At 49.4% G+C, this 144,179-nt stretch overlaps 2 protein-coding genes across 2 annotated transcripts; one reads left to right on the top strand and one right to left on the bottom strand.

The window, feature by feature from the left end:
* The first annotated feature begins 41,858 nt into the window (after window positions 1-41,858).
* On the top strand, window positions 41,859-45,018 carry PHLDA2 (pleckstrin homology like domain family A member 2). The gene is made up of 2 exons (XM_063946317.1): window positions 41,859-42,683; window positions 44,617-45,018. The coding sequence occupies exon 1, from the start codon at window positions 42,280-42,282 to the stop codon at window positions 42,658-42,660; it is 381 nt and encodes a 126-aa protein (XP_063802387.1). The 5' UTR covers window positions 41,859-42,279; the 3' UTR covers window positions 42,661-42,683; window positions 44,617-45,018.
* An 11,454-nt stretch (window positions 45,019-56,472) lies between these two features.
* SLC22A18 (solute carrier family 22 member 18) lies at window positions 56,473-138,705 on the bottom strand. Its single transcript, XM_063944155.1, has 8 exons — window positions 138,438-138,705; window positions 111,021-111,153; window positions 78,480-78,595; window positions 78,250-78,360; window positions 76,851-76,951; window positions 67,977-68,078; window positions 62,031-62,151; window positions 56,473-61,323 (listed from the first exon to the last, which is right to left on the bottom strand). Exons 1-8 carry the CDS (start codon window positions 138,703-138,705, stop codon window positions 61,136-61,138), a joined length of 1,140 nt encoding a protein of 379 aa, XP_063800225.1. The 3' UTR covers window positions 56,473-61,135.
* Between the last annotated feature and the right edge of the window lie 5,474 nt (window positions 138,706-144,179).

The raw sequence follows: 144,179 nt of genomic DNA, 5'->3' as shown, positions 1-144,179 counted from the left end.
ACAGTAGTAGTGCCCCTTATGCAATGCCCCCAACAGTAGTGCCCCTTATGAAGTGCCCCCTTTACAATGCCCTCATTAGCTGTGCACCCCATCAGTAATGCCCTTAATGGTAATGCCCCTGTGTAGTATTGCCCCTAGTCGTTTAGCCCCAGTAGTCATGCCCATACTGGTAATGCCCCTGCAGTTATGACCCCAGCAATTTACTCCCCCCCCCCCTTTAGTTTAGCCTCTGAGTGGTAATGCCCCCAGTAGTTTTGCCCTCATGTAGTTTGCCCCATGTAGTTTATCCCCCAGTGGTAATGCCCCCTGCAGTTGTGCCCCCAGTTGTTTAGCCCCTGTATTTTAGCCCCCATGTAGTTTGCCAAAGTTAGTAATGTCCCCAGTAGTTTGCCCCCTTGCAGTTATACCCCCAGTAGTTTAGCTCCTATAATTAGGCCCCCTTGTAGTTTAGCCCCCAGTAGTTATGCTGCCAGTAGTTTGCCCCTTGTAGCAATGCCCCCAGTAGTTTGCCCCTTGTAGTTTGCCCCAGCAGTAAAGCCCCCCAGTAGTTTGCCCCCAGTACTAAAGCCCCCCAGTAGTTTGCCCCTCTGTAGTTTGCCCCAGTAGTAAAGCCCCCAGTAGTTTGCCCCTCTGTAGTTTGCCCCAGTAGTAAAGCCCCCCAGTAGTTTTGCCCCTCTGTAGTTTGCCCCAGTAGTAAAGCCCCCCAGTAGTAAAAGCCCCCCAGTAACTAGCCCCCAGTAGAAATGCCGCTAGTGGTACACATATAGGAGGGAGGGGGGGGAGCACCATACTTATCAAGCCCCGCTCCCGCCGCAGTCCTCTCTTGCCGCCCGCTCCTCGGCACTATGGGAGAGACGTCATGACGTCTCTCCCATAGCGCGCACTGACAGAGCCGGAAGCCGGAGCTCAGTACTGAGCTCCGGCTGCCGCCGCGGAGAGGGAGACGGGCGCCCGCTGGTAACGCGATCTCAGCGGGCGCCCGGCATCTCCCTGCAGCGCCGCCCGGGACATCGGGTTAGGTGAGCCGGGGGAGGCGGAACTGCGTTCCGTCTCCAGGTGGAACTGACGGAACGCAGTTCCGCCCCGTTCCGGCTCACTTTAACCCCTGAGTACGCCAGTGCTGAAGCAGTGTGTGGGCGTATTGGTCGACGTGGGCGAGAGTGGGTGAAGGCACTCGTTGAACTTTCACCGTTGCCTTACCTCTGAGAACTTGGTTTTTGTAGGAAATTCGCTGAGAAGGCAATACCTGCAAAGATGGGGGCCAGTTGCTCAAGTAAGGGACGATCAACCAAGGTTCAGGTTGATATAATTCCGCGGCCAGTAGGGTCGGCGAGGTACGTAATGTGTGAAAAATATGGATCACACGCAGAGGTTTTATGCAATGAGTGGGAACGTATGACTGTGAACGATGGGGAGAAGTTTCCCAGGGTAGGCAGTTTTAATCCTGAGGTTTTGCAAAATTTAAGGAGAAGGATATGTCTGATCAAATCCGGTAAGCAACGGATTAGACATTATGATTATTTACAGTTATGGCAACAGGAAGGTGAGATACAACGGGGATTAGCTCAAGCAGCTGGTTCCAATCCTATCAGGAAACTGATAGCTACCGCACCACCACCACCATACATAACAGGAGAGAAAGTGGCTACAGAGAATGGCATACTGGTATATGATAAAAGTGCACTTAATAAATGTATTAATGATAAGAGTAAAGTAGATAAGTGTATTGATGCTAATGTTAACCCGTGCAAGTTGTATCCTGTCTTAAACTTCCCCCAGGACTGCGACCAGGAAGATGAGCCTACCACAATATCGGCACTCTCTCTAGCAGCCACCATACGAGAGACTACAGTGGGCACGGCCCAACCAGTAAGAGGAGTAGCAAAGGCCCCTAGTGGTGGGACAGGTGAGGTCGTGTCGGCAGGTAAGTACGGCACTGTACATTACGCAGAAACAATTACACCACACATTGTAGAATCAACCCAGAGTGATGTTATTGAACTTAATCCTGTCAGGGTAATTACAGTCCCAAATGGAAAAACTGACGCTTCGGGAGTCACTCCCGTCAGGAACATTGCAATGTATTGTCCCTTTTCCCGGACAGAATTAAGAGCAATTATGTCTGAATTCCCTGATCCTAGGAAAGATCTAGTTGCCAGCCAAAGGTTCATTAGAGAACTAGGTAACTCCGCAGAACCCAATAATAAAGATTGGCGGATATTGCTGAGGGCATGTTTGCCCTCCAATATCGACTCTGCAAGATTAATCGCTGATTGTAAGTTAGATGAAGAGGTACCTCTCACTGATGAGTACAATCAGGACAATGTAAAACGTATCAACCTGCAGTTAGGAGTATATTTCCCAGCTGTTGTCAAGTGGAACAAAATCTTCTCCATAAGACAAAAAGAAGGTGAAACTGCTCCTGATTATTTCCATCGGGCACTGCAGGAAATGGCTAGGTACACGGGAATAGAAGACATTAAGACAAATGTGCACCATAGGGAAGTAGCAGTTTCTGTGTTAATGGATGGTTTAAAGGAAGTGTTGAGGACGAGGGTACAGACCACTCAACCAAATTGGCGAGGTATGTCGGTGGCTGCTTTGAGAGAGACCGCTATTGAACATGATCGGAACATCATGAGACACAGGGAGTCACAGGGCGATAAGCTGATGGCAGTAAGTATACAAGCCCTTACAACAAAGCCACCTCAGCCTAAGCCCCAGACCCCTGTGGGTAAGTCAAATGTGATAACATGTTACAACTGTCAGAGAGAGGGACATATTGCACGGAATTGTATGCTTAAAGACACACAGAAGGTATATCAACCCCCTAGACATGACACACGTCATTGGGATCGGGGACCGCAGAGACGGAGTTATGAGCCACATGCAGGAGAAACAAGAAGATACCCAACAAGAAGAGACTGGCAAGTCTCTGAAAATTCCCATTTACCCCCTTCACATGTTGTAGCTGCCAGCGCGCTGCGGGGAGGTCACCACATACAATAGGGGGGGGGGGCCACACCTGTAGTCTGCAGCCAGTGAAATTAATTGCGAGCCTTGGAAGTGAACCCGAGGTCACAATTGATGTAGCTGGTAGATCTCTACCTTTCCTTGTAGATACGGGAGCGGCCAAGTCAGTGATAAATTCGACGGTGGGTATGAAGACCACTGGTAAAACAATTCCAGCCATGGGAGTAACAGGAGTAGTACAACACTACCCGTTAAGCAAACCAGCAGAGATTACAATAGGGCCTTTGCAGACCAAGCACTCCTTTTTGCTAGCTGCATCGGCTCCGACTAATCTACTTGGGAGAGATTTACTGTGCAAAATGGGGTGTGTCATATATTGTACTCCTGGAGGTGTGTTCTTAGATATACCCGAGAATCACGCTCAGGAAGTGCAGGATATGCTAGACTCCCCGCAAAGGTTAATGTCACACATTGCTGTTACAGATAGGTGTCCGTCCAAGGTAGAGGAAATTATTTCCCAGATACCGGAGTCACTTTGGACCAAGGATGGACAAGACACTGGATTGATGGCAAATGTAGCTCCTGTAGTAGTTCAAGTAAAAGATGGTAGGATAGCTCCAAAAATCCCACAGTATCCTCTAAAGCCAGAGGTGGAGTTAGGAGTTTACCCAGTAATAGAGCGCTTGCTACAACAGGACATTCTGGTTAGGACGTCCAGCACTGCCAATAGTCCCATCTTCCCTGTGAAAAAGAGTGGGGGGAGGGGTTACAGGCTAGTGCAGGATCTAAGGGGGATCAACAAAATAGTTGAGAGCCAATTCCCCGTAGTGCCAAATCCAGCTGTCATCCTTATGCAAATCCCTCCCACTGCGAAATTTTTCACTGTGATTGACCTCTGCTCCGCTTTCTTCTCGGTACCTCTGCACTCTGACAGCTAATATTTGTTTGCATTCACATACAGAGGAGTACAGTACACCTGGATTTGCTTACCACAAGGTTTCATTGACAGCCCAAGTATTTTCTCACAGGCTTTGCATGATTGTTTACAATCCTTTCAACCTGAGAGCGGATCAGTATTAATACAGTATGTAGACGACTTACTGCTGTGTTCTGATTCACTCGAATCGTCCTTGAGAGACACGAAACAGCTTCTGTTTCATCTTTCTGATACGGGACACAAGGTTTCAAAGGATAAGTTGCAATTATGCCAGACCAAGGTAAAATATTTGGGACATTGTTTGACACAAGGACTGAGACACCTCACCGCTGATAGAGTACAGGCGATTCGCGACATGACTCTGCCACAGACTCAGCAACAGATTCGCACTTTACTAGGAATGTGTGGGTACTGTCGTAACTGGATCCCAGAATTTTCCATACTAGCCTTACCTTTGCAAGAGATGGTCTCATCAAACAAACCAGATCGGATTTCGCACACAGATGAGTCCGAACTGGCATTTGAAAGACTTAAACAGTGCCTAACGCAGGCACCAGCATTAGGTATGCCAGATTATGGGAAACCCTTTGAACTGTACGGTACGGAAAGTGCTGGGTGTGCGGCAGGTGTCTTAACCCAGAAGCATGGTGATGCCAGCAGGCCGGTAGCCTACTACAGCGCCCAGCTAGACACAGTAGCACGATCCCTCCCCACATGCTTGCGAAGTGTTGCAGCGATAGCATTGCTAGTGAGTAAAAGCGAAGATGTAGTGTTAGGACACAACCTGACCATCCATACTGTCAGCCTTACTGAATTCTGCCCAAACCAGACATGTCTCATCTGCACGGTTTACAAGGTGAGAATTAGCACTAATGGCCCCTGTAAACATCACCATAAGGAGATGCAGCGCACTAAATCCTGCAACGTATCCCCAGGTGTGCCTGGACAGGCACAAAGGGTGGGGGATGAGAATGATGGCGAAGGAGGACACTGACACACATGATTGTATGGAATATTTGACCCAAAATTTCACTGCAAGGCCTGACATCAGTGACAACCCACTGGAAGGTGTAGACTTTACTTTCTACACTGACGGTAGTTGCCACAGACAGACGGACTCGGGAGACTTGTGTACTGGATACGCAGTCGTAGATGACAAAGGTACCATAGAAGCGGAACCCCTGGGCCCACCTCACTCAGCACAAGTTGCTGAGCTGGTTGCCCTAACCAGAGCATGTGAATTGGCTAAAGGTAAGTCAGCCAATATTTACACAGATTCTAGGTATGCCTTTGGAGTAGTGCATGATTTCGGGGCCCTATGGCGCCTCAGAAATTTCATGACGGCAGCTGGCACACCCGTGGCGCATGCAACCCACATCAAAAGACTTTTAGCAGCGATACAGGAACCTGACAGAGTGGCTGTTATCAAGTGTAAAGCCCACACATACAGCCAAGACCCAGTGTCACTTGGTAACAGCCGGGCAGACGAAGCTGCTAAATCAGCAGCCAGCACCCCCATACAGACAGACATCACACAACTGATGGTATTCAATACCGTCAACACACAGAAATTTTTGTGAAATACAAGATTTGTGTTCCCCACAGGAAAAGGCAGTCTGGAGGTCAAAAGGATATGGCCAGGAGTCCTCAGGACTCTGGACAGATGGACAGGGTAAGCCAGTGGCACCCAGAGCATACCTTCCGAGTTTAGCGAAGGCGGCACATGAGCTGACTCATCTAGGTAAAGAAGGTATGTGCAAGTTGGTAAGAGCCTACTGGTGCGCACCAGGATTTTCTTCCCATGCGGGTAAGAGGGCAATGACATGCCTCACCTGCTTGAGGAAGAACATTGGAAAGGCGATACCAACAGAACCATCCCATATTCCGCCAACGGACGGCCCTTTTCAGGTAATACAAATTGATTTCATACAATTGCCACCTTGTAGAAATATAAAGTATTTATTGGTTTGTATTGATGTGTTTTCAAATTGGGTTGAAGCGTTCCCCGCTGCCACAAATACCGCTACGTTTACTGCAAAGAAAATTGTGCAGGAATTTGTGTGCAGGTATGGTATCCCTAGGATAATTGAAAGTGATAGGGGTACCCATTTTACAGGTGAAGTCTTTCAGGTAATGTGCAAGTTAATGGGAATTAATAGTAAGCTGCATACTCCGTACCGGCCACAGGCAAGTGCGAAAGTGGAAAGAGTAAACAGCACTATTAAGAACAAGTTGAGCAAAGTAATGGCTGAAACTGGACTGTTGTGGCCAGAAGCTTTGCCGCTTGTTTTGTACAGTATCAGAACCACTCCCAGGTCCCCTCTTAATCTGTCACCCTTTGAAATTCTCTTTGGTCGACAACCCCATGTTATGATTGACCCCCAGGATGATTTGAAATGTAACAATGACGTCACTGTAAAGTATTTGGTTAAGATGAGCAAACAGTTGAGGAATCAGAATAGCAATCTAAAGCTGGTGATTCCTGATCTGCCGGACAGTAATTGTCATGACATTGAACCTGGGGATTATGTAATGATTCGCAATTTTCTACGCTCAGGTTGCCTGATTGACCGGTGGGAAGGTCCATACCAAGTCTTACTGACCAGCACGACAGCATTGAAGGTTGCCGAGAGAGAGACTTGGGTCCACTCGTCCCACTGTAAGAAGGTCGCTGACCCAGAGAAAGCCCGTGACATAGAGCAGAGTGTGGAGGAAACCATATCACTGGAGTGTCTGTTCCGGGAAGGCTGAGAGGCAGGACTGTTGTCACGGCACCTGAGCACAGAGAACTACAAGATCAGAGGCGGTTGTCGCGCCAAGTTTTCTTTTCCCTCTAGTTGTTTTCTTTCCCCCATTACAACTCTTTCTTTCTCCTCCTGTAAGATGGACTTGCCCCAAGAGACTGCAGTCCGTGTTTTCCTGTTGACCCTGTTGTTGACCAGAGCAGTCTGTTTCGGTGAGAGTACCAGTGAGGTCGAGAAAGGATCTGGAATGGGTTCTGATGATCAGGATGGATTCGTAGAATTCCGAGAGCAACACAATCACCAAGCAAAGGCGAGTATCAGAAAACGATCTGGTAGCCATGACACTAATAGACATTGTAAAGGATTGTTAGCCGAAGAGAACTGTATCTGTAGGAATTGTGACAACATAGCTGAGGACGGGTGCATCCAGAGATGTCAGTCCAGCATTAATATCGATATGGACCGTCATCCATTGAGTGACTATCACTCATTAGTGGGTAAGGTTTTAAACCAAACGGAATGCTGGGTGTGCTCACAAGTACCTCAAGGTCATAGAAAGTCAGGACTAGTGCCATACTCTTTAACGATAGATGAGGTACTTGAATTAAGGGGTGGGAGACCGGTGGACAAGAAATTTAATATTTCTAGGCCTCCTAGTTTGAAGCTCCACCAATATCATGTGGATAGGTCCCTCATATGTTTTAACATTTCCAATCCCCGAAAGCCGGGAAATTGGGAGGTGACATGGAACAACCAAACCATGACATTCTCACACAGAGCCGATAGAATGCCCATAGACTCAGAGCTTATACGCCAAATAGCCAACAGTGGAAGATATTTCCAATACAGGTATACATTAGGAAATAGGCCCATGCGAGTTGGAGAAGTATCACCAGGATACTGTGCACATATCATACAACCTGATACGTGTACTAGACAGATGAGATAGTTAGGGATAGGATTTTTCACCTGGAAGGTTTGTAATATGGTGATGTCATATTCTGTCCCATATTTCCTCCCCGATGATGCATATTTCATATGTGGGAGGAAGGCGTATAAGTGGCTTGCCCCAAACTCAGAGGGATTGTGTTACATTGGAAGAGTGTTACCGGAAGTAATGACCATTACCCATGATAGAATGAAAGACGTTCACCGCAATGCTCAAGCTCCTAACACTCACACCCATTACGAACACATTGTAAAGAGATACCTTATAGATAGGACAGAGCATGCAGCCTCTGATTTGATCCACGAATCCACCGGGATTCAATTCCTACTTGCGATAGATATCACCCGTACCGCCAGAGGAGTTATAAATTTTAGGTATATAACCGCGCTAGCGAACCTGATAGACAATATCACCTAGATGTATGATGACACCTTTAGGTATACTGGGAGAGAATTGCAAGCTTACAAAACGGAACTGATCCAGCACAGGATGGTTCTAAATCACATCACAGCAGTGACAGGAGGGTATTGTGTCACCCTAGCAACTCAGTATGGTGTGAAGTGTTGTACGTATATCACAAATAGCACTGAGGAACCAACCGAGGTCATAGATCAAAAGATGGACGATATCTTGCAATTGAAGTGGGAGTTCCGAAGGAGACACAACCTTACCCTTGCTTCTGTGGGTAATGAACTAACCGGCTGGGTTTCATGGTTGAACCCACGCAATTGGTTCTCGGGTTTAGGAGAATGGGCTCAAAATGTTATCGTTACTGTAGGGAAATTCCTCTTATGTATCCTAGGAGTTGTCATAATGATTGGTCTGATATTCAAATGTGTACGGATTTTAATGAATTGCAAGCGTAGTACCAAATTGATGAGTTTGAGGAGCGAGGGCATTGTAACAACAACTAGTTTAATTTATGACCCATCAATCGAGACAATGTTGTGATAAGACGTGATTCCACGGTTCGTTTCTTTCACCCGTTTCTCCTTTGTTTTTCTCCAAAGTACAAAGACATCCACTTGGAAGAAGAATTTGATGACCCTTCATACAGACCACTGATGAACTGTTTCACCGACAAATGATGAACCCTTAGAGACTGTAATTGTTATGGACACTTGAAGAGCTTTGCTTGCCACTTACAGCAAAGATACAGCAAAGATACAGCAATCCGGACAAGACATCGACAAGACTTCAACAAGACACCCAAAGACGACCACATACATAATCATACGAATGCATTTATAACGCATGTTTCTTATCTTCATCTCTACTATCTTCAGGTAGTGACACACATAGTCGATAAGTAATATAGGCACATATATTAGCACTCACATATTCTCCCCCTTCATGTATCATCAACTAATGTGCACCCCATTTGTTGGAACTAAAGCCAAAAAGAGCTCGGTAGAGTTTGTTAGCCCATTTACAGACCCTTAATACGGGATGAGAAGGATTCAATGTGTACTTCGCAATACCTCGAAGCTTATTTTAGAACATGTACGGCACGATGATACATGACCCCTAAGACATGGATTTCATACATACATGCTTTTACTATCCCACTAGGTCATACATTTCCCACCTTCTCCTCTCCTCCCTACTCCCAATCATAATAAGGTATTTCATGGTAATATATATTTTTCTGCGTAATTGTTTAGATAGGGGCAGTTATTGTTGACTGCCAAAGGGTGGACTGTCAAAGTCGAAAAATATCATGATTCACATGCCTTGTACTAACCCCATGCACATGCCCGCTGCGCGTGCACACGCTCTGCCGTGCGTGCGCATATTCGCACTTTGCGTAAAAGAGCTTCTACGGCCGTGCGCTTTGGCGCGTGGTATGCACATTTACGGTAGAGTTTGTAAGCGTCTAGCGGGCGACTCGATCGCAACATATTTAACCCATATAGTGTGTTTTGTAGATAATATTCCCTTAACCAATGTCAGCAAGTATGTTTAGTTTAAACGGTTCGTGGACAGAGGAATTCCTCTTTGCATGATAAGAAGGGTCAGATAAAGGTTGAACGGTGGTGTCTAGTATCAAACTGTAGAGTATTTTAATAGTAACATTTCGGTGTTGGTTAGGAAGAGATTGTTCGCTCCTGCGTAAAGTTATGTATAAAAGTAGTTTATAGGCATTTGCTGTATTTGCTGTTCATTATCCATGCGGCGGGAATCTTGAGGATACCTCCCACCTGAGCAGTTGGGGAAAGACACAACCCACCTGTTCGAACCCACCTATGACCTTTTGTTATAATGCAGAGACACATTCCTTTGTCCAATGAACACTGAGATTATAGGGACCATTGTATTGTTACTGTATGCTGTGTATATAAAGACCACCATTGCTGGACCAGTCACTCACTCTCTGCAAGGTTTTCACATTGAAGGCTGAGGGATGGTTCCAGGACGCGCTTGCGAATCATTCCCACGTGTGTAAGTTCTCTGTAGCCATTTTGTTATCCGTAGTGTTTGCCATCTGTTCTCATTGTGTACTCATTCTGTTTGCTTGTGTTTGCGATCGTTCGCTATTGTTTGTATTATTCCTTGTTATTCTGTTTAGATATTGATGTTAGGTTTGTAGTGTATAAGCTGTATTGTTTTCCCCTTTTATACTAAAAGAATTATCCACGAGGGTGTTAGAGCCTGAGTGGTTGTTAAATCCATACCAGGTCTTGTGTTATCACCATTTACTACAAAGGGTCTCTCTTAGCGTATTAACCGCTCATACAGTATACACATTGTTAAAGGTTTAAGCATTACATTATTGTGGTATTACATTGCCAAGTTTTAGAGTATAAGCATAGTCTTACTGTGTTTATTTAAAAGGTTTAAAGGTTATCGACTGTATGTGCGCTCGCTGTGTGTATTCCGTACACTCAGCGCAGCGTGTGTACGCAACGTGCGTACCACGTACGATACTCTGTACGCAAACAGCGTACAAAGTGCGCAGCACGTGCACGTGGTCTAGCGGCCATAACGGCTCCATGGTATTAGTACATAGCTTTACGTTTAAAGGATATATTTGACTTTATCACTGTATAGGGTGTAATAGATGTATTATGGTCATGGCCAGTGGTCAGGTCATGTTGGGGTGTTGTGTCCTATGTCTGTATAGGGTGTAATAGATGTATTATGGTCACAGCCAGTGGTCAGGTCATGTTGGGGTGTAGTGTCCTATGTCTGTATAGGGTGTAATAGATGTATTATGGTCACAGCAGTGGTCAGGTCATGTTGGGATGTAGTGTCCTATGTCTGTATAGGGTGTAATAGATGTATTATGGTCAGGTCATGTTGGGATGTAGTGTCCTATGTCTGTATAGGGTGTAATAGATGTATTATGGTCATGGCTAGTGGTCAGGTTATGTTGGGGGTGTAGTGTCCTATGTCTGTATAGGGTGTAATAGATGTATTATGGTCATGGCCAGTGGTCAGGTCATGTTGGGGTGTAGTGTCCTATGTCTGTATAGGGTGTAATAGATGTATTATGGTCATGGTCAGTGATCAGGTCATGTTGGGGTGTAGTGTCCTAAGCCTGTATAGGGTGTAATAGATGTATTATGGTCATGGCCAGTGGTCAGGTCATGTTGGGGTGTAGTGTCCTATGTCTGTATAGGGTGTAATAGATGTATTATGGTCATGGCCAGTGGTCAGGTCATGTTGTGGGTGTAGTGTCCTATGTCTGTATAGGGTGTAATAGATGTATTATGGTCATGGCCAGTGGTCAGGTCATGTTGGGGGTGTAGTGTCCTATGTCTGTTTAGGGTGTAATAGATGTATTATGGTCATAGCCAGGGGTCAGGTCATGTTGGGGTGTAGTGTCCTATGTATGTATAGGGTGTAATAGGTGTATTATGGTCATGGCCAGTGGTTAGGTCATCTTGGGGATGTAGTGTCCTATGTCTGTATAGGGTGTAATAAATGTATTATGGTCATGGCCAGTGGTCAGGTCATGTTGGGGTGTAGTGTCCTATGTCCGTATAGGGTGTAATAGATGTATTATGATCATCGCCAGTGGTCAGGTCATGTTGGGGTGTAGTGTCCTATGTCTGTATAGGGTGTAATAGATGTATTATGGTCAGGGCCAGTGGTCAGGTCATGTTGGGGGTGTAGTGTCCTATGTCTGTATAGTGTGTAATAGATGTATTATGGTCATGGCCAGTGGTCAGGTCATGTTGGGGTGTAGTATCCTATGTCTGTATAGAGGGTAATAGATGTATTATGGTCATGGCCAGTGGTCAGGTCATGTTGGGGTGTAGTGTCCTATGTCTGTATAGGGTGTAATAGATGTATTATGGTCATGGCCAGTGGTCAGGTCATGTTGGGGTGTTGTGTCCTATGTCTGTATAGGGTGTAATAGATGTATTATGGTCACAGCCAGTGGTCAGGTCATGTTGGGGTGTAGTGTCCTATGTCTGTATAGGGTGTAATAGATGTATTATGGTCACAGCAGTGGTCAGGTCATGTTGGGATGTAGTGTCCTATGTCTGTATAGGGTGTAATAGATGTATTATGGTCAGGTCATGTTGGGATGTAGTGTCCTATGTCTGTATAGGGTGTAATAGATGTATTATGGTCATGGCTAGTGGTCAGGTTATGTTGGGGGTGTAGTGTCCTATGTCTGTATAGGGTGTAATAGATGTATTATGGTCATGGCCAGTGGTCAGGTCATGTTGGGGTGTAGTGTCCTATGTCTGTATAGGGTGTAATAGATGTATTATGGTCATGGTCAGTGATCAGGTCATGTTGGGGTGTAGTGTCCTAAGCCTGTATAGGGTGTAATAGATGTATTATGGTCATGGCCAGTGGTCAGGTCATGTTGGGGTGTAGTGTCCTATGTCTGTATAGGGTGTAATAGATGTATTATGGTCATGGCCAGTGGTCAGGTCATGTTGTGGGTGTAGTGTCCTATGTCTGTATAGGGTGTAATAGATGTATTATGGTCATGGCCAGTGGTCAGGTCATGTTGGGGGTGTAGTGTCCTATGTCTGTTTAGGGTGTAATAGATGTATTATGGTCATAGCCAGGGGTCAGGTCATGTTGGGGTGTAGTGTCCTATGTATGTATAGGGTGTAATAGGTGTATTATGGTCATGGCCAGTGGTTAGGTCATCTTGGGGATGTAGTGTCCTATGTCTGTATAGGGTGTAATAAATGTATTATGGTCATGGCCAGTGGTCAGGTCATGTTGGGGTGTAGTGTCCTATGTCCGTATAGGGTGTAATAGATGTATTATGATCATCGCCAGTGGTCAGGTCATGTTGGGGTGTAGTGTCCTATGTCTGTATAGGGTGTAATAGATGTATTATGGTCAGGGCCAGTGGTCAGGTCATGTTGGGGGTGTAGTGTCCTATGTCTGTATAGTGTGTAATAGATGTATTATGGTCATGGCCAGTGGTCAGGTCATGTTGGGGTGTAGTATCCTATGTCTGTATAGAGGGTAATAGATGTATTATGGTCATGGCCAGTGGTCAGGTCATGTTGGGGTGTAGTGTCCTATGTCTGTATAGGGTGTAATAGATGTATTATGGTCATGGCAAGTGGTCAGGTCATGTTGGGGTGTAGTGTCCTATGTCTGTATAGGGTATAATAGATGTATTATGGTCACAGCAGTGGTCAGGTCATGTTGGGGGTGCAGTGTCCTATGTCTGTATAGGGTGTAATAGATGTATTATGGTCATGGCCAGGGGTCAGGTCATGTTGGGGTGTAGTGTCCTATGTATGTATAGGGTGTAATAGGTGTATTATGGTCATGGCCAGTGGTTAGGTCATGTTGGGGGTGTAGTGTCCTATGTCTGTATAGGGTGTAATAGATGTATTATGGTCATGGCCAATGGTGAGGTCATGTTGGGGTGTAGTGTCCTATGTCTGTATAGGGTGTAATAGATGTATTATGGTCATGGCCAGTGGTCAGGTCATGTTGGAGGTGTAGTGTCCTATGTCTGTATAGAGGGTAATAGATGTATTATGGTCATGGCCAGTGGTCAGGTCATGTTGGGATGTAGTGTCCTATGTCTGTATAGGGTGTAATAGATGTACTATGGTCATGGCCAGTGGTCAGGTCATGTTGGGGTGTAGTGTCCTATGTCTGTATAGGGTGTAATAGATGTATTATGGCCAGTGGTCAGGTCATGTTGAGGGTGTAGTGTCCTATGTCTGTATAGGGTGTAATAGATGTATTATGGTCATGGCCAGTGGTCAGGTCATGTTGGGGTGTAGTGTCCTATGTCTGTATAGGGTGTAATAGATGTATTATGGTCATGGCCAGTGGTCAGGTCATGTTGGGGTGTAGTGTCCTATGTCTGTATAGGGTGTAATAGATGTATTATGGTTATGGCCAGTGGTCAGGTCATGTTGGGGTGTAGTGTCCTATGTCTGTATAGGGTGTAATAGATGTATTATGGTCATGGCCAGTGGTCAGGTCATGTTGGAGGTGTAGTGTCCTATGTCTGTATAGAGTGTAATAGATGTATTATGGTCATGGCCAGTGGTCAGGTCATGTTGGAGGTGTAGTGTCCTATGTCTGTATAGGGTGTAATAGATGTATTATGGTCATGGCCAGTGGTCAGCTCATGTTGGGGTGTAGTGTTCTATGTCTCTATAGGGTGTAATAGATGTATTATGGTCATGGGCAGTGGTCAGGTCATGTTGGAGGTGTAGTGTCCTATGTCTGTATAGAGTGTAATAGATGTATTATGGTCATGGCCAGTGGTCAGATCATGTTGGGGTGTAGTGTCCTATGTCTGTATAGGGTGTAATAGATGTATTATGGTCATGGCCAGTGGTCAGGTCATGTTGGAGGTGTAGTGTCCTATGTCTGTATAGAGTGTAATAGATGTATTATGGTCATGGCCAGTGGTCAGGTCATGTTGGGGTGTAGTGTCCTATGTCTGTTTGGGGTGTAATAGATGTATTATGGTCATGGCCAGTGGTCAGGTCATGTTGGAGATGTAGTGTCCTATGTCTGTATAGGGTGTAATAGATGTATTATGGTCATGGCCAGTGGTCAGGTCATGTTGGGGTGTAGTGTCCTATGTCTGTATAGGGTGTAATAGATGTATTATGGTCATGGCCAGTTGTCAGGTCATGTTGGGGTGTAGTGTCCTATGTCTGTATAGGGTGTAATAGATGTATTATGGTCATGGCCAGTGGTCAGGTCATGTTGGGGTGTAGTGTCCTATGCCTGTATAGGGTGTAATAGATGTATTATAGTCATGGCCAGTGGTCAGGTCATGTTGGGGTGTAGTGTCCTATGTCTGTATAGGGTGTAATAGATGTATTATGGTCATGGCCAGTGGTCAGGTCATGTTGTGGGTGTAGTGTCCTATGTCTGTATAGGGTATAATAGATGTATTATGGTCATGGCCAGTGGTCAGGTCATGTTGGGGTGTAGTGTCCTATGTATAGGGTGTAATAGATGTATTATGGTCATGGCCAGTGGTCAGGTCATGTTGGGGTGTAGTGTCCTATGTCTGTATAGGGTGTAATAGATGTATTATGGTCATGGCCAGTGGTCAAGTCATGTTGGGGGTGTAGTGTCCTATGTCTGTATAGGGTGTAATAGATGTATTAAGGTCATGGCCAGTGTTAGGTCATGTTGGGGTGTAGTGTCCTATGTCTGTATAGGGTGTAATAGATGTATTATGGTCATGGCCAGTGGTCAGGTCATGTTCGGGGTGTAGTGTCCTATGTCTGTATAGGGTGTAATAGATGTATTATGGTCATGGCCAGTGGTCAGGTCATGTTGGGGGTGTAGTGTCCTATGTCTGTATAGGGTGTAATAGATGTATTATGGTCATGGCCAGTGGTCAGGTCATGTTGGAGTGTAGTGTCCTATGTCTGTATAGGGTGTAATAGATGTATTATGGTCACAGCAGTGGTCAGGTCATGTTGGGGTGTAGTGTCCTATGTCTGTATAGGGTGTAATAAATGTATTATGGTCATGGCGAAGTGGTCAGGTCATGTTGGGGTGTAGTGTCCTATGTCTGTATAGGGTGTAATAGATGTATTATGGTCACAGCAGTGGTCATGTCATGTTGGGGTATAGTGTCCTATGCCATTTTCCTGTAGAACTGAGCATGCACAGTAGACTCCTGCAGAGCACCATAGTCTACAGGGTGCACTGGCGAGAGAGAGGGCCACATAGAGACTGCATACACCCCCTTCCCCATTCTCTCTTACATTGTCCCTACCCCAAGTATATATTGCATTTGTGCATGGCCTGGGATTGTCAATGCAGCCATTAACCACTACTTGCCTGGCGTGGAGGCATTGGAGGCATGAGATGCAACCACACCAGGCTGGGTTTTCTCTGACATATACGACAAGTCAGAAACACCCACTGGGCAGCTGCTGGAAGAGAACAGTCCAGCAGCTGCCGCTATCAGAGGTTCCAACCAGCCCCCCCACCCCCACACACACACACACACTCTTCCTGGTTCCCTCTGCTGACGGGGCAGCTCAGCAGCACCCCCACCTGCGGCTGCAGAGGGAGTAGACGCCGTGAAAATTAAGAGTGGGGATGGTCGTGATGGCCCAATCGTCTAATGTCCGATATATTTATTTATTAACAGTTTCTTATATAGCGCAGCAAATTCCGTTACGCTTTACGACTGGTTATCTGCTTTGATTGTGTTTTATCAAGGTAAAATATATGTATGATTAGCAAATAAATAATTGTAAGAGTCTATAGCTCCCAAGAACTTTAAAGTAAGTGCCATTAAATTAATTTAATTTAATTTCAAACACATAGACATGGCGTGCTTTTATATTGAGTCACCCAATCTATCTATTATTACAATAACAGCAGACCATGATAATCACATTAAAACGTAATAGTTGAGAACCTTCGGGGATAGGGGGAAGAACTGGGTCTGAACTTGTTACCCATGAACATCGACCATCGATGTTTGTAGCAATGTTTATAAAAAGAGTCTACTTTAAAAAAATAAAATCAAATCACGTTGGATTGCTTTAAATAAACATTCTTCGCCTAAATCAATCATACGGAGAAAACTGACAATTTCTGAGCGTTTCTTGGAAAAATAATGAGCCAGTAATGTGGTTAAGGAATGCCTGTGGCCTTAGGGCCTCACTGTGTGCTACTAAATACAATGATCCAGGGCCGGCTCCAGGCCTATTAGCACCCTGAGCGAAAACATGTAAAAGCCCCCCCCCCCACCCCCATGCGCGCGCCGAAGGCGCGCGCGCCCCAGGAAAAGTGGGCGTGGCCTCTTGGAAAGTGGGCGTGACCTCATAACTTCATATTATTAGACTTTAAATAAATATGTTTTCACACCCCCTCTACGCACACAATTAGCAGCCTTACACATAACAGCCACAGTAGTGTTCCTTACACACAATGTCTCCAGTATAGTGCCAGATAGACATGATATGCCCCCCAGCAGTGGCAGCTACACACAATATGCCCCCCTAGCAGTGCCAGTTACACGATGGTGTTCACTTTTTAGGGCAGGGAGGGCACATTTTTAAGTTAGGAGGGCAAAATGACGTACATACTGTAATGCTTGGTGCTCATCTACCTACATGGTAGCAAAAATTTAGGGGTGTTGCTTCGTGGGGAAGGTGCGTGGCCACATAATAGTGGCAATTCGCATTACACAACACAGTAGTGCAGTTAATACAAACTGCACCAGGTAGAACCTCCTAGACACTTTGCGCCAGGCAGAGCACGTTAGACACTTTGCACCAGGCAGAGCACGTTAGACACTTTGCGCCAGGCAGAGCACGTTAGACACTTTGCGCCAGGCAGAGCACGCTAGACACTTTGCACCAGGCAGAGCACGTTAGACACTTTGCGCCAGGCAGAGCACGTTAGACACTTTGCGCCAGGCAGAGCACGTTAGAGACTTTGCGCCAGGCAGAGCACGTTAGACACATTGCCTAGCCACAGACGCCTAGCGGGAACACTGTAGGATATGCTCCCCAGCCGTGCCAGCTACACATGACATGCCCCCCAGCAATGCCAGATACATAAATGGCCACACAGTGCCATCCATAAATGCCCCCACAGTGCCATCCATAAATGCCCCCAGTGCCAGATAAATGTCCCCACAGTGCCAGCCATAAATGCCCCCACAGTGCCAGCCATAAATGCCCCCAGTGCCAGATAAATGCCCCCAGTGCCAGATAAATGTCCCCACAGTGCCAGATAAATGCCCCCACAGTGCCAGCCATAAATGCCCCCACAGTGCCATCCATAAATGCCTTCAGTGCCAGATAAATGTCCCCACAGTGCCAGCCATAAATGCCCCCAGTGCCAGATAAATGCCCCCAGTGCCAGATAAATGTCCCCACAGTGCCAGATAAATGCCCCCACAGTGCCAGACATAAATGCCCCCACAGTGCCATCCATAAATGCCTTCAGTGCCAGATAAATGTCCCCACAGTGCCAGCCATAAATGCCCCCACAGTACCAGCCATAAATGCCCCCACAGTGCCAGCCATAAATGCCCCCAGTGCCAGATAAATGCCCCCAGTGCCAGATAAATGTCCCCACAGTGCCAGATAAATGCCCCCACAGTGCCAGCCATAAATGCCCCCACAGTGCCAGCCATAAATGCCGCCACAGTGCCAGCCATAAATGCCCCCACAGTGCCAGCCATAAATGCCCCCAGTGCCAGATAAATGCCCCCAGTGCCAGACATAAATGCCCCCACAGTGCCATCTATAAATGCCCCCACAGTGCCATCCATAAATGCCCCCAGTGCCAGATAAATGTCCCCACAGTGCCAGCCATAAATGCCCCCACAGTGCCAGCCATAAATGCCCCCACAGTGCCAGCCATAAATGCCCCCAGTGCCAGATAAATGCCCCCAGTGCCAGATAAATGTCCCCACAGTGCCAGATAAATGCCCCCACAGTGCCAGCCATAAATGCCCCCACAGTGCCAGCCATAAATGCCGCCACAGTGCCAGCCATAAATGCCCCCACAGTGCCAGCCATAAATGCCCCCAGTGCCAGATAAATGCCCCCAGTGCCAGACATAAATGCCCCCACAGTGCCATCTATAAATGCCCCCACAGTGCCATCCATAAATGCCCCCAGTGCCAGATAAATGTCCCCACAGTGCCAGCCATAAATGCCCCCACAGTGCTAGCCATAAATGCCCCCAGTGCCATCCATAAATGCCCCCAGTGCCAGATAAATGCCCCCAGTGCCAGATAAATGTCCCCACAGTGCCAGATAAATGCCCCCACAGTGCCAGCCATAAATGCCCCCACAGTGCCAGCCATAAATGCCCCCACAGTGCCATCCATAAATGCCCCCAGTGCCAGATAAATGTCCCCACAGTGCCATCCATAAATGCCCCCACAGTGCCATCCATAAATGCCCCCAGTGCCAGATAAATGCCCCCACAGTGCCAGCCATAAATTAGAGATGAGCGGGTTCGGTTTTACTCGGTTTTACTCGGTTCTCAAAACGGCATCTAATTGGCTCACGGATGTCACGTGTTTTGGATAGCCAATAAGATTCGGTTTTGAGAACCGAGTAAAACCGAGTAAAACCGAATCCGCTCATCTCTACCATAAATGCCCCCACAGTGCCAGCCATAAATGTCCCCACAGTGCCAGATAAATGTCCCCACAGTGCCAGATAAATGCCCCCACAGTGCCAGCCATTAATGCCCCCACAGTGCCAGCCATAAATGCCCCCACAGTGCCAGCCATAAATGCCCCCACAGCACCATCCATCCTTAAATGATTCACCTCCCCCCCATACCTGCGGCGTTGGAGGGGGAGTACTGCTGTCCGGGTCCAGGTCCGGGTCCAGGTCCGGGTCCAGGTCCGGGTCCGGGTGCGGGCGGCCGGGTGCGGGGTCGGGGGGAGGGCGGCCAGCCAGGAAGCGTCCAAGGCGCTTGTGTGCGCTGTGTGCGCTGCGCGGCGCCGGTGTCTGACGTTAGATACCGGCGCCGCTCGCACACAAGCGCCTGCAGTCACCAGGGCCGGCTTCATGTTCGAATATGGCGGCGCCAGCGCGCGGCGCCCATTAAGGGTGGCGCCCTGCGCGGCCGCTCTATTCGAACATGCCTAGAGCCGGCCCTGCAATGATCCCTGCGTGTGATTACAAGGAGTAATACTCTGCGGCACTACACCTGCACAAAATCTGTGTGCGAGACGTTCTCACCTGAGCTCATTCACGGTGCAATCACAGGAATATAGAATTGGGCCATGACAGGTTTTAGGGGGTCATTCCGAGATGATCGTAGCTGTGCTAAATTTAGCACAGCTACCATCATTCACACTAACATGCGGGGGGACGCCCAGCACAGGGCTAGTCTACCCCGCATGTCAGTGCCGCTTCCCCCGCAGAAGTGCAAAGGCATCGCACAGCAGCGATGTTTTTGCACTTCAAGAGTAGCTCCCGGTCAGTGCAGCCTTAGCGTGCTGGCCGGGAGCTACTCAATGCTCCACGGCCCGCAGCGGCTGCGTGTTACGTCACGCAACCGCTGCGGCCCGCCCCCCCCGTTCGGTCCGACCACGTCTGCGTTGGCCGGACCGCTCCCACGAAACGGCGGCCAAACGCCGCCGTCCCGCCCCCTCCCGCCCAGTGATCGCCTCTGCCTGTCAATCAGGCAGAGGCCATCGCAGCCCCGCTACTTCCTTTGGCCGTCTGGCATGCGCCGGCGCACTACGGCACCCGGCGCATGTGCAGTAGGGACCCATTCGCTCGGCTGCAACAAAAAGCAGCGAGCAAACGGGTCAGAATGACCCCCTTAGTGGTTAGTTCCTGGTTATTTCATCCCTACAAATGTCAATTTCTTCCCAGATTGAGCAATTTACCAGAAGAATTCCCCCAGTTCTGTAACCTAGATGCATGTCTTACTATCTGTCCTTATGTTCTGGGCTGCCTAAAATAAGGTAAATTGCAATAAGACGTGTAATAGATTGTAGTGGGCAGGCCGCGTAGACATGACGGGTCTGCAATAAATGACAGTTACATAGAACTGTTTTGGTTGCCGCCGGCAGCAGCGATCTGGGATTAGATGATGCTGACATGTAAGAGAATGAGTCACTGAGTGATCTAAGGGTGAACAGAAAACCCCAAGAAGGCAATCACTGGAGAACGGAGAGTCATGTGCTGTATTTATTACTATTTACTTTCTAGGAGAAAATCCCCCAAATCTCCTCTGATGTCTGCAGATGATTACATTAAGACAGAGATAGGCATGGGGTGCTTTGGAAGTACAGGACGCCAAGTCAGACAGAACAAGGCAAATACAGAGCCACAGATACGCCCATATAATGGCTTCACCCACCAGGGAAGGCAGCGGTAGTGACCCATGCTTTAGTGCCACTATTATTATTATTATCCTTTATTTATATGGCGCCACAAGGGTTCCGCAGCGCCCAATTACAGAGTACATAAACAAATAATCAAACAGGAAAACAGTAACTCACAGTTGATGACAGTATAGGACAAGTACAGGGTAAATAAACATAGTTACATCAGCAGATGACACTGGAATAAGTATCAGGTGGCAGAAGACTGCTGGATTTGGTGCAGTTGAAGAATATTAAAGTAAGAAAAGGGTAAGCACATGAGGGAAGAGGCCCTGCTCGTGAGAGCTTACATTCTAAAGGGGAGGGGTAGACAGACAGGGGTGACACAGACGGGGTACATAGACAGCGTGGAACAGAGGGTTAGGATGAGATTTGGCTGGGTTTGGTGTAGAAGTGGGTCTTGAGAGCCCGTTTGAAGTTTTGTAGAGAGGTGGAGAGTCTGAGGGGGAGAGGTAGGGAATTCCAGAGAAGTGGTGCAGCACGTGAAAAATCTTGCAGGTAAGAGTGGGAGGAAGTAATCCGTAGGCAGGAGAGTCGGCGTGCATTAGCAGAGCGAAGAGGACGGGTGGGAGTGTAAAGGGAGATAAGATCAGAGATGTAGATGGGAGAGGAGTGGGTGAGGGCTTTGTAAGTGAGTGTGAGAAGCTTGAAATGGATTCTGAAAGGGAAGGGGAGCCAGTGAAGGTCTAGTAAGAGAGGAGAGGTGGACGTAGTGCGTTTGGTGAGGAAAATGAGCTGGGCAGCAGCATTGAGGATAGATTGGAGTGGAGAGAGGTATCTGTCAGGAATGTTAGGAGGAGATTACAGTAGTCCAGTCTTGAGATGACCAGTGAGTGGATAAGAGTCTTAGTAGTATCCTAGGTCAGAAAGGGTCTGATCCTGGAAATATTGTTTAGATGAAAATGGCAGGTTTGTGAGAGGTGCTGAATGTGTGGTTTGAAGGAGACAGAGGAGTCAAGGATCACTCCAAGACATCGTACGTGGGGGTAAAAAGGAGATAGTAGTGCCATCAATAGATAATGAGATTGTAGGAGGTGAGGTTATGCGGGAGGGAGGGAAGATGATCAGCTCGGTCTTAGACATGTTAAGTTTAAGAAAGCGCTGGGACATCCAGGAAGAGGTAGCAGAGAGACAGTTGGAGATACGAGTGAGGAGAGCAGGGGAGAGGTCTGGAGAGGAAAGATAGATTTGTGTGTCATCAGCATAGAGATGATATTGGAAGCCAAAAGAACTAATGAGCTTACCTAGTGAGGACGCATAGAGAGAGAAAAGAAAAGGACCAAGGACAGAACCTTGGGGTACACCTACAGTTAGTGGAAGTGAGGGGGAGGTGGAGTCATGAGAGGAGACAGAGAATGAACGGTCAGAGAGGTAGGAAGACAGCCAAGAGAGGGCAGTGTCACGCAGACCAATGGAGTGAAGGATTTGCAGTAGGAGAGGATGGTCCACAGTGTCAAAAGCAGCAGAGAGATCTAGTAGAATAAGTAGAGAGTAGTGTCCCTTAGATTTAGCAGCATGGAGGTCATTGCATACTTTTGTAAGGGCAGTTTCAGTGGAGTGGAGAGGACGGAAGCCAGACCGGAATGTCTCAAGCAATGAGTGTGAGGAAAGAAAGGACGTAAGGCGGTTGTAGACAATATGCTCAAGGAGTTTGGAGGCAAAAGGGAGGAGAGAGATGGGTCGATAGTTGGCGAGAGTGTTTGGATCAAGGGTAGGTTTTTTAAGAATAGGAGAGATGAGTGCATGCTTGAAGGCAGAGGGGACAGTACCTGATGAGAGGGATAGATTGAGAAGGTGGGAAAGATGGGAACAAGCAGAAGGAGAGAGGTAGCGGAGGAGGCGGGAGGGGATAGGGTCAAGTGGGGAGGTGGTGAGGGGACAGGAACGAATGAGGGCCATGACTTCCTCTCCAGATGCATGGGAGAAAGATGTCAGATTTGGTGAGAGGGATGGGGAGGGGTGGTAATGGATGGGAGGAGGTTGGTTACTGATGGTCTGGTGTGATGTGATGTCCTGAAGTATGGAGTCAATTTTGGATGTGAAGTAAGTGGCAAAGTCAAGAGCAGAGAGTGAGGAAGGGAGACAAGGTGGAGGTGGGCAGAGGAGTGAGTTGAGAGTGGCAAAGAAGCACCGGGGGTTGGAAAACCGGGAGGAGATGAGGTTCTTGAAGTATGTCTGTTTTGCAAGAGAAAGGGCAGCACTAAAGGATGAGAGCATAAGTTTGAAATGGAGGAAGTCTGCCTTAGAGCGTGATTTCCTCCAGTGTCGCTCAGCAGTACGTGAGCATTTTTGCAGATATCTGGTGCATTTGGTGTGCCAGGGTTGAGGTGTTAATTTGTGAGGGTGAATAGTGGTTGGTGGAGCAACAGAGTAAAGAGCAGACGTACGGGATGCATTGTATATGGAAGTGGCTTGTTCAGGGCATGAGAGAGAGAGAATAGGAGAGAGAAGTGAGTCAAACAGGGAGGAAAGGAATGTGGTGTCAATAGCCTCAATGTTATGCTTAGTGATGGTAGCCTTAGGAGGTAGAGATGGGGAAGCAGAGAGAGATATAGGTTAAAGGAGAGCAGGTGGTGGTCAGAGAGGGGAGATGGGGAGTTGGAAAAATCAGAAATATCACAACAGTGAGTGAAGACCAGATCCAATGAGCTCCCATTCACATGGGAGGGTGAGGAGGTCCACTGGGAGAGACCAAGTGAAGAGATGAGGTTAAGTAGTTTAGAGGCAGGAGATTGTGTGGGGATGTCGATAGGGATGTTGAAATTGCCTAGGATAATGGAGGGAATGTCAGAAGAGAGGAAGTGAGGAAGCCAGGAGACAAAGTTGTCAATAAATTTGGAAGCAGTGCCAGGGGGGCGGTAAATAGCAGCTACTCTAAGATGGACTGGTTGGAAGAGGCGTATAGCTTGGACCTCAAATCTAGAGAATGTAAGGGACGGTTCTGGTGGTATGAGTTGGTAGGAGTAACTAGAAGGTAAAAGGACCCCAACAACACCCCCATGGCGACCCCCAGGTCGGGGTGTGTGTGTGAATGTGAGGCCCCCAGCAGAGAGAGCAGCAGGAGAAGTAGTGTCAGTGGGCGTAATCCACGATTCAGTAATGGCTAGTAGGTGTAGGGAGTTGGAAATGAAAAGGTCATGAGTGGGGACCAGATTGTTACAAACAGATCTGGCATTCCAGAGGGCACAGGATAGGGGGTATGAGTTTGTGGTAGAGATGTGAATGAGATTATCAGGGTTGCTGTAGCGATGAGGTGAGAGTAACTTTGAGGGCAGGGATGATGAGAGAGTAGTGATGGTGCGGGTGCCTGAGCTAGGAGGGGAAACTGCAGGAGGTGGGCAGGGAGGGAGGTCAGTGTGATGTGGATGGGGGTGTGGGGAGGTGACAGGGAAGGGAGCGAGGGAGCAGGGCTGAGTTGTGGGGTAGCAGGATCATGGGGCAGAGGTGAATGAAAGTGGGGTAACAGGAAAGGAGGGGAAAGGAAACAGAGGGATGGAGGGGAGACAGAGGAGGAGGTGTAGGAGACTAGGGGGGAAGGATAAAGACACATGATTAGGTAGTGATGTGGGGAGTGTAAGAAAGCCTTGACATAGTGTTAAGTAGGTAAATAGGTTGAGGGAAAGTGGAAGTAGGAGAGGAGACTGTAAGGGAATCAGAGCAGAAGAATTGCAGAATTGCAGGTGAGAAAAGCAGTGTGGGCTCAATGGGTGTAGATTTAGTTACTTTGAAGTGAATCGAAAGCGTAGATAAAGTGGGTGCAGAAATATATTTGGACTGTAAGAAACGAAAGGATTGTGAGAGGGTTAAAAAGCAATGATAATTCTGTAAGGCTTTTTAAGTGTTTGTAGGTAAAACTGCATTGGTGCAGCTGTGCATAAATAACAAATTACAAAAATACAGATACAAGCATCTGTTGGTGAAATGGATGACTATAGCCCCCGTCCGGGAACAGGCTACGCTGGGCACCTGCTCTTGGCAATTGCAGGGTCAGACTGTTTCTGTGTTTGGGGTTCCCTATGTGTTGGGGCCCCACCACTACCGTTCCTGTCACCTTCACCCTTAATTCGGCCCTGGCTCCCCTGCTTTTACCTTGCTGACAGAACAGGGGAGCTGGGACATAGCGAGTAAGTGTAACACAGTCAGCTATGTGAGAATAACTCTATCTCAATGTAACGAAGATGCATTTCCATGATATTATTCTTTTACCCAAATATTGTAAATTTCAGCAGCAACTAATGAGAAACAGACGCTATAGTCCTGACAGGATTGTAATATAAATGCTGCAATATTATGCCTTACAGCCAAACGTACAACTTCATGAAACATTATTACAGAAAACAATGCACGGCACAATGTAACCTCTTTTCACTTTTACCAGCGTGATTGCAGCAGGGAGGATCCTTCGGAAATCCGCCCAGACTAATTCCTGTGTGGGAACCTCAATGCCCTGAGACGCTTGGGACGGCCGAGCTTTTGCTGGGATAGGCTGCTCCTGGGAAATTGTCAAATAAAACAACTTACAGATTTATGAACGTTCAAGAAGCAGGTCCATGGCCACTGTATACGCTCACTGATTACTTTAATTATTACCTGTTCCACACTTTTGCTTGTGGGAACATCATCTATGGAAACACCAATGTCATAAAATATACATGCGGCATGCCTATATTGAGACCATGTTTTTCTCACCTTCAGGTGGCGCTGTAGAGTCCATTCAGTCACTCCTCCTAGTGGACGTAGCGCAGTTTAATTTTGGTCAGCTCAGGGGCTCAGCAGGCAAATAGTTATATGTACTGACTACTTCCTCCAAGATTTTGCCCGTGCTGCTCCCTACCTCTGGAATTCTCTCCCTCTCCCTATCAGACTTTCCACCTCTCTACAAAACTTCAATCAGGCTCTCAAGAACCACTTCTTCATCAAATCCAACCATCTCTCCTAACACTCTGTTCCGTGAGCACTGTCTGCCCCTCCCCCTAGAATGTAAGCTCTCACGAGCAGGGCCCTCTTCCCTTATTCCATCGTCTCCTCCTTCATTCCTTACAACGGCACCTAACCCTTCATTTCTGCCTCCCTGCTGCTTATTGGAGTGTTATGACCACTGATACAGCAATGTTCATATACCATGTACTTGCATTGCATTGTCTTGTACTGTAAGTCATTGTTTTCTTGTTTGCTCATTTGTTTATGTACTTTGTTAGGCGCTGTAGAACCCTTGTGGCACCATATAAATAACGGATAATAATAATAATTATTAACATTTATTTATATAGCATCATATTTACAATTGGGAACAAAACAGTAATAAAACAAGACTGGGTAAAGAGACAGAGACACAGGAGGGCCCTGCTCGCTTGCCTCCAGTCTGCAGTACTGTAATAGTTACATTATTTGATGCATATATAAATATAGGTCGTGGCTGGTTTCCCAAATCACGTGACATGGTTTGTATGTAGATTATGTGATAAACTCGTCTAACTCGTCGCATTTTGTTTTTTAATATGCATTCTATATAAGGATGCAATGTTCTAAAATGTAATTCTAATTTATATCCTGAGCTACAGAAAAAAAGTAAAAATACTTCTATGATTTCCTTTGACTCCGGCGGCAGCTGACGTGTCCGTGCAGTGAGCACAATGCTTGCATTGTGCAATGAAGACGAGGGAATGGGTTTTAATAATGTGGATTGAAGGCTCCGCCACAAGATTTCAAGTATCTTTGGGGTTGCCGGAAGTAACTGCAGCTATAATGACTGTAGGCATCTGTAGGCGCAGACGCCACACTGAGGACTGAAGGGAATATAAATTGTCTCATGTGCCAGTCACGTCTTGTGCTGTGAGATGGTCATGTAACATTTACATTGTGGACCACGTGCAGTGGTTTCCTGGTGGAGATTATTGATCCCTACTTCACATCCATCAGTCCCCCCAGTGTGGACTATATTGAGGGGGAAGAGGGGGCTTGGACTGCACACTCTAATTCTAAACATAGTGAGAGGTGCTAGCATGCTGAGACTTGTAGTTCCCCACAGAAAAAAAAGAGAAAATGCTGGTGCACATTCTAAGTCAGTGTTTTTCAACCACTGTGCCGTGGCACACTAGTGTGCCCTGAGCAGTCTCCCGGTGTGCCGCCATAGAAGCAGAGCTAGGTCCGTCAGTGTTTTGCCGCTACTGAGGCCCTGGAACGATCAATACTGTTGGGTTTAGTGGTTGCAGAGCCAGTTCTAATTTTGGGCCCAGGCAGTGTTGGGCTCTTCTGGCTTTCTCAGATGTGGCTCAGGCGTTACCTATAGAGAAGCTGCGACATGACATCCTAGGACACGCAATTGCACCATGCATCACCATTATATTAGAGCAGGCCTGGCCAACCTGTGGCTCTCCAGCTGTTGTAAAACTACAAGTCCCATCATGCTTTCCCACAGTTTTGCTATTAGGGAATGCTAAAACTGTAGCAAGGCATGCTGGGATGTGTAGTTTCACAACATCTGGAGAGCCACAGGTTGGCCAGGCCTGTATTAGAGTGTGAAGAATGGTTACCCAAGGGTATTCGGGCGCTCAGGGGACGAGGTGTTTCACCAAGCAGCTGCCTAGATAAGGGGAGTCACCCCCACAATAGATATACAATAGAAAAGAAGAAAGGCTGCGCTATTTTGATGAACTGACAATGTAATCCTCTGTATATAATTAATACAATTTATTATAAGATATATAATATCACTGTGCTTTTGTGATAATTAGATCATAAAATGCATGCAACATAAAACAAAATGGATAAAACCATACAGTATGGATGATAATATTGAAAAAGGGTTACCCAAATGGTCAGAGCTGTAAGTGTAATTTAGTGGAAGAGTCCGTTCCAAATAATTCCCCCAAATAGTTCTGTATCCGGTATATATATTCAGTGGGAGGTAAGCAGTGTCCCGTGGAGTGACAGTGTCCGCTAGAGGAATTGGTGCTCCTAGATCTTGAATAGCGAGCTCCTCATGCAATGCGGAAGGTTGAATCAATCGGTCCAATCTGCTATTTGTGTCCTCCGATTTTATGTCGCAATCCGGAGTTTAGGTGGGGGATGGTTCGGCCTTCCAGTGGATAGTCTTCAGCTCTGGGTCCCTTGTAAACCTAACGCGTTTCGCTGCGTTCAGCTAGCAGCTTTTTCAAAGGTTGAAAAAGCTGCTAGCTGAACGCAGCGAAACGCGTTAGGTTTACAAGGGACCCAGAGCTGAAGACTATCCACTGGAAGGCCGAACCATCCCCCACCTAAACTCCGGATTGCGACATAAAATCGGAGGACACAAATAGCAGATTGGACCGATTGATTCAACCTTCCGCATTGCATGAGGAGCTCGCTATTCAAGATCTAGGAGCACCAATTCCTCTAGCGGACACTGTCACTCCACGGGACACTGCTTACCTCCCACTGAATATATATACCGGATACAGAACTATTTGGGGGAATTATTTGGAACGGACTCTTCCACTAAATTACACTTACAGCTCTGACCATTTGGGTAACCCTTTTTCAATATTATCATCCATACTGTATGGTTTTATCCATTTTGTTTTATGTTGCATGCATTTTATGATCTAATTATCACAAAAGCACAGTGATATTATATATCTTATAATAAATTGTATTAATTATATACAGAGGATTACATTGTCAGTTCATCAAAATAGCGCAGCCTTTCTTCTTTTCTACTGTATTAGAGTGTGCCTTGGCAATATTTAAGTCTTGTTCAGTGTGCCGCAAATTGTAAAAGGTTGAAAATCTCTGCTCTAAGTACTAAACACTGCTAATCAGGGTCTATAATATAACATAGAACAAATTTGAGGTGCCTAGCATCATTTTGCCCAAAGATATCATCTGCTAGGCCCTGACATTCCTAAGGTTCAAGTCCAGTGCATGGGACATCCCCCCCCCCCCCCCCCAGGCCAGCACAAGTCAACCGCCCCAGGCATAACACTAGTGAGAAGTGTTAAAAGGTGTTACGTTAGTAAGAAGCAGCAGCTAAGTGTTGAGAGTGTTACATACAGTGAAAAGTAATTAGAGTGTTAAAAAGTGTTACATTGGTAAAACACAATGGGGTATATTTACTAAAATTCGTATTTGTACCGATTTGTAGTGAGATTCATCACGAATGACATCGAATGTGTAATTGTGCAACTTTTTGAATTTATTACGACTAATTTACTAAGCTGTCGTATTCTGCATTTTCGTATTTGCCGATGTCGATGTCATTCGTATTTTTTGGCAGAGTTTTACAGGAGTGAATTGTAAAACACTGCCGACATTAACACAATGAATCTCGGCCGGATCTGTGAGATCCGTGCTGGGCTTCATTGTGCACCTTTCGTAAAAAAAAACACATTGTTAAAAATCCCCCCCAAAAAATGCGTGGGGTCCCCCCTCCTAAACAAAACCAGCCTCGGGTTCTTTGAGCCGGTCCTGGTTGAAAAAATATGGGGGGGGAAATGACAGGGGTTCCCCCATATTTAATCAACCAGCACCGGGCTCTGCGCCTGGTCCTGGTTCCAAAAATATGGGGGACAAAAAGCGTAGGGGTCCCCCGTATTTTTGAAACCAGCACCGGGCTCCACTAGCCAGGTACATAATGCCACAGCCGGGGGACACTTTTATATTGGTCCCTGCGCCCTGGCATTACATACCCAACTAGTCACCCCTGGCCGGGGTACCCTGGAGGAGTGGGAACCCCTTAAATCAAGGGGTCCCCCCCACCAGCCACCCAAGGGCCAGGGGTGAAGCCCGAGGCTGTCCCCCCCATCCAAGGGCAGCGGATGGGGGGCTGATAGCCTTTTTGTAAAAATGTGAATATTGTTTTTAGTAGCAGTACTACAAGTCCCAGCAAGCCTCCCCCGCAAGCTGGTACTTGGAGAACCACAAGTACCAGCATGCGGTGGAAATCCGGGCCCGCTGGTACCTGTTGTGCTACTACTAATAAAATACCCCCCAAAAAAACAGGAGACACACACCTTGAAAGTATAAGTTTATTACATACATGCACACCTCCAAACATACATACTTACCTATGTTCACACGAGCGTCGGTCCTCTTCTCCATGTAGAATCCATGGGGTACCTGCGGGAAAAATTATACTCACATAATCCAGTGTAGATCGGTCCTCTTCTGTTCTTTGTATAATCCACGTACTTTGCAAAATAAAAAAACGGACACCCGACCACGCACTGAAAGGGGCCCCATGTTTTCACATGGGACCCCTTTCCCCGACTGCCAGGACCCCCCCCTGACTTCTGTCTAAGAGGGTTCCTTCAGCCAATCAGGGAGCGCCACGTCGTGACACCCTCCTGATTGGCTGTGTGCTCCTGTAGTGTCTGTCAGGCAGCACACGGCACAGATACAATGTAGTGCCTATGCGCTCCATTGTAACCAATGGTGGGAACTTTGCGGACAGCGGTTGACCGAAAGTAACCTCACTGGTGAGGCGGGCTGAAGAGCGGTAATCGCCTCTGTAAGTATTCTCTCTCTCTCTCTCTCTCTCTCTCTCAATGTGTAAAATGGGGACACATGCTGTAATGTGTGAAATGGGGACTCTTGCCTGCCGTAGTGTGGGGATTTAATGTATCAAGGGCATTGTGGTGTGTGGCATAATATGGTGCAGGGGGCATTACTGTGTGGGGCTTAATATGGTAGAATTTTTTTTTCCTGTGGTGGTCGTGATCTGTTGGAGCAGGGTCAAAAACTGGATTGTGAGGTAGTCTTTTCAGACGAGGCCACACCCATTTAGATGAGGCCACGTCCACTTGCCGGGTGCGCACGCACTTTTTTTTTTTTTCTAGGTGTGTGTCGGGGGGGGCACATTTTTTACGTCATGGGGGGCGCATTTTTTAATCTCGCACTGGGAGCCAAATTGGCTAGAAACAGCCCTGTCTGTGTGTTTGAATTTCCAAATTGAGTCGGCTTGGGCGGACAATTCAGTTTCAGTGGTTGTTCTTGGCAACCATTATAGTTTGAGAAAGAAGAAGCGTAGTTAAACTCTTTAGGTGTAGTACCTAACATCTAACTAATAGGCCCTACACACTAAAGGATTTTACTGAACGATATGAACGTTGTCGTTCATTAATGAACGAGAACTCGTTTATATCGTTCAGTGTGTAGGCACCAATGATGAACGATGCACGGCCCCGCGCTCGTTCATCGTTGGTGTCGGGTCGTTCATACCTGCAGGCCAATATGGTCAATCTCGCCCATATTAGCACGCAGGGCTATGGAGCCGGGTGACGGGGGAAAGTGAAGAAACACTCGGTGGCGGGTCGCCAAGTGTGTAGGGCCCTTAAGACAAATTATACTTAGAATTTGCATTTTTAAGTATATATATATATATATATATATATATGTTTTGGAAAGAGGCACTCAAACAACAGTAATATATGAAAAAAGAGTCTTGTGAATTTAATTTCACCCAAAAACGGGCATTTCAGGTAGAATGTTTGCTTATTGGAAGGACATGAGAAATGTATATATATATATTGGAACATTCATAAGAGCTAGTCTTGGCAGATAGAACTCTGTGAAATATATTATGTTGCTATAGGATACCTCTCAGCGCAGGTGACAGTGGGTAAATAAAGCCTTCCTGTATTTACATACTATTTAGCATATTTCTCCGATTTCACCAAGGTCACCTACAGAGAACCTTCCCGTCCTTATCTGGGGCCCATTCACACGTGAGTCACCATCCAGAGAGCAGAGATAAGGCCATTCACCTGTGTGAGCTGTGTCGCTGTGGGGGGGATGGTTACAGGTCTGTTGTATCATTACTACGCACATGGAACAGACGTCTCACCAGTGTTGGACTGGCCCACCGGGGTACAGGAGAAACCACCAGTGGGCCATACTGCCTGGTGGGCCCCACCTTCCCCTCTAGGGATCAAGGTTCCAGACTCTGCACTTGAATTATACATTATACATATGTTACATTATACTGCACAGGACTATGGTGTATTCTCTACAGTGCATTATACATTATACATATGTTACATTATACTGCACAGGACTATGGTGTATTTTCTACAGTACATTGCTGTTATTAATCTGGTACATCATCATGCATGCACTGGCAGTATTTACTATATAAATATATCAAGGGTCCCGGACCATGCACTCTCTAATGGTTAGCCAAGCCTCTGTGGAGGCTGGACACACCCCTTCTGGAGAATGGCCACACCCCTAAACATGGGCCCCTACCACTGCATTCCCCCGGTGGGCCCTACATGCCCCAGTCCGACACTGCGTCTCACAGATGCTACCACAGACAGTACTCACATACTGTATAGGAAGATGGAAGGGCTGTAATAAGCTTGCACAGATAAATGGCGGAAACTTATTCCGCAGACAGACTTATTTATCCGCCTGTATATTGTCTTTCTCAGTATAACATTATTTTACCCCAGAGCTCAGAATGCTGAAGCTAGCGGACGCTGTTTCTACCTGATTCCTGTAATTGTCAACCTACTCTGTCTGTCATTGTTGGAGCTTAAAATAGGTGGCAAAATGGAATTGAATCTTGAACGCAAAGGCTGGGGGACGGGAGTGGAGCGGCCTTTAGTGCAGCAAGTCTTGGGGAAATCCGCTTCTTATCAGCAGAACAGTAAGGATCATTTCTGAACTACAAAATAGTGGATTGTGCCCTCGCCCAAGACACAGTTCTTATAGGTCTAGCTCTGCGGGTTTATGGGCACAACTGAGAATACACAAAGTGGAAGCCTGAAAATCCAAACTGCTAACACTTTAGGATTACCCCCTTTAAGGGGGTCATTCCGAGTTGATCGCTTGCTAGCTACTTTTTGCAGCGCTGCAATCAGATAGTCGCCGCCTATAGAGGAATGTATTTCCGATTTGCAAGTGTGCGATCGCATGTGTAGCCGAGCGGTACAAAAAAGTTCTGTGCAGTTTCTGAGTAGCCCAGAACTTACTCAGCCGCATGCGATCACTTCGGCCTGTCCGGTCCTGGAATTGACGTCAGACACCCGCCCTGCAAACGCTTGGACACGCCTGCGTTTTTCCAAACCCTCCCAGAAAACGGTCAGTTGCCACCCACAAACGCCTTCTTCCTGTCAATCTCCTTGCGATCGGCTGTGCAAATGGATTCTTCGTTAAATCCATCGCTCAGCAACGATCTGCTTTGTACCCGTACGACGCACCTGCGCATTGCGGTGCATACGCATGCGCAGTTTTGACCTGATCGCACCGCAGCGGAAAAAAACTGGCGTGCGATCAGGTCGGAATTAGCCCCTAACTTCTCACTTTACTCCTTACATACTGGTCTGTTTAGCCTCATCATCATCAGGATTTGTGTCACTTTGTGCATCTGACGGTGAATGATGAAAGTGGTACGTTTCCGCAGAAGGTGACAGATGCGGCTCACTAACGTGTAGGGCAAGACCTGACGCACAAACGGTTCCTATTTCACAGTGATTAAACGCTAGTGCCCGCTCTTGCTGGCGCATGTTTGATGCAAAGTGAGTGCACCCATAGGTGTAATCTGCACTAAGTCTAAACTGTACCCAACAGCACTGATACTGTAGGAAACTTGGTACAGTCTAGGGGCCACACTGATGACCCCCTAGCATTCAAAAGGGCCACATGCTACAATTAATTGCAGTAACAAGTTAAATTGATACATTTAATCACTTATTATTATTATTACAATTTATTTATAACTATAAGGCGCCGCAAGTGTTTTGCAGCGCCGTACATGAACACACATTAGAACAATACAGGTTATACAGAACTTATCATCACAGAAAAAAACTAAAAACAGAGCCCAGGTAACAATCAGCAGCGCAGTTCTCAGTACACAATACAGCGGAGATGTCAGGGAGCACAGGAGTAATCGGCGCACTACTAGGGTAAGGCATCCACTGGAAGAGATGAACGGTTACGAGCCGGAGGAAATGCGGATATAGACAGTCGCTGAGTAGGAGAGAGCTGTCTTTGAAGTTCAGGAGAAGATAGCTGTGAGAACAGGAGGGAAAAGGGCCCTGCTCCAAGGAGCTTACAATCTAGGGGAAGAGGGAGACAGACAGGTGACATGAGGTACAAGCAAGTGGAAGGTGGCCTGGTGTCAGGAAGTAAGCGCGGCAGAGATGAAAGAGACACCTTTCTGTAATAACATCATTAGGCCGTAAAGTAAGTGCTACAATCTATAACAAACAAATATGATTACACTGCAGGAAGGATGTGGGAGCAGTAAGTGAAGGCTTGGAGGGCCTTTTGTGGCCCCAGGGCCGCCTGTTTCCCGTTGCTGCTCTGAAGACGACGAGTGGAGCCCCAAAGCAACCAATTAGATCCTAGCTATCGTTTATCTTGTACATTCTATAAAATGATAGGTAGATGCTGACTGGTTGCAACTTCACCGATACATCTCCCCCTATGGAAAGTCCCATATACGCCAATGGTGCAAAATACCCCCCCCCCCCCCACACTCCCTATATGCTGCGACCTTGGCCTGCAACTCACGCTCTTCCACGTTCAACAAGGTTAATTTCCACAGCGTCACGCGAGTGGATTTGGGCTGCACTCTCAGTGTCATCCTAGAGGTGTAGGTCTGGTTGGCACGGTACCAACCATCTTGCCCATTGCACTGCATGTTAGGCTAAGACCCGATGTGTAGAGCCTGGTGACCCGCGGGCCAGTGTCTCAATGTGTCTGAAGTAATAATGACACTGGTTATTAGTGTCACCAAAAATAATGTTACTTTCAGTCCCCCGTCACCAACTTCCGGGAACCCTACTCCCGTTCCGCAAGTAATTTTCATACAGAAAAAAAAAACGTTTTGTCGTTTTTCTAACTCGTTCCTCAACTGCGATCCCTGGCGCAATGCGAGAGAGGGAGATACAGGGTGCAGGAGAGCAACTGAGTCAATTATTTCTTTTTTCTCTCTCTTTTCCTGTAAACGCCCAGAATATTGAGAATGAAATCTTCTGGGCGTCTTTTAGGTTTACAGCAGAGATCAGATTTCATCTGGGACCAGAGCGAAGCGTGGGAGTAACATTTATTTACAGAAGTGAAGCAAATTCCAGCTCTGGGACATGTCCTTACATGTGCAGAGCCCTGTATCCCCTATAGAAGGAACGTCACAGGCCTCCATTGTTTAACTGTCTGGACACATTTATGAGAAGCGTGCGGAATGGCGCAGACACGACTTGGAAAGTGACATAATAGACGAAGTCATTGGGCAGATTTTAAATTCATTTTATACAAAGATCAAAGAATTTGGCCAAACTTCGCCGGTAAACGTGGCCTCAATATTTATTTTAAATATATGCCGGAAACTGTTGGGAAACTCGTTATACTGTGTATCTGATCTGTTCCGCGTATTGTAGCTGACGCTGAACTTGCACGTCACTATTATGTAGGAACTAGGCGCTGTGACCTTTTATTCTTTCTGTTTTAACGGCAGGGTTCCGCGATTTTGGGGATCTTTGCCCCAGGTTATTTATTATTTCTTAACAGGTATTTATATAGCGCACACATAATCTGCAGCGAAGTACAGAGAACATTTCAGGCATTCGCACCAGTGGAGCTTACACTCTATAGTCACACACATATAGGGTTATTTTTTGACAGATGTCGATTATCCTACAAGTTGTTGTTTTTTTGCGGTGTGGGAGGAAGCCAGAGTACCCGGAGGAAACGTACACAAATACTGGGAGCCCATACAAACTCCACACAGATTTGCTTGGTCAGGAATTGAGCTCCTGATCTCAGGGTTGAGGAAGCAATGCTAATCACTATGCCAACCATGCTGCAGCAAGGGTACATACTTTAGTGGTTATTGATCCCACTAGGCACTCCCTGTGACCACACATGTTGGAGGCTTTTGCTGGTAGCCCCAAATAAGCGGTTTGGGAGGGGAAGACTCCACTGCGCAGGCTCCTGATAGGACGAGTGTTGTGACAAGGGCCGGCAGTCATGTCTACAGCGACGTACCCTGCATGTCTGTCAGTGCACCTGGCCCTGATGCTTTCAGGCGGCACAGCTGCAGCGTGATGGCAGCGTTCCTCACCACAAGCGACCGACTGATAGTAAAAAAAAATCAGTCAAATATGGGCCTGTCAACATTTTTTTACCTTCTCTCAAAAATGTCAAGAATGTCAGAAAACAAATGCTGGACACCCAGGTCCCCAATTATAGTGACTGTGGGAGACAGCTGCATTGTGCAAATTCCGTGGCTCCCACACTGATGTGATGTTATGTATCCCCCTGATTGGGAAACCCCTTGAATCTGTAGCGTTTCCCGTAAGCCTTACAGCGTGCTTTCAGTTGTGCCGGATGTAAAGGAGTTTCTAATGCAATATACACATTTTAATAACGTATTGTGGAAGGAAATGTCCTCTCTCTTCGTGTGATCCGAAAAGTAATAATGTTTCATTAAAATGCAGAAAAGTTTCATGCCATTTGTATCACGGCTGGAAAATCTCTCGCAGCCTATTTATCAAGCCGCAGTGACTTTCTGTCCTACTCAGCAGAATAAGTACTTACCGCTGCTTCAGGCAATTTACAGGTTTACCACAGAGATATCATTGCTTTCTCCAGCAATTCCTGGAATATTGCTTAGCATTGCATCCTCATAGCCTGGCGTGGGGACTGCGACATATGGTCCATTTATAATGAAGACCTCCGCAGTGTTTACTGGGCATCTGCGGCATTACTGACCCAGCAGGAGACTAGTGCAGCATTAATTGCGTCTGCGCTGGATTTCCTGTCTAGGAATGCGCTAATCCGGAAGATGTTCTGCGATTGGACACTAGTAGTATTACGTTACCAGCAAGGGAACCAGTTTTGCGCAGGACATTGCGAAACACCACAAGGTTGAACTATAGAAAATATAAACGGCTGCGGAACATCATTGGGCATCTCTGCGATAGAGACGGTAGATCAGCAGGGACAGCGACAGGAAGGGGGGGAGGGGGGGGGGGCAAAGGGGACACCTGTACCGGGCCCCAAGGATCAAAGGGGCCCCAAGGATATGCCACTTAGTGGCTGTTTCATCCGAAAACACACAGGTTTCACTGAACCTGTGTGTTTTCGGGAGATCAGCTTTTTTTTTTTTACAGGCGATCCATTTTGGATAGCCTGTAAAAAAACATTGGTTAACCATCGGAAAAAAAAAAGTCAGAAACCGTCCGTTTTTGGCCATTTTTTTTGACCCGTATGTTTTACCGGAGATAATTGGATATGCCCTTAGTGCCGTCAGGGATGTGAGACGTTTTTTCTAAATAGGGCAACGAGCTGTAGGCGGTGTGGGCGCAGCCTCAGAGTGGCAGGAGCCTCTCACACACAGTGACTGTGCGGCGTGAGTGTGCGCCCGCTCTTCCGGGTCCCGCTCTGTTGCAGGCAATCATGGGACATGGCAACAGCACTGTTGGCTGGGATTCCGGTGCCCTGTGCCGGCCTCTTCTGGTGGGGTGTGAGGGCTGCATAGTGCCTGCTGTGCGCTGTTTGGGTCTTGATAGTGGGGAGAGCAGCGCAGGTGAGTATCTCCCTGGGGTAAGAGTGGATTGGGGAGGGGGGATACAGGGCTTTGGCATCGGCTGGGGATGCAGCATGGAGTCATTGGGGAGAGACAGACTGTGGGGTGTGTGGGAGGAAGGCGAGAGGGAGACTTAGACTGTGGGGTGTGGGAGGGAGTAAGGAGAGATACACATCTTTATATATGTGTATAAATAAATCTCTCTCTCTGTCTCTCTCTCTCTCTATATATATATATTAACAGTTTATTTTATATTGCAGTTCCGTTGCGCTTTAATATATATATAATCTGAGGGGGCCCCAGAGATATCACTGTACCGGGCCCCAAGATTTCTGTTGCCGGCCCTGAGGCTCCGTACCCGTTTGTGTGTGCAGTTATGTTTTTATGATAGGTCTAAGTTTTAATTTCTTAGAACTGATTCCAGAAACGGGAATAAATCAGTGAAATAATTTCAGAAATGAATGTAAGAAGCATCTACAGGGTGTGTAGGGTGATATACAGGTATATCCAGGGTGTGGAAGCTACAGTACATCAACTTATAACTTTAGGAGAGTCCCAGCAACTTTTATCATAGAATAAACACACTGCAAAAAGCACTAAAAACGTTCCGGGTGGCAGCGGTTATTGTAACATATATGATGGATTTAAAGAGCATTTTTATTGAGTGATTTGGACCTTTGGACGAAATACGTTAAAAAAAAGTAAATTCCCCGTGCGATCTCCTCCGTTGTACCCATAGCAATAGACGAGTCTAGTTTGGAGCGATGAGAAGCTGTGCCGCGAGCGTGGACTGGCGAGTGAGAACCGCTGTGTTACCACCCTCAGGTCAGCTTGTGTTGGCAACTGTTCCGCTTTCTCCGGGATCCGTACACTGGGGGTCATTCCGAGTTGATCGCTAGCTGCTGTTGTTCGCAGCACGGCGATCAGGCTAAAAATCGGCACTTCTGCGCATGCGTATGCCCCGCAATGCGCACGCGCGACGTACGGGTACAAAGTCCTTTGTGGTTTTGCACAGGTTCTAGCGACGTTTTCATTCGCACTGGCGGCCGCAAGAAGATTGACAGGAAAGGGACGTTTCTGGGTGTCGTGTCAACTGACCGTTTTCAGGGAGTGCTTAGAAAAATGCAGGCGTTGCTGGGCGAACGCAGGGCGGATGTGTGACGTCAAAATCCAACCCTCCAACGTTAGAATCAACGCACACGAGGAGTAATTACAGGGTTGGTCTTGTTTTGCACAAAATGTTTTTGCAGGCGCTCTGCAGCCTACCCCCCCCCCCCCCTCTTCCAACCCCCCCCCCCCCCCCCCCACACACACACACACACACACACACACACACACACACACACACACACACACACACACACACTCCTGGCCGGCACCATAGGCAAAACTATCAAGGGGAGTATCCATTTAGCCACGCCAATTGACCACGGCTAATGGAATCGCACCAGGCTATCCTATTGTCCCCGAAAAGCCGTCGCGATCCACGGTATATCAGGGATCTTGTTTCAAATGCCTCAGGCGAAACAATGCAAATGTGAAAACACAGGTTTCACTGAACCTGTGTGTTTTAGCGCAAGAATGGATTTTTTTCCAGGCGTCCTAATAGGATTGCCTGAAAAAAATCTTGGCAAAAAATTTGGAAATAATACAAAAAATGGCCGCATTTCGCGCACGATGATTTTTTTGGACGATAATTGAATACCGCCCTAAGTGTTTAATGGCTAAAGGTGTATATAGAAATATAGCAATGTGCAATAAACAACTTGTAATGATTTTGTGAATATTTTTGCAAATATATGTATCTAAGATCTCTGAATGTTTTATTACCATATAGTGTTCAAGTCTTGTTACTGATACCCCTTGGTATGCTGGGAAAAGTGGCGTCAGGAGAACGGACGGGTTCCGTCACCTCTCCGATAGGTCACACACCAGCATAATTGGCATAGCTGGAGAGGTACAACCCACCGGGATCTGGTAGCAGTGGACACAACACGATGTTAAAGTGGGCCACCTGCTTCCTGCACACAGAAGAGACGGCCATCTTGTGGGCTGAACCAATATTCATAGTAATGCTGTCTATCCATTCACTAAGAACCAGCAACATCACTGCCTGTGAGGGGTAGATGAGGGGTATGAAAAGAAGAGGTCACCAATCACGTCACCAAGTGGGTGGGGCAAGAAGGCGATAGTCGCATTACTGGCCTAGTTGAGATCATGCTGATTGACAGGGGTGGGACTTAATGACTCAATTTGCATCGTAATGGCATGTCCCCACCCACTTTGCAGGCAGGTAAGTGTCCTTGCAGGGGATTGTCTGCTCTCTTGGGAGTTTGGGAGTTCTCCCATTAGTTCTGGAGTCTCCCGGACAGTAGGCAGCTTACATGTTAAGGCTAATAAAGAGAACGGGTGGTCTTCAGTATGCCGGCTGTCGGAAAGAGAGCACCTTGCAGGATGAAAGTAACGTGTCACCCATTGCATTATCAGTTATACCAGTGGATGGGGATAATGAGAGGAATGAAATATGGAACTGACCACATTCAGATCTGTACAAGTCTGTTAGCCGGATAGAGACTTTAAGTGCGCCTATAACTAGTAATTACGCATCTCTGGATATCCAAAGCCCTCAGGGGAAAGGAGATATAATTACAAACAGACCAGAAGATGAAAGGACTCTACCTGCTCTCAGGAGATAAGTGGCGCTCAGCCTGTGAGTAATGGCTGTAACCTTGCCCTGCAAATTCCATGTAACTAGGGGTCAGGTTTATTAGGCCCATACAGCAACGATCCATATAGGGGTAACAGGGCACTTTGACAGGCTCACGAACCGGACACTACCCTGCTCCCACGCCACTTGCCCTCCAGTGGGGGCCGTAGGCTGACTGTCTCATTTCCCCATTCATATCTGATATTACATGTATTTTTCAAGACCTCTGTTTGGGTGAGGCGCAGGTTGGGCAAAGCTGGCGCAGTCTGGCTGAGAGCAACTCAAGTGGCGCATGACCGTGCACCTTTAGCCATTCCTGCACTGTTACCTTTACCCAAAGAGGCAGATAGAGAGGTGTGCTAAGCTTAGAGAGAGGTAAAGTGGAGAGAGAGATAAAGTAGCAATCAACCAGCTCCTGTCATTTTTCAAACACGGCCTGTAACATGGCAGCCAGGAGCTGATTGGCTGCTACTTTATCTCTCTCCAATCCAAGTTGAATTTGACATGCGATCTCCATGCGATTTGGTCCTTAGTAAATTTGCAATCAGCAAAATCACAGCATTATCACAAAAAGAGCAAATCGATCAAAATGGACTGTTAGTAAATGTCCCCCAGGAATCACTGGGATGGGAAATAAGTGATTTTCAGGACTATCTATGGTAACACTTCATTTGTGTAACAGATATTTATCATACGTAATGAAACGTAAGGAAGCGGTGTCATCCGGCATGTGTTATAAAGCTGCTTAAACAGACACCGGCACAACCATAATCACTAACAGCAACAGGGACACAAGTACAATAAGCTTGTAGCTGTCTACACACCATCGCTCACTCTTTGTAAGCTGTCACGTGACCCGCATTCAGCAAAGAATCCGCTCTCCCCTGCTCGCTGACATCCGGACAAACCTGCTGAGACGGTATAAAGCCGGCAAAGGCCTAGCTGGGGACGTAAAGCATGGTGCCAAAGGGAAAGGCATTGCCCTGTCTCTCTGAACAGTTGCTGTACTATAAACCCCCCAGGCATTGTGGCCCAGTACAGGGCGGAAGGCGACTGCTGCAGAACCTCTTGATAGAGCTGACATTTATACCATCTTCTATTTCCTCAAGCGTTTCTGCGCAACCTTTCTCTCTTTAGCTGTTGTGGAACCACAAGCCCCAGCATTGCCTGCTAGCCTCTAGCAACCTGCGTCTCACAGGTGGTTTTAGAACCACAAGTCCCAGCACGCCCTGACAGCCCCTGGAAGCTCTCCAGCTACTGTGGGACTGGTCCAGGCATGCCCTGCCAACTTTCAGAAGACAAACAACTGTGGTGGATGCAGCCCCAGCATGCTCTGCCAGCCTTAGGCAATCCATATCCAGCTGTTGTAGAACTACAAGTCCCAACATGACCTGTCGGTCTGCACCTTGTAGTTCCACAACAGCTGGGGAGCTGCATGCGACCTCAGTGCGAGCTTCTGCTGCTGCAGACTGTCTGTATGGACTATGGGAGAGGATCCTGTCTCTGCCTGGCTGAGTGCAGTTCTTATGAATGAAGCAGGAGCCTGAGGGTGTGCCTGAGTTCAATAGCAGACACTGGAACAGACCAGTGACTAAGCACTGGGCGGATCTGCATTCCAGTGCCCGTCACTGGAGGGGTGAGAGGGAGTGGTGAGCGGTGACATAAATTCTAACATATCTCCCCATTCTTCTCATTTACAGTCACACACCTAGGAGCAGCCATAGGCACAGCACCAAGCTCCTCAGCTCCCAGGACTATCTCCAGTGGCCCAGCTACAACCACCAGTGGCCCAGCAACAGGCACAGCACCAAGGTCCTCAGCTCCCAGGACTATCTCCAGTGGCCCAGCAACAGACACAGCACCAAGCTCCTCTTCTTCCAGGACTATCTCAAGTGGCCCAACATCAGACACAGCACCAAGCTCCTCTTCTCCCAGGACTATCTCCAGTGGCCCAAGTCCCACCACCAGTGACCAAGCAGCAGGCACAGTACCCAGGGCCTGTCCTACCAGGACTATCTCTAGTGGCCCATCTTCTACCGCCAGTGGCCCAGCAGCGGCAGGCACAGCACTCAGTCCCTCCGTTCCCAGTGGCCCAGGCCCCACCAGCAGTGGCCCAGCAGCCAGCATCTGTGGCCCACCAGCAGAGAATGAAGATGCAGGTCTCAGAGGTGATCATGGAAGGTGAGCTGGAGAAGAGAAGTGACAACCTGCTGCAGTTCTGGAGGAAGAAGCTCTGTGTGCTGACCAAGGACAGCCTCAGCATGTTTGCTGATGGCCAGAAGAAGACCAAGCGCAAGGAGCTGAAGTTCCAGTCCATCAAGAAGCTGGACTGTGTGGAGAGGACAGGCAAATACATCTACTTCACCATTGTCACCACGGACAACAAGGAGATAGATTTCCGCTGCCCGGATGACAGCTGCTGGAACGCTGCCATCACCATGGCCCTGATAGACTTCCAGAACAAGACGGCCATTCAGCACTTCAGGTCTCGCCAGAACAGTGAGAGGCGGGTGGCCCCATGTGTGTGACCCCAGCCGCACCCACAGCACAGGTGAGCACAGGTTACCCTCACATTCACCAGCTCTGTACTGCTGGCAGATCATGCTGGGACTTGTAGTTTCACAGCAGCTAGGAGGCCGTAGAGCTCCTATATTATGCGACTGACAGCTGGTATGGTATAGCATGCTGGCATTTGTAGTTCCACAAACCTGAAATGTCCTGGTTACCCATCCCTCAGATTCCATATTTTGCATTATGTAGCTGCCCACCACACCGGTACCTCTAACATGTGCCTCATAAAGAGCCTCTGATTTCCAATTATTATCACAGATACTGTTTCCTCCTAGTTTTATATAGCCACGTCTATAACATGGGTCTTCAACCTGCGGCCCTCCAGCTGCTGTGGAACTACACATCCCAGCATGCCCTGCCACAGTTTTGCTATTAAGGCATGCTAAATTTGAGGCAGGGCATGCTGGGATATGTAGTGCCACAGCAACTGGAGGGCCGCAGGTTGAAGACTCATGGTCTGTAATGTGTCCGAGCGAGGATTATTAGATACAGTGTAACAGGTGACAATCTGCGCCGCTTCGCGTTAAACCCACCAGAGGTCTCTAAAGTGCTTTTCAATGGTTGAAAAATTGAGAAGGGAAATCGTGGTTATTCGGCGTTGCTGCCATGCGGCTGTCGCTGCCATGTGGCTGTCGCCTGTAGGCAATCCGTGCCTTAGGTTACTTGTGCTTTTCAATGGAGCAAAACTGCCGCCTTGTTTTATGTCCATATTCAAAAATAATCTACTTCTTATCATAATAATTCTATTGTATGTGAATAAGATGATTGTAGTAATCCCACGTATGGGGAGTATAGGTCGTTGGGTCGACACAATTTAGTTCGACAGTCATTAGGCCGACCACTATTGGTCGACATGTATTAGATTGACAGGGTCACTAGGTCGACAGGGTCATTAGGTCGACATGTACTAGGTCGACAGGTCAAAAGGTCGACAAGAGTTTTTTTACTTTTTTTGTGTCGTTTTCTTTGTAAAGTGACGGGGAACTACAATTAGAGCACCGTGTCCCCTCGCTTCGCTCGCCACGCTTCGGGCAAGGTGCCTCGCTCCGCTACTGCTGCGCTCGTCACAGGTTACCGCTCCCAATCGTCGTCCACGTGGATCGTAAAATATGAAAAAGTCCCAAAAAATGTTTAAAAAGTGAAAAAAATCATGTCGACCTTTTGAACTGTCGACCGAGTACATGTCGACCTAATGAACATGTCGACCTAATGACCCTGCCGACCAATAGTGGTCGGCCTTATGATCGTCGACCTAAGTTGTGTCGACCTAATGAACGTATCCCGTATGGGGTGCTAGTCTGTATTTTCTCAGTTGCATGTTCCGCATGTAATAAAAGGGCGCCTCCTTTCCGGTGGGTTGCAGACTATAATTACACCGATAAACCGCGTTGCTGCTGGATCCAGTAGTTCTTTTAAAGGGAATTTGAGCTGTATATTATGACAGAAAGAGATTGATACATGAAATTTACATATATATTGGTAGATGCTAAATTAGCTTAGTGATATTCAGGTGCTTGAAAGGGAGGGGTATTTCTAAGCAAGAAAAAAAGGCATTTGTTTCCCCCAGCACACTGAATGATAACCGTAACCAGATATAAATTCCACATAATAATAGAATTCAGAGATTTAGTAACTTCCTGATAGAACAATGTGTATTGTGTTCCACAGTGGGACCGTGGATCCATCCTCCACTGGATTATTCACGGTAAATAAAACTAGCAGACCCTACAAAACTTAGGGATGAATGATTGCATACACAGGGACAGCAAATAGTGACCCCGGGGAAGTGTATTAATGCCTAATGCTGACACATGACCCTGACACATGCAGGAAGCACAATGTATAGAATGACTGTAACTCTGGGGAAGTGACCGGATTATATATATTCATTATCTTGCACTGTTTTCTTGCAGTATCCATTAATTATGGACCAAATGGAAGAAGCCGGCAGCTGGTGGCTCGGGGGAACTGGACGCGCTCCCTAACAAAGACAAAGCAAGTTAAACAAGATTTGTTTGAGCTTTGCTCGCTGGAGCCTAACCAGAGGAGCTGACGATTGATCGACGATGATGGAAGATCCTCACTATTTGCCTAGTGTTATTTATTTATCCGCGGAAAAGCCTTATGAAATATCAACCGGATGCAACCGGATAATTTATTATATAGTACTTGTCTATATATTTCTATTTATTTCAGCTTTCTCTCTTAATATATATATATATATTTTTATTATGTTCATTTTGGAGACCAGTAATTTCTGAATAAATGTAATTTGAAATGCTAACTTATTGTATTAAAATGTTTTTTTTATATTATATATATAAAGTTTTATTTTTTGTTCCTGATAAGACCTAGACAGCTATATTGGGGTTTGTTAAAGTGCTTTGGAGCAAAATTGGGGGTGCATTGATCATCAAAGGATTCCACAGCCTATATTAGCAATTATTCAGGAGATATTCAGTGCATGCTGCCATATTTCAGACTTACATTCCTAGCCCATGGCATTAATGCAATTACGTATAAATTGCAAAGTAAAATCACAAATGATTTCAATTATTACCTTCATGGTAGAATTTTATTTTTACATTTTTAAAGTGTTTCTATATTTTTTTATTCGGGTTTAAGTGGCAGCAGTTTTATCTAGATTTATGGTAAATGTAATGAGAATGAGGATTTTGGGTTCTTTCTGGGAATATTAGCAAAGTTCTGACATTATCCTGGGCCACACGAAGGGAAATGTATTACGTGGGAGGCCTTGTAAGATGTTTATATTTGATGCATGGGATGAAGCGCTGCATTCTGCTTAGGTTGGCTGTTCCCTCTGTATTCTGGGCCCCAGCTGGGAGGTCATTCCAGGAATCTACTCCTCCGGAATTTAATGCTTCCTTGTCCTCACCCACAATGTGACCTATGCCCAGCCTTTGACATGCGTTTTCCTGGTGAACTTTGAGTATATGAAAATATATTTCCCATCCTCCACATGCGGCTCCAGCTGGTAAGACTTGATGGGACTTGTAGTCCCACAGCTGCTGCCCCTCCGTGTCTGCCATTGAGTGCCGGGGCACAGGAGCCACTTTTCTGTGTACATAACCACTTAGCTCGGGAAGGAGTAAATGTCACATTTTACTATACGCCACATTAATGGCAAAAACAGAGAGAATGCTATTACCTAATTACCGATTCCATCAGGTAGGACTAGGAATACAGACAGAACAATTATCAGCAACGTTTTATGTGTGATAAAGAGAAAAAGAAAAGAACGGATGCATTCTAGGACATCCGCAAAGTTATACTACTACCCCCATCATCCCAAATCCACACAGGAGACCATCCTGACTCTCATTATGATTCAGAGTGTAAGCTCTTGGGACTTGTAGAGTAACAGAGCGGAGAGCTTTCACACTACGACCTGTTGGTTTATAAGTGTAATAATATCAAGGTGTGGGGGTGTAATACCTGGCAGAGGGGGTGATTCCGAGTTGTTCGCTCGCTAGCTGCTTTTAGCAGCATTGCACACGCTAAGCCGCCGCCCTCTGGGAGTGTATCTTAGCAGAATTGCGAACGAAAGATTAGCAGAATTGCGTTTCCGCCCAGAAACACCCACTTCCTGTCAATCACACTCCGATCACTTCAACGATGAAAATTCTTAGTTCGGGCGTGAGTAAATCTACTAAGTTTTGTGCTAAAATACTTAGCACATGTGCACTGCGAACCATGCGCATTTTAGCCTTAATCGCGCCGTTGCGAAAATAGGTAACGAGCGAACAACTCGGAATGACCCCCAGAAATGGGGCAGCATGTCACCACAAAGGCTGCCGGGTGAGTAGAGATGTGTACACAGGCAGGGAATTACAGGAACAGATAAGAATCGCTGTGATGTCACCGTGCTAGGCTTGTCACAAAGGTTGCAGGCAGGGAAATTCCTTGATTGCATTGTCTGCCGGAGGCCGTCATGCTATAATTATCCACCTCATGTTCTCATGTTGTATGACAAGTACAGGGTATAAAGTCTACATTTCATGTATATATTGCTGTAATAAAGCTCTGGATTCCTCCTTATCGGAGCTTTGAAGACATGTAACAACTACTCCACTCACACAAGTTTCATTGGGCCATTGCTGACCCTAACACCGAAACAGAAGGCGGTTACACTCCTTACCGGGGAACGTATGTTCCATGACCATAGCATGTGCTGTCACAGGGCATGACATACAGTGGACACATGCGCCGTATGAGTTTTTATGCATGCGCAGTAGCAAAAAATTACGTCAATGGTGACGGCGGTGCAGCATTTGTGGATAGGGCTGGAAATTAAATGTTTCAGAGGAGCCATCGATGTTTTGGTTCAGATGTTTGACATATTTGTTTATCCAATGTTTCCTCACCACCGATCGTTTCGCTCTGATGTTGGCTCGCTGTGATTGGCTCCTGTGGGCCCTCCTCCCATGCGCAGTCTATAGCTGGGCATGCAGAGCAGGAAGCTTAGGCAGAGGGGCACATCGCGGAGGGCTCTATGGACTAGCCTTGGAGAGAGATAAAGTAGAGGGAGATAAAGTACCAGCCAAACAGCTCCTAACTGACATGTTACAATGACAGGAGCTGATTGGCTGATACTTTATGTCTCTCCAAGGCTTAGTACATAGACCCCCTAAGCCACTGTAGCCGGTGACGACTGCACGCACTGCTGATTGGGTAAGCTCAGCGCCCATCAGGGCAGTTCTGTGGGTGTCACTGGTCACGGGCGCCGCGTGAGGAGCGGAGCAGTGTGTCATCAATGTTGAGCAAACAGCACAGCAGCAGCCAGCACAGCACTATTAGCAGCACGAACAGTGAGCTGCGTAGAAAAATGGGAAAACATCGGAACCCACTGATGTTTCAGAACCGATGTTGGAGACTAAACAATGTTTTGTGTCCAGTGTTTTCTTTCTATGTCCCATCCCTATCTACAGATGGGGCCCTAAAAATCCTTACGTGGCACACGCATGCCCACACCCTACTTTGTACTGGGACCTGATATTTAAATGGTGGCCCTGCTGAGGTGGGTGGGGCTTCATGTCTATGGTGCAAATAAGCCCCACCCACCTCTGTCTTTTTACTTACCTGGATAGGAAGTAGGAGAGTATGTAAATATGTAAGATAGCCTTTACAATCAGCTGTGATAAGTTCATCCATCTGGAGAACTGCAGTTATCACAAGGTGTGTGATGGTTCTGGTGACAGAGATGAGGTGAACACGCCCGAACCTCTATTTGGGTTTTTAGTATCTAACTGAAGAGGGATATAAATTGTGTTCCAATACATTGAACATATTGATTCAAGTTCCGATCTTGGTCTGATTTTCAATCAATGCAGCCAGTCCTTGTATCAGCCAGGTAGATGATTGTTTCCACTGTTAGAGAGGTGTTCTTCTGTGTTCTGACAACGCAGGGGATCTATTGTGCACATTAGTGATTGGTTCCAAAACAGATTGCTCCGATGGCTTACATAAGAGGGGGAGAACACATCGCCACTCTTGCCCCTTCCAGGCCTCCCCCAAAAAATAATAGAAGTTGCATGGGGGCAGGTGATTTTGTGCTCCTGACATCATTTTCCTGTACAGTGAGCGCCCGGACTTTGTACTATATGTGAATTTATGTCTTATCCGGTTATGTGTCGCTGTCGGTTGGAGATGTTACAACCCTCTTATATGGTGTTTGTGCAATGTAACCACAAGGTGAACAGCCTCTATAACTAAACACACCAGGATGAAGCTCTCAGGACTATTTATAGACAATTGTGTGCAGTTTGGAAGAAGTGTGAGCTCACCATCCCATCTAGGTTGTGAAAGGCTGATGTCGTCCAAATTATTCTGCAAGTTATGTGTTATTATGTGTATTATATTATATTATATCGTCAGCATGCCGACGGTAAAGAGGGGGGTGAGCACTACGAAGCCCTTTGCTGGCTCGGTGGCTCGCCACATGTTATATTCTCACTCTACGGGTGTCATGAACACCCAGAAGTGGGAATAGCCCTCAGCCCCTGACCACCGGGATCATAACTACATCCCATTTTAAACTATGACTTGAGCATTGTACAGGAGCGTGGGCTGGCTACACATACTGTACGTCTTTCTGAGGAAAATCGCAATCATGTAAAAAGGTGTAACCACAGACTTCTTGCGCTAATGGAGAAAGCAGCATCCGTACTGCAGTCAGTAGGAACGGTCGTCAACCATCGACGTTTCAAATTCATTGATGGTCCATACCCGATGAGTTTTTTCACTTATGTTTTTACCATCGATCGGGGAGTACCAAATGGTTTCCCACCATTGATGGTACAAAACCACCCAATTTTTTTACTTCTTCAAAGTGCCGGGACACTAAGCATAACTCCGCCCTGACACCTTCAAAGCCCCACCCACAGTTTCTGATTGGTCTATAGCCCAGTGAATAGCATAGCAGGGATGACTATCGGTGGGTGAAACCATTGATGGTTCTCTTGAAGATGGTTCTATACCATCGAGGTTAACCATCAATGGTTAACCCCAACGATGGTCATCTCTAGTACTCAGTACCAGGATCTAAGATACAGTTTCCTTGCTGGGCATCATTATCCACATATTTTTAAATTGTAACTACCTACAGTATGTGTCTCTCTCCCCCCATTAACAGGCTACCACGGTCATCATTGATCCCTCTTATTTATATTTCACTCTCCCCCCCTAGTGACATTTTTGCATTTTGTTCGTTTATAAAAATAAACTATTAACATTTCTGCATTCTTACTGTGCAGCTTTTTCCCCACACCTGCCTAAAACTTTTGCACAGTATTGTATGTGCATCTTGACTCTGGTCCTGTGCTGGCGCCATATTGTCTGGGGGTAGTGGCCTGCATATATTGCCCCCTACTGTCTTAGAACTCCCGTGCCCCAACCCCACCTCACAAAGGGGTACCAGTAAGTTACATATTTAAGGGATCGTTAGACTTCAAATCTGTTTCTTTGTACAAAACAGGTAAATACCACCGCTCACAGCAGATCACCCTATCATACATACAGTTGTGGTTGTTAAGAAGATTTGTTCTTGGGCACGGCAAACTTCCTGTCCTTGAGTTTACAGAAGGGCACAGTCATCTGGTCCCTGGTCTCGGAAATGGAACAATAGCTGGCACGCATTATGAAATACACATGTAAACACTGACAGTAACGTCAGGTTTGCTTAGGTTTGGGTGGAGCAAAGTCACCCAAGTTTACACGCGGCTAAATCACAGAACCGGAAGGGAGACCCTACATGAACCTGCTCTCAATACTGTTCTAGTAGCCCAGAGAACTATCTGCCCATCAAGCAGCACCCTCCACAAAGTGCAGTCCTGATAATCTCATCCACATCTGTCCCACAAACTCTCTCTCACTACAGCAACCCTGCTAATCTCATGCACATGTCTCCAACAAACCATCTCCCTCTCTCCTGTGCCCTCTGCAATGCTAGATCTGTCTGCAACAAACTGGTCCCCACCCATGACCTTTCATCTCCAACTCTCTGAATTTCCTGGCCATTGTAGAATCCTGGATTTCCCCCTCTGACACCACTTCTACTGCTGCTCTCTCCGCTGTGGGCCTCCCATTCACACACACCCCCTGGCCTGGGGATTGATGTGGTGGTGGTGTTGGGGTCCTTCTTTCCTCCGAACAACTCATACCACCAGAACCTTCCCTTACGTTCTCTACACTTGAGTTCTCTTTCAACCTGTTCATCTTCATGTAGCTTTCATTTACTGTCCCCCTAGCATTCCCACCAATTTCCTCGACAATTTTGCTTCCTGGCTTCCTCACTTCAGACATTCCCTCCATTATCTTAGGTGATTTCAAAATCCCAATTGATATCCTCAGACTCCACTGTCTCTAAATTTCTTAACCTCATATCATCGCTTGGTCTCTCCCAATGGATCTCCTCACGCTCCCATGTGAGTGGGCACTCATTTGATATTGTCTTCATTCACCATTGTGATATTTCTGGCTTCTCCAACTCTCAATTCCCCCTCTCTGACCATTACCTGCTCTCTTTTAATGTATCCCTCTCTGCTTCTCCATCTCTACCTCCTAAGGCTACCATCACTAAGCGTAACATTGGGGCATCAACATGGTTTCCTTATCCTCCCTGTTCGAATCACTTTTCTCTCCTATTCTCTCTCTCTCCTGAACAAGCCACTTCCCTATACAATGCCTCCCTTATTTCTGCTCGACACTCTTGCTCCAGTGACCACTATTCACCTTCGCAGATCAACACCTCAACCCTGACACACCAAATTCATAAGATATCTGAAAAAAATTTCACATACTGCTGAGCGCCAGTGGAGGAAAGGACGCTATAAGGCAGATTTCCTCCAGTTCAACTTTATGCTCTCATTCTACAGTGCTGCCCATTCCGTCTCTAAACAGTCATACTTCAAGAGCCTCATCCCCTCCCAGTCTTCCAACCCCTGTCATCTTTTTGCCACTGTCAACTCCGTCCTCTGCCCACCCCTACCCAAACTCCCTTATTTACTTTTTGCCTTTGACACCTAGTTCACATCCAACATTTACTCCATATGCCAGGAGACCACATCCCAACAGCCCATTAACAACCTGCCCCCTCCTTTCCCTGACCACCCCTCCCCATCCATCTTACCAACCTATGACTTCTTTTACCCCTGTATCTGGAGATTAAAGTAATGGTCATCATCCGGTCCTCCATTCCTCCACTAGACCATATCCCCTCCCGCCTCCTCCACTACTTCTCTCCTTCTGCCTGTTCCCATCTTGCCCACCTCCTCAATCTCTCCCTCTCATCAGGCACAGTCACCTCTGCCTTCAAGCATGCACTTGTCTCCCCTATTAGAAAGCCAACTTTCGACCCTCCCTCTCCTCCCTTTTGCCTACAAACTCCTTGAGCGTATGGTCTACAACCACCTAACTGCCTTTCTTTCCTTCCACTTTCTGCTTCACCCATTTCAGTCTGACTTCCGTCCTCTTCACTCCACTGAAATTGACCTCACGAAAGTCTTCAATCATCTCCATGCTGCCAAATCCAATGACCACTACTCTCTGCTTATTCTGCTTGACTTCTCTGCTGCTTTTGACACTGTGGGCCACCCTCTCCTCCAGAAAATCCTTCACTGGCTGACCTGCTACCTCTCTGACCACTCCTTCTCTGTCTCCTCTCATGACTCCACCTCCCTTCTCCTCTCATGACTACACCTCCAACGCACTTCCCCTAAAGATAGGTGTCCCCCAAGGTTCTGTTCTTGGACCTCTCCTTTTCTCTTTCTATATATGTCCTCTTTAGGTGAGCTCATTCGCTCTTTTGACTTTCAATATCATCTCTATGCTGATGATACTCAAATCTACCTTTCCTTCCCTGACCTCTCCCTTACCTCCTCATTAGCACTGTATCTCCAACTATCGCTCTGCTATCTCTGCTTGGATGGTTCAGCATTATCTTAAACTGAACATGTCTTAACATGACTGAGCTGATCATGTTCCCACCCTCCCACATAACCTCAGTTCCCGTAATTTCACCATCTATTGATGGCACTACTATCTCCTCTAGCCCCCAAGTGCGCTGTCTTGGAGTAATCTTTGACTCCTCCCTCTCCTTCAAACCACACATTCAGCACCTCTTGCAGTCTTGCCATTTCCATCTCAAAAATATTTCCGGGATCAGACCCTTTCTCAACCTGGATGCTTCTAAGACCCTCATCTACTCACTGGTCATCTCCAAATTGGACTAATGTAATATCCTCCTATCTGACCTTCCTGACAAATGCCTCTCTCCACTCCAATCTATCCTCAATGCTGCTGCCCGGCTCATCTTCCTCTCCAAACATACTAATCCTGCCTCTACTCTCTTATCCCCTTCCCCTTCAGAATCCAAGTCAAGCTTCTTACACTCACCCATTCCTCTTCCATTTACCTATCTGATCTTATCTTCCTTTACACTCCCAACTGCCCTCTTGCCAACTAACTACTTCCTCCAATCCTTACCTCTGGAATTCTCTACCTCTCCCTATCAAACTCTCCACCTCTCTACAAAACTTCAAATGGGCTCTCGAGACCCACTTCTTCATCAAACCCAGCCGTCTCTCATCCTAAGCTTCTGTTCCATGTTCACTTCTACCCCATCTGTGTCACCCATGTCTGTCTGCCCCTCCCCTTTAGAATGTAAGCTTTCACAAGCAGGGCCCTCTCCCCTTATGTGCTTTTCCCTCTATTAGACTATTTTCTGCTCCGTACTCTCAACAATGGCACCTAACCCTTGGTTCTGCCACCCTGATGCTTATTTTAGTGCCATGTCCCCTGATGTTGCGATGTGTATGTACCATGTACTGGTCCTCCATTCTCTTGTAGTTTAAGCCCTTGTTTTCTTGTTTGGCGTATTTATATATGTACGTTGTTAGGCGCTGCAGAACCCTTGTGGCGCCATATAAATAAATAATAATAATTTAGAGGCGGCAGTTATTTGTATATAAGTTGGGAAGCCCAGATCATCTGCCATGGCTACAGGTATTAGCGACCACCTGTAGATAACCATATTCATCCATACTCTACTCCAGGAATGGCCAGGAAACTCACAAATTCAAGGAGCTCTCCCGGTCTCCCAAGAGAATAAACCAGCCTCCCGTATGTTACTCATTACTCAGTGAATCGGGCACTGTACACCAGGGTTGGGGCATCATATGCGATGCCAGTAGTACCTATGCATGGTCTTGTTATCCCCTCTAACACACTCTGAGTGATCCGAGCGACACTAGTGTGATACTGCGACCATTGGTTATAGGTAGAACATCCAGTTCATATATTTCCTTGACTGTTTGTGCAGTGTTTGCCGACTTAGGAGCGGACGGGCCAGTCATTTTATTGGGGATGAGCAGCGTGCAGGTTTTACAATCAAATAAAAAGCGTACAACCTTATAAACATTCCTCACCAGTGAAATCTGAGGAAGGAAGTCAGATTAATGACAGGAGAGAGTCCATTCATCATTCTAAGATGAATGAGACAGAAATAAACACCTTCTTCTTATCTCTGTGGTCTATCCAGGCGCAGAATTCACCCTTAGGGGTATAGATACTAAAGATGGGTTTCTCAAAGTCGCTGATTCGCGGTGATGGCTGGATTTACAGGGCAATAGTCATACATGCAACAAACCAGGGCAATAGTCATACATGCAACAAACCAGGGCAATAGTCATACATGTAACAAACCAGGGCAATAGTCATACATGCAACAAACCAGTGCAATAGTCATACATGCAACAAACCAGGGCAATAGACATACATGCAACAAACCAGTGCAATAGTCATACATGCAACAAACCAGGGCAATAGTCATACATGCAACAAACCAGGGCAATAGTCATACATGCAACAAACCAGTGCAATAGTCATACATGCAACAAACCAGGGCAATAGTCATTCATGCAACAAACCAGGGCAATAGTCATACATGCAACAAACCAGGGCAATAGTCATACATGCAACAAACCAGGGCAATAGTCATACATGCAACAAACCAGGGCAATAGACATACATGCAACAAACCAGGGCAATAGTCATACATGCAACAAACCAGGGCAATAGTCATACATGCAACAAACCAGGGCAATAGTCATTCATGCAACAAACCAGGGCAATAGTCATACATGCAACAAACCAGGGCAATAGTCATACATGCAACAAACCAGGGCAATAGTCATACATGCAACAAACCAGGGCAATAGACATACATGCAACAAACCAGGGCAATAGTCATACATGCAACAAACCAGAGCAATAGACATACATGCAACAAACCAGGGCAATAGTCATACATGCAACAAACCAGGGCAATAGTCATACATGCAACAAACCAGGGCAATAGTCATACATGCAACAAACCAGGGCAATAGTCATACATGCAACAAACCAGGGCAATAGTCATACATGCAACAAACCAGAGCAATAGACATACATGCAACAAACCAGGGCAATAGTCATACATGCAACAAACCAGGGCAATAGTCATACATGCAACAAACCAGGGCAATAGTCATACATGCAACAAACCAGGGCAATAGTCATACATGCAACAAACCAGGGCAATAGTCATACATGCAACAAACCAGGGCAATAGTCATACATGCAACAAACCAGGGCAATAGTCATACATGCAACAAACCAGGGCAATAGTCATACATGCAACAAACCAGAGCAATAGTCATACATGCAACAAACCAGGGCAATAGTCATACATGCAACAAACCAGGGCAATAGTCATACATGCAACAAACCAGGGCAATAGTCATACATGCAACAAACCAGAGCAATAGTCATACATGCAACAAACCAGGGCAATAGTCATACATGCAACAAACCAGGGCAATAGTCATACATGCAACAAACCAGGGCAATAGTCATACATGCAACAAACCAGGGCAATAGTCATTCATGCAACAAACCAGGGCAATAGTCATACATGCAACAAACCAGGGCAATAGTCATACATGCAACAAACCAGGGCAATAGTCATACATGCAACAAACCAGGGCAATAGTCATACATGCAACAAACCAGGGCAATAGTCATACATGCAACAAACCAGGGCAATAGTCATACATGCAACAAACCAGAGCAATAGTCATACATGCAACAAACCAGGGCAATAGTCATACATGCAACAAACCAGGGCAATAGTCATACATGCAACAAACCAGAGCAATAGTCATACATGCAACAAACCAGGGCAATAGTCATACATGCCACAAACCAGGGCAATAGTCTTACATGCAACAAACCAGGGCAATAGTCATACATGTAACAAACCAGGGCAATAGTCATACATGCCACAAACCAGGGCAATAGTCATACATGCAACAAACCAGGGCAATAGTCATACATGCAACAAACCAGGGCAATAGTCACACATGCCACAAACCAGGGCAATAGTCACACATGCCACAAACCAGGGCAATAGTCATACATGCAACAAACCAGGGCAATAGTCATACATGCCACAAACCAGGGCAATAGTCATACATGCAACAAACCAGGACAATAGTCATACATGCAACAAACCAGAGCAATAGTCATACATGCAACAAACCAGGGCAATAGTCATACATGCCACAAACCAGGGCAATAGTCATACATGCCACAAACCAGGGCAATAGTCATACATGCAACAAACCAGGACAATAGTCATACATGCAACAAACCAGGGCAATAGTCATACATGCCACAAACCAGGGCAATAGTCATACATGTAACAAACCAATCTGATTGTGATTCAGCAGCTTTGAAGAAAATCTTTAGTAAATGATCATTTTACCAGCTGTGGATACGTCACTACAGGAGAATTGCTGCGGAGAGACCACCGCCAATCCGGCCCAGTGCGCATGCATGCATGCAGACGGCCGCAGGGCATGCAGTGCAGTCAGTGCAGTCAGTGGAGAGATCCAATCGGATCCCTCTATGCAACTCGGTGCTCCCTCTTACTGTACTGGAAGGAGTGGGGCTCCGGGAACCAACGCCATCTAAAGATAAAGCAGGCTCCCGCAGGCAAACTCTTACGTCTTTCAGTTTTCTGAGCTTGCTGAACGGTAGGTGGCCTTATCAGGCTGCTAATAATGAACGGGCCAATTAATCAAAACATTCTAACATTTCCTCAGGTGTAAGAGGCCCATTATGCCCCTGAATGAAGGCTCCAAATATTTAAACAAGGAGTTTTGCGGAGACACATCATCAGTGCAAACTTGTGACTCAAGAAAGGACAGGTGTAGAGTAAAATCATCATCACTTTTTATTTGTAAAATGCTTCAATAAAACAAACGTACAAAATATAAATCTTGGACAGACGCAAAACAAGAACGGGCGAGGCTGAGGAAGGAGGTGCTGACGTGACACAGGGTAGACAGAATCCTGCTTGTGAGAGCCTACAGTCTACAGGGAGATGCTATACTGGGATAACAGACGCAGGTGGGACTCAGATCTGTAGCTGATAACAAGGAGTAACGTGGCACGGTGATGCCGGCCCATCCTCTAGAAGACTGTGCGCTGCTGAGAACTGAAAGCCCAAATCTGGTGCACCTGTGCAGAAGTGGAGCCTGCACAGCATCACCGAGTCCCGCTCACCTCCAGGCCCCACAACCATTGCAATCTTATCCCCCCTTTACAGTGTCGCCCTCACTTTACCCTGGCTTTATGTGTAGAGAGCCCCGTAGCTGAATTCTGCCTCTCTCAGCGAGGTCTCGGTAACCACCACCAATGACATATTATATCTATGGGAACATTACCTAATAAGAGAGAGCCTTAGCAGCTGCGATCATGTTTTTCCATTTGTATATGATATGGGCTGAAATAGAGACGTGGATAAGAAAGGTAAATACAATAGAGGTCATTACAAGCACATCTGATACCTGGGGTTTACACGACTGTGGCTCAATCATCCACCGCGCACTATTACCGCGCTTGGAAGCAGCCTCTGCACAGTAAACGTGCGCCTCACTGTGCCACGGAGGTAGAAATATATTCACAGGCTCAATGTGCAAATGGGACATCAGAGTGCACCCTCATACCACTTCAGCACCTGACCCTGCATGACATTCTCTATACTTACACCCTCATACCACTTCAGCACCTGACCCTGCCTGACATTCTCTATATACTTACACCCTCATACCACTTCAGCACCTGACCCTGCCTGACATTCTCTATACTTACACCCTCCTACCACTTCAGCACCTGACCTTGCATGAAATTCTGTATACTTACACCCTAATACCACTGCAGCACCTGGCCTTGCATGAAATTCTGTATACTTACACCCTAATACCACTGCAGCAACTGGCCTTGTATGAAATTCTGTATACTTACACCCTCCTACCACTTCAGCACCTGACCCTGCATGAAATTCTCTATACTTACACCCTCCTACCACTTCAGCACCTGACCTTGCATGAAATTCTGTATACTTACACCCTAATACCACTGCAGCACCTGGCCTTGTATGAAATTCTGTATACTTACACCCTCCTACCACTTCAGCACCTGACCTTGCATGAAATTCTCTATACTTACACCCTCCTACCACTTCAGCACCGGACCCTGCCTGACATTCTCTATACTTACACCCTCCTACCACTTCAGCACCCGACCTTGCATGAAATTCTCTATACTGACACCCTCCTACCACTGCAGCACCTGGCCTTGCATGAAATTCTCTATACTTACACCCTCCTACCACTTCAGCACCTGACCCTGCCTGACATTCTCTATACTTACACCCTCCTACCACTTCAGCACCTGACCCTGCATGAAATTCTCTATACTTACACCCTCATACCACTTCAGCACTTGGCCTTGCATGAAATTCTCTATACTTACACCCTCCTACCACTTCAGCACCTGACCCTGCATGAAATTCTCTATACTTACACCCTGCTACCACTTCAGCACCTGACCCTGCATGAAATTCTCTATATTTACACCCTCCTGCCACTTCAGCACCTGACCCTGCATGAAATTCTCTATACTTACACCCTCCTACCACTTCAGCACCTGACCCTGCATGACATTCTCTATACTTACACCCTCCTGCCACTTCAACACCTGACCCTGCATGAAATTCTGTATACTTACACCCTGCTACCACTTCAGCACCTGACCCTGCATGAAATTCTCTATACTTACACCCTCCTACCACTTCATCACCTGACCCTGCATGAAATTCTCTATACTTACACCCTGCTACCACTTCAGCACCTGACCCTGCATGAAATTCTCTATACTTACACCCTCCTACCACTTCAGCACCTGGCCTTGCATGAAATTCTCTATACTTACACCCTCCTACCACTTCAGCACCTGACCCTGCATGAAATTCTCTATAGTAACAGCAGACACAGCTCAGCGCAGTCTCAGTTATGGTTTATAGTAATCATGAGAGTGCGGCGACCGCTCCTTCCAGACGGTGGCTTTGTGTGTGTGAAGCTTTATATTATACAGCTCAGAGTACATCTGCAAACTGTGCAAAGGGAGGCAGGAAACAGGTCCCTGCAGGAGAGTAGGGCAAGACTCCTTCTCAGCTGGTGCTGCTAAATATTTATACAGCAAGGAGCTCCCTGCAAATGCACTCAGTCCACTCCGTTATCTCATTACAGTAATCTCGCTTTGCAAATGGAATCTCATTTCTGCACTGTTCTACAACAATACCCTCACTCCATCCTTCACCCCATATTTACCAGGGCAAACTGTTGCTAAGGCAGAAACTTTGCCATTTAAACCTATGAGCACCCATTTGCGTATCTATAATAAATGCAGGATGATACCCTTGTGGCGTGCAATATTTGTATTATATGGAGTATTACCTCCAATCATAATTGTGTGAGTGGATAAATATTGCACGGACAAAGGGCTTGCGATGGTTAAGGGGTCGTAGTCCCCTGCAATGGCGTGAACAGCGCACGCAGGGCCTGATGAATCACCTAGTAGGTGCTGTGGTTGGGGGAGTAGCGGGTGCGGGGGAGACGCAGATGGAGGAGGGGGTCCGGCGGTGAGGGAGGGGTGGTTGCAGGGGTGGCGCGGGTGGAGGAGAGGCTGGTTTGGTGGTGCAGTGCCGCGGGTGGGGGTCCGGAGCCACCACGGGTGTGGGGGTGCCGCGGATGGGGGAGGGGCAGGTGCGGGGGTGCGATGGGTGGGGGATGGGCGGGAGTGGGGGTGCTGCAGGTGGGGGAGGGGGTCCGGAGCCATCGTGGGTGGTGGAGGGGGAATGTGCGGGTGCCGCGGATGGGGCCGGGAGGTACTGTGAGTGGGGGAGGGGCAGGTAATGCTTCTTCTGCGTCTCCTCCTGGAAGCAGCTAAGCTGCTGTCCTCGCTTTGGCAGTGGCTCTCCCGGAGACTCGCACAGCAGCCAGTCACTATTGTTAGTGCCGGTGTCCTAAGGCGCCACATTACAGGGAAGAAGATGCACTCAATAAACTATAGCTCCCAGCAGGCCTTAGCGCCGGAATGCTTCGGCCCTAAGGGCTGCTGGGAGCTGTAGTTTATTTAGTGCTTCTACTTCCCTGTAATGCGGCGCGTTGGGACGCCAGCGGCGATGCATTTGTACTTGAAGAGTAACTCCCTGCCAAGGCAGCTCCTGTGGCTGGCCGGGAGTTACTCGTCGGTGCCCTGGTCACACCGGCTGCATTGGCCGGACCGTGCCCACAAAACGGCGGGCAAACAAACCGTGTCCCCTCTCGCCCAACGACCGCCTCTGCCTGTCAATCAGGCAGAGGCGATCACTAGGCAACGACAGCCGTCGGGTGCTGGCGCATGCGCGGTTCTGACCTGATCGCTGCGCTGCGATGAACTGCAGTGAGCGATCAGATCAGAATGACCCCCATAGGACGCTGCAGTAAAAGGATGTTTTTTTCCCCTATGTACAGTGCAGAGACTTGCTGCAGATGCAGTGACATACCCTCCAGCTGCACCTTTCTGGCAGGTACAGGACCTTTTTTTTATGGTCTGTACCGATTTTTACTCTCCAAGCTTCCATTGAAAGTATAGGGAAGGGGGCGTGACGCCTCTGTAAACGTGACCACGCCCCCTTTGTGAATTTGCCCCGATTTTTGTGTGTAAATTGTTGGAGGGTATGTTGCTGCAGATGCAGTGGGCCTATTTTGGGGTGTGGGCCTGGAGTTGCAGCTCCATCAGCCCCATTGTTAATCCTGCTCTGGGCTCACACATCAGCCAAAGGGCAGAGACTCCCATTGGATGTAACCTGTGTGGGAGGGCGTTTCTCGCCCAATCAGCTTTGGACTGGGTGTGATAGACCTGCCACTAACCCAATGAAAGCTCCTAGCCACGCCCAGTGTTATACACACAGTCACAGAGTCACAGATCTGGGCTGTTATATAGGAGATGGTGTGGCAGACATTTTCCCTGTGATTTGCACATGAGCAGTAGAGAAGTCTGGGGAACACAGGCACCATTTTCCAGGAGACCTGTCCATGTGCAGTAGACTGGCTCAAAGCCGGAGTTGACTGTGCTGCCAGGGAGAATGGGGCCCACATGGAACCTTCACATGGGCCCTCACTCTCCCCTTATAGGGTCCATGACGCACTTTGGGAAAATTAGTTGTGCAAAGGGTCCAAGATTTCTTTCGCAAGGATGAGCGGCCGTTTAAAGCTTAGACCTTCAATTACTACACCAATAATACTGTATTGTAGCTCCGCACAGAATTAATTTGCAGGATTCGGCAGACGACCCAGGGCTCAGTGTATTGTGGTTGGTTGGTGAAACTCTGAGACACTGGGATAATATACAGATAGGATGTGAGTGAGGTGCATGGCACCAATGCTAACCACTGAGCCACCTGTCACTCCTGGCTTACTATAATTTTCTTCATCTAAAATCATAATTAACGGTAAGAGTTCCTTCACAGTCACACTCGTTATTTTCCTATTTACTCTTCTGCGCTTGTCGAGTTGTTCGACTATTTACCAGGTAGAATAATAATAACAGACTAACGATAATGTTTAGGAGACCAAACGATGGGATCCCGTAGTGCTTATAGAGATATCCTCCAATGGTCGGCCCGAGGGTCCGCGTGAGAGGCTGGACAGATGCGCAGATCCCCAGCATTGCACCTAGAAGGTAAGAGGCACAGGAATCAGGGCAGCAGCAGAATTACGGGCCCTAAGGCAGGTGTTCTGTTAGGGCCCCTGATCTTCTTCTCTGACAGAACATGATATTGCAAGACGGGACTCTCCTCTTTCCAATGAGGGAAACTCTGAGCTTGTGGGTGCTGGGACAGGGGAGATGGAGCCCTTTTAACACTCTCACCCTATTTTCTGGCTTTTATAATGATCTGCAATGCTTGTTTTGGAAGGGGTGGGGCCTGATTACATCATTGCATGCCTGGGGTGATGGCATCATCACACTCCACCCCCTCCTGGGTCCGAGCAGCAGCAATTATAAGGGGAGAACTCCTAAGTATGTATTCTACCCCCCAATTTGAACCCTGCCTGCACTGGTGAGGACTAGTCTCACTCATCCTTAGCAGCAAAAGGATTAACAATGGCCAGTACTGAACTGATTAATGTTTCTGCCTGTTCAGACATATCATCAATGATCAGTCGCTGCAATACACTGTTCAATTATCGGTTTGATCAGATGATTATCGGCTGATCAGGCCTACAGTATAACAGGACAGTGTATGCCCAGCATATGCAGTGACATTGCACCAATCTGTCATGTACTGCATCTGCTTATTATCCTGAGCTGGAAGCTGAGATTGGGCAGCACAAGAAACTGTATCACAGCAACTTTCCCTCAGATGCGAGGCGCTACGTACCGGTGTCAGCGGAGGGAACGGCTTTAGTCAGAATGCTGTCGGTGATAACTCCTGAGATGCACAGCGTGAATACCATAGGTAGCGCGATAATGCAGAAGTGAAGGACGTTCGTCATTAGTACCTACATAGGAAACAAACGGAATGTGGTGTTATTGTAGAACAGTGACTGTAGCACATGGGAAACTGAGCCGCTTCTCTCCCAGACACGCTGCCCTCAGTTACTATAATGCTGTCCCGTATGGGACTTATATCAGCATTTACACGTGACAGCGCCAGTATAATATGGCTGACTTACAGTCTGGGGGCAAGACCATGTGTGTCACGCTAATGTGCAACTCACCAGCATCAGGTCCTTATAGATAGTGACAGCATCAGGTCATTACAGATAGTGATAGCACTAGTGTCTTACAGATAGTGATAGCGTCAGGTCCTTACAGATAGTGATAGCACTAGTGTCTTACAGATAGTGATAGCGTCAGGTCCTTACAGATAGTGATAGCACTAGTGTCTTACAGATAGTGATAGCGTCAGGTAGTTACAGATAGTGATAGCACTAGTGTCTTACAGATAGTGATAGCGTCAGGTCCTTAGATAGTGATAGCACTAGTGTCTTACAGATAGTGATAGCACTAGTGTCTTACAGATAGTGATAGCACTAGTGTCTTACAGATAGTGATAGCACTAGTGTCTTACAGATAGTGATAGCGTCAGGTCCTTACAGATAGTGATAGCACTAGTGTCTTACAGATAGTGATAGCACTAGTGTCTTACAGATAGTGATAGCACTAGTGTCTTACAGATAGTGATAGCGTCAGGTCCTTACAGATAGTGATAGCACTAGTGTCTTACAGATAGTGATAGCACTAGTTTCTTACAGATAGTGATAGCGTCAGGTCCTTACAGATAGTGATAGCACTAGTGTCTTACAGATAGTGATAGCACTAGTGTCTTACAGATAGTGATAGCACTAGTGTCTTACAGATAGTGATAGCGTCAGGTCCTTACAGATAGTGATAGCACTAGTGTCTTACAGATAGTGATAGCACTAGTTTCTTACAGATAGTGATAGCACTAGTTCTTTACAGATAGTGATAGCACTAGTTCCTTACAGATAGTGATAGCACTAGTTCCTTAAGGGGGGTACTCACGGAGCGATCGCTGCTTAAAATCTAAGCAATCTGACTAGACTGCTTAGATTTGAAAGCAGCGATCACTCCGTGTGTACGCATCGCTATCGCTGGTGCTAGATTGGCCTGCATGCAATCTAGCAGGTCGCTCACTTCACCCGCTGGGTGAAATGAGCGCCCCCCCCGCTCCCCCCCGCACGCTCAGCACACATCTCTCATTAGATCTGCCTTTGAATACGGGCCTTTACAGATAGTGATAGCACTAGGTCCTTACAGATAGTGATAGCATCAGGTCATTACAGATAGCGATAGCACTAGGTCCTTACAGATAGCGATAGCACTAGGCAGGGCCGGTTCCAGGCATGTTCGAATAGAGCGGCCGCGCAGGGCGCCACCCTTAATGGGCGCCGCCATATTCGAACCTGGAGCCGGCCCTGTGCAGCATTGGCCTTGAACTCTTGTGTGCGCTATGCGCGCTGAGCGGCGCCGATGTCTAACGTCAGACGCCAGCGCCGCGCGCATAGCGCACACAAGCGCTTTGGAGGCCGCCTGGCCGCCCGCACCCGGACCTGCACCCGGACAGCAGTACTCCTCCCCCTCCCAGCGCGACAGGCATTTGGGGGGGGGGGGGGGCATTTATGGATGGCACTGTGTGGGGTCATGTCTGCATTGCGGGTGCATGGCACTGTGTGGGGTCATATCTGCACTGTGGGGGCATTTATCTGGCACTGTGGGGGCATATCTGGCACTGTGGGGATATTTATGTATCTGGCACTGTGGGGGCATATCTGGCACTGTGGGGGCATTTATGTATCTGGCACTGTGGGGGCATTTATGTATCTGGCACTGTGGGGGCATTTATGTATCTGGAACTGCGGGGGCATTTATGTATCTGGAACTGTGGGGGGCATTTATGTGGCACTGTGGGGGCATTTATCTGACACTGTGGGGGCATTGATCTGGCACTGTGGGGGCATATCTGGCACTGTGGGGGCATATCTGGCACTGTGGGGGCATTTCTGTATCTGGCACTGTGGGGCATTTCTGTATCTGGCACTGTAGGGGCATTTATGTATCTGGCACTGTGGGGACATATCTGGCACTGTGGGGGCATATCTGGCACTGTGGGGGCATTTCTGTATCTGGCACTGTAGGGGCATTTATGTATCTGGCACTGTGGGGACATATCTGGCACTGTGGGGGCATATCTGGCACTGTGGGGGCATTTCTGTATCTGGCACTGTGGGGCATTTCTGTATCTGGCACTGTAGGGGCATTTATGTATCTGGAACTGTGGGGACATATCTGGCACTGTGTGGCCATTTATGTATCTGGCACTGCAGTGGGGCATGTCACGTGTTGCTGGCATTGCTGGGGGGCATGTCATGTGTAGCTGGCACGGCTGGGGAGCATATCATGTAGTGTTCCCGCTAGGCAATGTGTCTCAGTGCTCTGCCTGGCGCAATGTGTCTCAGTGCTCTGCCTGGCGCAAAGTGTCTAACGTGCTCTGCCTGGCGCAAAGTGTCTAACGTGCTCTGCCTGGCGCAAAGTGTCTAACGTGCTCTGCCTGGCGCAAAGTGTCTAACGTGCTCTGCCTGGTGCAAAGTGTCTAACGTGCTCTGCCTGGCGCAAAGTGTCTAACGTGCTCTGCCTGGCGCAAAGTGTCTAACGTGCTCTGCCTGGCACAATGTGTGTAGGAGGTTCTACCTGGTGCAATGTATATTAGCTGCACTACTGTGTGGTGTAATGCGAATTGCCACTATTATGTGGCCACGCACCTTCCCCACGAAGCAACGCCCCTAAATTTTTGCTGTCCATGCTTTACCATGTAGGTAGACGAGCACCAAGCATTACAGTATGTACATCATTTTGCCCTCCTAACTTAAAAATGTGCCCTCCCTGTGATCAGCACCCTGCCCTAAAAAGTGAGCACTATCATGTGTAGCTGGCACTGCTGGGGAGCATATTGTGTGTAGCTGGCACTGCTGCGGGGCATGTCATGTGTAGCTGGCACTGCTGGGGGGCATATCATGTGTAGCTGGCACTGCTGGGGGGCATATCATGTCTATCTGGCACTGCACATTATGTGTATCTGGCACTATACTGGAGACATTATGTGTATCTGGCACTATATTGGAGACATTGTGTGTATCTGGCACTATACTGGAGACATTATGTGTATCTGGCACTATACTGTAGACATTATGTGTATCTGGCACTATACTGGAGACATTGTGTGTATCTGGCACTATACTGGAGACATTATGTGTATCTGGCACTATACTGGAGACATTATGTGTATTTGGCACTATACTGGAGACATTGTGTGTAGCTGGCACTATACTGGAGACATTGTGTGTATCTGGCACTATACTGGAGACATTATGTGTATCTGGCACTATACTGGAGACATTATGTGTATCTGGCACTATACTGGAGACATTGTGTGTATCTGGCACTATACTGGAGACATTATGTGTATCTGGCACTATACTGGAGACATTATGTGTATCTGGCACTATACTGGAGACATTGTGTGTATCTGGCACTATACTGGAGACATTATGTGTATCTGGCACTATACTGGAGACATTGTGTGTATCTGGCACTATACTGGAGACATTATGTGTATCTGGCACTATACTGGAGACATTATGTGTATCTGGCACTATACTGGAGACATTGTGTGTATCTGACACTATACTGGAGACATTATGTGTATCTGGCACTATACTGGAGACATTATGTGTATCTGGCACTATACTGTAGACATTATGTGTATCTGGCACTATACTGGAGACATTATGTGTATCTGGCACTATACTGGAGACATTGTGTGTATCTGACACTATACTGGAGACATTATGTGTAAGGAACACTACTGTGGCTGTTATGTGTAAGGCTGCTAATTGTGTGCGTAGAGGGGGTGTGAAAATATATTTATTTATTGTCTAATAATATGAAGTAATGAGACCACGCCCACTCTTCCAGAGACCACGCCCACTTTTCCTGGAGCGCGCGCATAGCGGTTGGGGGGTATGGGGGCGCTTTTATATCTTCTCGCTCAGGGTACTAGTAGGCCTAGAGCCGGCCCTGGCACTAGGTCCTTACAAATAGTAATAGCACTAGGTCCTTACAGATAGTGATAGCAGTAGGTCCTTACAGATAGTGATAGTATTAGTTCTGCACAGATAGTGACAGCATCAGGTCATTACAGATAGTGATAGCACTAGGTCCTTGCAGATAGTGATAGCAGTAGTTTCTTACAGATAGTGATAGCACTAGGTCCTTGCAGATAGTGATAGCACTAGTTTCTTACAGATAGTGACAGCATCAAGTCCTTACAGATAGCAGTCTAGGTCCTTACAGATAGTGATAGCACTAGGTCCTTGCAGATAGTGATAGCACTAGTTTCTTACAGATAGTGACAGCATCAAGTCCTTACAGCTAGCAGTCTAGGTCCTTACAGATAGTGATAGCACTAGGTCCTTGCAGATAGTGATAGCACTAGTTCCTAAAACATCATATTAGTGTTTTCTTGTCAGTTTTGAATACAGCATTTCAGATACATGGCTAAACATCGTCCATATTATTTTTCTAAATAGGCATTATAATTCACTGGAACATCTTGTTAAGCACATTGTGTCTGAGCTGTATACAGAGAGTTATTTGTCATGGCATGCTGGTGTATTGATGCAGAATTGTAATGCATTGTGTATATAAGAACACCCATCCAAAAATAATAAGAAGACACTTACTAGTACAAAAGCTTTGGGAAAAGGTTAAATAAAAACTTCATTTGTTTTGTCTAGAGTACAAGCGACAGACTCCTCTATGGCTGTGTCTTGTAATCACCGTTCCGCTATTTGACTGCTAAAGCAAGTTACATCAATGGGATTCTTCCAGCAGCAGCAGCACAGGATGTTATTTCTGATGCTCTCTCAAGCAGAGGCGGTGGTGTTCCTAGTGATTGTTACTGCGGTATAATTAGTAACACCGCCAGGTAGGTCTCCTCTGTACAAACACACAAGCCGGACACTATTTTCTGTGTGTACGTTGCAAGGCGCATTTATGTTCAGGACTGAATCTCTGTTGATTTGTATATGTAATTTCGGCTTACCGTATAGGGTATACTAAACATTGCAACACTCTCTGCAATAGGTAACAAGCACAAATGTGTGGGGTATTAGGTTAACAGCAATGAGGGGGAACATGAGCTGGGGGGCGTGGCCAGGGGGCACCATGGCTGTCAGGGGGTGTGGCCGGCGTGGAAGTGGGCAGTACAGGGACGGGGCATCACAATTGCGTCACAGTGGCTTCGCCCCTGTGCTATACAGTGCAGAGAAAATAGATACTATACAGCAGGGGGCGGAGCTATGATGACAAGATTCTACGCGAAACGCGTCATCGGATACCCTCGGACTGCCCACTTGTTCTCTGCTGTGGACGGACAAGGTGGGGGGTGCGGAGGGGCCGCCAGGGAAAGCAGGAGAAATGCCCACCTTTCCAGGGGGCCGGGACCAATTTTCGAGAGCCTCCCGGCCATTCCGAGAGGGTAGGCAAGTGTGCATTAATATGTGCAGAGACAGGATGCGTCCCAACAGTTATCTAAACTGCAGTGTAAACATAAAGCTGTGCAGCAATTGTAGGCTACATGCAAAAGCAGACAGTATTTACCCTGCATGCAAACATAATAACATATTTATACACCTTGCATTGTAGCATGGTTTGTCTGTGTGCCCTTTATTATCAAATCAGAACTAGGCCCTGAGATATCTGTCATCAGGGCAGAAGACTGAAGAAGGACACAGATTCTTACCAGGCCCAGCCCGAGTGCCACTGAAACCACCATGCACAATAGGAGCAAGGTGTCGTCTGAATAGCGTCTGGTCAGCTGACCCAGCATGAAGCCCTGGACGACCTAGGAGATGACAGGTTGTAAATTGCATGTTAATAGAAATAATAAACACAGTGACAAAACAATAGAGATTTAACACATGAAATATCTAAAAAATAAAAAAAGCTCTTTATTATAGCTCCCATATTACATTGCGACAGATATTTGCTATTAAGGAGAGAGCTGTATTCTACCACCCAATACACATTACCATTCATTGGTTTATATAGAAATACGCTTGTTAATGGACTACTAGATATATAATACAGGCTATTTATGTACAGTAGTTCCATGCGAGCAGAGTAAACGCAATTGCGTCCGACCTGCATTTTACTCTTCTATCGGCCGCCTGACATGGAAATGCAAGATGTGGATCTACCATTCAGTATTACATTTGTGTTTCAGAGGAACAACTTTGTCTGAGTGTCTGGGAGAGAAAGTTGATCTCGGTCCTTTCTTATTCCCTTGCTGTAAATAAATCTGGCCTGACGATACGTACTTTCCTCGCCGGAGGTGCAACCCTAAGTGAAATACCTGCCAGTAGTGTAATAGCGGCTATCGGGTTGCCTCGTTCCTAATACTGTGAAATGTTACCCGTTTCCCAGCGTCTCCCAATGTAAAGGTGAGATAATGAGCCGGGGGCGGGTGTCTGCGCAGCTAGAAAAGAACAAACAAAACCCAGCCGGGTAACCCCACCTCAATGACAAGTAGCAACACATAATGACGCTGCACGGGGCAGAGGAGCCAGGCTGCCAGCTCAGGGAACTCTACCTAATGACACTCCAGGTAGCTGACAAAGGGCCGCACCTGTGACACAAAGCCCTGCAGCAGTACAAAGGCAGTGAGGCCGGGAATGAGCATGCAATGCAGGACTGCTGGCCGGGTCACATATCACAGGCCTGAAATACTGTGGCCGGGTCACATGCAGGGGACTGCACACACTGCACACTGGGGACTGCACACAGGGGACTGCACACAGGGACTACACATAGGGGACTGCACACAGGAGACTGCACATAGGGGACTGCACACAGGGGACTGCGCACACTGCACACGGGACTGCACATAGGGGACTGCACACAGGAGACTGCACACACTTCACACAGGAGACTGCACACAGGGACTGCACACAGGGGACTGCACACAGAGGACTGCACACACTGCACACAGGGGACTGCACACAGGGGACTGCACACACTGCACACAGGGGACTGCACACACTGCACACAGGGGACTGATGATACAGAATATGAGAAACTGTGTATGCTAGACATGGGACTATAGAGTATGCTGGACATGGGACTATAGAGTATGCTGGGCATGAGGCTACAGAATATGATAAACTGTGTATGCTGGACATGGGACTATAGAGTATGCTGGACATGATGATACAGAATATGATATACTGTGTATGCTGGACATGGGACTATAGAGAATGCTGGGTATCAGGATACAGAATATGTTAAGATGTGTATACTGGACATGGGACTATAGATTATGCTGGGCATGATGATACAGAATATGATAAGGTGTGTATGCTGGACATGGGACTATAGAGAATGCTGGGCATGGGACTATAGATTATGCTGGGCATGATGATACAGAATATGATAAGGCGTGTATGCTGGACATGGGACTATAGAGTATGCTGGGCATGATGATACAGAATATGATAAGGTGTGTATGCTGGACATGGGACTATAGAGAATGCTGGACATGGGACTATAGAGTATGCTGGGCATGATGATACAGAATATGATAAAATGTGTATGCTGGACATGGGACTATAGATTATGCTGGGCATGATGATACAGAATATGATAAGGTGTGTATGCTGGACATGGGACTATAGAGAATGCTGGGCATGATGATACAGAATATGATAAGGTGTGTATGCTGGACATGGAACTATAGATTATGCTGGGTATGATGATACAGAATATGATAAGGTGTGTATGCTGGACATGGGACTATAGATTATGCTGGGCATGATGATACAGAATATTATAAACTGTGTATGCTGGACATGGGACTATAGAGAATGCTGGGCATGGGACTATAGAGAATGCTGGACATGATGATACAGAATATTATAAACTGTGTATGCTGGACATGGGACTATAGAGAATGCTGGACATGATGATACAGAATATTATAAACTGTGTATGCTGGACATGGGACTATAGAGAATGCTGGGTATGATGATACAGAATATGATAAGGTGTGTATGCTGGACATGGGACTATAGATTATGCTGGGCATGATGATACAGAATATTATAAACTGTGTATGCTGGACATGGGACTATAGAGAATGCTGGGCATGGGACTATAGAGAATGCTGGACATGATGATACAGAATATTATAAACTGTGTATGCTGGACATGGGACTATAGAGAATGCTGGGTATGATGATACAGAATATGATAAGGTGTGTATGCTGGACATGGGACTATAGAGTATGCTGTGCATGATGATACAGAATATGAGAAACTGTGTATGCTGGACATGGGACTATAGATTATGCTGGACATGATGATACAGAATATGATAAGGTGTGTATGCTGGACATGGGACTATAGAGAATGCTGGGCATGATGATACAGAATATGATAAAATGTGTATGCTGGACATGGGACTATAGAGTATGCTGGGCATGAGGCTACAGAATATTATAAACTGTGTATGCTGGACATGGGGCTACAGAGAATGCTGGACATGGGACTATAGAGTATGCTGGGCATGAGGCTACAGAATATGATAAACTGTGTATGCTGGACATGATGATACAGAAAATGATATACTGTGTATGCTGGACATGGGACTATAGAGTATGCTGGGCATGATGATACAGAATATGATAAGATGTGTATACTGGACATGGGACTATAGAGAATGCTGGGTATCAGGATATAGAATATGTTAAGATGTGTATACTGGACATGGGACTATAGATTATGCTGGGCATGATGATACAGAATATGATAAGATGTGTATGCTGGACATGGGACTATAGAGTATGCTGGGCATGATGATACAGAATATGATAAGGTGTGTATGCTGGACATGGGACTATAGAGTATGCTGGACATGATGATACAGAATATGATAAGGTGTGTATGCTGGACATGGGACTATAGATTATGCTGGGCATGATGATACAGAATATGATAAGGTGTGTATGCTGGACATGGGACTATAGAGTATGCTGGACATGATGATACATAATATGATAAGGTGTGTATGCTGGACATGGGACTATAGAGAATGCTGGGTATGATGATACAGAATATGATAAGCTGTGTATGCTGGACATGGGACTATAGAGAATGCTGGGTATGATGATACAGAATATGATAAGCTGTGTATGCTGGACATGGGACTATAGATTATGCTGGGCATGATGATACAGAATATGATAAGGTGTGTATGCTGGACATGAGACTATAGATTATGCTGGGCATGATGATACAGAATATGATAAACTGTGTATGCTGGACATGGGACTATAGAGAATGCTGGACATGATGATACAGAATATGATAAGGTGTGTATGCTGGACATGGGACTATAGAGAATGCTGGGTATGATGATACAGAATATGATAAGATGTGTATGCTGGACATGGGACTATAGATAATGCTGGACATGATGATACAGAATATGATACGGTGTGTATACTGGACATGGGACTATAGAGAATGCTGGGCATGATGATACAGAATATGATAAGGTGTGTATGCTGGACATGGGACTATAGATTATGCTGGGCATGATGATACAGAATATGATAAGCTGTGTATGCTGGACATGGGACTATAGAGAATGCTGGACATGATGATACAGAATATGATAAGATGTGTATGCTGGACGTGGGACTATAGAGTATGATGGGCATGATGATACAGAATATGATAAGGTGTGTATGCTGGACATGGGATTATAGATTATGCTGGACATGATGATACAGAATATGATAAGATGTGTATGCTGGACATGGGACTATAGATTATGCTGGACATGATGATACAGAATATGATAAGGTGTGTATGCTGGACATGGGACTATAGAGAATGGTGGACATGATGATACCGAATATTATAAACTGTGTATGCTGGACATGGGACTATAGAGTATGCTGGACATGATGATACAGAATATGATAAAGTGTGTATGCTGGACATGGGACTATAGATTATGCTGGGTATGATGATACAGAATATGATAAGGTGTGTATGCTGGACATGGGACTATAGATTATGCTGGGCACGATGATACAGAATATGATAAGGTGTGTATGCTGGACATGGGACTATAGAGAATGCTGGACATGGGACTATAGAGAATGCTGGACATGATGATACAGAATATGATAAGATGGGTATGGAATGTTGCGCTGGTCTAGTTACATCAGCACAACGCAGTGCAGGACAGATCAGAAAGTAACGATCCGCGCTCAGTAGGATATATATATTTTCGGTGAGGGGTAGCGTCCATATATACTGTCAGGAAAGGGATATAACCCCATAGGCCTCCAGCCACTCTGAGATCACATGGAATCAGCCAGCGAGACCTTTTCTACGTCTGTTGAACTCTGTCAGTCTGAGAGTCTTTGAAGAAGGAAACAAAGAAAGGAATCTGCAATAAACAGAGGAAGGAAACCGCTTTCACGTGAGCCAACAGCCGCCCATATCTCTGTGTACATGCCAGGGGCAAAAATAACTCCAAGCACAGATATTCCTTTCAGAGTGGCCACAAAGGAGCCCGGGACTCGCAGGACACCCACATCACACTACCGGTGCCTTGTGGCTCATTTCCACCGTGGGACACACTCACTCTGGCGCAGACAGAACAGACACAGTCATCAAGATCCTGGGAGACATGTACTAAGCCTTGAAGAGTGATAAACTGTAGAGAGATAAACTACCAACCAATCAGCCCCTAACTGCCATGTTACAGGGTTGGTTGGTAGTTTATCTCTTTCCATTTTATCACTCTCCATTATATATTCTGTATACGGGCTGCACTTCTATTCCTACACTCTGTGCTTTCTAGGGTATTAATTACTAAAGAGCAATATTTACTCATTCTACCAAAACATTTTATCCTCATGTATACCTCGTCCACTCACCGGTCATCTCATTCCTCATCCACTCACCTGTCATCTCATTCCTCGTCCACTCACCGGTCATCTCATTCCTCATCCACTCACCGGTCATCTCATACCTCGTCCACTCACCGGTCATCTCATTCCTCATCCACTCACCGGTCATCTCATTCCTCGTCCACTCACCGGTCATCTCATTCCTCATCCACTCACCGGTCATCTCATTCCTCGTCCACTCACCGCTCATCTCATTCCTCATCCACTCACCGGTCATCTCATTCCTCGTCCACTCACCGGTCATCTCATTCCTCATCCACTCACCGGTCATCTCATTCCTCGTCCACTCACCGGTCATCTCATTCCTCATCCACTCACCGGTCATCTCATTCCTCGTCCACTCACCGGTCATCTCATTCCTCGTCCACTCACCGGTCATCTCATTCCTCGTCCACTCACCGGTCATCTCATTCCTCGTCCACTCACCGGTCATCTCATTCCTCGTCCACTCACCGGTCATCTCATTCCTCATCCACTCACCGGTCATCTCATTCCTCATCCACTCACCGGTCATCTCATTCCTCATCCACTCACCGGTCATCTCATTCCTCGTCCACTCACCGGTCATCTCATTCCTCGTCCACTCACCGGTCATCTCATTCCTCATCCACTCACCGGTCATCTCATTCCTCATCCACTCACCGGTCATCTCATTCCTCATCCACTCACCGGTCATCTCATTTCTCATCCACTCACCGGTCATCTCATTCCTCATCCACTCACCGGTCATCTCATTCCTCATCCACTCACCGGTCATCTCATTCCTCGTCCTCTCACCGGTCATCTCATTCCTCATCCACTCACCGGTCATCTCATTCCTCATCCACTCACCGGTCATCTCATTCCTCATCCACTCACCGGTCATCTCATTCCTCATCCACTCACCGGTCATCTCATTCCTCATCCACTCACCGGTCATCTCATTCCTCGTCCACTCACCGGCCATCTCATTCCTCGTCCACTCACCGGTCATCTCATTCCTCGTCCTCTCACCGGTCATCTCATTCCTCATCCACTCACCGGTCATCTCATTCCTCATCCACTCATCGGTCATCTCACGACACGCCTACTGTAACGTTCTCCTCACTGGCCTCACGTGCTCCCATCTCGCTCCCCTCCAAACCGTCCTCAACTCCGCAGCCAGGCTCATCTTCCTCTCCCGCCGCTTATCTTCCTCTCCCGCCGCTCATCTTCCTCTCCCGCCGCTTATCTTCCTCTCCCGCCGCCTATCTTCCTCTCCCGCTGCTCCACATCTGCCACTCCACTTCCACAATACCTGCACTGACTCCCATTCCCTTACAGAATCCTCTTCACACTCCTCACCCTCACATACAAGGCCCTCTCCAACTCCACTGCTCCCTACATCTCCAGCCTCCTCTCCCTTCATACTCCCTCCTCCTACGGTCGGCCAATGTCCGTCGCCTCTCCTCTGCCCTGGTCACAGATCCCCATGCACGAGTTCAAGACTATGCCTGTGCTGCACTCTTCAGTGGAACGCGCTCCCCCGCTCCATTAGACTCTCCCGACCTTGCAAAGCTTCAAACAGGCACTGAAAACCCACCTATTTATCAAAGCGTACCCCTCCGATGTATAACCTAGTCCTTAGGCTGCTCCTCCATCCCCCTGCCTCATGCCTTGACCATCTCTGCTTTGCTTACATCCTGCCATCAGGCTTCCTCCCACTTGCTTGCACCTAATGTCATCTGTCTGTCGCCCCTTCCCACTAGATTGTTAGCTCTTCAGAGCAGGGCCCTCTTTCCTCTTGTTATCTAAGCCATCTTCTCCTCACATTTCACTCGCAGCTCTCTCCTACTCAGCGACCATCTTTACCGCTTTCTCTCCTGCTGGGAAGGCTCCTCTCTATCTATGGCCGCCAGCTCCTAGTTGTACAATGATTACTCCCTCACTACTTACATCTAAGCTATATTATGTATGAGAATTGTGGTGCTCTTTGTTACCTGTACTCTATCTCTGTTATTTATTTACTGTAATGCTAAGTTCTGTCTCCCTGTACTGTCCCTTGTACGGCGCTGCAAAACACTTGTGGCGCCTTATAAATAAAATGTAATAATAATAATGCCTCCCAACTGTCCCAATATTAACAAGACAGTCCCACTTTTTTTCAGGCACTGACCCACCTACAGGCCTCAGTGTCCTGCTGCGGACTATCAATGTTAAGGGGGGGGGGGGTCTATGCTCCTGTATCGCAGTCCTATCACCCTATAGAGTGTAAGCGTGCGAGCAGGGCCCTCTTACCTCTGCCTGTCTGTTATTACCCGGTCTCGTCTTATTACTCTGTCCCCAATTATAAAGCGCAATGGAACACGCTGGTGCTATGATAAATAACGGATAACCAAAGTTCAGTGATCACCGGGGGTGATACGGGATGGTGAAGCAACACATACTATATACACTGAAGAAATGAGGGAGACACCAGGAACAGTCTCTCTAGAACCATATGGCAATGTGCGCCCACCATTCTTGTGCAAAGTAAATACAAGGCACAAAGGCGCAATGGTTTAAAACCTGCGTATGGCAGATGCAAAAGGCGTTGGACAGTCGCTAAAGGGTTAAGTAATTAAATGGGTACATAGCTAATATCACTGCATGTCCAATGCAGATTATTTACAGAGCACAAACATATACTGTAGGAGCCCAGAGCAACTAATTAGCCATCGGCTTTGCCTGACCAATGTGGTCATTCTGAGTTGATCGCAGCCAGCAACTTTTAGCTGCTGCTGCGATCAACTAGTCCACGCCTATGGGGGAGTGTATTTCAGCTTAGCAGGGCTGCGAACGTTTGTGCAGCCCTGCTAAGCTAAAAACGTTTCAAGCCAAAGAAGACCAGCCCTGGACATACTCACCCTGTGCGACGATCTCTGCGATGCTGGAGCCTGCTTTGACGTCAGACATCCGCTCACTGTTCTCCTGGACACGCCTGCGTTTTCCTCACCACTCCCCAAAAACGGTCTCCAACGGTCTGCTCCGCCCAGGAACGCCTTCTTCTTGTCAATCTTCTTTGCGGACGGCTCTGCGACCGCTTCCTTCGTTAGACGCGATGTAACCCAGCAACCCCTGTAGCCAAGCAACGTGGCCGCCGCGCATGCGCATTCCGGACCCGTTCGCACCGCAGCGACAAACCGTTGCGTGCGAACGGGTCAGAATGACCCCCCCCCCAAGCACAAATGAAAAGTAAACTGCTATCGGCGGCTATAGGCGACTACACACGTGCATCGGGTTAGTTAATGAGCCCCGGCGTCAGCAGGCGCCACTCCTAGTTCCGGCAGTCGCTGGTACCTGGCGCTTGTGTAGATTCACAAAACATGTTTTGGAAGACAGAAAAACACTATTGTCTCTTATTTATAACTAAAAGTACGTTGAAAGTTTATCTCCGGACACATCTAGTGTTGCGTCTTTGCGGCGAGCGCCATGTGTCTACACTTCCGCTCTTCGCAGCCTCCTGTTATCTGTGTAAACACGGCACAGTGTAAAGTGTACACAGATATTTTCCTATTCATTATCTCTGCGGCAATAACATAAACAGAAGGGGACGGATGCGCAGGACCCAGGGCGGTACAAATGTTTCCAGGCCGGAAGCTGTAGCTCTGAAATACACTGAAATCTTTACTTACCAATTGCAGAATCCCAAAATAGGACATCAGGTATCCAGCCGTCGCCGCGTTCAGCCCAAAAAAGTCCACAGAGATGATGGGAAACATGAGCATGAAGAGGCCTGAGGAGACACAATGGACAGTGCCAGTTATACCTGCTATAGGCCTGCTGTATACAACCCATGGAGTAATTCTACCCTGCCCACACTTATCTGTGCCACACTCAGTGCCAGGCAGCAGCTGAGATGCAATACTCAGGAGCATAGGTATACCACTGACTTAAATAGTACATAGGAGGCCTTATTCAGCTTGCATCGCTACCGCTATGCGATCGCAGTTGGCCGATTATAGGGGGTAATTCCAAGTTGATCGCAGCAGGAAATTTGTTAGCAGTTGGGCAAAACCATGTGCACTGCAGGTGGGGCAGATATAACATGTGAAGAGAGTTAGATTTGGGTGGGGTGAGTTCAATCTGCAATCTAAATTACAGTGTAATAATAAAGCAGCCAGTATTTACCCTGCACAGAAACAAAATAACCCACCCAAATCTAACTCTCTCTGCACATGTTACATCTGCCTCCCCTGCAGTGCACATGGTTTTGCCCAACTGCTAAAAAGTTTCCTGCTGCGATCAACTTGGAATTACCCCCACAGAGCCAGTGCTAACGCGCAGGTCACGTTCTACGCGTGCATGGCCCAGGAAATCCGATCGCATTGCGCTGATGCGAACGCCTCTGCCTAATTGACAGGCAGAGGTGTTCGTGGGCAGCGACGCAGCATTGCGGGGGCGTGGTGATGAAAATGCGGGCGGGTCCGGGTAACTGTGACCAGAAAAATGGTGATGGTCCGACTGCATACGCAGCTAGGCTGCGTATGCAGTCGGACCACCGACATTTTTCTGTTCGGCCCAGACCCGCCCGTGTTTTCGTCAGTACGCCCCCGCAATGCAAGTCGCTGCCCACAAAACCTCTATCCACAGAGGGAGAAAATCCTGGCTTGCCGCTATGCCAGCGCCACTGTGCGGGATTCCAGCATCGGCATTGCGATCGCCGGAATCCCACCCAGGTGTCCGGATCCAACGGGCAGCATGAGGGAGCGCATATCAGGCAGGCTGACCGGTGACTAAAAACATTGCGAATCGCGACCGATGAGGTGATCCGAGGCTGTGTCCTCACAAATGCATACAGGACGTGTCTATCTCCTACAGGCGCCTCCTGCGGCATTTACATTTTAATAGCGGCTGCGCAATTCCTTACAAACATGGATTAGGCCCTTTATAATCTAGCATGGGATCCTGCTGAAAAGCCCTGGAAAAAGGACACTGCATAAACAGCTCTGTCATTTCATGGATCTTGCGCAGTAAACAGAGGTCATACAGTGGGTTTGAACTTTAATTAAGCAACCCCAGTATTATCATTACCAATTGGAAACCCAGCGAGAACTTTGATGGTGAAAATCGGCATCACGCCCGGAAAGTTTAACAGCCGGGTGATTTCTTTGATGTTGAACATGCTGGAGGAGCGGCGGTTTTCTGCAAAATAAAGCCGTTTTTTTCCCGTCACGTTGGGACTCTCACATCTGGCAAGGGTGTAACTCCCAGAGCAAAATATTCAGGCCTGCAGCTATTAGCGTGTACAAACCCAGTCTTACCGTGTTCCGGGGCCGGTTCATCTAGCTTTATTTTGGTTTGTGCTGGAATATAGATCATCACGACGACACAGCTAATGAGACTGGCAGCCAGCGCAATTAGTGTGGGTGTATACAGTCTGCAAACAGAAGGAACGTGCATCAGCAAGAAGTCACAATATTATTAATAATAACGAATACATCATTTAACATTGCACATTTACACCAAACAACGCAGAACAGAGCACAGCTTAAAGGCAATTTAAGGTTTAATTCCACCCATCACTAATCCAATTTGCCTTGTACAGAGATAGCGGCTGAATTGTGATGTCGTCTCTGATCTGCCACTCCTGTAGCGGACGCATATTGGTCACGCCATCGGGCCTTAGATTATCCCCATGATTACTCAAAATGTCCGTCACAAGTAAGCCACCGGAGACTTTATAACTGCGTATTATAATGCAGTTGCAGACTGTAACTCCCCCCGTGAGTTTGTGTTTGTGCATTGAGACGATGGTGAATAATTTGCACTGTTAACGCCAGTGGAGGTTGTGTAGTGTCAAACGTCACCCAGTGCATCGCTAGCTGTGGACCAGCCCATAGATGCCTAATTTATCCAGTAGATGCCGGAGGGATAGGACCAAGTGGCACAGTATGTGGGGCGTAGTGCACCTCTCTGTTGGTTACTGTCTCTATTACCTCCCAAAAGTGTTTGTTTGGGTCTTTTATGTTTTGTTACTATTCCAATTGGAAAACTGGGACAACTCAATCCATGCCAGATCCACCCTAGCCGCACCCTGATTGTGCCAAACTACACCCAACCTTGGATGAGGCCATGACCCGTCTGTTGGCACCTATGCTCCTAAATCCAGACAGCATGGCATCTACACTATGTCACAAGCTTCTGTGCATGGGGTGTTTGTGTGTAGTAAGCCCATAGCCAGATTAAGGAGGGTGCACAGGAGATACTATACCCCGGGCCCCCCTTTGTCAGGCCCCCACCCCACCCCCGGCCAATGCGCACTGACAGGACTAGCTCTCCCTCTTGTGCAGCAGAAGAACCAAAGACACAGGAGTATCATATATTATGAGCTACTGATGGAGCTTCCTGATCAGAGGAGAGACAGAAGGGGGAAAAGAGCAGTAAGTGACCCAGGGACCCAGCTTCTCCTCCTCACCTGGATGTCTGGGTCCTGTGTAACCTGTTATCTAATGAGAGCATTTGGGTATAGAGAGAGAGTCCTCCTGAGTCCTGTCCCAGTGTGTAAGTAGTACAGAGGCAGCTGCTATTCTTGCATGTGACAAGATAAATTACAGATTTTATTTTTCTGTGTGTATTTTAAGGTTAAGTTGTCTTTGTTCCACTACAAGAAAACTTTATAAAATAGTTGTCTCTCAATTAGGTAGAGCTATAAACAGTACCCAGGCATTATTAAACTATTAATTTAATTATAATATACACCATTGGTTTACATTTAATATACACAATCCACACCTCCCAACATGACCCATTCCAGGAGGGATATAATGTTCTCTACCTGGACTTCCTTCTTTATATATGATTGCAATCACCTGTGTTCCCAGCTTTGCCAGGTGTCCCCTCGGTACCCCCTATATACTGAAGTCATGGCTGGTGGCAGCATCCTTTTCCCCCTCATGCCACCCCAGGTGCCAGGTATCATTGGTTAAGAATGCCTGAATTATAGACCTTCACTCATGGGCCCATGTTGGGTTAAATTGCTGCAAGTTCGCTACACGTGTGCTGTGATAGTTGCAGTTTTGTTGGTGGCTGGACCCGCATTACCATTTGCCATTTCCTTGCTATGCTGACTCAGCATACCTTTGGTACCTCTCCTACCCTGATTGTGTCCGGTTTCTGGATTATGAGTTAGCCTGCCACTACCACTGACCCAATAGCATAATCAGTATAGTTTGTCTGCTGCCAGCACTGACCCCAGGCCCTCAGACCAACTGATATAGTTTGTCCAAGGCCAGCCCTGACCTTGGACTGCATAATAATCAGTGTAGTTTGCCTGACGCCAGGCTGGACCTTGGACTGTATTACCAGCCCCTGGTTGAAGTGGTTGAAGTCCATTAATCAGTCTAAGCCATAACCATCTCCCAGTAATGAGTCTTGTCCGTGTCTCATCTGCTTTACATGTGGGGGTTCTGTTTAGGGTCCCATCCTTCCGTAACCCATGCAATGGGGTAATAAGCCTTTGCTACCTGGAATCTGAGTATAGGTAAGCGTATCTCGCTCTAAGTTAAAGTTGGTTTGCTATAGTGAAGACCTCACAAAGCAGATATAAAGGTCTTCTCACCTCTCTATGGTATTGGTGGTTATTCCGAGTTGATCGCTAGCTGCATTCGTTCGCTGTGCAGCGATGAGGCAAAAAAAGGTCATTTCTGCGCATGCATATGCGGCGCAATGCACACCCGCAACGTACTATTACAACGAACTATGTACTTTCACACAAGGTCTAGCGATGCTTTTCAGTCGCACTGCTGACCGCAGAGTGATTGACATGAAGTGGGCGTTTCTGGGTGTCAACTGACCGTTTTCAGGGAGTGTTCGAAAAAACGCAGGCGTGCCAGGAAAAATGCAGGCATGGCTGCACGAACGCAGGGCGTGTTTATGACGTCAAAACAGGAACTGAACAGTCTGAAGTCATCGCAAGCGCTGAGTAGGTTTTGAGCTACTCTAAAACTGCCCAAAAAAACTTTGTAGCCGCTCTGCGATCCTTTCGTTCGCACTTCTGCTAAGCTACAATACACTCCCAGTGGGCGGCGGCATAGCGTTTGCACGGCTGCTAAAAACTGCTAGCGAGCAATCAACTCGGAATGACTACCATTGCCCTAACAACCCCTCCCCACATTACAGCTGTCTGAAACAATTACCCCCCCCCCCCTTCCCGTTTATTGCCCCCTCCTCTACCCCATACTGTACGTCTTTGTGTTATGTTTGGCATTCTGTTTCCTCACTGTCCGGCGAAGAAGAAATCTGTGGCTCCATAATAAACATTATTAATAATAATTATAATAATAATAATACCATTGTACATAGAACTCTCTGCAATTTTTTGAAACCTCAAACTTTTTAGTTTAATTGGTGGATCCCTACATATACAAATGTAAAGCATGACCAACTACAATGTTCCAAAGACTTCTAGACAGAATTGGCAAAGATGAAACGTAGGATCATACAGTAGGACGGGGTGACCGGAAAGAGAGCTTAAGAAAAGCGCTCATCCCTTGCGCAGTGCACACAACTGATAATCTATTATGCAGTCAGCACATCCCAGGATCTCGGCGGTCTCTACCCCCCCGGGCCATTCTCGCTGCAAAGACGGAAGTTATCTATTTCAGTGTTGCAATTATTGCTGGTCTCCCAAGAGTATCAGTAATTAATCCGGCATAGGGCTTTCCCCATTACTGAGAGCGCAGCCTCCCCGCTGTGAGCCGCTCATATCTTGGCAATGATTGCGGCCTCACCCCACAAACTATTCAGCGAGGGACAAGGGAACATTTGTTGCAGACATTTGCCACAGACATACATAAGCTTTGATTATGGAAGACAGAAAGAGGGCTTTGTTCACCCCTGGTTCTGCATCCTGAATGAATAAGCCGGCATTGTAATGGGAAGATAAAGCCATATATAATTCGGGGGGTCTGTGAAATTTCATACTCAGAAAGCTCTGCGGCAATATTTATACTAAGTGATTGTAAAGAAAGGAGCCGAGACCTCTGTATAGAGGCTGGGCTGCCATCAGAGATGATAGGGCCATGGGACAGATGGTAAGGGCAGAGCAGGGCAACATCCTGGCATGCAGATACTTTCTCACTGACGTCCTCAGCCACCAACAATTTCCACCAATCTGGTACCAACCTTTGCCCCAAATTCCAGCTTGAATTCTAGATGAAGTTTCACAGGAAAATCAGGGGCAGCTGATTGCGTCACACGAATCAGGGTCACAGCAGGTAAACACAGATATCCTCTGATGTTCCATACAATAACATGATACCACAGTATTTATTTATTAACCGTTTCTTATATAATGCAGCAAATTCCGCTGCGCTTTACAATTGGAAATAACAGCGATGAATAAAGCGAAATGGTGGGTAAGGTGCGAGCGATTCTTCGCTGGTGCCAAATGATAACGCAGTTATTCACGTTCAACAGTGGATTAATGGGATGCAGTCAATTTACCGACAATCAAAATCCAGATGGTCAAAATACTGACAGCAATTGACCGATGGTCAAAATCCCGACAAGGTCAAAATACCGACATTAAAAATACAGACAAGGTCAAAATACCGACATGTAAAATGTCGACAGGTCAAAATGCCGATATGAGTTTTTCATTGAAACCGACTTGTTCATATTTTACCATCCCAGTGGACCTGGAGGGGGAATATAATAGTGTGCCGAGCGCAGCGAGCCATGCGAGGACGACGCGGTACACTTATATGGTGTCCATGTTGACCTATGTCGACATACACAAAAAAACAATGAAAAACTCATGTCGGTATTTTAACCTTGTTGGTATTTTTAATGTCGATATTTTGACCTTGTCGGTATTTTGACCGTCGGTCGATCGCTGTCGGGATTTCGACCGTCGGGATTTTGATTGTAGGTATTTCATACCGATCCCGGATAGATATACAGTCTGTAAAATAATAATCCACATAGCAGTGGTTCAATGGCATTAAGTATGTTGCATATCCTAGGAGTGCGGCGATCAACATCACCTATTAGACATCTTGTCTGGTGACAGCTAGCCGTTCAAGTGTCTCTGCCCGGCCATAGAAGACTCATAGCCAAAAGCAGGTGGGGGGGGGGGGGGGGGGGGGGTTCCGGTTGCCCGGAAACGTGGCTCAAATTATAACAACAATAGCAGTATATATGAAACGATTACTAGAGCTGCCGCCACATCATGCAGTGTAAGGGACAGAGCGGAGCTGCTGCACATGCCCAGTGGCGGCAGCTTCTTCTACCCAGTTTGCTGTGTGTGTGGATCGGAGTTCTCAATCAGTGCACTGGAACCAGAGAGTAGCTACCAGGAAGAAGAGACAGGAGCCTTACCATGAGGTGGGAGAATGTGTGCTTAGAAAGTGCAGTTCTGTCTCCTGGTTCTATTATGTTTGTTTGTGTATTTATTTATTATGGGATGTTTAACCTTTTCCTGACCACTTATCTTATTTATATTATTTAAATATGTTTGATACAGTCTATACTATAGACAATCTAGTGTTCAATATTAATACTGTATTCCATACAGTATCCAGTGTATAAAATGACCAATGTTTACATTAATGCCCAGGGCCGTTACTACGTACTTCTACCGCTCCCCTTGACTCCCGCACTTGCTCCAATGTTCCGCAGAGTGGGAGACTGTGGATTGCATTTGGAAACCCCCCCTCTAGATATCCTGCGTTTGCCACTGAGACTGGCTGCTGTTCCGCAGTGCTTGCTTTCGTTATGGTGGTCGGTGTTACATTGTGGTTCCTTGTTTCTGCAATATAATACCGACCACCCTAAGGACAGCGAGCCAAGCGGCAACGCAAAACCCCGTCCGGGGCGGTGAAAGCGGTTCCGGGGTCACTACCACCGTGCAGCACTGAGTCCGCAGCCAGATGTCTACGTCCGGAAAGAGACACTCGAACGCTGGCTGTCACCGGTAGCCAAGACACCAGTTCCCAGTGTCTCAATAGTCGAAAATACAGATCTATATTAGTTTTTACAGAGTTAAGAAAAAGAAAAAAAAAAGAGACAGGAATAAAACACAGTGTCCATGTACGGTGCAGAATGTTCTGTAAGAGGCAGGAGGGATAATGTAACCGACCTCACCGCATTCCTGGACTAGGTGATCATAGTTATGTAATAATGTCACCTTACACCGTACCAGGTACAGTATCCTGTGTGTGAGTCTTGTGGCTGCAGTGTGTACAGCACAGTGTACACAGCCAGTAACGGCAGTATGTACAAGACCCTGATTGTGGCGTAGCTGGGTGGGAGGGTGGTGAAAGCGGGGGTCTCGTCTTGACCCAACCGCATGCCTGTATCTATAATATCTGCTGCAGGGTAGAACCCGGCTTCCTACAACGCACATCAGATCACAAGCAGCGCACACGGAAGTCAAATCCAGAACAAAAAGACCCCTCATGAGTGAGTGACAGGGTCAGGCTAGCACCCGCACCAAGCGAAATACGGTCTCTCTTCACCAAAGCCCCCCCTTTAATTAGGAAACCCCCCGTAATGATGTTACAGCCTGTTCTGTTATGCTAATGAATGGATGCTGGACTCTATTACTGAGCCATAAGGAGGTGTATATGTTATGTGTTCTTTTACGTTTTATATATCAGCAACATATTTTACATTTATGACATTCGTATCATGGTGCAGATACCGGATGTGCGTTACAGACGCAGTAGAACCCCCCCATGTACAGAAATGTAACCCCTTAAATCAGGGGTGGGGAACCTTTTTTCTACCAAGGGCCATTTGGATATTTATAAAATCCTTCAGGGGCCATACAAAAAGTATCAAAGTAAAAATTACCCTGCCCCCAGTAGATATGCCCCCAGTCAGTAGTTATGCCATTAGATATGTCCCCAGTCAGTTATTATGCCCTATCAGATATGTCCCCAGTCAGTTGTTATGCCCTATTAGAAAATAGAGATGACCCCAGTCAGTTGTTATGCCCCATTAGATATGCCGCCTAGTAGCGCCGCTTACACACACACATTAAAAGAAAAAAACCTACAATACTCACCAGCCCCGCTCCTGGTTCCGTTTCGTTGCCCTCCTCCTGGCCGCCTGCTCCTCAGAACTATAGGAGAGACGTCATGACATCTCTCCCATAGCACCGCACAGCCGCTCACGTACACTGCCGGAGTTCCGGAGTGAGCTCCTGCCTCCGGCTGCTGCTGGGGGGAAGAAGCCGGGCGCCCGCTACTAACAAAATCTCAGCGGGCGCACATCATCTCCCTCGGTTAGGTGAGCCTGGCCCGGGGCCAGATCAAGTGGTTCTGCAGGCCTTATACGTCCCGCGTGCCTGAGGTTCCCCACCCCTGCCTTAAACAATGCTTTGAAACGCCGTTAAATACGCAACAGAAGCCATTTTTTTATTCAAATTAATAAAAAAAATAGATAAATTCACAAATAATGGCCCTCATTCCGAGTTGTTCGCTCGCAAGGCGAATGTAGCAGAGTTACACACGCTAAGCCGCCGCCTACTGGGAGTGAATCTTAGCTTCTTAAAATTGCGACCGACGTACGCGCAATATTGCGATTACAAACGAGATAGCAGTTTCTGAGTAGCTTCAGACTTACTCTGCCTGTGCGATCAGTTCAGTGCTTGTCGTTCCTGGTTGACGTCACAAACACACCCAGCGTTCGCCCAGGCACTCCCACCGTTTCTCCGGCCACTCCTGCGTTTTTTCCGGAAACGGTAGCGTTTCCAGCCACACGCCCCTAAAACGCCGTGCATCCGCCCAGTAACACCCATTTCCTGTCAATCACAATGTGAACGTCGGAGCGATGAAAATGCCGTGAGTAAACTTACTTTCTTCATAGTAAAGTTACTTGGCGCAGTCGCAGTGCGAACATTGCGCATGCGCACTAAGAGAATTCTCACTGCGATGCGATGAAAAACTCCGAGCGAACAACTCGGAATGAGGGCCAATGTTTTGTTGACTTCTTAAAAGTAGCAAATATATAAGATAACTTCCAGCACCAAAATAAAGAGCGTCATTTGCAAATTTGGCCTAAGATTTGGTCAGCTCATGAAAGGCACCCTGGGAGCAGAGGTGGCGGGTTCGGTACGGGATCTTGGCTCTCAAGGGTGGCAGAAAAATGGGGGCAATTGGGCAGTGATATTTGGTGGCCGTTCCAAGCACTTGTAGCCAACCCCGATGCATGCCTGGTAATGATGCAGTCTCTTTGCACTGCACCAATATACACAACACACGCACACATGTACACATTCTTTACGGCAACACCTTAAACAACAGATGCTTAAACGCCAGTTTTAGTAAACAAGATGTGAGCCCGAACCGGCCACCAGCGCACAGCACAGCCCTGTGAGACGATGGAGCGTGGGCAGGCGAGTGGAATGACATTTCTCTTGCATGACATCAGGAAATAAGAACTTTCTATTCTTTGCAGAAAGAGAAGAAAATGCTAAACTGTTGGCAGCAGCATAATGCCGTCTCTCAGCGGCAGGGGTGAATGACAGCATCACCAGATATTGTGGACGGCTGTATCTAAATAAAGTGCGATAACCGAGAGAGCGCGGACGGACTGCGCAATTCCATCAAACCACTGCTCTGCCAAACTGATCAGCTGGCACTTACCTATCTATATTGCTAGTGTGTATCTACAGCAGCACACAGCAAAGGTGGACATGTGTTTGGGGTGAGATGATATTTAAGAGACTGAAAACATCAAACCCTCCCTTTGTATTCAATGGAACTGTACAGAACATTTAGGGTGAAATGCGTCAAACCTTCTAGCGCTCATTTTATAAACTGTACTACATCAATAATAGCTCAAATCTGATCGGTTGCTAAGGGCAGTTTCTGCACTTGTTAAAAGAGTTGATACAACCCCCTTAGTTCTCTTACCATGCTGTTTGTTTTGCCCTCATGCACAAATCCAGAAACGCGTTTCGCCACCTTTCCTTGCAGATTTGTCCCTTTGCAGAGCGGATACGGACATGGCCCTAAATATGCACCATACTCACCAAGGTTTTGGAAGGTGGTAGCAATATGGGCAGTGCGGGATGTGTTGTGCAGTCAGGTAGCGGCATGTGGGGGAAGGGGGGGGAGTAGGCACATGTGACTTGCACCTTCTCCAACATATTATTCAATTGAAATAATTGAAGTCTCCACAATTTACCCAACTCCTCCACATGTTCTGTGCATACTTCTAGTTCTCCCAATGCCACCTTCTTGCTCTGCAGGCCCATTGGCATAAAGCTTGCTGTGTGGCAGCACCCAAGAGGATTCTGTGCCCTTGCAGCTGTTTGCCTGTGGGCTGCATGATGGCGTATGCTGTGATAAACCTTGGCCATTGCATTCAGTGCATCAGATAAGAAGGAAGCCTCAGCTGCACTGACTGGGATTTCACAAGTGAAACATGACAGGTATTTGTCATCCTCGTTTCCATGAGAGGACAATAAGCGGAACTTTGTGTAGCTAGGAAGAGACATGGTGCGGGCTGGTAGCAGTGATAGGATGCCTAGTGCCTGACTCAGAGACAGCAGGTGCGTTACCAGGGAGGGCCCAGGACAATGCGATTGCACAGGTACACTTTCCCCCGTGTCTCACAGATAACAAGGAAACCCCTGTTGCTGGAGGATGCACTAATAAAACCAAACTACAATTATATTAGTAGGGTATAGGGAATGGAGGACTGCGCTAGCTTACCTTCCCTTGAACATCACTTTCATTACTCAGAATATCTAGATGTTGTTCGCTGCACTTTCCATATATCTATAAAAGTCTGCCCCCACATCCCATCATCCCAAGTCAATGACTACTTGGTTAACACAGGTATATGCCGCGGAAGACCGTTGCTTCCCACCATCTCGTCTCTGACGTATAACACTCTCTGAAGAAGAGACAGCTAGGGCAATTCTGTCATCTATAGGGGACTACACAAAGGCCTGCTCTGTAAATGAATACGAGAGGCTTAAGGAATGGCCATCTGGGCATTTAGGTTTCGGCCTGAGACACCAAACAAGTTTCAGCTTGGTTGTAGCGTAGTGTGATGGGAACGCGGCCATATGCACGCAGGCTGATAGACATCATTCATCTGTAGCTTCTGCCATGCAGATGTCTCATGTTAGGGCTTATTTATTAAACTAGTTTTGCGGTCAATCCTCCGAGCTTTCCGTCGGGACGGCGTTGGTTCGGAGCCCATGTCACACAAGAGAATGTTATTAAATTGTCCTGATGAAGAAAATGAATAGCCTGATAATCAGCAACAAGGGCAGCAAGAGGGCTGGGGACACTTTGGGGACTGGGAGGGCCATTGAGCCAAAAATCTTATGGCATGATTTGGAGATGTGCGCAAATGCTGTTGCAGCTACGTCTTTGTACGCAACGGCTATGCAGCAGCCGGGAATTGTATTGAGCCACCCATAATCGGAGTTTGAGCCACCACTTGCATACAGAGACACAGCCACTGGACACACATTGGTAAACACCGGGTACCCTACGGAAGTAAGCCCCGGAGCCATCGTAACCGTGTACAGGATCGACGTTGCAGTGGCACACCCCTGAACTGGTCGCAACACACCTGCGTTGGGTCCCCACTCTCCCATTGCCTCCCATAAACGCTCCTTGTTACTCGCTTGCAAATGAATCCTCACTGTGAAAGCCGCCGCGGCACATCTGCAGTGCGACTTATTCAGGAGGTAAGTCACTGACGGGCAGCAGAGGACAGGGGTCTCCTGGGACTGCAGCCGGCACAGTTGGAACCAATAGGGAAGGATTGGCAGGACAGCGTGGGCACGGGGGCAGCCAGTGGAGTTCGCAATTCACAGCGTCATAGATAGACATTCAACAATATAAACTGGGCGTTCCTTCCATGGTGATAATCCAGAACATAGATTAGCATATAACAACAACGCCCTGCGGGATGTAGGTCACAATATTCACAGCACAAACTAACAGAATAATCATGAACAACCGCGAAGCCTTCAGTACAAGCTGCAGGTAACAGATACACCTACAGGGTTCAAGCACGTCTCATTATTATAAGTATTATTTACTAACATGTTGCTGCTTTTACTAAACACATCACTTCATCTTCCTGGTGTTCTTTTTCACCAAGGTTATTATATCATCCAGCCGCAATTATTTATTTATACCTCTCACCTCTGTACATTTATATCAGCAGAACAGTATAGTGCTAGTGATGTCATACTGATGGTGGAAGCCACAGGCTGAGAGTTATATAGTGGGAGGAGCAGGGTCCCCCCGCAGCACAGAGTATATCAGGAGATGAGTGATGTGTCAGTGAGGACAGGGCTGCATGTGACAGGGGCAGTGACATGATGTGAGGAGGAGAATGGAGGCAGCAGGAAGCCACAGACTGAGAGTTATATAGTGGGAGGAGCAGGGTCCCCAGCAGCACAGAGTATATCAGGAGATGAGTGATGTGTCAGTGAGGACAGGGCTGCATGTGACAGGGGCAGTGACATGATGTGAGGAGGAGAATGGAGGCAGCAGGAAGCCACAGACTGAGAGTTATATAGTGGAGGAGCAGGGTCCCCAGCAGCACAGAGTATATCAGGAGAGGAGTGATGTGTCAGTGAGGACAGGGCTGCATGTGACAGGGGCAGTGACATGATGTGAGGAGGGGAATGGAGGCAGCAGGAAGCCACAGACTGAGAGTTATATAGTGGGAGGAGCAGGGACCCCAGCAGCACAGAGTATATCAGGAGATGAGTGATGTGTGAGGACAGGGCTGCATGTGACAGGAGCAGTGACATGATGTGAGGGGAATGGAGGCAGCAGGACGTCACAGACTGAGAGTCATATAGTGGAAGGAGCAGGGTCCCCAGCAGCACAGAGTATATCAGGAGAGGAGTGATGTGTCAGTGAAGACAGGGCTGCATGTGACAGGGGCAGTGACATGATGTGAGGAGAGGAATGGAGGCAGCAGGAAGCCACAGACTGAGAGTTATATAGTGGGAGGAGCAGGGTCCCCAGCAGCACAGAGTATATCAGGAGATGAGTGATGTGTCAGTGAGGACAGGGCTGCATGTGACAGGGGCAGTGACATGATGTGAGGAGGGGAATGGAGGCAGCAGGAAGCCACAGACTGAGAGTTATATAGTGGAAGGAGCAGGGTCCCCAGCAGCACAGAGTATATCAGGAGATGAGTGATGTGTCATTGAGGACTGGGCTGCATGTGACAGGGGCAGTGACATGATGTGAGGAGAGGAATGGAGGCAGCAGGAAGCCACAGACTGAGAGTTATATAGTGGAAGAAGCAGGGTCCCCAGCAGCACAGAGTATATCAGGAGATGAGTAATGTGTCAGTGAGGACAGGGCTGCATGTGACATGATGTGAGGAGGGGAATGGAGGCAGCAGGAAGCCACAGGCTGAGAGTTATATAGTGGGAGGAGCAGGTTCCCCAGCAGCACAGAGTGTATCAGGAGATGAGTGATGTGTCAGTGAGGACAGGGCTGCATGTGACAGGGGCAGTGACATGATGTGAGGAGGGGAATGGAGGCAGCAGGAAGCCACAGACTGAGAGTTATATAGTGGGAGGAGCAGGGTCTCCCAGCAGCACAGAGTATATCAGGAGACGAGTGATGTGTCAGTGAGGACAGGGCTGCATGTGACAGGGGCAGTGACATGATGTGAGGAGGGGAATGGAGGCAGCAGGAAGCCACAGACTGAGAGTTATATAGTGGGAGGAGCAGGGTCTCCCAGCAGCACAGAGTATATCAGGAGATGAGTGATGTGTCAGTGAGGACAGGGCTGCATGTGACAGGGGCAGTGACGTGATGTGAGGAGGGGAATGGAGGCAGCAGGAAGCCACAGACTGAGAGTTATATAGTGGGAGGAGCAGGGTCCCCAGCAGCACAGAGTATATCAGGAGATGAGTAATGTGTCAGTGAGGACAGGGCTGCATGTGACAGGGGCAGTGACATGATGTGAGGAGGGGAATGGAGGCAGCAGGAAGCTACAGACTGAGAGTTATATAGAGGAGGAGTAGGGTCCCCAGCAGCACAGAGTATATCAGGAGATGAGTGATGTGTCAGTGAGGACAGGGCTGCATGTGACAGGAGCAGTGACATGATGTGAGGAGGGGAATGGAGGCAGCAGGAAGCCACAGACTGAGAGTTATATAGTGGGAGGAGCAGGGTCCCCCCGCAGCACAGAGTATATCAGGAGATGAGTGATATGTCAGTGAGGACAGGGCTGCATGTGGCAGGGGCAGTGACATGATGTGAGGAGGGGAATGGAGGCAGCAGGAAGCCACAGGCTGAGAGTTATATAGTGGGAGGAGCAGGGTCCCCCCGCAGCACAGAGTAAATCAGGAGATGAGTGATGTGTCAGTGAGGACAGGAGGGACTGCATGTGACAGGGGCAGTGACATGATGTGAGGAGGAAAATGGAGGCAGCAGGAAGCCACAGACTGAGAGTTATATAGTGGGAGGAGCAGGGTCCCCCGCAGCACAGAGTATATCAGGAGATGAGTGATGTGTCAGTGAGGACAGGGCTGCATGTGACAGGGGCAGTGACATGATGTGAGGAGAGGAATGGAGGCAGTAGGAAGCCAAAGACTGAGAGTTATATAGTGGGAGGAGCAGGGTCCCCAGCAGCACAGAGTATATCAGGAGATGAGTGATGTGTCAGTGAGGACAGGGCTGCATGTGACAGGGGCAGTGACATGATGTGAGGAGGGGAATGGAGGCAGCAGGAAGCCACAGACTGAGAGTTATATAGTGGGAGGAGCAGGGTCCCCAGCAGCACAGAGTATATCAGGAGATGAGTGATGTGTCAGTGAGGACAGGGCTGCATGTGACAGGGGCAGTGACATGATGTGAGGAGGGGAATGGAGACAGCAGGAAGCCACAGACTGAGAGTTATATAGTGGGAGGAGCAGGGTCCCCAGCAGCACAGAGTATATCAGGAGATGAGTGATGTGTCAGTGAGGACAGGGCTGCATGTGACAGTGACATGATGTGAGGAGCAGAATGGAGGCAGCAGGAAGCCGCAGACTGAGAGTTATATAGTGGAAGAAGCAGGGTTCCCAGCAGCACAGAGTATATCAGGAGATGAGTGATGTGTCAGTGAGGACAGGACTGCATGTGACAGGGGCAGTGACATGATGTGAGGAGGAGAATGGAGGCAGAGGAAGCCACAGACTGAGAGTTATATAGTGGGAGGAGCAGGGTCCCCAGCAGCACAGAGTATATCAGAAGATGAGGCATATGTCACTGAGGATAGGGCTTAATGAAGAAATAAGAGAATGCAAGTATGAGCGATGCAGATATTATAACTGTTGACAGTCAAGCATGTTGACATTACAACCATGTCAACATTCTCATGTCGACATAATATGAACGGTAAAGATATTTTTTAAGTGTCAGCAACCAGGTAACCTGCTCCCTTACTTTATTAAACCTCAGCAAAGTATACCGGGCCCTAATTGCTTTGGCACAGATTGATATTTTGGAACCTGTACATCAGATGAATTATGGAATCATGTCACTTAATTGGTTTACAGTTCTCATAGAAGAAGTTATGTGAATGATGTGCGGATAATTGAAACACTGTGACAATGGCTTGAACCAATCACAGAGCCAGATGCGGGACGTTCACTAATCTCTAATTACCTTTCATTAAAGGCCGTGAATGTGACTCGTCTGTAATTACAGCGGTTCCCACATTCAGGAGACATCTATGAATTGATAAATGAGAAATGTGTGACTTCGGCTTTATGATGGCTTCTCCTCCTTCCTTTAACTAGCAATAATGCTGATGTAGAGGTCGTGTCACTTTTATAGGGTGTGTAAGAAAGTCTTTTCCAGCGGGCGCCTCCTCTCTCCCTCCCAGCACTACACGGCTTTTACTGCTGCTTTCCCAAACTGCTACCGCCGTATTACTACAGTACTCACTGCTACCACCGTATTACTACAGTACTCACTGCTACCGCCGTATTACTACAGTACTCACTGCTACCGCCGTATTACTACAGTACTCACTGCTACCGCCGTATTACTACAGTACTCACTGCTACCGCCGTATTACTACAGTACTCACTGCTACCGCCGTATTATTACTGTATTCATTGCTACCGCCGCATTACTGCAGTACTCACTGCTACCGCCGCATTACTGCAGTACTCACCGCTACTGCCGCATTACTGCAGTACTCACCGCTACCGCCGCATTACTGCAGTACTCACCGCTACCGCCGCATTACTGCAGTACTCGCCGCTACCGCCGCATTACTGCAGTACTCACCGCTTCTGCCGCATTACTGCAGTACTCACCGCTACTGCCGCATTACTGCAGTACTCACAGCTACCACCGTATTACTACATTACTCACTGCTACCGCCGTATTATTACAGTACTCACTGTACCGCCGTATTATTACAGTACTCACTGCTACCGCTGTATTATTACAGTACTCACAGCTACTGCCGCATTACTGCAGTACTCACCGCTACCGCCGTATTACTACAGTACTCACTGCTACCGCCGTATTACTACATTACTCACTGCTACCGCAGTATTATTACAGTACTCACTGCTACCGCCGTATTATTACAGTACTCACTGCTACCGCCATATTACTATAGTGCTCACTGCTACCGCCGTATTATTACAGTACTCACTGCTACTGCCGTATTACTACAGTACTCACTGCTACCGCCGTATTATTACAGTACTCACTGCTACCGCCGTATTACTACAGTACTCACTGCTACTGCCATATTACTACAGTACTTACTGCTACCACCGTATTATTACAGTACTCACTGCTACCGCCATATTACTACAGTACTCACTGCTACCGCCGCAATACTACAGTACTCACTGCTACCGCCGTATTATTACAGTACTCACTGCTACCGCCGTATTATTACAGTACTCACTGCTGCCGCCGTATTACTACAGTACTCACCGCTACCGCCGCATTACTGCAGTACTCACCGCTACCGCCGCAGTACTGCAGTACTCACCGCTTCTGCCGCATTACTGCAGTACTCACCGCTACTGCCGCATTACTGCAGTACTCACAGCTACCACCGTATTACTACATTACTCACTGCTACCGCCGTATTATTACAGTACTCACTGTACCGCCGTATTATTACAGTACTCACTGCTACCGCTGTATTATTACAGTACTCACAGCTACTGCCGCATTACTGCAGTACTCACCGCTACCGCCGTATTACTACAGTACTCACTGCTACCGCCGTATTACTACATTACTCACTGCTACCGCCGTATTATTACAGTACTCACTGCTACCGCCGTATTATTACAGTACTCACTGCTACCGCCATATTACTATAGTGCTCACTGCTACCGCCGTATTATTACAGTACTCACTGCTACTGCCGTATTACTACAGTACTCACTGCTACCGCCGTATTATTACAGTACTCACTGCTACCGCCGTATTACTACAGTACTCACTGCTACTGCCATATTACTACAGTACTTACTGCTACCACCGTATTATTACAGTACTCACTGCTACCGCCATATTACTACAGTACTCACTGCTACCGCCGCAATACTACAGTACTCACTGCTACCGCCGTATTATTACAGTACTCACTGCTACCGCCGTATTATTACAGTACTCACTGCTACCGCCGTATTATTACAGTACTCACTGCTGCCGCCGTATTACTACAGTACTCACTGCTACCGCCGCATTACAACAGTACTCACTGCTACCACCGTATTACTATAGTACTCACGGCTACCGCCGCATTACAACAGTACTCACTGCTACCACCGTATTACTATAGTACTCACTGCTACCGCCGTATTACTACAGTACTCACTGCTACCGCCGTATTATTACAGTACTCACTGCTACCGCCGTATTACTACAGTACTCACTGCTACTGCCATATTACTACAGTACTCACTGCTACCACCGTATTATTACAGTACTCACTGCTACCGCCATATTACTACAGTACTCACTGCTACCGCCACAATACTACAGTACTCACTGCTACCGCCGTATTATTACAGTACTCACTGCTACCGCCGTATTATTACAGTACTCACTGCTACCGCCGTATTATTACAGTACTCACTGCTACCGCCGTATTACTATAGTACTCACTGCTACTGCCATATTTCTACAGTACTCACTGCTACCGCCGTATTATTACAGTACTCACTGCTACCGCTGTATTACTACAGTACTCACTGCTACCGCCGCATTACAACAGTACTCACTGCTACCGCCGTATTACTATAGTACTCACTGCTACCGCCGTATTATTACAGTACTCACTGCTACCACCGTATTATTACAGTACTCACTGCTACCGCCGTATTACTACAGTACTCACTGCTACTGCCATATTACTACAGTACTCACTGCTACCACCGTATTATTACAGTACTCACTGCTACCGCCATATTACTACAGTACTCACTGCTATCGCCGCAATACTACAGTACTCACTGCTACCGCCGTATTATTACAGTACTCACTGCTACCGCCGTATTATTACAGTACTCACTGCTACCGCCGTATTATTACAGTACTCACTGCTACCGCCATATTATTACAGTACTCACTGCTACCGCTGTATTACTACAGTACTCACTGCTACCGCCGCAATACTACAGTACTCACTGCTACCGCCGTATTATTATAGTACTCACTGCTACCACCGCATTACTACAGTACTCACTGCTACCGCCGTATTATTACAGTACTCACTGCTGCCGCCATATTACTACAGTACTCACTGCTACCGCCGTATTACTACAGTGCTCACTGCTACCGCCGTATTACTATAGTACTCACTGCTACCGCCGTATTATTACAGTACTCACTGCTACCGCCATATTATTACAGTACTCACTGCTACTGCCGTATTACAACAGTACTCACTGCTACCGCCGTATTACTATAGTACTCACTGCTACCGCCACAATACTACAGTACTCACTGCTACCGCCATATTATTACAGTACTCACTGCTACCGCCATATTACTACAGTACTCACTGCTACCGCCGTATTATTACAGTACTCACTGCTACCGCCGTATTACTACAGTACTCACTGCTACCACCGTATTACTACAGTACTCACTGCTACCGCCGTATTACTACAGTACTCACTGCTACCGCCGTATTACTACAGTGCTCACTGCTACCGCCGTATTACTACAGTACTCACTGCTACCGCCGTATTACTACAGTATTCATTGCTACCGCCGCATTACTACAGTACTCACTGCTACCGCCGCATTACTGCAGTACTCACCGCTACTGCCGCATTACTGCAGTACTCACCGCTACCGCCGCATTACTGCAGTACTCGCCGCTACCGCCGCATTACTGCAGTACTCACCGCTTCTGCCACATTACTGCAGTGCTCACCGCTACTGCCGCATTACTGCAGTACTCACCGCTACCGTCGTATTACTAGAGTACTCACTGCTACCGCCGTATTACTACATTACTCACTGCTACCGCCGTATTATTACAGTACTCACTGCTACCGCCGTATTATTACAGTACTCACTGCTACCGCCGTATTACTATAGTACTCACTGCTACCGCCGTATTACTAGAGTACTCACTGCTACCGCCGTATTATTACAGTACTCACCGCTACTGCCGCATTACTGCAGTACTCACCGCTACCGCCGTATTACTACAGTACTCACTGCTACCGCCGTATTACTACATTACTCACTGCTACCGCCGTATTATTACAGTACTCACTGCTACCGCCGTATTATTACAGTACTCACTGCTACCGCCGTATTACTATAGTACTCACTGCTACCGCCGTATTATTACAGTACTCACCGCTACTGCCGCATTACTGCAGTACTCACCGCTACCGCCGTATTACTACAGTACTCACTGCTACCGCCGTATTACTACATTACTCACTGCTACCGCCGTATTATTACAGTACTCACTGCTACCGCCGTATTATTACAGTACTCACTGCTACCGCCGTATTACTATAGTACTCACTGCTACCGCCGTATTATTACAGTACTCACTGCTACCGCCGTATTATTACAGTACTCACTGCTACTGACGTATTACTACAGTACTCACTGCTACCGCCGTATTATTACAGTACTCACTGCTACCGCCGTATTACTACAGTACTCACTGCTACTGCCATATTACTACAGTACTTACTGCTACCACCGTATTATTACAGTACTCACTGCTACCGCCATATTACTACAGTACTCACTGCTACCGCCGCAATACTACAGTACTCACTGCTACCGCCGTATTATTACAGTACTCACTGCTACCGCCGTATTATTACAGTACTCACTGCGGCCGCCGTATTACTACAGTACTCACTGCTACCGCCGCATTACAACAGTACTCACTACTACCACCGTATTACTATAGTACTCACTGCTACCGCCGCATTACAACAGTACTCACTGCTACCACCGTATTACTATAGTACTCACTGCTACCGCCGTATTACTACAGTACTCACTGCTACCGCCGTAATATTACAGTACTCACTGCTACCGCCGTATTACTACAGTGCTCACTGCTACCGCCGTATTACTACAGTACTCACTGCTACTGTCATATTACTACAGTACTCACTGCTACCACCGTATTATTACAGTACTCACTGCTACCGCCATATTACTACAGTACTCACTGCTACCGCCGCAATACTACAGTACTCACTGCTACCGCCGTATTATTACAGTACTCACTGCTACCGCCATATTATTACAGTACTCACTGCTACCGCCATATTATTACAGTACTCACTGCTACCGCTGTATTACTACAGTACTCACTGCTACCGCCGCAATACTACAGTACTCACTGCTACCGCCGTATTATTACAGTACTCACTGCTACCACCGCATTACTACAGTACTCACTGCTACCGCCGTATTATTACAGTACTCACTGCTACCGCCATATTACTACAGTACTCACTGCTACCGCCGTATTACTACAGTGCTCACTGCTACCGCCGTATTACTATAGTACTCACTGCTACCGCCGTATTATTACAGTACTCACTGCTACCGCCATATTATTACAGTACTCACTGCTACTGCCGTATTACTACAGTCGTCACTGCTACCGCCATATTATTACAGTACTCACTGATACCACCGCAATACTACAGTACTCACTGCTACCACCGTATTATTACAGTACTCACTGCTACCGCCGTATTATTACAGTACTCACTGCTACCGCCGCATTACAACAGTACTCACTGCTACCGCCGTATTACTATAGTACTCACTGCTACCGCCACAATACTACAGTACTCACTGCTACCGCCATATTATTACAGTACTCACTGCTACCGCCATATTACTACAGTACTCACTGCTACCGCCGTATTATTACAGTACTCACTGCTACCGCCATATTACTACAGTACTCACTGCTACCACCGTATTACTACAGTACTCACTGCTACCGCCGTATTACTACAGTACTCACTGCTACCGCCGTATTACTACAGTGCTCACTGCTACCGCCGTATTACTACAGTACTCACTGCTACCGCCGTATTACTACAGTATTCATTGCTACCGCCGCATTACTACAGTACTCACTGCTACCGCCGCATTACTGCAGTACTCACCGCTACTGCCGCATTACTGCAGTACTCACCGCTACCGCCGCATTACTGCAGTACTCGCCGCTACCGCCGCATTACTGCAGTACTCACCACTTCTGCCGCATTACTGCAGTGCTCACCGCTACTGCCGCATTACTGCAGTACTCACCGCTACCGCCGTATTACTAGAGTACTCACTGCTACCGCCGTATTACTACATTACTCACTGCTACCGCCGTATTATTACAGTACTCACTGCTACCGCCGTATTATTACAGTACTCACTGCTACCGCCGTATTACTATAGTACTCACTGCTACCGCCGTATTATTAGAGTACTCACTGCTACCGCCGTATTATTACAGTACTCACCGCTACTGCCGCATTACTGCAGTACTCACCGCTACCGCCGTATTACTACAGTACTCACTGCTACCGCCATATTACTACATTACTCACTGCTACCGCCGTATTATTACAGTACTCACTGCTACCGCCGTATTATTACAGTACTCACTGCTACCGCCGTATTACTATAGTACTCACTGCTACCGCCGTATTATTACAGTACTCACTGCTACCGCCGTATTATTACAGTACTCACTGCTACTGCCGTATTACTACAGTACTCACTGCTACCGCCGTATTATTACAGTACTCACTGCTACCGCCGTATTACTACAGTACTCACTGCTACTGCCATATTACTACAGTACTTACTGCTACCACCGTATTATTACAGTACTCACTGCTACCGCCATATTACTACAGTACTCACTGCTACCGCCGCAATACTACAGTACTCACTGCTACCGCCGTATTATTACAGTACTCACTGCTACCGCCGTATTATTACAGTACTCACTGCTGCCGCCGTATTACTACAGTACTCACTGCTACCGCCGCATTACAACAGTACTCACTACTACCACCGTATTACTATAGTACTCACTGCTACCGCCGCATTACAACAGTACTCACTGCTACCACCGTATTACTATAGTACTCACTGCTACCGCCGTAATATTACAGTACTCACTGCTACCGCCGTATTACTACAGTGCTCACTGCTACCGCCGTATTACTACAGTACTCACTGCTACTGTCATATTACTACAGTACTCACTGCTACCACCGTATTATTACAGTACTCACTGCTACCGCCATATTACTACAGTACTCACTGCTACCGCCGCAATACTACAGTACTCACTGCTACCGCCGTATTATTACAGTACTCACTGCTACCGCCGTATTATTACAGTACTCACTGCTACCGCCATATTATTACAGTACTCACTGCTACCGCCGCAATACTACAGTACTCACTGCTACCGCCGTATTATTACAGTACTCACTGCTACCACCGCATTACTACAGTACTCACTGCTACCGCCGTATTATTACAGTACTCACTGCTACCGCCATATTACTACAGTACTCACTGCTACCGCCGTATTACTACAGTGCTCACTGCTACCGCCGTATTACTATAGTACTCACTGCTACCGCCGTATTATTACAGTACTCACTGCTACCGCCATATTATTACAGTACTCACTGCTACTGCCGTATTACTACAGTCGTCACTGCTACCGCCATATTATTACAGTACTCACTGATACCACCGCAATACTACAGTACTCACTGCTACCACCGTATTATTACAGTACTCACTGCTACCGCCGTATTATTACAGTACTCACTGCTACCGCCGCATTACAACAGTACTCACTGCTACCGCCGTATTACTATAGTACTCACTGCTACCGCCACAATACTACAGTACTCACTGCTACCGCCATATTATTACAGTACTCACTGCTACCGCCATATTACTACAGTACTCACTGCTACCGCCGTATTATTACAGTACTCACTGCTACCGCCATATTATTACAGTACTCACTGCTACCACCGTATTACTACAGTACTCACTGCTACCGCCGTATTACTACAGTACTCACTGCTACCGCCGTATTACTACAGTGCTCACTGCTACCGCCGTATTACTACAGTACTCACTGCTACCGCCGTATTACTACAGTATTCATTGCTACCGCCGCATTACTACAGTACTCACTGCTACCGCCGCATTACTGCAGTACTCACCGCTACTGCCGCATTACTGCAGTACTCACCGCTACCGCCGCATTACTGCAGTACTCGCCGCTACCGCCGCATTACTGCAGTACTCACCGCTTCTGCCGCATTACTGCAGTGCTCACCGCTACTGCCGCATTACTGCAGTACTCACCGCTACCGCCGTATTACTAGAGTACTCACTGCTACCGCCGTATTACTACATTACTCACTGCTACCGCCGTATTATTACAGTACTCACTGCTACCGCCGTATTATTACAGTACTCACTGCTACCGCCGTATTACTATAGTACTCACTGCTACCGCCGTATTATTAGAGTACTCACTGCTACCGCCGTATTATTACAGTACTCACCGCTACTGCCGCATTACTGCAGTACTCACCGCTACCGCCGTATTACTACAGTACTCACTGCTACCGCCATATTACTACATTACTCACTGCTACCGCCGTATTATTACAGTACTCACTGCTACCGCCGTATTATTACAGTACTCACTGCTACCGCCGTATTACTATAGTACTCACTGCTACCGCCGTATTATTACAGTACTCACTGCTACCGCCGTATTATTACAGTACTCACTGCTACTGCCGTATTACTACAGTACTCACTGCTACCGCCGTATTATTACAGTACTCACTGCTACCGCCGTATTACTACAGTACTCACTGCTACTGCCATATTACTACAGTACTTACTGCTACCACCGTATTATTACAGTACTCACTGCTACCGCCATATTACTACAGTACTCACTGCTACCGCCGCAATACTACAGTACTCACTGCTACCGCCGTATTATTACAGTACTCACTGCTACCGCCGTATTATTACAGTACTCACTGCTGCCGCCGTATTACTACAGTACTCACTGCTACCGCCGCATTACAACAGTACTCACTACTACCACCGTATTACTATAGTACTCACTGCTACCGCCGCATTACAACAGTACTCACTGCTACCACCGTATTACTATAGTACTCACTGCTACTGCCGTATTACTACAGTACTCACTGCTACCGCCGTATTATTACAGTACTCACTGCTACCGCCGTATTACTACAGTATTCACTGCTACTGCCATATTACTACAGTACTCACTGCTACCACCGTATTATTACAGTACTCACTGATACCGCCATATTACTACAGTACTCACTGCTACCGCCACAATACTACAGTACTCACTGCTACCGCCGTATTATTACAGTACTCACTGCTACCGCCGTAATATTACAGTACTCACTGCTACCGCCGTATTACTATAGTACTCACTGCTACTGCCATATTACTACAGTACTCACTGCTACCGCCGTATTACTACAGTACTCACTGCTACCGCCGCAATACTACAGTACTCACTGCTACCGTCGTATTATTACAGTACTCACTGCTACCGCCGTATTATTACAGTACTCACTGCTACCGCCGTATTACTACAGTACTCACTGCTACCGCCGCATTACAACAGTACTCACTGCTACCGCCGTATTACCTTAGTACTCACTGCTACCGCCGTATTATTACAGTACTCACTGCTACCGCCGTATTATTACAGTACTCACTGCTACCGCCGTATTACTACAGTACTCACTGCTACTGCCATATTACTACAGTACTGACTGCTACCACCGTATTATTACAGTACTCACTGCTACCGCCATATTACTACAGTACTCACTGCTACCACCGTATTATTACAGTACTCACTGCTACCGCCATATTACTACAGTACTCACTGCTACCGCCGCAATACTACAGTACTCACTGCTACCGCCGTATTGTTACAGTACTCACTGCTACCGCCGTATTATTACAGTACTCACTGCTACCGCCGTATTACTACAGTACTCACTGCTACCGCCGCATTACAACAGTACTCACTGCTACCGCCGTATTACTATAGTACTCACTGCTACCGCCGTATTATTACAGTACTCACTGCTACCGCCATATTATTACAGTACTCACTGCTACCGCCGTATTACTACAGTACTCACTGCTACTGCCATATTACTACAGTACTCACTGCTACCACCGTATTATTACAGTACTCACTGCTACCGCCATATTACTACAGTACTCACTGCTACCACCGTATTATTACAGTACTCACTGCTACCGCCATATTACTACAGTACTCACTGCTACCGCCACAATACTACAGTACTCACTGCTACCGCCGTATTATTACAGTACTCACTGCTACCGCCGTATTACTACAGTACTCACTGCTACTGCCATATTACTACAGTACTCACTGCTACCACCGTATTATTACAGTACTCACTGCTACCGCCATATTACTACAGTACTCACTGCTACCGCCGCAATACTACAGTACTCACTGCTACCGCTGTATTATTACAGTACTCACTGCTACCGCCGTATTATTACAGTACTCACTGCTACCGCCATATTATTACAGTACTCACTGCTACCGGTGTATTACTACAGTACTCACTGCTACCGCCGCAATACTACAGTACTCACTGCTACCGCCGTATTATTACAGTACTCACTGCTACCACCGCATTACTACAGTACTCACTGCTACCGCCGTATTATTACAGTACTCACTGCTACCGCCATATTACTACAGTACTCACTGCTACCGCCGTATTACTACAGTGCTCACTGCTACCGCCGTATTACTATAGTACTCACTGCTACTGCCGTATTACTACAGTCGTCACTGCTACCGCCATATTATTACAGTACTCACTGATACCACCGCAATACTACAGTACTCACTGCTACCACCGTATTATTACAGTACTCACTGCTACCGCTGTATTATGACAGTACTCACTGCTACCGCCGCATTACAACAGTACTCACTGCTACTGCCGTATTACTATAGTACTCACTGCTACCGCCACAATACTACAGTACTCACTGCTACCGCCATATTATTACAGTACTCACTGCTACCGCCATATTACTACAGTACTCACTGCTACCGCCGTATTATTACAGTACTCACTGCTACCGCCATATTACTACAGTACTCACTGCTACCGCCGTATTATTACAGTACTCACTGCTACCGCCATATTACTACAGTACTCACTGCTACCACCGTATTATTACAGTACTCACTGCTACCGCCATATTACTACAGTACTCACTGCTACCGCCATATTCTTACAGTACTCACTGCTACCGCCATATTATTACAGTACTCACTGCTACCGCCGCATTACAACAGTACTCACTGCTACCGCCGTATTACTACAGTACTCACTGCTACCGCCGCATTACTACAGTACTCACTGCTACCGCCGTATTACTATAGTACTCACTGCTACCGCCGTATTATTACAGTACTCACTGCTACCGCCATATTATTACAGTACTCACTGCTACCACCGTATTATTACAGTACTCACTGCTACCACCGTATTATTACAGTACTCACTGCTACCGCCATATTATTACAGTACTCACTGCTACCACCGTATTATTACAGTACTCACTGCTACCGCCATATTATTACAGTACTCACTGCTACCGCCGCATTACAACAGTACTCACTGCTACCGCCGTATTACTACAGTACTCACTGCTACCGCCGCATTACTACAGTACTCACTGCTACCGCCATATTATTACAGTACTCACTGCTACCACCGTATTATTACAGTACTCACTGCTACCGCCGTATTATTACAGTACTCACTGCTGCCGCCGTATTACTACAGTACTCACTGCTACCGCCGCATTACAACAGTACTCACTACTACCACCGTATTACTATAGTACTCACTGCTACCGCCGCATTACAACAGTACTCACTGCTACCACCGTATTACTATAGTACTCACTGCTACCGCCGTAATATTACAGTACTCACTGCTACCGCCGTATTACTACAGTGCTCACTGCTACCGCCGTATTACTACAGTACTCACTGCTACTGTCATATTACTACAGTACTCACTGCTACCACCGTATTATTACAGTACTCACTGCTACCGCCATATTACTACAGTACTCACTGCTACCGCCGCAATACTACAGTACTCACTGCTACCGCCGTATTATTACAGTACTCACTGCTACCGCCGTATTATTACAGTACTCACTGCTACCGCCATATTATTACAGTACTCACTGCTACCGCCGCAATACTACAGTACTCACTGCTACCGCCTTATTATTACAGTACTCACTGCTACCACCGCATTACTACAGTACTCACTGCTACCGCCGTATTATTACAGTACTCACTGCTACCGCCATATTACTACAGTACTCACTGCTACCGCCGTATTACTACAGTGCTCACTGCTACCGCCGTATTACTATAGTACTCACTGCTACCGCCGTATTATTACAGTACTCACTGCTACCGCCATATTATTACAGTACTCACTGCTACTGCCGTATTACTACAGTCGTCACTGCTACCGCCATATTATTACAGTACTCACTGATACCACCGCAATACTACAGTACTCACTGCTACCACCGTATTATTACAGTACTCACTGCTACCGCCGTATTATTACAGTACTCACTGCTACCGCCGCATTACAACAGTACTCACTGCTACCGCCGTATTACTATAGTACTCACTGCTACCGCCACAATACTACAGTACTCACTGCTACCGCCATATTATTACAGTACTCACTGCTACCGCCATATTACTACAGTACTCACTGCTACCGCCGTATTATTACAGTACTCACTGCTACCGCCATATTACTACAGTACTCACTGCTACCACCGTATTACTACAGTACTCACTGCTACCGCCGTATTACTACAGTACTCACTGCTACCGCCGTATTACTACAGTGCTCACTGCTACCGCCGTATTACTACAGTACTCACTGCTACCGCCGTATTACTACAGTATTCATTGCTACCGCCGCATTACTACAGTACTCACTGCTACCGCCGCATTACTGCAGTACTCACCGCTACTGCCGCATTACTGCAGTACTCACCGCTACCGCCGCATTACTGCAGTACTCGCCGCTACCGCCGCATTACTGCAGTACTCACCGCTTCTGCCGCATTACTGCAGTGCTCACCGCTACTGCCGCATTACTGCAGTACTCACCGCTACCGCCGTATTACTAGAGTACTCACTGCTACCGCCGTATTACTACATTACTCACTGCTACCGCCGTATTATTACAGTACTCACTGCTACCGCCGTATTACTATAGTACTCACTGCTACCGCCGTATTATTAGAGTACTCACTGCTACCGCCGTATTATTATAGTACTCACCGCTACTGCCGCATTACTGCAGTACTCACCGCTACCGCCGTATTACTACAGTACTCACTGCTACCGCCATATTACTACATTACTCACTGCTACCGCCGTATTATTACAGTACTCACTGCTACCGCCGTATTATTACAGTACTCACTGCTACCGCCGTATTACTATAGTACTCACTGCTACCGCCGTATTATTACAGTACTCACTGTTACCGCCGTATTATTACAGTACTCACTGCTACTGCCGTATTACTACAGTACTCACTGCTACCGCCGTATTATTACAGTACTCACTGCTACCGCCGTATTACTACAGTACTCACTGCTACTGCCATATTACTACAGTACTTACTGCTACCACCGTATTATTACAGTACTCACTGCTACCGCCATATTACTACAGTACTCACTGCTACCGCCGCAATACTACAGTACTCACTGCTACCGCCGTATTATTACAGTACTCACTGCTACCGCCGTATTATTACAGTACTCACTGCTGCCGCCGTATTACTACAGTACTCACTGCTACCGCCGCATTACAACAGTACTCACTACTACCACCGTATTACTATAGTACTCACTGCTACCGCCGCATTACAACAGTACTCACTGCTACCACCGTATTACTATAGTACTCACTGCTACCGCCGTATTACTACAGTACTCACTGCTACCGCCGTATTATTACAGTACTCACTGCTACCGCCGTATTACTACAGTATTCACTGCTACTGCCATATTACTACAGTACTCACTGCTACCACCGTATTATTACAGTACTCACTGATACCGCCATATTACTACAGTACTCACTGCTACCGCCACAATACTACAGTACTCACTGCTACCGCCGTATTATTACAGTACTCACTGCTACCGCCGTAATATTACAGTACTCACTGCTACCGCCGTATTACTATAGTACTCACTGCTACTGCCATATTACTACAGTACTCACTGCTACCGCCGTATTACTACAGTACTCACTGCTACCGCCGTATTACTACAGTACTCACTGCTACCGCCGCAATACTACAGTACTCACTGCTACCGTCGTATTATTACAGTACTCACTGCTACCGCCGTATTATTACAGTACTCACTGCTACCGCCGTATTACTACAGTACTCACTGCTACCGCCGCATTACAACAGTACTCACTGCTACCGCCGTATTACCTTAGTACTCACTGCTACCGCCGTATTATTACAGTACTCACTGCTACCGCCGTATTATTACAGTACTCACTGCTACCGCCGTATTACTACAGTACTCACTGCTACTGCCATATTACTACAGTACTGACTGCTACCACCGTATTATTACAGTACTCACTGCTACCGCCATATTACTACAGTACTCACTGCTACCACCGTATTATTACAGTACTCACTGCTACCGCCATATTACTACAGTACTCACTGCTACCGCCGCAATACTACAGTACTCACTGCTACCGCCGTATTGTTACAGTACTCACTGCTACCGCCGTATTATTACAGTACTCACTGCTACCGCCGTATTACTACAGTACTCACTGCTACCGCCGCATTACAACAGTACTCACTGCTACCGCCGTATTACTATAGTACTCACTGCTACCGCCGTATTATTACAGTACTCACTGCTACCGCCATATTATTACAGTACTCACTGCTACCGCCGTATTACTACAGTACTCACTGCTACTGCCATATTACTACAGTACTCACTGCTACCACCGTATTATTACAGTACTCACTGCTACCGCCATATTACTACAGTACTCACTGCTACCACCGTATTATTACAGTACTCACTGCTACCGCCATATTACTACAGTACTCACTGCTACCGCCACAATACTACAGTACTCACTGCTACCGCCGTATTATTACAGTACTCACTGCTACCGCCGTATTACTACAGTACTCACTGCTACTGCCATATTACTACAGTACTCACTGCTACCACCGTATTATTACAGTACTCACTGCTACCGCCATATTACTACAGTACTCACTGCTACCGCCGCAATACTACAGTACTCACTGCTACCGCCGTATTATTACAGTACTCACTGCTACCGCCATATTATTACAGTACTCACTGCTACCGGTGTATTACTACAGTACTCACTGCTACCGCCGCAATACTACAGTACTCACTGCTACCGCCGTATTATTACAGTACTCACTGCTACCACCGCATTACTACAGTACTCACTGCTACCGCCGTATTATTACAGTACTCACTGCTACCGCCATATTACTACAGTGCTCACTGCTACCGCCGTATTACTATAGTACTCACTGCTACTGCCGTATTACTACAGTCGTCACTGCTACCGCCATATTATTACAGTACTCACTGATACCACCGCAATACTACAGTACTCACTGCTACCACCGTATTATTACAGTACTCACTGCTACCGCCGTATTATGACAGTACTCACTGCTACCGCCGCATTACAACAGTACTCACTGCTACTGCCGTATTACTATAGTACTCACTGCTACCGCCACAATACTACAGTACTCACTGCTACCGCCATATTATTACAGTACTCACTGCTACCGCCATATTACTACAGTACTCACTGCTACCGCCGTATTATTACAGTACTCACTGCTACCGCCATATTACTACAGTACTCACTGCTACTGCCGTATTATTACAGTACTCACTGCTACCGCCATATTACTACAGTACTCACTGCTACCACCGTATTATTACAGTACTCACTGCTACCGCCATATTACTACAGTACTCACTGCTACCGCCATATTCTTACAGTACTCACTGCTACCGCCATATTATTACAGTACTCACTGCTACCGCCGCATTACAACAGTACTCACTGCTACCGCCGTATTACTACAGTACTCACTGCTACCGCCGCATTACTACAGTACTCACTGCTACCACCGTATTATTACAGTACTCACTACTACCACCGTATTATTACAGTACTCACTGCTACCGCCATATTACTACAGTACTCACTGCTACCGCCGTATTACTATAGTACTCACTGCTACCGCCGTATTACTACAGTACTCACTGCTACCGCCGTATTACTATAGTACTCACTGCTACCGCCGTATTATTACAGTACTCACTGCTACTGCCATATTATTACAGTACTCACTGCTACCACCGTATTATTACAGTACTCACTGCTACCACCGTATTATTACAGTACTCACTGCTACCGCCATATTATTACAGTACTCACTGCTACCACCGTATTATTACAGTACTCACTGCTACCGCCATATTATTACAGTACTCACTGCTACCGCCGCATTACAACAGTACTCACTGCTACCGCCGTATTACTACAGTACTCACTGCTACCGCCGCATTACTACAGTACTCACTGCTACCGCCATATTATTACAGTACTCACTGCTACCACCGTATTATTACAGTACTCACTGCTACCGCCGTATTATTACAGTACTCACTGCTATGGTGTAAAGGGGATGCAGGAAAACTCTACAATGAAGGGGGGGAACCTCTGTGCATAGGGGCAATATATGAAAGTGTTTTATCGCTATTAACATTGTGACCATCAGGGGCTGCTCCAGGACACTTACTGCGCAACTCAGCGCAATGCGCATCCCCGGGAAGCCTGGCTACGCACATTACCGATCTCCCTAATATTCCTGTGCACCTCTATTGGGTGCAGAGGTTAATAAGTAGCTGAGTGCCTTGCTCATCTGTTCTATAGGTACCCCGCTCACATCGCCCCCTCACAACTCCCCCCAAAGTGGTTGTCGCTAAGGTGAGAACATTTTTCAGCAATGTCCTGAAAAATATCTGCCTCATTGTGGAAACTGCTTAATGCCAGGAATTCAGCCTTAACCATATGTCACCGTGGGACATGGTACAGGGGGCAAGGCCTCATGTACACACGCCCTGGGGGCATTACCACCTGTCACGCCATGTCTCGTCATGCTTAATTGTGAGGTCATACAATGTATCTTTCCATCAATCCCAGATTTCACAGTTACATTTTGGTTTTGTTTATTACATTCTAATACACTACTACCGTATTGTATTTTAGATGGTAAGCTCTCAGGGGCAGAGACATCTCCGCATGTTGCATCTTGCAGAACTGGGGCTGGATTCTGAGTTAGGAAAGCAAAAAAGGAGCAATCCACGCTGCACTACAAGGGGGGCAGATACAATTATTATTATTATGCATGCAGGGTAAATACTGGCTGCGTTTGCATGTAGCCCACACATGCTGGACAGCTTTAACTGTTCTTTAGTTTGCTTTGCTTCCAACACAGAATCATTCTCCCCCATTACAGTATACCATATATTTAGTGTTGACATCAGTGGCGGCACAGCGGTCTGTAACACCTGGTGTGACCAACAGCCCACCTGCGGACTTACGAAAAAGGTGCGTGGCCTCACAGAAGCCCCCTGGTTCTACGTCACACCGAGGCGTGCCCATGCTTGGCTGCTCCCTGAGACCGACTTACCTTGGACGGGGTGGCATCAAAATGCCGTGACACTGAAGCACCCGGTTGCTGTCATTGCAGAGTCTCTGGCATTTTGATGTCACCCCGTCCTAAGGTAACACCTGGGTGCTGCCCACACCCCCTTGTGACGCCGCTGGTTGACATCACTAGTTAATTATGCTTACTGATGTCATCACTTCACCAATCCTAGTGAATACCAATGCAGTTATACCGCCTAGTGTATATCTGCACTAGGGGACCTGTGATCCTATATGTACTTACTTGTTACATGTATGTAGTTGTAACGTGGATTCCGTGCACCATTATTAGCGGTTATAACATTCCTATGACTCACGGAGATAGTAACTCTCCCCAGTACTGCAGTTCACCTTTATCATATTTCAGTGCGTCTCACCCAAATTTCGTAGCAAGAAACCCTCCGAGTGACGATCCGATGATGATTCCCAATCCGAAGCAGAGCCCGAGTTTTCCTAGTGCGCCCGCCCGCTCCTGGTCCGTTGTCAGGTCAGTCACAACCATCTGGGCACCTACCACACAGGACGAGAGAAGTCCATCACCTGATACGGAGAGCCAGCGCGCGGCCAACGAGAATGCGTCACTTTTACACAATATAAAATGGGCTCATTATTGACGGGGTAAATTTGAGAATTGCTGGAGTATTAAATTTGACCCGGGGTGCCGGTTGATAAGTATCGGCCGGCGGGGGCTATTTAATTGGCCCAGATAAGCCGGCGTGTGCCGCGGCTTATCGGGGGTTTTGCTACACCTGCCTCCGGCAGGCGATGCAAACTGCCCGATAACAGCCCCGTTTTCGACCGAAAACGGGGCTATTTCATCCGAAAACACACAGGTTTCACTGAATCTGTGTATTTTCGGGTGTAAGAAGACTTGTTACCGGCCGAGCAAATTAAATAGCCCGACCGCAGCACCAGAAGAAACATCGGGGGGTTTTACTCCCGATGTCTCTTTGGGCCAAATTTAATATCCCCCTTAAATTGAGAGGAAAAGGCGAGGTGAGGGAGCGGAGCAGGTGGGGTCTTGTATGTACTTAATAACGTTATAACATCCAATAGAAGTACATATGTGACATCCCCTGTTATTTGCAGGTTTCATATATACTATACACATATTACTGCTATAGGGCCTCATTCAGATTCATATGTTGCTCCGATCAGATGCCAATTAGTCGCAGTGGTCACATTTCTGCTCCGGAGATTGAGAACTGAAAAGTGCGAGAAGTCGGTTGTTTGAGCGACAAAACAGGACTTTCCCCCCTGTCGCGCCCATTAGTTTAGCGAGCTGAAATGTGACCACTGCTGATAAACTATTAGTACCTTTAGTTTAGTCGGGTTTTGCTGCTTTACGCAGCTAAACTCTGTCTAACTGGGCGCGACAAGCGCGATAATTAAAGGGTGGCCAGAACAATTGAATAGCAACAATAGGTGCCATTTAATTATCGCCAAAGAACGGACATTTGAATAGCCCTCCAAAGGCCAAACCAGATCTGAGGCTTCCATGTAGGACTGAACTGTGACTGCACATATATAGCACATTCAAGCATCACCTGGCATCATATACACTACACACTTGGGGGGGATATTCAATTGTTTGAAAAGTCAGTTGGGTGTATGTTTTTTCCTATCTAATAGACAGGGGGAAAAAACAGACACCCAACTGACTTTTCAAACATTTGAATTCCCCCCTTTTTTTGTAGAGTCTGATATATTCCAATTACTGTTCTGCAGTGTGACCTGTCCATGATAAATACCACATTGCAATGGTAGCATGTCTCCCTCTAGTGGATGCTATCGGTATTACACACTATGAGATATGTGCAACTGCACACTTACATTTTCTCACCTGTATTTTGAGTTACGTTAATGAAATCCCATATCTAGCATGTATACATACTAAACAAATATATAGCATTCATCCTCCTCATCTCTCAATCTGCTGGAGGATGTGTGCTTGGGGAGGAATGCACTAAGAAGTAACTCAAAGGGGTTGTCCTCCATGCATGCGCCCCTATTGTGTCTGTATGAAGTTATAGTTGTGATTTCCTGCGCTCGCTCGGACAGGTGCCAGATGTAGTAGCTGGGTGGATAGTATGAGGGCAGAAGCTTAGCGCACACACATGGCCCGTCTTATTGGCGTGCTATGGGATTGTCATAGGCGCATAAACAGGACCTCACACCAGAGGCCATACTTGGACGGAAACACTGCAGCAGCCATAGGACTGAAGGTGGGGATCTAAAGAGGCACTAACTAGTATTCCTGCGTCTACGGATGTTGCGAGTGGGTGTCTCGGTGCTCCCACATTAGGGCACACGGATGTACGCGGGAGTAGGGTTCTGTAGCAGCATTTGCATGTAATAGCAGATGGGCGAAGGCCAATGGCCGCCGGTGTGGACAGGGTAGCGTCTGAGTTCAGAGCCCCATACACTAGGACGATAATGCCCGATTTCATCCGATTTCGGCCCGACATATTGGATGAAATCGGGCATTTTGGAGGGGTTTCCGATCCGATCCGATGCGCGTTCCCGTGAGCATCGAATCGGATCCTCCAGATTGAATGTGATGCACATTCAATCACGTCCGACCCCTCAGGCATGGCTGGGATCGCCCAAGATACATTGTATGCAAAAGGACAGCATCTGGGGTGATTGCCCGCAACATGTCAGTCGGACATGTCGCAGAAGTGTAAAGGGGGGTACACACGGAGAGATCCGTGCTTAAAATCTAAGCAATCTTGCTAGATTGCTTAGATTTTAAGCACGGATCTGCCGTGTGTATGTCCCCCAGCGATAGCGATGCGCGGCCCTGCGCATCGCTATCGCCGGTGCTTGATTGAGCTGCATGCAGGCTCAATCTAGCGGGTCGCTCACTTCACCATTGTGTGAAGTGAGCGGCCCCCCGTCGGCTTTCCCCCTCGCTCAGCACATCGCGCTGTGCTGAGCGGGGTGAGAGATGTGTGCTGAGCGGTCTGTGTTAAGATCGCTCAGCACACATCTCTCCCGTGAGTACCCCCCTTTAGGGGCCCTTTAGCGTCAGCCCCTTTGTATCCATGCGCACAGCAGACTGGCACCTTCATGAATAGAATGGCAATCATCTATTGGATGGTACCAGGGTGGTGCAATAAGTAAGGTAACGAGACCTCTCACGTGTGTAATGTTCTCTAGTTCAGTCTAATTCCCCGCCAGGCCAGAGCAGGTAGACTTCTCTTCACAGCCATTACACTGCGCCTCATATCGGTCATACTGTCCCAGCATCAGGTGTAAGATGGCGGTGCTGGCGGACACATGGTCACACATTGAGGTGCGCAGTGTGATCAGATTTCTGCATCTAATGGGCACATCAGCAGCTGACACTCATCACCAACTTGTCGCGGTGTACGGTGATAGCGTCACGCCATGGGGACGGGTTTTGTGCATCTCTTTGTTGTGGGTTTTTTATTTTGCCCTGAATTTTATTTCGTGTATTGGGAAGTGTCCAAGGATTTCAGATCAAGGGAAGACCCTCCAGCATGACCCTCACACACAGTGGTGCTGGGAAACGCCGCTGTGGTTTTATTACAAGGCTGGTTACTATTTAGCCGGAGGTGCCCACTGATACCCCTTTTACACCTACGAGCACGGGTCGCAGCCGGGAGCCTGACACGGGAGCTGCCCCCTGCTGCGACCCGTGCTCGGTCCCTTTCCCATTAGCAGTCACAACCCGGCATATGCCGGGTTGGTGACGCTTCTAGCTACACGGCAGGGGCGGCGCAGGGAGATCACATGATCTCCCAGCGCCGCCCATCCATACAGTGTAAACGGGAGCCGTGTCGCATCGACACGGCTCCCGTTTACACTACACCCTACCCGGATCATTCCCGTGTCCTACCCAGGTAAATAGCCGGGTAGGATTCACGGGTCACTTGATCCGGGTTTACCCTTTTCCACTTGCCAAAAACACGGGTAAATGCGCGCCCCCGTGCATTTACCCGTGTTTTTTGAGCTAGTGGAAAAGGGGTATGATTTGTCCTCCCCGCTTACAGATGCACCTGTTCTGCAATGAGCAGCCCGCACTAGAATGTTCAGACCGCACGCTCCGAGGTTCAGGTCTATTCTAGATGGGGATGGCGCAGTCCTACTGCTAATTTAGCTCCCAGCGCTTTGGCCAGACAGGCTAGTTCAGGGGTTCTAAAACTTTTTTAAATCACGGCACCCTGGAGTATTAGAATTTTTTTCACGGCACCCATAGGCCAAAAGTTTCTTATTGAAAAATTTAGAAATAAATATTAAAATAAGTAAATTGTGTTTGTCTCATCCTCAGCTTCAGGTGTGAGGTGAGGGACAGGATTTGCTTCTGTTTGACCATATATTTTATGACTGGCAGCCACCAATGTTTTATCTATTACATTGACCATAGATAATTTGAACTGGTCCTGGACCATCAATCCAAAGCACCCCTGCACGTGTTCTGAGGCACCCCTGCATGTGTTCTGGGGCACACAGTCTGAGAACCACTGGGGTAGTTTGTTTCCATCTAGAATAGATAAACGTGAGATTCTCCTATACTGCAATTTAGATGCAAGGACAGAGCAATTAATGTGTATCCAGCATAGCTCCCTGCACAGGTTACATCTGCCACCACCTCTGCAGCACAGGCGCACAGGTTACATCTGCCACCACCTCTGCAGCACAGGCGCACAGGTTACATCTGCCACCACCTCTGCAGCACAGGCGCACAGGTTATATCTGCCACCACCTCTGCAGCACAGGCGCACAGGTTATATCTGCCACCACCTCTGCAGCACAGGCGCACAGGTTACATCTGCCACCACCTCTGCAGCACAGGCGCACAGGTTACATCTGCCACCACCTCTGCAGCACAGGCGCACAGGTTACATCTGCCACCACCTCTGCAGCACAGACGCACAGGTTATATCTGCCACCACCTCTGCAGCGCAGACGCACAGGTTACATCTGCCACCACCTCTGCAGCACAGGCGCACAGGTTACATCTGCCACCACCTCTGCAGCACAGGCGCACAGGTTACATCTGTCCTCACCTCTGCAGCGCAGGCGCACAGGTTACATGTGCCACCACCTCTGCAGCGCAGGCGCACAGGTTACATCTGCCACCACCTCTGCAGCACAGGCGCACAGGTTACATCTGCCACCACCTCTGCAGCACAGGCGCACAGGTTACATCTGCCACCACCTCTGCAGCACAGGCGCACAGGTTACATCTGCCACCACCTCTGCAGCACAGGCGCACAGGTTACATCTGCCACCATCACTGCAGCACAGGCGCACAGGTTACATCTGCCACCACCTCTGCAGCGCAGGCGCACAGGTTACATCTGCCACCACCTCTGCAGCGCAGGCGCACAGGTTTCATCTGCCACCACCTCTGCAGCGCAGGAGCACAGGTTACATCTGCCACCACCTCTGCAGCGCAGGCGCACAGGTTTCATCTGCCACCACCTCTGCAGCGCAGGAGCACAGGTTTCATCTGCCACCACCTCTGCAGCGCAGGCGCACAGGTTATATCTGCCACCACCACTGCAGCGCAGGCGCACAGGTTACATCTGCCACCACCTCTGCAGCACATGCGCACAGGTTACATCTGCCACCACCTCTGCAGCACAGACGCACAGGTTACATCTGTCCTCACCTCTGCAGCGCAGGCGCACAGGTTATATCTGCCACCACCTCTGCAGCGCAGCCGCACAGGTTACATCTGCCACCACCTCTGCAGCGCAGCCGCACAGGTTACATCTGCCACCACCTCTGCAGCGCAGGAGCACAGGTTACATCTGCCACCACCTCTGCAGCACAGACGCACAGGTTACATCTGTCCTCACCTCTGCAGCGCAGGCGCACAGGTTATATCTGCCACCACCTCTGCAGCACAGGAGCACAGGTTACATCTGCCACCACCTCTGCAGCGCAGCCGCACAGGTTACATCTGCCACCACCTCTGCAGCACAGGAGCACAGGTTACATCTGCCACCACCTCTGCAGCGCAGCCGCACAGGTTACATCTGCCACCACCTCTGCAGCGCAGGAGCACAGGTTACATCTGCCACCACCTCTGCAGCACAGGCGCACAGGTTACATCTGCCACCACCTCTGCAGCGCAGACACACAGGTTATATCTGCCACCACCTCTGCAGCGCAGGAGCACAGGTTACATCTGCCACCACCTCTGCAGCACAGACGCACAGGTTACATCTGCCACCACCTCTGCAGCACAGGAGCACAGGTTACATCTGCCACCACCTCTGCAGCGCAGCCGCACAGGTTACATCTGCCACCACCTCTGCAGCACAGACGCACAGGTTACATCTGTCCTCACCTCTGCAGCGCAGGCGCACAGGTTATATCTGCCACCACCTCTGCAGCACAGGAGCACAGGTTACATCTGCCACCACCTCTGCAGCGCAGCCGCACAGGTTACATCTGCCACCACCTCTGCAGCACAGGAGCACAGGTTACATCTGCCACCACCTCTGCAGCGCAGCCGCACAGGTTACATCTGCCACCACCTCTGCAGCGCAGGAGCACAGGTTACATCTGCCACCACCTCTGCAGCACAGGCGCACAGGTTACATCTGCCACCACCTCTGCAGCACATGCGCACAGGTTACATCTGCCACCACCTCTGCAGCACAGACGCACAGGTTACATCTGTCCTCACCTCTGCAGCGCAGGCGCACAGGTTATATCTGCCACCACCTCTGCAGCACAGGCGCACAGGTTACATCTGCCACCACCTCTGCAGCACAGACGCACAGGTTACATCTGCCACCACCTCTGCAGCACAGGAGCACAGGTTACATCTGCCACCACCTCTGCAGCGCAGCCGCACAGGTTACATCTGCCACCACCTCTGCAGCGCAGGAGCACAGGTTACATCTGCCACCACCTCTGCAGCACAGGAGCACAGGTTACATCTGCCACCACCTCTGCAGCGCAGCCGCACAGGTTACATCTGCCACCACCTCTGCAGCGCAGGAGCACAGGTTACATCTGCCACCACCTCTGCAGCACAGGCGCACAGGTTACATCTGCCACCACCTCTGCAGCGCAGACACACAGGTTACATCTGCCACCACCTCTGCAGCACAGGCGCACAGGTTACATCTGCCACCACCTCTGCAACGCAGGCGCACAGGTTACATCTGCCACCACCTCTGCAACGCAGGCGCACAGGTTACATCTGCCACCACCTCTGCAACGCAGGCGCACAGGTTACATCTGCCACCACCTCTGCAGCACAGGCGCACAGGTTACATCTGCCACCACCTCTGCAGCGCAGACACACAGGTTACATCTGCCACCACCTCTGCAACGCAGGCGCACAGGTTACATCTGCCACCACCTCTGCAGCACAGGCGCACAGGTTACATCTGCCACCACCTCTGCAACGCAGGCGCACAGGTTACATCTGCCACCACCTCTGCAACGCAGGCGCACAGGTTACATCTGCCACCACCACTGCAGCACAGGCGCACAGGTTACATCTGCCACCACCTCTGCAGCACAGGCGCACAGGTTACATCTGCCACCACCTCTGCAGCGCAGGCGCACAGGTTACATCTGCCACCACCTCTGCAGCGCAGCCGCACAGGTTACATCTGCCACCACCACTGCAACGCAGGCGCACAGGTTACATCTGCCACCACCTCTGCAGCGCAGGCACAGAGGTTACATCTGCCACCACCTCTGCAGCACAGACGCACAGGTTATATCTGCCACCACCTCTGCAGCACAGACGCACAGGTTATATCTGCCACCACCTCTGCAGCACAGACGCACAGGTTACATCTGCCACCACCTCTGCAGCGCAGGCACAGAGGTTACATCTGCCACCACCTCTGCAGCACAGACGCACAGGTTACATCTGCCACCACCTCTGCAGCGCAGGCGCACAGGTTACATCTGCCACCACCTCTGCAGCACAGACGCACAGGTTACATCTGCCACCACCTCTGCAGCGCAGGCGCACAGGTTACATCTGCCACCACCTCTGCAGCGCAGCCGCACAGGTTACATCTGCCACCACCTCTGCAGCGCAGGCGCACAGGTTACATCTGCCACCACCTCTGCAACGCAGGCGCACAGGTTACATCTGCCACCACCTCTGCAGCACAGGCGCACAGGTTACATCTGCCACCACCTCTGCAGCGCAGCCGCACAGGTTACATCTGCCACCACCTCTGCAGCACAGGCGCACAGGTTACATCTGCCACCACCTCTGCAGCACAGGCGCACAGGTTACATCTGCCACCACCTCTGCAGCGCAGGCGCACAGGTTATATCTGCCACCACCTCTGCAGCGCAGGCGCACAGGTTACATCTGCCACCACCTCTGCAGCGCAGGCGCACAGGTTACATCTGCCACCACCTCTGCAGCACAGGCGCACATGTTACATCTGCCACCACCTCTGCAGCGCAGGCGCACAGGTTATATCTGCCACCACCTCTGCAGCGCAGGCGCACAGGTTACATCTGCCACCACCTCTGCAGCGCAGGCGCACAGGTTACATCTGCCACCACCTCTGCAGCGCAGGCGCACAGGTTACATCTGCCACCACCTCTGCAGCACAGGCGCACATGTTACATCTGCCACCACCTCTGCAGCACAGACGCACAGGTTACATCTGCCACCACCTCTGCAGCGCAGGCGCACAGGTTACATCTGCCACCACCTCTGCAGCGCAGGCGCACAGGTTACATCTGCCACCACCTCTGCAACGCAGGCGCACAGGTTATATCTGCCACCACCTCTGCAGCGCAGGCGCACAGGTTACATCTGCCACCACCTCTGCAGCGCAGGCGCACAGGTTACATCTGCCACCACCTCTGCAGCGCAGGCGCACAGGTTACATCTGCCACCACCACTGCAACGCAGGCGCACAGGTTACATCTGCCACCACCTCTGCAGCGCAGGCGCACAGGTTATATCTGCCACCACCTCTGCAGCACAGGCGCACAGGTTACATCTGCCACCACCTCTGCAGCACAGGCGCACAGGTTACATCTGCCACCACCTCTGCAGCACAGACGCACAGGTTACATCTGCCACCACCTCTGCAGCGCAGGCGCACAGGTTACATCTGCCACCACCTCTGCAGCGCAGGCGCACAGGTTACATCTGCCACCACCTCTGCAGCACAGACGCACAGGTTACATCTGCCACCACCTCTGCAGCGCAGGCACAGAGGTTACATCTGCCACCACCTCTGCAGCACAGACGCACAGGTTACATCTGCCACCACCTCTGCAGCGCAGGCGCACAGGTTACATCTGCCACCACCTCTGCAGCGCAGCCGCACAGGTTACATCTGCCACCACCTCTGCAGCACAGACGCACAGGTTACATCTGCCACCACCTCTGCAGCGCAGGCGCACAGGTTACATCTGCCACCACCTCTGCAGCGCAGGCGCACAGGTTACATCTGCCACCACCTCTGCAGCACAGGCGCACAGGTTACATCTGCCACCACCTCTGCAACGCAGGCGCACAGGTTACATCTGCCACCACCTCTGCAGCACAGGCGCACAGGTTACATCTGCCACCACCTCTGCAGCGCAGCCGCACAGGTTACATCTGCCACCACCTCTGCAGCACAGGCGCACAGGTTACATCTGCCACCACCTCTGCAGCACAGGCGCACAGGTTACATCTGCCACCACCTCTGCAGCGCAGGCGCACAGGTTATATCTGCCACCACCTCTGCAGCGCAGGCGCACAGGTTACATCTGCCACCACCTCTGCAACGCAGGCGCACAGGTTACATCTGCCACCACCTCTGCAGCACAGGCGCACAGGTTTCATCTGCCACCACCTCTGCAGCGCAGGCGCACAGGTTACATCTGCCACCACCTCTGCAGCGCAGACACACAGGTTATATCTGCCACCACCACTGCAGCGCAGGCGCACAGGTTACATCTGCCACCACCTCTGCAGCACAGGCGCACAGGTTACATCTGCCACCACCTCTGCAACACAGGCGCACAGGTTACATCTGCCACCACCTCTGCAGCACAGGCGCACAGGTTACATCTGCCACCACCTCTGCAGCGCAGGCGCACAGGTTACATCTGCCACCACCTCTGCAGCGCAGACACACAGGTTATATCTGCCACCACCACTGCAGCGCAGGCGCACAGGTTACATCTGCCACCACCTCTGCAGCGCAGCCGCACAGGTTACATCTGCCACCACCTCTGCAGCGCAGACACACAGGTTATATCTGCCACCACCTCTGCAGCACAGACACACAGGTTACATCTGCCACCACCTCTGCAGCGCAGACACACAGGTTACATCTGCCACCACCTCTGCAGCGCAGGCGCACAGGTTACATCTGCCACCACCTCTGCAACGCAGACACACAGGTTACATCTGCCACCACCTCTGCAGCGCAGACACACAGGTTACATCTGCCACCACCTCTGCAACGCAGGCGCACAGGTTACATCTGCCACCACCACTGCAGCGCAGACACACAGGTTACATCTGCCACCACCTCTGCAGCGCAGGCGCACAGGTTACATCTGCCACCACCTCTGCAGCGCAGGCGCACAGGTTACATCTGCCACCACCTCTGCAGCGCAGGCGCACAGGTTACATCTGCCACCACCTCTGCAGCACAGACACACAGGTTACATCTGCCACCATCACTGCAACGCAGGCGCACAGGTTACATGTGCCACCACCTCTGCAGCGCAGGCGCACAGGTTACATGTGCCACCACCTCTGCAGCGCAGGCGCACAGGTTACATGTGCCACCACCTCTGCAGCGCAGACACACAGGTTACATCTGCCACCACCTCTGCAGCACAGGCGCACAGGTTACATCTGCCACCACCTCTGCAGCGCAGGCGCACAGGTTACATGTGCCACCACCTCTGCAGCGCAGGCGCACAGGTTACATGTGCCACCACCTCTGCAGCGCAGACACACAGGTTACATCTGCCACCACCTCTGCAGCGCAGGCGCACAGGTTACATCTGCCACCACCTCTGCAACGCAGGCGCACAGGTTACATCTGCCACCACCTCTGCAGCACAGACACACAGGTTACATCTGCCACCACCTCTGCAGCACAGGCGCACAGGTTACATCTGCCACCACCTCTGCAGCGCAGCCGCACAGGTTACATCTGCCACCACCTCTGCAGCGCAGGCGCACAGGTTATATCTGCCACCACCTCTGCAGCACAGGCGCACAGGTTACATCTGCCACCACCTCTGCAGCGCAGGCGCACAGGTTACATCTGCCACCACCTCTGCAGCGCAGCCGCACAGGTTACATCTGCCACCACCTCTGCAGCGCAGGCGCACAGGTTACATCTGCCACCACCTCTGCAGCACAGGCGCACAGGTTACATCTGCCACCACCTCTGCAACGCAGGCGCACAGGTTACATCTGCCACCACCTCTGCAGCACAGACACACAGGTTACATCTGCCACCACCTCTGCAGCACAGACACACAGGTTACATCTGCCACCACCTCTGCAGCACAGACACACAGGTTACATCTGCCACCACCTCTGCAGCGCAGGCGCACAGGTTACATCTGCCACCACCTCTGCAGCACAGGCGCACAGGTTATATCTGCCACCACCTCTGCAGCGCAGGCGCACAGGTTACATCTGCCACCACCTCTGCAGCGCAGGCGCACAGGTTACATCTGCCACCACCTCTGCAGCACAGACGCACAGGTTACATCTGCCACCACCTCTGCAGCGCAGGCGCACAGGTTACATCTGCCACCACCTCTGCAGCGCAGGCGCACAGGTTACATCTGCCACCACCTCTGCAGCACAGACGCACAGGTTACATCTGCCACCACCTCTGCAGCGCAGGCGCACAGGTTACATCTGCCACCACCTCTGCAGCACAGACGCACAGGTTACATCTGCCACCACCTCTGCAGCACAGGCGCACAGGTTACATCTGCCACCACCTCTGCAACGCAGGCGCACAGGTTACATCTGCCACCACCTCTGCAGCACAGGCGCACAGGTTACATCTGCCACCACCTCTGCAGCGCAGGCGCACAGGTTACATCTGCCACCACCTCTGCAGCACAGGCGCACAGGTTACATCTGCCACCACCTCTGCAGCACAGGCGCACAGGTTACATCTGCCACCACCTCTGCAGCGCAGGCGCACAGGTTACATCTGCCACCACCTCTGCAGCGCAGCCGCACAGGTTACATCTGCCACCACCACTGCAACGCAGGCGCACAGGTTACATCTGCCACCACCTCTGCAGCGCAGGCACAGAGGTTACATCTGCCACCACCTCTGCAGCACAGACGCACAGGTTATATCTGCCACCACCTCTGCAGCACAGACGCACAGGTTATATCTGCCACCACCTCTGCAGCACAGACGCACAGGTTACATCTGCCACCACCTCTGCAGCGCAGGCACAGAGGTTACATCTGCCACCACCTCTGCAGCACAGACGCACAGGTTACATCTGCCACCACCTCTGCAGCGCAGGCGCACAGGTTACATCTGCCACCACCTCTGCAGCACAGACGCACAGGTTACATCTGCCACCACCTCTGCAGCGCAGGCGCACAGGTTACATCTGCCACCACCTCTGCAGCGCAGCCGCACAGGTTACATCTGCCACCACCTCTGCAGCGCAGGCGCACAGGTTACATCTGCCACCACCTCTGCAACGCAGGCGCACAGGTTACATCTGCCACCACCTCTGCAGCACAGGCGCACAGGTTACATCTGCCACCACCTCTGCAGCGCAGCCGCACAGGTTATATCTGCCACCACCTCTGCAGCGCAGGCGCACAGGTTACATCTGCCACCACCTCTGCAGCGCAGGCGCACAGGTTACATCTGCCACCACCTCTGCAGCGCAGGCGCACAGGTTACATCTGCCACCACCTCTGCAGCACAGGCGCACAGGTTACATCTGCCACCACCTCTGCAGCGCAGGCGCACAGGTTACATCTGCCACCACCTCTGCAGCACAGGCGCACATGTTACATCTGCCACCACCTCTGCAGCGCAGGCGCACAGGTTACATCTGCCACCACCTCTGCAGCACAGGCGCACATGTTACATCTGCCACCACCTCTGCAGCACAGACGCACAGGTTACATCTGCCACCACCTCTGCAGCGCAGGCGCACAGGTTACATCTGCCACCACCTCTGCAGCGCAGGCGCACAGGTTATATCTGCCACCACCTCTGCAGCGCAGGCGCACAGGTTACATCTGCCACCACCTCTGCAGCGCAGGCGCACAGGTTACATCTGCCACCACCTCTGCAGCACAGGCGCACAGGTTACATCTGCCACCACCTCTGCAGCGCAGGCGCACAGGTTACATCTGCCACCACCTCTGCAGCACAGGCGCACAGGTTACATCTGCCACCACCTCTGCAGCGCAGGAGCACAGGTTACATCTGCCACCACCTCTGCAACGCAGGCGCACAGGTTACATCTGCCACCACCTCTGCAGCGCAGGCGCACAGGTTACATCTGCCACCACCTCTGCAGCGCAGGAGCACAGGTTACATCTGCCACCACCTCTGCAGCGCAGGCGCACAGGTTACATCTGCCACCACCTCTGCAGCGCAGCCGCACAGGTTACATGTGCCACCACCTCTGCAGCGCAGGCGCACAGGTTACATCTGCCACCACCTCTGCAGCACAGGCGCACAGGTTACATCTGCCACCACCTCTGCAGCGCAGGCGCACAGGTTACATCTGCCACCACCTCTGCAGCACAGGCGCACAGGTTACATCTGCCACCACCTCTGCAGCACAGGCGCACAGGTTACATCTGCCACCACCTCTGCAGCACAGGCGCACAGGTTACATCTGCCACCACCTCTGCAGCACAGGCGCACAGGTTACATCTGCCACCACCTCTGCAGCGCAGCCGCACAGGTTACATGTGCCACCACCTCTGCAGCGCAGGCGCACAGGTTACATCTGCCACCACCTCTGCAGCGCAGGCGCACAGGTTACATCTGCCACCACCTCTGCAGCGCAGCCGCACAGGTTACATCTGCCACCACCTCTGCAGCGCAGGCGCACAGGTTACATCTGCCACCACCTCTGCAGCGCAGGCGCACAGGTTACATCTGCCACCACCTCTGCAGCGCAGGCGCACAGGTTACATCTGCCACCACCTCTGCAGCGCAGGCGCACAGGTTACATCTGCCACCACCTCTGCAGCGCAGCCGCACAGGTTACATCTGCCACCACCTCTGCAGCGCAGGCGCACAGGTTACATCTGCCACCACCTCTGCAGCGCAGGCGCACAGGTTACATCTGCCACCACCTCTGCAGCGCAGCCGCACAGGTTACATCTGCCACCACCTCTGCAGCGCAGGCGCACAGGTTACATCTGCCACCACCTCTGCAGCGCAGGCGCACAGGTTACATCTGCCACCACCTCTGCAGCACAGGCGCACAGGTTACATCTGCCACCACCTCTGCAGCGCAGGCGCACAGGTTACATCTGCCACCACCTCTGCAGCACAGGCGCACAGGTTACATCTGCCACCACCTCTGCAACGCAGGCGCACAGGTTACATCTGCCACCACCTCTGCAGCGCAGGCGCACAGGTTACATCTGCCACCACCTCTGCAGCGCAGCCGCACAGGTTACATGTGCCACCACCTCTGCAGCGCAGGCGCACAGGTTACATCTGCCACCATCACTGCAGCGCAGGCGCACAGGTTACATCTGCCACCACCTCTGCAGCGCAGCCGCACAGGTTACATCTGCCACCACCTCTGCAGCGCAGGCGCACAGGTTACATCTGCCACCACCTCTGCAGCGCAGGCGCACAGGTTACATCTGCCACCACCTCTGCAGCGCAGGCGCACAGGTTATATCTGCCACCACCTCTGCAGCGCAGGCGCACAGGTTACATCTGCCACCACCTCTGCAGCGCAGGCGCACAGGTTACATCTGCCACCACCTCTGCAGCACAGGCGCACAGGTTACATCTGCCACCACCTCTGCAACGCAGGCGCACGGGTTACATCTGCCACCACCTCTGCAGCGCAGGCGCACAGGTTACATCTGCCACCACCTCTGCAGCGCAGCCGCACAGGTTACATGTGCCACCACCTCTGCAGCGCAGGCGCACAGGTTACATCTGCCACCATCACTGCAGCGCAGGCGCACAGGTTACATCTGCCACCACCTCTGCAGCGCAGCCGCACAGGTTACATCTGCCACCACCTCTGCAGCGCAGGCGCACAGGTTACATCTGCCACCACCTCTGCAGCGCAGGCGCACAGGTTACATCTGCCACCACCTCTGCAGCACAGACACACAGGTTACATCTGCCACCACCTCTGCAGCGCAGGCGCACAGGTTACATCTGCCACCACCTCTGCAGCGCAGCCGCACAGGTTACATGTGCCACCACCTCTGCAGCGCAGACACACAGGTTACATCTGCCACCACCTCTGCAGCGCAGGCGCACAGGTTACATCTGCCACCACCTCTGCAGCGCAGGCGCACAGGTTATATCTGCCACCACCTCTGCAGCGCAGGCGCACAGGTTACATCTGCCACCACCTCTGCAGCGCAGGCGCACAGGTTACATCTGCCACCACCTCTGCAGCACAGGCGCACAGGTTACATCTGCCACCACCTCTGCAGCACAGGCGCACATGTTACATCTGCCACCACCTCTGCAGCGCAGGCGCACAGGTTATATCTGCCACCACCTCTGCAGCGCAGGCGCACAGGTTACATCTGCCACCACCTCTGCAGCGCAGGCGCACAGGTTACATCTGCCACCACCTCTGCAGCACAGGCGCACATGTTACATCTGCCACCACCTCTGCAGCACAGACGCACAGGTTACATCTGCCACCACCTCTGCAGCACAGGCGCACAGGTTACATCTGCCACCACCTCTGCAGCACAGACGCACAGGTTACATCTGCCACCACCTCTGCAACGCAGGCGCACAGGTTATATCTGCCACCACCTCTGCAGCGCAGGCGCACAGGTTACATCTGCCACCACCTCTGCAGCGCAGGCGCACAGGTTACATCTGCCACCACCTCTGCAACGCAGGCGCACAGGTTATATCTGCCACCACCTCTGCAGCACAGACGCACAGGTTACATCTGCCACCACCTCTGCAGCACAGGAGCACAGGTTATATCTGCCACCACCTCTGCAGCGCAGGCGCACAGGTTACATCTGCCACCACCTCTGCAGCGCAGGCGCACAGGTTACATCTGCCACCACCACTGCAACGCAGGCGCACAGGTTACATCTGCCACCACCTCTGCAACGCAGGCGCACAGGTTACATCTGCCACCACCACTGCAACGCAGGCGCACAGGTTACATCTGCCACCACCTCTGCAGCACAGACGCACAGGTTACATCTGCCACCACCTCTGCAGCGCAGGCACAGAGGTTACATCTGCCACCACCTCTGCAGCACAGACGCACAGGTTACATCTGCCACCACCTCTGCAGCGCAGGCGCACAGGTTACATCTGCCACCACCTCTGCAGCGCAGCCGCACAGGTTACATCTGCCACCACCTCTGCAGCACAGACGCACAGGTTACATCTGCCACCACCTCTGCAGCGCAGGCGCACAGGTTACATCTGCCACCACCTCTGCAGCGCAGGCGCACAGGTTACATCTGCCACCACCTCTGCAGCACAGGCGCACAGGTTACATCTGCCACCACCTCTGCAGCACAGGCGCACAGGTTACATCTGCCACCACCTCTGCAACGCAGGCGCACAGGTTACATCTGCCACCACCTCTGCAGCACAGGCGCACAGGTTACATCTGCCACCACCTCTGCAGCACAGGCGCACAGGTTACATCTGCCACCACCTCTGCAACGCAGGCGCACAGGTTACATCTGCCACCACCTCTGCAACGCAGGCGCACAGGTTACATCTGCCACCACCTCTGCAGCACAGGCGCACAGGTTACATCTGCCACCACCTCTGCAGCACAGGCGCACAGGTTACATCTGCCACCACCTCTGCAGCGCAGGCGCACAGGTTATATCTGCCACCACCTCTGCAGCGCAGGCGCACAGGTTACATCTGCCACCACCTCTGCAACGCAGGCGCACAGGTTACATCTGCCACCACCTCTGCAGCGCAGGCGCACAGGTTACATCTGCCACCACCTCTGCAGCGCAGGCGCACAGGTTACATCTGCCACCACCTCTGCAGCACAGGCGCACAGGTTACATCTGCCACCACCTCTGCAGCGCAGGCGCACAGGTTACATCTGCCACCACCTCTGCAGCGCAGGCGCACAGGTTACATCTGCCACCACCTCTGCAGCGCAGGCGCACAGGTTACATCTGCCACCACCACTGCAACGCAGGCGCACAGGTTACATCTGCCACCACCTCTGCAGCGCAGGCGCACAGGTTATATATGCCACCACCTCTGCAGCGCAGACGCACAGGTTACATCTGCCACCACCTCTGCAGCGCAGGCGCACAGGTTATATCTGCCACCACCTCTGCAGCACAGGCGCACAGGTTACATCTGCCACCACCTCTGCAGCGCAGGCGCACAGGTTACATCTGCCACCACCTCTGCAGCACAGGCGCACATGTTACATCTGCCACCACCTCTGCAGCGCAGGCGCACAGGTTACATCTGCCACCACCTCTGCAGCGCAGGCGCACAGGTTATATCTGCCACCACCTCTGCAGCACAGGCGCACATGTTACATCTGCCACCACCTCTGCAGCACAGGCGCACATGTTACATCTGCCACCACCTCTGCAGCACAGACGCACAGGTTACATCTGCCACCACCTCTGCAGCGCAGGCGCACAGGTTACATCTGCCACCACCTCTGCAGCGCAGGCGCACAGGTTATATCTGCCACCACCTCTGCAGCGCAGGCGCACAGGTTACATCTGCCACCACCTCTGCAGCGCAGGCGCACAGGTTACATCTGCCACCACCTCTGCAGCACAGGCGCACAGGTTACATCTGTCCTCACCTCTGCAGCGCAGGCGCACAGGTTACATGTGCCACCACCTCTGCAGCGCAGGCGCACAGGTTACATCTGCCACCACCTCTGCAGCACAGGCGCACAGGTTACATCTGCCACCACCTCTGCAACGCAGGCGCACAGGTTACATCTGCCACCACCTCTGCAGCGCAGGCGCACAGGTTACATCTGCCACCACCTCTGCAGCGCAGGAGCACAGGTTACATCTGCCACCACCTCTGCAGCGCAGCCGCACAGGTTACATCTGCCACCACCTCTGCAGCGCAGGCGCACAGGTTACATCTGCCACCACCTCTGCAGCGCAGCCGCACAGGTTACATCTGCCACCACCTCTGCAGCACAGACGCACAGGTTACATCTGCCACCACCTCTGCAGCGCAGGCGCACAGGTTACATCTGCCACCACCTCTGCAGCGCAGGCGCACAGGTTACATCTGCCACCACCTCTGCAGCACAGGCGCACAGGTTACATCTGCCACCACCTCTGCAGCACAGGCGCACAGGTTACATCTGCCACCACCTCTGCAACGCAGGCGCACAGGTTACATCTGCCACCACCTCTGCAGCACAGGCGCACAGGTTACATCTGCCACCACCTCTGCAGCACAGGCGCACAGGTTACATCTGCCACCACCTCTGCAACGCAGGCGCACAGGTTACATCTGCCACCACCTCTGCAACGCAGGCGCACAGGTTACATCTGCCACCACCTCTGCAGCACAGGCGCACAGGTTACATCTGCCACCACCTCTGCAGCACAGGCGCACAGGTTACATCTGCCACCACCTCTGCAGCGCAGGCGCACAGGTTATATCTGCCACCACCTCTGCAGCGCAGGCGCACAGGTTACATCTGCCACCACCTCTGCAACGCAGGCGCACAGGTTACATCTGCCACCACCTCTGCAGCGCAGGCGCACAGGTTACATCTGCCACCACCTCTGCAGCGCAGGCGCACAGGTTACATCTGCCACCACCTCTGCAGCACAGGCGCACAGGTTACATCTGCCACCACCTCTGCAGCGCAGGCGCACAGGTTACATCTGCCACCACCTCTGCAGCGCAGGCGCACAGGTTACATCTGCCACCACCTCTGCAGCGCAGGCGCACAGGTTACATCTGCCACCACCACTGCAACGCAGGCGCACAGGTTACATCTGCCACCACCTCTGCAGCGCAGGCGCACAGGTTATATATGCCACCACCTCTGCAGCGCAGACGCACAGGTTACATCTGCCACCACCTCTGCAGCGCAGGCGCACAGGTTATATCTGCCACCACCTCTGCAGCACAGGCGCACAGGTTACATCTGCCACCACCTCTGCAGCGCAGGCGCACAGGTTACATCTGCCACCACCTCTGCAGCACAGGCGCACATGTTACATCTGCCACCACCTCTGCAGCGCAGGCGCACAGGTTACATCTGCCACCACCTCTGCAGCGCAGGCGCACAGGTTATATCTGCCACCACCTCTGCAGCACAGGCGCACATGTTACATCTGCCACCACCTCTGCAGCACAGGCGCACATGTTACATCTGCCACCACCTCTGCAGCACAGACGCACAGGTTACATCTGCCACCACCTCTGCAGCGCAGGCGCACAGGTTACATCTGCCACCACCTCTGCAGCGCAGGCGCACAGGTTATATCTGCCACCACCTCTGCAGCGCAGGCGCACAGGTTACATCTGCCACCACCTCTGCAGCGCAGGCGCACAGGTTACATCTGCCACCACCTCTGCAGCACAGGCGCACAGGTTACATCTGTCCTCACCTCTGCAGCGCAGGCGCACAGGTTACATGTGCCACCACCTCTGCAGCGCAGGCGCACAGGTTACATCTGCCACCACCTCTGCAGCACAGGCGCACAGGTTACATCTGCCACCACCTCTGCAACGCAGGCGCACAGGTTACATCTGCCACCACCTCTGCAGCGCAGGCGCACAGGTTACATCTGCCACCACCTCTGCAGCGCAGGAGCACAGGTTACATCTGCCACCACCTCTGCAGCGCAGGCGCACAGGTTACATCTGCCACCACCTCTGCAGCGCAGCCGCACAGGTTACATGTGCCACCACCTCTGCAGCGCAGGCGCACAGGTTACATCTGCCACCACCTCTGCAGCACAGGCGCACAGGTTACATCTGCCACCACCTCTGCAACGCAGGCGCACAGGTTACATCTGCCACCACCTCTGCAGCGCAGGCGCACAGGTTACATCTGCCACCACCTCTGCAGCGCAGCCGCACAGGTTACATCTGCCACCACCTCTGCAGCGCAGGCGCACAGGTTACATCTGCCACCACCTCTGCAGCGCAGGCGCACAGGTTACATCTGCCACCACCTCTGCAGCGCAGCCGCACAGGTTACATCTGCCACCACCTCTGCAGCGCAGGCGCACAGGTTACATCTGCCACCACCTCTGCAGCGCAGGCGCACAGGTTACATCTGCCACCATCACTGCAGCGCAGGCGCACAGGTTACATCTGCCACCACCTCTGCAGCGCAGGCGCACAGGTTACATCTGCCACCACCTCTGCAGCGCAGGCGCACAGGTTACATCTGCCACCACCTCTGCAACGCAGGCGCACAGGTTACATCTGCCACCACCTCTGCAGCGCAGGCGCACAGGTTACATCTGCCACCACCTCTGCAGCGCAGCCGCACAGGTTACATGTGCCACCACCTCTGCAGCGCAGGCGCACAGGTTACATCTGCCACCATCACTGCAGCGCAGGCGCACAGGTTACATCTGCCACCACCTCTGCAGCGCAGCCGCACAGGTTACATCTGCCACCACCTCTGCAGCGCAGGCGCACAGGTTACATCTGCCACCACCTCTGCAGCGCAGGCGCACAGGTTACATCTGCCACCACCCCTGCAGCGCAGGCGCACAGGTTACATCTGCCACCACCTCTGCAGCGCAGGCGCACAGGTTACATCTGCCACCACCTCTGCAGCGCAGGCGCACAGGTTACATCTGCCACCACCTCTGCAGCACAGGCGCACAGGTTACATCTGCCACCACCTCTGCAGCGCAGGCGCACAGGTTACATCTGCCACCACCTCTGCAGCGCAGGCGCACAGGTTACATCTGCCACCACCTCTGCAGCGCAGGCGCACAGGTTACATCTGCCACCACCTCTGCAGCGCAGGCGCACAGGTTACATCTGCCACCACCTCTGCAGCGCAGGCGCACAGGTTACATCTGCCACCACCTCTGCAGCGCAGGCGCACAGGTTACATCTGCCACCACCACTGCAGCACAGGCGCACAGGTTACATCTGCCACCACCTCTGCAACGCAGGCGCACAGGTTACATCTGCCACCACCTCTGCAGCGCAGGCGCACAGGTTACATCTGCCACCACCTCTGCAGCGCAGCCGCACAGGTTACATCTGCCACCACCTCTGCAGCGCAGGCGCACAGGTTACATCTGCCACCACCTCTGCAACGCAGGCGCACAGGTTACATCTGCCACCACCTCTGCAGCACAGGCGCACAGGTTACATCTGCCACCACCTCTGCAGCGCAGGCGCACAGGTTACATCTGCCACCACCTCTGCAGCACAGGCGCACAGTTTACATCTGCCACCACCTCTGCAGCGCAGGCGCACAGGTTACATCTGCCACCACCTCTGCAGCACAGGCGCACAGGTTACATCTGCCACCACCTCTGCAACGCAGGCGCACAGGTTACATCTGCCACCACCTCTGCAGCACAGGCGCACAGGTTACATCTGCCACCACCTCTGCAGCGCAGGCGCACAGGTTACATCTGCCACCACCTCTGCAGCACAGGCGCACAGGTTACATCTGCCACCACCTCTGCAACGCAGGCGCACAGGTTACATCTGCCACCACCTCTGCAGCGCAGCCGCACAGGTTACATCTGCCACCACCTCTGCAGCGCAGGCGCACAGGTTACATCTGCCACCACCTCTGCAGCGCAGGCGCACAGGTTACATCTGCCACCACCTCTGCAGCGCAGGCGCACAGGTTACATCTGCCACCACCTCTGCAGCGCAGCCGCACAGGTTACATCTGCCACCACCTCTGCAGCGCAGGCGCACAGGTTACATCTGCCACCACCTCTGCAGCACAGGCGCACAGGTTACATCTGCCACCACCTCTGCAGCACAGGCGCACAGGTTACATCTGCCACCACCTCTGCAGCACAGGCGCACAGGTTACATCTGCCACCACCTCTGCAGCACAGGCGCACAGGTTACATCTGCCACCACCTCTGCAGCACAGGCGCACAGGTTACATCTGCCACCACCACTGCAGCACAGGCGCACAGGTTACATCTGCCACCACCTCTGCAGCACAGGCGCACAGGTTACATCTGCCACCACCTCTGCAGCACAGACGCACAGGTTACATCTGCCACCACCTCTGCAGCGCAGACGCACAGGTTACATCTGCCACCACCTCTGCAGCACAGGCGCACAGGTTACATCTGCCACCACCTCTGCAGCGCAGGCGCACAGGTTACATCTGCCACCACCTCTGCAGCGCAGGCGCACAGGTTATATCTGCCACCACCTCTGCAGCGCAGGCGCACAGGTTACATCTGCCACCACCTCTGCAGCGCAGGCGCACAGGTTACATCTGCCACCACCTCTGCAGCACAGGCGCACAGGTTACATCTGCCACCACCTCTGCAGCGCAGGCGCACAGGTTACATCTGCCACCACCTCTGCAGCACAGGCGCACAGGTTACATCTGCCACCACCTCTGCAGCGCAGGCGCACAGGTTACATCTGCCACCACCTCTGCAGCGCAGGCGCACAGGTTACATCTGCCACCACCTCTGCAGCACAGGCGCACAGGTTACATCTGCCACCACCTCTGCAACGCAGGCGCACAGGTTACATCTGCCACCACCTCTGCAGCGCAGGCGCACAGGTTACATCTGCCACCACCTCTGCAGCGCAGGCGCACAGGTTACATCTGCCACCACCTCTGCAGCACAGGCGCACAGGTTATATCTGCCATCACCTCTGCAGCACAGGCGCACAGGTTACATCTGCCACCACCTCTGCAGCGCAGGCGCACAGGTTACATCTGCCACCACCTCTGCAGCGCAGGCGCACAGGTTACATCTGCCACCACCTCTGCAGCGCAGGCGCACAGGTTACATCTGCCACCACCTCTGCAGCACAGGCGCACAGGTTATATCTGCCATCACCTCTGCAGCACAGGCGCACAGGTTACATCTGCCACCACCTCTGCAGCGCAGGCGCACAGGTTATATCTGCCACCACCTCTGCAGCGCAGGCGCACAGGTTACATCTGCCACCACCTCTGCAGCACAGGCGCACAGGTTATATCTGCCACCACCTCTGCAGCGCAGGCGCACAGGTTACATCTGCCACCACCTCTGCAGCGCAGGCGCACAGGTTACATCTGCCACCACCTCTGCAGCGCAGCCGCACAGGTTACATGTGCCACCACCTCTGCAGCGCAGGCGCACAGGTTACATCTGCCACCACCTCTGCAGCGTAGGCGCACAGGTTATATCTGCCACCACCTCTGCAGCGCAGACACACAGGTTACATCTGCCACCACCTCTGCAGCGCAGGCGCACAGGTTACATCTGCCACCACCTCTGCAGCGCAGGCGCACAGGTTACATCTGCCACCACCTCTGCAGCGCAGGCGCACAGGTTACATCTGCCACCACCTCTGCAGCGCAGGCGCACAGGTTACATCTGCCACCACCTCTGCAGCGCAGCCGCACAGGTTACATGTGCCACCACCTCTGCAGCACAGGCGCACAGGTTATATCTGCCACCACCTCTGCAGCGCAGGCGCACAGGTTACATCTGCCACCACCTCTGCAGCGCAGGCGCACAGGTTATATCTGCCACCACCTCTGCAGCACAGGCGCACATGTTACATCTGCCACCACCTCTGCAGCACAGGCGCACATGTTACATCTGCCACCACCTCTGCAGCACAGACGCACAGGTTACATCTGCCACCACCTCTGCAGCGCAGGCGCACAGGTTACATCTGCCACCACCTCTGCAGCGCAGGCGCACAGGTTATATCTGCCACCACCTCTGCAGCGCAGGCGCACAGGTTACATCTGCCACCACCTCTGCAGCGCAGGCGCACAGGTTACATCTGCCACCACCTCTGCAGCACAGGCGCACAGGTTACATCTGTCCTCACCTCTGCAGCGCAGGCGCACAGGTTACATGTGCCACCACCTCTGCAGCGCAGGCGCACAGGTTACATCTGCCACCACCTCTGCAGCACAGGCGCACAGGTTACATCTGCCACCACCTCTGCAGCGCAGGCGCACAGGTTACATCTGCCACCACCTCTGCAGCGCAGGCGCACAGGTTACATCTGCCACCACCTCTGCAGCACAGGCGCACAGGTTACATCTGCCACCACCTCTGCAGCGCAGGCGCACAGGTTACATCTGCCACCACCTCTGCAGCGCAGGCGCACAGGTTACATCTGCCACCACCTCTGCAGCGCAGGCGCACAGGTTACATCTGCCACCACCTCTGCAGCGCAGCCGCACAGGTTACATCTGCCACCACCTCTGCAGCGCAGGCGCACAGGTTACATCTGCCACCACCTCTGCAGCGCAGGCGCACAGGTTACATCTGCCACCACCTCTGCAGCGCAGGCGCACAGGTTACATCTGCCACCACCTCTGCAGCGCAGGCGCACAGGTTACATCTGCCACCACCTCTGCAGCGCAGGCGCACAGGTTACATCTGCCACCACCACTGCAGCACAGGCGCACAGGTTACATCTGCCACCACCTCTGCAACGCAGGCGCACAGGTTACATCTGCCACCACCTCTGCAGCGCAGGCGCACAGGTTACATCTGCCACCACCTCTGCAGCGCAGCCGCACAGGTTACATCTGCCACCACCTCTGCAGCGCAGGCGCACAGGTTACATCTGCCACCACCTCTGCAGCACAGGCGCACAGGTTACATCTGCCACCACCTCTGCAACGCAGGCGCACAGGTTACATCTGCCACCACCTCTGCAGCACAGGCGCACAGGTTACATCTGCCACCACCTCTGCAGCGCAGGCGCACAGGTTACATCTGCCACCACCTCTGCAGCACAGGCGCACAGGTTACATCTGCCACCACCTCTGCAACGCAGGCGCACAGGTTACATCTGCCACCACCTCTGCAGCGCAGCCGCACAGGTTACATCTGCCACCACCTCTGCAGCGCAGGCGCACAGGTTACATCTGCCACCACCTCTGCAGCCCAGGCGCACAGGTTACATCTGCCACCACCTCTGCAACGCAGGCGCACAGGTTACATCTGCCACCACCTCTGCAGCGCAGGCGCACAGGTTACATCTGCCACCACCTCTGCAGCGCAGGCGCACAGGTTACATCTGCCACCACCTCTGCAGCGCAGGCGCACAGGTTACATCTGCCACCACCTCTGCAGCGCAGCCGCACAGGTTACATCTGCCACCACCTCTGCAGCGCAGGCGCACAGGTTACATCTGCCACCACCTCTGCAGCACAGGCGCACAGGTTACATCTGCCACCACCTCTGCAGCACAGGCGCACAGGTTACATCTGCCACCACCTCTGCAGCACAGGCGCACAGGTTACATCTGCCACCACCTCTGCAGCACAGGCGCACAGGTTACATCTGCCACCACCTCTGCAGCGCAGCCGCACAGGTTACATCTGCCACCACCTCTGCAGCACAGACGCACAGGTTACATCTGCCACCACCTCTGCAGCGCAGACGCACAGGTTACATCTGCCACCACCTCTGCAGCACAGGCGCACAGGTTACATCTGCCACCACGTCTGCAGCGCAGGCGCACAGGTTACATCTGCCACCACCTCTGCAGCGCAGGCGCACAGGTTATATCTGCCACCACCTCTGCAGCGCAGGCGCACAGGTTACATCTGCCACCACCTCTGCAGCGCAGGCGCACAGGTTACATCTGCCACCACCTCTGCAGCACAGGCGCACAGGTTACATCTGCCACCACCTCTGCAGCGCAGGCGCACAGGTTACATCTGCCACCACCTCTGCAGCACAGGCGCACAGGTTACATCTGCCACCACCTCTGCAACGCAGGCGCACAGGTTACATCTGCCACCACCTCTGCAGCGCAGGCGCACAGGTTACATCTGCCACCACCTCTGCAGCGCAGGCGCACAGGTTATATCTGCCATCACCTCTGCAGCACAGGCGCACAGGTTACATCTGCCACCACCTCTGCAGCGCAGGCGCACAGGTTACATCTGCCACCACCTCTGCAGCGCAGGCGCACAGGTTACATCTGCCACCACCTCTGCAGCGCAGGCGCACAGGTTACATCTGCCACCACCTCTGCAGCGCAGGCGCACAGGTTATATCTGCCACCACCTCTGCAGCGCAGACACACAGGTTACATCTGCCACCACCTCTGCAGCGCAGGCGCACAGGTTACATCTGCCACCACCTCTGCAGCGCAGGCGCACAGGTTACATCTGCCACCACCTCTGCAGCACAGGCGCACAGGTTATATCTGCCATCACCTCTGCAGCACAGGCGCACAGGTTACATCTGCCACCACCTCTGCAGCGCAGGCGCACAGGTTACATCTGCCACCACCTCTGCAGCGCAGGCGCACAGGTTACATCTGCCACCACCTCTGCAGCGCAGGCGCACAGGTTACATCTGCCACCACCTCTGCAGCGCAGCCGCACAGGTTACATCTGCCACCACCTCTGCAGCGCAGGCGCACAGGTTACATCTGCCACCACCTCTGCAGCGCAGGCGCACAGGTTACATCTGCCACCACCTCTGCAGCGCAGGCGCACAGGTTACATCTGCCACCACCTCTGCAGCGCAGGCGCACAGGTTACATCTGCCACCACCTCTGCAGCACAGGCGCACAGGTTATATCTGCCACCATCTCTGCAGCGCAGGCGCACAGGTTACATGTGCCACCACCTCTGCAGCGCAGGCGCACAGGTTATATCTGCCACCACCTCTGCAGCGCAGCCGCACAGGTTATATCTGCCACCACCTCTGCAGCGCAGACACACAGGTTACATCTGCCACCACCTCTGCAGCGCAGGCGCACAGGTTACATCTGCCACCACCTCTGCAGCGCAGGCGCACAGGTTACATCTGCCACCACCTCTGCAGCACAGGCGCACAGGTTACATCTGCCACCACCTCTGCAGCCCAGGCGCACAGGTTACATCTGCCACCACCACTGCAGCACAGACACACAGGTTACATCTGCCACCACCTCTGCAGCGCAGGCGCACAGGTTATATCTGCCACCACCTCTGCAGCGCAGGCGCACAGGTTATATCTGCCACCACCTCTGCAGCGCAGACGCACAGGTTACATCTGCCACCACCTCTGCAGCGCAGGCGCACAGGTTACATCTGCCACCACCTCTGCAGCACAGGCGCACAGGTTATATCTGCCACCACCTCTGCAGCGCAGGCGCACAGGTTACATCTGCCACCACCTCTGCAGCACAGGCGCACAGGTTACATCTGCCACCACCTCTGCAGCACAGGCGCACAGGTTACATTTGCCCCCATCTACATCGCAGCATGGTATTACCCAGGTGCACAGGTGACATCTGCCCCCACATTCTGCAGCATGGCCTCATAATGAACCAATCAGACTAGGTTATTGTATACGGGGTGCGGTTAAACTGTCATTCAGGATACCGGTGGCCGGAATGCCAAAACCCGCCCAGAATTCCCACTCAGTTAGTGGGTTCATACCACCAACCGAGTACCTGATCCATTATATACAGTACCTGGCAGGCCATGCATGAAGACAGATGGAAGCCGCGACAGGAACAAGAGTGGGATGTTGGTGGTAAATACGAGGATCAGGTAGTAGAAGGAAGCAGACAGGAAGGACAGCGTGAGAGCGGCGCGTGTCCCATACTGATCGGAAAACCTGCGGGATAATAACAGTACATTGTTAAATATAAAAACCCCATAGCGTGTCACCCAGGAGCGACCCCTGCTGGTCACCCTCTGTGATGTTCTTGGAGAACCCAACACTGGAAAGCCTATCATATTTCTGACTGGGTGCGTATACTATATAGGCCATTGAGTCCAGTGTTGGATCGCACACAGCTCACAGATAATTACAGAGGCTGACCAGCAGAGGGCTCCACTATACAAGCTGTAATTATACCCAGGTACAGACAGTGGGGGGCATTCCGAGTTGATCGCTAGCTGCCGTTGTTCGCTGAGTAGCGATCAGTGAAAAAAAAAGTCTAATCTGCGCATGCGTATGCACCACAATGCGCACGTGCGTCGTACGGGTACGAAGTCCTTTGTGGTTATGCACTGGTTCTAGCGACGATTCCATTCGCACAGCCGAACGCAAGGAGATTGACAGGAAGTGGGAGTTTCTGGGTGGCAACTGACCGTTTTCTGGGAGTGTTTGGAAAAACGCAGGCGTGGCCGGGCAGGTATCTGACGTTATTGCCGTGTCACTCGTCGCTAGAATCATCGCACAGGATAAGTAACTACACGGCTGGTCTTGTTTTGCACAAAATGTGTTTGCAGCCGCTCTGCTGCACATGCGTTCGCACTCCTGCAAAGCGAAAATACCCTCCCCAGTGGGCGGCGACTATGCGTTTGCACGGCTGCTAAAAACTGCTAGCGAGCGATCAACTCGGAATGACCCCCAATGGCTGCTTGCTAAATAGAGTAGGCAGGGCCTGCTTCAGAGATGTCCTATAATGCCGCAGCAGCTGTGCATTCGTACGTAGCAGCTGGATGAAAATATGCAGATATTGCAGCGTGGATTTGTACTGAGGCACCCATTTATATCACTGATTAGCAGTGCTCGGTACAATATAGTGTGCGTCGGCATTATATTTAATTTTTTCCATTTTTGATAGTGTCAGGCAGCTCTAAAATAGACAATATTCGCAAACCATATTACATGAACAGAACAAGACAGTCACCTGGTGAGACTGACTGATGTGCAGGGCTCTTGTAGATACGCAAATCAATATGGACCTTTTAAAACTAACATTCTGTCATTTTTTTTGTCCTACTTGTTTATACGCTGATCGAGATTTTTATACGTATGTGTTTTAATTTGACGAATATTACTTGTCATAATAGCTGCAGACACCCAATGAAGGATAACAAAACATTGTAAAACAAGACATTAATGGTACTGTGCTTATCGACACAAGAAAAAAAGTTTTGGCTGAAATAATATCAACACACTTATATATAATCAAGAAAATAAAATGTATTTGTAAATACTCTGAATAACATTTAGCACATAGTTTAAACCACCTTCGACGGCACCAAATCCTGCAGTTTTCTGTCACCCTGATACTTATTTCTGCGTCATCTGCTGATGCGGCTATGTATATGAAACTACTTGTTACAATATGACCCCTTTCACATCGCACAAATAACCCGGTATCGACACTGCATATTGCCGTGTCGAAACGGGTCAGTGTGCGATGTGAAAGCACCTTTGCCGAATTAGCGGGTCGCCTGACCCCGTAATTCAACCCGGTTAAAAAGAAGGGTTATTATTACCGGGTTGAATACCGGGTCAGGCGCAGTGTGAATGGGAGCCGTTCCGATGCGACACGGCTCCCATTCTCAGCATAGGGAGAGGCGGCGCAGGAGATGAGCTCATCTCCCAGCGCCGCCTCCACCCCCGCCCCTGCTGCTGCGCCCCCTGCTGCTATGGCAACCGACCCGGTATATTGCCGGGTCGGAAAGCCAGCAGAGGAGCGCAAATGCCGGATCCCACCCGGTAAGGACACGTTTCTCTTACCGGGTGGGATCCGGCATTTGCGATCTGAAAGCGGCATGCCCTATGTTAAACACAGTGTATATGTATGTTTGTGTGTATATATATATATATATATATATATATATATATATATATATATAAGTTATGAGCGGGTTCGGTTCCCCGGAAACCGAACCCCCCCGAACTTCACCCATTTTACACGGGTCCGAGGCATACTCGGATTCTCCTGTATGGCTCTGTTAACCCGAGCGCGCCCGAACGTCATCATCCCGCTGTCGGATTCTCGCGAGATTCGGATTCTATATAAACAGCCGCGCGTCGCCGCCATTTTCACTCGTGCATTGGAAATGGTAGGGAGAGGACGTGGCTGGCGTCCTCTCCGTTTATTAATCTTGATGCAAAAATATTTGTGCTTATTCCTTAATTGTGGGGACTGGGGAGCAGCTGCATTATATAGGAGGAGTACAGTGCAGAGTTTTGCTGACAGTGACCACCAGTATACGTTGTCTGCCTGAAAAACACTCCATATCTGTGCTCAGTGTGCTGCATATATCTGTGCTCACACTGCTTAATTGTGGGGACTGGGGAGCAGCTGTATTATATAGGAGGAGTACAGTGCAGAGTTTTGCTGACCAGTGACCACCAGTATACGTTGTCTGCCTGAAAAACACTCCATATCTGTGCTCAGTGTGCTGCATATATCTGTGCTCACACTGCTTAATTGTGGGGACTGGGGAGCAGCTGTATTATATAGCAGGAGTACAGTGCAGAGTTTTGATGACAGTGACCACCAGTATACGTTGTCTGCCTGAAAAACGCTCCATATCTGTGCTCAGTGTGCTGCATATATCTGTGCTCACACTGCTTTATTGTGGGGACTGGGGACCACCAATATATTATATAGGAGGAGTACAGTGCAGAGTTTTGCTGACCAGTGACCACCAGTATATATAGCAGTACGGTACGGAAGGCCACTGCTCTACCTACCTCTGTGTCGTCAAGTATGCTATCCATCCATACCTGTGGTGCATTTCAGTTGTGCGCAGTATATATAGTAGTAGGCCATTGCTATTGATACTGGCATATAATTCCACACATTAAAAAATGGAGAACAAAAATGTGGAGGTTAAAATAGGGAAAGATCAAGATCCACTTCCACCTCGTGCTGAAGCTGCTGCCACTAGTCATGGCCGAGACGATGAAATGCCATCAACGTTGTCTGCCAAGGCCGATGCCCAATGTCATAGTAGAGAGCATGTAAAATCCAAAAAACAAAAGTTCAGTAAAATGACCCAAAAATCAAAATTGAAAGCGTCTGATGAGAAGCGTAAACTTGCCAATATGCCATTTACGACACGGAGTGGCAAGGAACGGCTGAGGCCCTGGCCTATGTTCATGGCTAGTGGTTCAGATTCACATGAGGATGGAAGCACTCATCCTCTCGCTAGAAAAATGAAAAGACTTAAGCTGGCAAAAGCACAGCAAAGACCTGTGCGTTCTTCTAAATCACAAATGCCCAAGGAGAGTCCAATTGTGTCGGTTGCGATGCCTGACCTTCCCAACACTGGACGGGAAGAGCTTGCGCCTTCCACCATTTGCACGCACCCTGCAAGTGCTGGAAGGAGCACCCGCAGTCCAGTTCCTGATAGTCAAATTGAAGATGTCACTGTTGAAGTACACCAGGATGAGGATATTTTTTTTTTTCATTTTTCTTTGCATCATGTGCTGTTTGGGGACAATTTTTTTGAAGTGCCATCCTGCCTGACACTGCAGTGCCACTCCTAGATGGACCAGGTGTTTGTGTCGGTCACTTGTGTCGCTTAGCTTAGTCACACAGCGACCTTGGTGCGCCTCTTTTTTTCTTTGCATCATGTGCTGTTTGGGGACAATTTTTTTGAAGTGCCATCCTGCCTGACACCTCAGTGCCACTCCTAGATGGGCCATGTGTTTGTGTCGGCCACTTGTGTCGCTTAGCTTAGTCACACAGCGACCTTGGTGCGCCTCTTTTTTTCTTTGCATCATGTGCTGTTTGGGGACTATTTTTTTGAAGTGCCATCCTGCCTGACACTGCAGTGCCACTCCTAGATGGGCCAGGTGTTTGTGTCGGCCACTTGTGTCGCTTAGCTTAGCCATCCAGCGACCTTGGTGCACCTCTTTTTTTCTTTGCATCATGTGCTGTTTGGGGACTATTTTTTTGAAGTGCTATCCTGCTGACACTGCAGTGCCACTCCTAGATGGGCCAGGTGTTTGTATCGGCCACTTGTGTCGCTTAGCTTAGTCACACAGCGACCTTGGTGCGCCTCTTTTTTTCTTTGCATCATGTGCTGTTTGGGGACAATTTTTTTGAAGTGCCATCCTGTCTGACACTGCAGTGCCACTCCTAGATGGGCCAGGTGTTTGTGTCGGGCACTTGTGTCGCTTAGCTTAGTCACACAGCGACCTTGGTGCGCCTCTTTTTTTCTTTGCCTCATGTGCTGTTTGGGGACAATTTTTTTGAAGTGCCATCCTGCCTGACACTGCAGTGCCACTCCTAGATGGGCCAGGTGTTTGTGTCGGCCACTTGTGTCGCTTAGCTTAGTCACACAGCGACCTTGGTGCACCTCTTTTTTTCTTTGCATCATGTGCTGTTTTGGGACTATTTTTTTGAAGTGCCATCCTGTCTGACACTGCAGTGCCACTCCTAGATGGGCCAGGTGTTTGTGTCGGCCACTTGTGTCGCTTAGCTTAGCCATCCAGCGACCTTGGTGCACCTCTTTTTTTCTTTGCATCATGTGCTGTTTGGGGACTATTTTTTTGAAGTGCGATCCTGCCTGACACTGCAGTGCCACTCCTAGATGGGCCAGGTGTTTGTGTCGGCCACTTGTGTCGCTTAGCTTAGTCACACAGCGACCTTGGTGCGCCTCTTTTTTTCTTTGCATCATGTGCTGTTTGGGGACAATTTTTTTGAAGTGCCATCCTGCCGGACACTGCAGTGCCACTCCTAGATGGGCCAGGTGTTTGTGTCGGCCACTTGTGTCGCTTAGCTTAGCCATCCAGCGACCTTGGTGCACCTCTTTTTTTCTTTGCATCATGTGCTGTTTGGGGACTATTTTTTTGAAGTGCGATCCTGCCTGACACTGCAGTGCCACTCCTAGATGGGCCAGGTGTTTGTGTCGGCCACTTGTGTCGCTTAGCTTAGCCATCCAGCGACCTCGGTGCAAATTTTAGGACTACAAATAATATTGTGAGGTGTTCAGAATAGACTGAAAATGAGTGAAAATTATGGTTATTGAGGTTAATAATACTATGGGATCAAAATGACCCCCAAATTCTATGATTTAAGCTGTTTTTGAGGGTTTTTTGTAAAAAAACACCCGAATCCAAAACACACCCGAATCCGACAAAAAATTTCCAGGGAGGTTTTGCCAAAATGCGTCCGATACCAAAACACGGCCGCGGACCCGAATCCAAAACCAAACCACAAAACCCGAAAAATTTCCGGTGCACATCACTATATATATATATATATATATATATATATATATAGTGACATATAAATATATAAGGTTTTTAGCGATGATATTTGTGTATCCCTATTACTTTTATTGCATTGGTGGCAGTGGACTTTAGTGCTGTACATTGCACATATACATTTGACAGACATTGGTGACAGTTGGAGAGAGGGGCGGAGTGATATAGCCTGGAGTGATTTGTCCTGTCAGAGAAAGAGCGCTGTGCATGCACCATCAGCTCCAGCTCCCATTAGTGTCACCAT

The sequence above is a fragment of the Pseudophryne corroboree genome, chromosome 11 (assembly GCF_028390025.1).
Source record: "Pseudophryne corroboree isolate aPseCor3 chromosome 11, aPseCor3.hap2, whole genome shotgun sequence".
Lineage (NCBI taxonomy): Eukaryota > Metazoa > Chordata > Amphibia > Anura > Myobatrachidae > Pseudophryne > Pseudophryne corroboree.
This window is presented reverse-complemented; position numbering and strand designations above follow the sequence as displayed.

What these genes read in the sequence shown, in the direction of transcription:
- PHLDA2 (XM_063946317.1), top strand. Translation starts at nt 42,280, where the DNA reads ATGAAGATGCAGGTCTCAGAGGTGATCATGGAAGGTGAGCTGGAGAAG.
- SLC22A18 (XM_063944155.1), bottom strand. Translation starts at nt 138,705, where the DNA reads ATGATAGGCTTTCCAGTGTTGGGTTCTCCAAGAACATCACAGAGGGTG. An exon ending in ATTTTGGGATTCTGCAATTG is followed by an intron (nt 68,079 to 76,850) that starts GTAAGTAAAGAT and finishes GTCATCTCCTAG; the next exon opens with GTCGTCCAGGGCTTCATGCT. An exon ending in CGTTCCCTCCGCTGACACCG is followed by an intron (nt 61,324 to 62,030) that starts GTACGTAGCGCC and finishes CTTACCTTCTAG; the next exon opens with GTGCAATGCTGGGGATCTGC.